The sequence below is a fragment of the Lepeophtheirus salmonis genome, chromosome 6 (genome assembly GCF_016086655.4).
Source record: "Lepeophtheirus salmonis chromosome 6, UVic_Lsal_1.4, whole genome shotgun sequence".
NCBI lineage: Eukaryota > Metazoa > Arthropoda > Copepoda > Siphonostomatoida > Caligidae > Lepeophtheirus > Lepeophtheirus salmonis.
Genome location: NC_052136.2, coordinates 8,660,746 through 8,804,924, shown reverse-complemented (window position 1 = coordinate 8,804,924; position 144,179 = coordinate 8,660,746). Strand labels below are relative to the sequence as shown.

At 30.8% G+C, this 144,179-nt stretch overlaps 11 protein-coding genes and 4 long non-coding RNA genes across 22 annotated transcripts in view; 7 read left to right on the top strand and 8 right to left on the bottom strand.

Moving 5' to 3' along the window:
• The window catches only part of LOC121119779 (uncharacterized), a 3,206-nt gene extending 1,741 nt beyond the window's left edge, over window positions 1-1,465 (top strand). Inside the window, exons 2-3 of the mRNA XM_040714570.2 lie at window positions 1-341; window positions 990-1,465. The exon at window positions 1-341 is cut by the window's left edge and continues 178 nt beyond it. Of these exons, the coding sequence (XP_040570504.1) occupies window positions 1-341; window positions 990-1,151 (503 nt within the window). The 3' untranslated portion in view covers window positions 1,152-1,465. The remainder of the gene's footprint in view (window positions 342-989) is intronic.
• A 146-nt stretch (window positions 1,466-1,611) lies between these two features.
• On the bottom strand, window positions 1,612-2,922 carry Lamp1 (lysosome-associated membrane glycoprotein 1). Its single transcript, XM_040714575.2, has 3 exons — window positions 2,322-2,922; window positions 1,941-2,259; window positions 1,612-1,834 (listed from the first exon to the last, which is right to left on the bottom strand). The coding sequence occupies exons 1-3, from the start codon at window positions 2,654-2,656 to the stop codon at window positions 1,691-1,693; spliced, it is 798 nt and encodes a 265-aa protein (XP_040570509.1). The 5' UTR covers window positions 2,657-2,922; the 3' UTR covers window positions 1,612-1,690.
• A 44,344-nt stretch (window positions 2,923-47,266) lies between these two features.
• On the top strand, window positions 47,267-49,635 carry LOC121119870 (uncharacterized). Its single transcript, XM_040714683.2, has 4 exons — window positions 47,267-47,363; window positions 47,443-47,460; window positions 48,000-48,139; window positions 48,461-49,635. Exons 3-4 carry the CDS (start codon window positions 48,005-48,007, stop codon window positions 49,289-49,291), a joined length of 966 nt encoding a protein of 321 aa, XP_040570617.1. The 5' UTR covers window positions 47,267-47,363; window positions 47,443-47,460; window positions 48,000-48,004; the 3' UTR covers window positions 49,292-49,635.
• Window positions 49,636-75,189: 25,554 nt separating this feature from the next.
• Window positions 75,190-76,345, bottom strand: LOC139905741 (uncharacterized). The gene is made up of 2 exons (XR_011780769.1): window positions 75,851-76,345; window positions 75,190-75,736 (listed from the first exon to the last, which is right to left on the bottom strand). It is a non-coding gene; the product is annotated as an uncharacterized lncRNA (long non-coding RNA).
• Window positions 76,346-80,754: 4,409 nt separating this feature from the next.
• On the top strand, window positions 80,755-81,534 carry LOC121119671 (very-long-chain (3R)-3-hydroxyacyl-CoA dehydratase 2). The gene has a single exon (XM_040714406.2). The coding sequence runs from the start codon at window positions 80,755-80,757 to the stop codon at window positions 81,385-81,387; it is 633 nt and encodes a 210-aa protein (XP_040570340.1). The 3' UTR covers window positions 81,388-81,534.
• Window positions 81,535-81,537: 3 nt separating this feature from the next.
• LOC121119670 (very-long-chain (3R)-3-hydroxyacyl-CoA dehydratase 2) lies at window positions 81,538-84,389 on the top strand. The gene has a single exon (XM_040714405.2). The coding sequence runs from the start codon at window positions 81,538-81,540 to the stop codon at window positions 82,174-82,176; it is 639 nt and encodes a 212-aa protein (XP_040570339.1). The 3' UTR covers window positions 82,177-84,389.
• A 1,577-nt stretch (window positions 84,390-85,966) lies between these two features.
• Window positions 85,967-88,239, top strand: ZC3H3 (Zinc finger CCCH domain-containing protein 3). The gene has a single exon (XM_040714065.2). It carries the CDS (start codon window positions 86,153-86,155, stop codon window positions 88,157-88,159), a length of 2,007 nt encoding a protein of 668 aa, XP_040569999.1. The 5' UTR covers window positions 85,967-86,152; the 3' UTR covers window positions 88,160-88,239.
• LOC121119406 (inhibitor of growth protein 1) lies at window positions 88,152-89,930 on the bottom strand. 2 transcript variants are annotated; one of them, XM_040714067.2, is made up of 4 exons: window positions 89,654-89,930; window positions 89,228-89,558; window positions 88,751-88,983; window positions 88,152-88,689 (listed from the first exon to the last, which is right to left on the bottom strand). In XM_040714067.2, the coding sequence occupies exons 1-4, from the start codon at window positions 89,789-89,791 to the stop codon at window positions 88,468-88,470; spliced, it is 924 nt and encodes a 307-aa protein (XP_040570001.1). In that variant the 5' UTR covers window positions 89,792-89,930; the 3' UTR covers window positions 88,152-88,467. The 2 variants fall into 2 exon arrangements, with proteins under 2 accessions (XP_040570001.1, XP_040570000.1); XM_040714066.2 differs by having other exon boundaries at window positions 89,228-89,561; window positions 89,654-89,928.
• A 2,771-nt stretch (window positions 89,931-92,701) lies between these two features.
• Window positions 92,702-94,731, top strand: LOC139905733 (uncharacterized). The gene is made up of 2 exons (XR_011780757.1): window positions 92,702-93,288; window positions 93,487-94,731. It is a non-coding gene; the product is annotated as an uncharacterized lncRNA (long non-coding RNA).
• On the bottom strand, window positions 94,731-95,304 carry LOC139905732 (uncharacterized). Its single transcript, XR_011780756.1, has 2 exons — window positions 95,013-95,304; window positions 94,731-94,926 (listed from the first exon to the last, which is right to left on the bottom strand). It is a non-coding gene; the product is annotated as an uncharacterized lncRNA (long non-coding RNA).
• Window positions 95,305-97,901: 2,597 nt separating this feature from the next.
• On the top strand, window positions 97,902-100,200 carry qless (decaprenyl diphosphate synthase subunit 1 qless). 3 transcript variants are annotated; one of them, XM_040715722.2, is made up of 3 exons: window positions 97,902-98,092; window positions 99,016-99,556; window positions 99,628-100,200. In XM_040715722.2, the coding sequence occupies exons 2-3, from the start codon at window positions 99,028-99,030 to the stop codon at window positions 100,152-100,154; spliced, it is 1,056 nt and encodes a 351-aa protein (XP_040571656.1). In that variant the 5' UTR covers window positions 97,902-98,092; window positions 99,016-99,027; the 3' UTR covers window positions 100,155-100,200. The 3 variants fall into 3 exon arrangements, with proteins under 3 accessions (XP_040571656.1, XP_040571657.1, XP_040571658.1); XM_040715723.2 differs by lacking the exon at window positions 97,902-98,092 and adding an exon at window positions 98,676-98,796; XM_040715724.2 differs by lacking the exon at window positions 97,902-98,092 and adding an exon at window positions 98,676-98,931.
• Window positions 100,142-107,871, bottom strand: LOC121120835 (uncharacterized). Of its 5 annotated transcripts, none has more exons than XM_040715718.2 (8): window positions 107,547-107,871; window positions 105,200-105,442; window positions 103,309-103,444; window positions 102,899-103,248; window positions 102,310-102,828; window positions 102,083-102,251; window positions 101,724-102,017; window positions 100,142-101,664 (listed from the first exon to the last, which is right to left on the bottom strand). In XM_040715718.2, exons 2-8 carry the CDS (start codon window positions 105,440-105,442, stop codon window positions 100,274-100,276), a joined length of 3,102 nt encoding a protein of 1,033 aa, XP_040571652.1. In that variant the 5' UTR covers window positions 107,547-107,871; the 3' UTR covers window positions 100,142-100,273. The 5 variants fall into 5 exon arrangements, with proteins under 5 accessions (XP_040571652.1, XP_040571653.1, XP_071745630.1 ...); XM_040715719.2 differs by having other exon boundaries at window positions 105,200-105,470; window positions 107,547-107,711; XM_071889529.1 differs by having other exon boundaries at window positions 105,200-107,492; window positions 107,547-107,684.
• Window positions 107,872-109,218: 1,347 nt separating this feature from the next.
• Window positions 109,219-110,185, bottom strand: LOC121120896 (uncharacterized). Its single transcript, XR_005865252.2, has 2 exons — window positions 110,079-110,185; window positions 109,219-110,012 (listed from the first exon to the last, which is right to left on the bottom strand). It is a non-coding gene; the product is annotated as an uncharacterized lncRNA (long non-coding RNA).
• Window positions 110,186-113,615: 3,430 nt separating this feature from the next.
• Window positions 113,616-122,470, bottom strand: LOC121119366 (uncharacterized). Its single transcript, XM_040714016.2, has 11 exons — window positions 122,349-122,470; window positions 121,882-121,925; window positions 121,592-121,697; window positions 121,279-121,517; window positions 120,125-120,315; window positions 118,288-118,525; window positions 116,409-116,951; window positions 115,823-116,333; window positions 114,048-114,177; window positions 113,832-113,974; window positions 113,616-113,766 (listed from the first exon to the last, which is right to left on the bottom strand). Exons 1-10 carry the CDS (start codon window positions 122,468-122,470, stop codon window positions 113,864-113,866), a joined length of 2,235 nt encoding a protein of 744 aa, XP_040569950.1. The 3' UTR covers window positions 113,616-113,766; window positions 113,832-113,863.
• Window positions 122,471-123,706: 1,236 nt separating this feature from the next.
• On the bottom strand, window positions 123,707-127,728 carry LOC121119654 (eosinophil peroxidase). Its single transcript, XM_040714389.2, has 3 exons — window positions 127,448-127,728; window positions 125,480-125,796; window positions 123,707-125,409 (listed from the first exon to the last, which is right to left on the bottom strand). The coding sequence occupies exons 1-3, from the start codon at window positions 127,627-127,629 to the stop codon at window positions 123,923-123,925; spliced, it is 1,986 nt and encodes a 661-aa protein (XP_040570323.1). The 5' UTR covers window positions 127,630-127,728; the 3' UTR covers window positions 123,707-123,922.
• Window positions 127,729-144,179: the final 16,451 nt, after the last annotated feature.

Below are 144,179 nucleotides of genomic sequence, written 5' to 3'. Positions count from 1 at the left end.
AACCTCTTTCAACACAATCAGTTAAATCCGAATATACCAACAATGAGTTTGAAGACTCTTCTGAAGAAATGAACTTTAGTGATGATTACATTCCAGATAATAACTCCAATAACGTCATTAATAAGTCTGCAATTCAGCCTCCACCAACGGAGGAAGAGAAGAATGTAGGCTACTGCTTAAGACAGCTCGAAAATGGACAAACGAGATTCATTTGTGTCAGATGTGGCAAGCATTACACTACAAATTACAACATGAGACAACATATTAATATCCACACCGGGAAAGGGCTTCACACATGCCGTTTTTGCAAACGGAGCTTCACTCATAAACATGTTTGGGAGGTATGTTATTTTAATAGTGTTTATATTAGGGAAGTTTGTTTTCCAACTTGTTGGAATTTCGATTACGGCTAGTTTAGAAAAGATGTCATATGTTAAATTTCATTGTTCAACTTTAGGCTGCACATCTCGGTCATTTTTGGAAAAAACCCAAAAATTATTTATTTAGTCAATGAAGCATTATTTGTTATTTTGTATGAAATACTTTTTATCAACATTTTTCTAGCCTATCAAAAAATATTGTATAAATTTTGATGATCCACGTATAGTACGTACCTTCTTTCAAAATCATTATGTCCTTACCATGTTCTCTTTCTTTGCTCCATTTTTTCCCTTACAGAAAAAAACAACTATTCATATTTTTTATAGAATAAAAAAATGTCTATCAAGATGATTTTATGCAAAATAAGGAATAATGCTTTATTTTAATATCTATTGACTTGATAAATAATGTGTCCCTTTTCCAAACTTTTCCAATGATGTACAAACATACAGATGGCATCATAGAGCAATGAAAAGCTGCATAACTTATTTCCTTATATCCACATGACCCCCCCCGAGTCTCAGTATCGAAATAAAAACTGCCCTAATGTATTTACATAGATAGATTACAAACTAACTTTTAACATCCATTATTGTTTATTTAAATAGACTCATGAACGTATTCATACGGGAGAACGTCCATTCAAATGCCAGCATTGTCCTAAAGATTTCGCCGATAGAAGTAATTATAATAGTCACAGAAAATTATGCGCTTTAACAAAGCAAAGAATAGTCACAGGAAATAGTCCACAATATCCTAACACAGATTAGTCCCTTGAAAAAATAGTACCTAGTCAATGATCTTTATACTCAATCTAGTCGATCAATTTGTAACCTTATATACTCATTTCTAAGTCATTTATATATATTTTTAATAAAAATTACTTTTTCATGTTCTTATTTTTATATATATAAAAAATTATTTATTCTAAATTTATTTTATGTTATTCAAAACACACTAAGATGATGATGATTTTCTAAATACACATTCCATAAAGATATAAATAATAAAAATTTGGTGTAATGATTCTCTTTTTGGTATGTAATGTGTATGTACACAATTGAATATATACAATTTGTTTTAATATTGACTTATTCTTAATGTTATTAAAACACAGTTGAACCTGATTTTATCACTAAATAATAATAATTAATAGTAGTAGCAATTATGAAGGAATGAATTATAAATAGAAAAATAGAAGTACAGTAAATATAATAATATTAGCCTTCCTCAAGCGTAGAAAATATTCTTTATTATCCTAATATTAAGATGGATGTATGTACTTAGTCTCTGACAGAATGTAATATAATTAAACACTCAAATATCCTGATCGAGGTGTTCGTCGTCCAATTACATAAGCAACAAGTACGAACACAATAAGGAATGCCAAAACACATCCCACAATGATGGGCACGACGTCATTGACTCGATTCTCAATACAATTATATGGACTCTAAAAAGAAGAGAGACAGAGAGGATATATGAGCAACATGAAATGATACATATATGTAGGACCATCATAAGTAATGTACACATCAATCTAGTATATAATTAATTACCTGAAACTTTCCGTGCGTCCCGTTTGGATGTCTAAAGGCATCAAATTTAATTCCCACAACAGCCAAAGTGGTATTTTTCAATGTAAAGAACCTCGAAGATGTACTGACTTTATAGTGGGATACCAAAGTAACGTTTCCGGGATCCAAGCACACGTAGCTCCTATTCAGGGGCGTTGGTAATATATTGGAGTGTTGCTCTGAGGACATGGTGATATATGATGTGACAGTGACATTCTGAGTCTCGTTCCCGACTTTTTTTGTCTCATTCCATTTCCCAACGTTGAACACTCCATAGATCTCTCCTATGCCATAAGACTTCCTGTAAGAAAGGAAAATTGATATCAAAAACATGTAAAAGGTAAAATGAAAATGTAGTATTACGTGTCGTTATTGCGATGAAACTCCACAGTGATGTTATGATTAAGGGAAGTTCCATTCACGTTCGTCCATTTCCACGAGAGAGCAATGACTTGTGTTTGATTTCCGCAGTTGGAATACTCCTGGACGACTAAGGCATTGCTTGGGATATCTACAGTGAGACTCGTGTTCACTGTTGGCTTAAGAGTAAAGACAGAAGAATTGAATTGGAGGATGATACAGTCTTCTACAACCCATGAATGATTCTTTCCCGCTGATCCAGCCGATGTCACCTCAAGCGCAGAACATCCCAAAGTAAGGACTCCGAAAAGTAAAAGAACCAAAGGATTCAACGACATATCTCCAGATACAAATGAATTAATTGAAGGGGGAGTTACAATTTAGAGTTTATAATAATATGACACACTATCAAGTGAACACACACACAATTTCACACAAACCTTATCGACTCTTTCAACCGACCTTACTTCATATAATAAACAAAATTATGAATATAATTGAAGAAAATAATACTTATAAGTTTAGACTTATACTGTACAAGTGAATGACAGTAGAAATTGCCTACACTCCTACAGTTCTCATTCACAAACAGCTACTAGCTAGTATATAATAACAGCAGAGTTCTCTGTTTTCAAATAATTCCTGCGACATCTATAGTATTTTTGGGATAACTACTTAAACAAAGACGGAATTCTCTACCTCAGATACCATGATTGCTACAAATTTAGAGGCTACATACACAATCGGGCGATTCATGAGGGATTGTAATTTAGTAGGAGTTTTAAAAACATCTCGAAATCCACTACTAAATTCAACGTACAAAATCTCTCTTTCACTCTCCAATAAAGCTTACAATATTTATATCATTATATGCAATTTGAGCAATAGGTAAATAGATATGACGTTATTTTGTATTATTGTGTATCAAAGGTATGCAACATTTATCAGTCATTTCAAATGGCTCATTTTGAAGGTGTGAAATGTGGATTGTTATTGTTGCTGTCAAAGGAATTCAAATCATGGAAAGTATATATTTTTTTGTACTTAAAAATTGAGTACAATCTACATTCTAATACGTTGTTATTAATTATTATCAAGCCGCTCTGAATATTTTAAATAATAATTTGTGGAGTTCAATAGATCAATCTATAATACTTAATTAATAATAATGAGAAAGTCCATTACAAATTCACTTACATGAAACAGTCTATTTTTATTATGTAAGATGAAAATAATTTGTAACATGATTATAACATTACTCATTCGTCCATGTACTTAGTAATACAAAGGTACAAAGTAGGTAATATTTAATAAATATCTACGTTACTACCTATATATTAATAATATAGTTATAAAACACCACAGGCATGGTAAAGGTTGAGAGATTTATGAAACAAAATTATTTACGTTTATTTGGATTTTACATAATTTATCATGATTCACGTTATGGCGGGTTCATGCATGTCCTTTCTTTTTTTTAAGTATATCAATATAATGCTTATTCTGACACATATTACTATCATTCTCTCTATATAAAGCTCTCCCTTGTTTTTTCTAACACCCAAATATGTGAGCCATGATAATCCATACTCATCGTGTAAGCTAAGCCAGCATAATATATCTTTGCTTGTTACTTTTCCACAATCTAATAAATAGGTTGTATAAAAAGACGGATAACTTATAAAATCCAATTTTGTACCCATCATAGTTAGAACTTGTGAAGATCCAAAGTATTAATTAACCAATAAACTCCTTCATTGGGGAGAAATATATTCATGAATATCAAAATGAAATACTAAAATAGGTTTTTATGTCTTACAGATTAATTAATCAAAGGTGGGAAAAAGTATTTATACTGCAAGACCAAGCTAGACTTTGGTCACAATTCCAAGTCCTTGAATCTTTTTATCGAGTCCTCGGATTTATTTAAAACTAATTTAAGATATTTCAAGTGTATGGGATCTATGAGTATATTGTTAATGTTTTTCTTGAGTTAAATATAAATTAGCTTTCGAGTCCAAGTCGAGTTGCGAGTATTTGATAGTGAGATCAAGTCGAGTCGTAAAGGCTTCAAAATATGAACTCAAGTCCAAGTTGAGTTCAAATTTGTTTCTAATTGTGCGGGGTAAAAAGTTGGATTTTCTACGTTACCCATTTTTTCTAATACTCGTTATTGGAAGTTTTAATATATCTCTTCAAAAATATGTTAAGAATGATATGCATCTGTCAGTATTTTGAAACTATCCAGTACATATATCCCATTGATATTACTTCGATAAGATTTGAAATGATTCTGTTTGAATTTCATAATGCTGAAATAAAGATATATTTTCAAAAATTAGTTATACTCAACATATTTAAGTATTTCATTTTGATATTCATGACTACTTCACCGTTTTTAAGGAGTTACCAGAAAATCCCTTCTCAGACATTTATTATCAATCATGTACTCATGTTCTTCAAAAATCAATATTTAAATTAATTATATAAAATAACCTAATAAAACTCATTGTTTTGCCAATTTTTTGTCATGATATTATGTAGAAATGTTTATTGAAGATTATATGTCATGTATAGGTCGAAACAATCCTCCTAAGAGTCTATTTTAGTTGAAACATGATCTTATTTTTGTATTATAATTAGATGATTTGGCGGAGATACGCATTATGCTACGTGATTTATAAATATATGCAAGCACTTCTCGATAGTCCTTGATATATATAGGGTCAAAGGACTATGATGTACTGAATAATAAAATAAATGGTACGAATTGTCAGGGGCGTCCACAGGTAGGGCTGCAGCCCCTCCCCAAAATCAATGAATTTTTGGAAAATTATTGATGTGGAGCAAACTTTTTAATTTATTAACTCATCCATATGTTTAAATCATCTGAATCATCAACTCAATTTGTCAATTATATTATTCTTCGTCCATGAGGCTACCCTCAGCAATCGGGGCTTAAATCATTGATGTTAGGAAAATCATCATTCAAGATTACCATACTTAAACTAAAAAAGAAGGATCTTCAGGAACGAACATAAGAAACTAATGAATCCACACTCGGGATATTAGAGAAGAAAAAGAACGAAAATTTAAAAAAGGAAGAAAACGTAATAAGCAATTATCTCGTAACAAATTTCAAAACTTTTAACCCTCCAAAATGTCGGATTGTGGCATTTATTCTACAAGATATCGGCGAAAAATTGACAATGAATTTTATTACTATGCCAATGTAGAAGAATTTTGCTAGGAAATGATTTCTATTGGTCAAAGAAAGATATAATGTAATGCAGTTTAAAATGTATCGACTATTTTAATTTCGTGTTGGTCCAATTCAACCTCGTGATAGACCCACTCGAAGGTTCTTACACCAGATTAGAAAATGACATCCAAAGAAAATCATTTCGACTACAAATCTAGGCTTTAATTATTTTTGATGCAAATTTATTTAGATATTATGTTATTTCCTGGGTTCTGCTCCTCTCTTAAAGGGGGTGGGGAGCTTTTGGTAGCTCTAGGCTTTAGTCATTCTGTAGTTTTAATATGATTTAATGAACTTATATATATATATACAACCTGGTAGATCTTCTTCTTGAGGATCTACGAAAGAGAATAAAAGTAGATTCTTACCAACATCCCAGAGAGTACAACGTTATTTACTTACCCTTAACAAGCTCGCCATAAATCCTCGGGGTTACTCTCCATCTTTTATGATCACATGCAAATGTTCAATCCAGTTGCGTTCATATACGAAGTGTAGTAAAAAGATAACTTCACTCCTCATGAATTAAATATTAGTGCCAACATCTTAGGAAAAGAAAATTCACTCTTCAGTTTTCCAAGTCCAAAAAAAAAAAACAATAAAAAATGTGCAAGCTAAAAAATGCACCCTATATTTATTACTACTCCAAAGCTTTTGCATCTGATTTTTGGGATGTAACCCCTCCGGTCTATATCTATATCTTTTATTTGGGTCAGATGTCATGGTGGGTTCGCTGTAATCTTTCCTTCCTTCTAGATTATAACCTTACTATTGGTATTGATTTTTACAATAAAGAGGAAGTAACCGAGGTGAAATGATACGAAAGAAATCAAAGTCAGCACGTGGTTTTATAAAACTAAATGCTTTTTACTTGCCTAGTTCTACTTGCACTCGAGTTTTTCCAACATAGCCTGGGATAAAAGATGTATTAGTTTGAGAAAAAGTAATTTCGTATTTTTCACTTTATTTCAATGCTTAATAAGAAGTGTTAGAATCATTCGATTTAAGCCAAGTATGCCATGTTCTATTTAATAACATGTTCTCTACGAGAATACAACTTCATAATGCCTTTCTCGTAGAAGTACTTCCAGGCAGTCAATCCTAGCTTCCTCACGGCCTGGGCCACTTCTTTGGCTTTCGACCACGATCTTTGTCGCTTGACTTTGACAATCCACTTCAGAAATGGATCAATTTTGTTTCGATTCAGCAGTGATTCGCAGATAGAAATTCAGTCCATGATTTTTTTTTTTTGCATCAGCTCGTGTGACACCCAAACATCGTGTTTCTTTTTCTATTCCGCCTTCTGGAATTGGTTCAAAACGGTTGTATGATCAATGTTCAGCTCCTAGTCGATGCTACAACTGCTAAAATGACTGTCTATCTCGATATGTTTCATGATTTTATAGACTTTTTCGGGCTCACTCCTGCAAGTGCGTTGTACACCATTCATCTCTACTACAAAAGAACGAAATCGCTGGAACCAGTGTTGTGCAACACGAACCGAAAGAGTATCGGTCCCATATACATTGGAAATTTTCTTGGTCGATTTCTGTGTATTTTCCCTTTTCAGATAGTAAGAATGTAAAATATGACAAATTTCTGCCTTTGAGACCTCCATACTCGACGCATGATAATTCACGACTGAACTTGTAATGCACTACTGTCCAAAAGCGTTTGTAGTATATACCCATAACCTTCACAACGCCTTATCCTATGATCCGATGTAACCGATGATCATTTACGACTAAACTGGCCATGTGTAATCTGTCAAAAAAAGCGTTTTTAGTATACACTCACACCTTTGCACCCCTCCATCGTATGATATGATGTAATTAAGAATGAACAAGATATCCATAGTTTAATAAAAGGGCCGAAATATAAAATTACTTTTCCTAATTTGGAGAACAATATAAAATATATACACCTTTCAAAAAATTTACCTATATTTTTTTTCCGGTCAGCCACTCAGAGGCTTCAAAATGAAGGAACGGCATAAACAGCACTCAATCTCCAAGCCTGCCACCACTTTGCCCATGTTTCGAGAAGTACTTTTGCTCATGTTCTACGAGTTGTCATGCATGTAAATAGGAAAAATATACAAATCTAAAGGCTTTTGGATTTAATTACAATAAATAAACAAATTCAGGTTTTGGATTGCCTGCCACATTTATTATTCTTATTTAAACTGTAGAACATGAAAAATACCCTAAAACCTTAATAGATTTGGCATTAAGAGTATATTCTTATGAAACCCCGTTTTTAGAGGATGGTCACGATTAAGAGCCAAATTTCAAATTAAAATAATTAAATTTCACTTCATCAAACGGTTTTAAGAGTAAAAAAAGATATTACGCAACGCATTGAATACTACTTGAGATTAATGATAAACTCTTATATTTGAATGAAATCAAAGTAATATGCACTGAAAATCCCGAGAAAAGAATTGTCGTCAGGGATGCCCCTTGGCTCTACTTCTTTTCATAGCTGCAATCGAAGAACTCGTTTTAGGTGTTACAAAGAGGTAGGAAGGCTTTGCGATTAGCTTTGAGGGATCTCAGCAAATTATTGATTTGTATACAGATGATGTAACTTTAACTGTAGAGGCTAATTCTGAGTCTCAGCTAATTGCCAGAATAAAAGTCTTACTGAATTATTTTCGGAAGTTTCAAGAAGAAACAGGATTGACTGTAAATAAAAATAAGACCTCTATTTTACCTTTGGGCTCCTGGAAGCCTGAAGAGGATCTTAAAGTCGGAAGTTGTAAAGTTAGAAGAATTTTAATATAAATATAAATGACCCTTCAATATTATTTAATGCCATGCCCGTGGCACGTTAAGATGGTCCCCATAAACTTTGATGCAGCTGTGAACAGACTCTTGGAGCTGCATAGTAAGCGTGTGGGCCTCCCTATAGGTTGGAACAGAAAAATAGTGTCTTATCTGAGGGGAATGAATGACGATAAAAAGTTTACCGTGCAGTTACAAATCTCCACAGATTGTATTAAATATACTTGGCCTTGCAAGAACTGTGGAAAACTATATAATAACACACTTCATGCGTTTGTGGACTGCCCTGCCATCTATAACCCTTAAATATTTTGTAGCCATAAATCTAAAAGGGCTGACGAATGGGGAAGAAAAATATGTTGAAGGTCTTGTTCTTTTTGGAATTTTAAAGAAGAAGGGTGGAACTTCTGAGGTAACAAGGGCTCTGTACTTTTTAATTCTTAATTGTAAAGCCCTTATCGCTTGCCGACTAACTATCAGCCTATTCGGGAGGATTAGTTGAGAGCTATCATTCTGTCTGCTTCTTTCTCACAATGAAAATTCCTAAATCACGATGTAAGTCATAGAATTTTGCTGGAGAAGAAATCCAATACCTTCCATTGACTTCAGGGAATTATAAAGGTATTTTAAAAATGGTGTTATGAAATTTTAACAAATATTTATCATGATTGTTAATTTGCATGTTTACCTTTGTTTTTTTAAGGATTGATTTTTAGAATATTAGTTGAAATTCTACCCCAGAGCATTAAGTATAAACTATAATGTTTATTTATGTACTTTTTAAGGAATTGCTCCGATTTATTGATATATGTATGTTCTATTTAATATATAAACCAAATAAAGAATGTTGAAAAAAAAAAAATATATATATCAGCTTCTAAATAAGAAGCCCCACCTCACTTTTTTGAAAAATAATTATGTGCTCTGCAGCATGACTTTTTTTCAAGAAAATAAATCTTACAAAAAAAAAGTTTTTACTCCTATTTCCGTTTAAAAAAATTTCATCCAGATCCAAAAATTTTTTTGTCAAAAGAAAAAAATCCTATAATTAGGGTGAGGGCTACAGCCCTCCAGCCTCCCCTCTGCGGACACCCTTACACTTAGATGGCTCTATCAAACATTTATGTTGTTCTCCCCAAGCTACAGATTGTGACAATACATTTTTAAAGATTGTTCATACTAAATACTGGTACATAGCAATCTATGCATTTTATGCTTATTTTTCGAGAATTGTATTTGATTTGCATTGTAAGTCATTTTTACGATTCAGTCTTTTTTATGATTCCCAGAAAATTCCACCTGGAGAATTCCCCCCCCCCAAATAATAAACCAATTTCAATTTCAGCTATTACATCTTGGCTATTCAATGGTTTCGGGGAGTAGGTCATTTCTTCCCCTAACTTTTGGATATTTCTTCTCATCGTTTCAATTGTAGGAAGATTAGCAGCAACATCATATTTTCGGTTCTTAATTATGTGGATATAATTTTCTGTGAAGTATCCATTATTACTTGAGCCTTTCTCTTAATATTGGCTGTCATAATTATCACTTGTGCATCAGTTTGTGATGGAGCGTGTGTATGATCGTTGATTTGTTCAATAAGTTCATCGTTTTCGTTGATCTTGATTGTTGCCTTACATTGGTAGCCTTTTCGTCGCAATATACATTCAAACCAGTAGTCAAATCCTTCTTTGTAGACATAGGTGTATAGCGGTAGTCCTAGATTTTCCATCAAATTGTAGAATATGTTCAATCAAACGAACAAAGGATTGCCACAGATAAACAATACCTATTGTGGAAGGATGACACTGTCGGTTTTCCTCGAAAGTTGTTTCCTACCACCCAGTTCTCTGAAAGGTTCTCGTAGTCTTAAAGGTTGAAGATCCTTAAACAGGTCGTCCTCCGTCTGTTTAAAGAAAACAAAATTTTAACCAACAAATTTTAAGGATTATGAGAATTGTGAAAATATTGGTTTTGATTTTTACGAGTTATTGCTCATAATATTGCATTTTGAACATCTATTTCTTTTAAAATTGAAATATGTTTATGTTTTTTTTTATTATCTCATGTTTATATTGGCTGTTAATTTAGAAAATAGATATGCAAAAAAAATCGACTTCTTCTTTTTATGTTAAATTCGTTTATTAATATAGGGGAGAGTTCTCCAGTTGGGAATTTTCCGGATACTCTTTTTTATGCATTTATCAGCACTACAAACATTATGGTGTTCCCTTATAATTGCAATTGTTATTTTATAATATAGTAAGAAAAAAAGAGAAATTTGGAATATCATTCGATAGAAGAAGAAATGCATTATTTATAATCCGTATACAATTACATGAAGAGTATTCATTTATATATTGAATGGCAGTTAGTAAACACTTTGCCATATGTATTTGTATGTGACCCGTCAGCACAAAAGCAAGCTAGAAGGGGTTTTCTCAAAATTGAATCTAAATTACATGCATATTCTCCCACAAATTATAATTGCCAATGTCTATCAAGAAATTATACTGATTATCTAATCCTTTGGAGTCGTTGCAAATTGCATTTAACGTACCAAAAATTCATGTTTTCAAGACAAGAACTATAAAATCCATAGATTTTATTTGATAGGGCCGTATTGGGTCAAAATTAACCTTCTCATAAATCAACCGAAGGTTATAAACTATAGTTACTATTATTGGGTATCTCAACTCATCCCAGAAATTTGAATATAAAGCCTAATTGATCGAAATATGTTTATGTAATATTGGGCTGCAAGAATATATTATTTCCTTCTTGATTTTTGTTCAAGAATATTTTTGTGTTAACTCCCCACTTATATAAATTATAAAGCCTTTACTTCACCACCAACAAGAACAACAAAAATTACTTTATTTGGTTGTCAATTGTTTATGTTTTGACTTCTATTCCTCAATCCTGTTAGTATTCTGAACGTTGGTTGCCTGAATTTGATTTAGTGCTTGTAAAGGTTCTGTGATCAATTTTCTTCAGCTATTGAATAATAACTCTATTGTTAGGAAGAATTGGCCAACTGCCAAGAACTGACTTAAGGCCCTTTTCTGTTACTTTTTTGGTGAAAGGTTGCGAAATACAATAAAGATACGTGCCTTATATTGAATGTAGATGACTAGACACTTTTTAATAGCTAAAAATGTGATTTTTAGGCTCCAAAAAATTAGCATAGAAAGAGGGCAGGAGGAAGACATGGTATTAGGAGTGATGCTAATCGGGACGATTCTGTGCATGTTAATTAAAATAAAGTAAAAACTAAGATGGACACCCCAACAATTTGAAGAATGTTTGGAAAGAGAGCAGATTAGCTTTCATGATGCTTCATTACATCAGCTACAAGCAGCTGTAGCGAGGGAGGAGGGGGAAAAGAAAATAAACAGGAAATTTGGCAAGAATTATTCCGATGTGGATCCTCAATTCTAAAAAAAGGCTTCCCGTTATAAAGGTTACTCTTCATCTTTTATGAGTTCACGCTAATCTTCAATCAAGTTTTTATTATAACTGAATACAGTAGAAAAAAAGTTCATTCATCAGGAGTTAAATAATAATGACAACAGCTTAACAAAACAATATTCACTCTTCAGTTGGCCAACTCAAAAAAAAAAAAAAAAAAAAAAAAAAAAAAAAAAGCGAACTAATAAATACACCTGATTTTCAACACTAGTATTACTGAATACTAAGAACCTTGTTTCTATAGCTGCCTGTTATATGATGATTTTGTTTGGGAGGGTAAATGAATTACTACTAGAATTCAAGAGGGTAACCTTGAAATATTTTGGTTATATTGAAATTCATATTTTTTTTTTAGTTCACTATGCATTTTTAAATCAATTTACACCAAAGATAGGCGATAATGCTTACTTCAAAGGGAGAAGTTAACAACACAACAACCTATTAAATAATGAACAAAAAAGAAAAAAAAATAGGACACCGTTGGAACCGTTTTTCCTTTTCTAATTTCTAAACTTTGTTTTTTCATTATAAAAATGTCATTCATAGAGATAAAATACAAAGAAGAAGTAATTGACGTCGTCAAAAATAAGAAATACTTGACCAGCACATTCGAATTGAAATAGTTACGTTTCTTAAAAACAAATAGGACGCTACATTTTTTTTTTTTTTTTTTACATATTTAATGTAATATAACATTTAATTACCATAATGATATCAATTTAGAGATGTCAATGAGCTAATAAAGTATTTTTGAACAGATAATTTTATGAAGTACATTAATATTTATTCCAATTTTTAAGTTTTAAAATAATTATATTTAGTCCTTCAAAATATTAATGAAGGATTTGGGAGATTATTCTGACTATAATTCAATTTAAGAATGAATAATTATTGATTCTTAGAATGAATAAGATTCGTGAGTATTCTCCTAACTTTGGTCCCTTGAATCCTCTCACTTTCACATTTTCCCTCATGATACAATTGAATGCCTGCATAAGATTTTGGAGATGAATCAAAGACATGATCATAAATAGATTGAAATACATATTTTTGTAAACCAATATATTTTCCAAAGGCTATACTAATACCATAAAATTGTTGGAGTTTATAGCGGGAAATACAGTGTTTTTGATTGTTTTGGTCAACTATATTTTTGCTCATGCCTGCTGTCGCAACGTCAAAGAATTTGTGTGCAATTCAAGATAACCATTCAATTTTGGATATAATTCTTAATCATACTTACATGTAATTTCCTTGATAATTGATTCACTTTTGTGAATTAATACATGACCTACATTTTGACGTTAATCCCTTTGTTCTCTGAAATGGTTTTGGAGAAGCATATGGATAATAGCCCTTCCAGCAAAATTGAATATATTATGTATATATTATTTAAATAGTCTCTTATAAAATATCATAAATTACTAGTTTGAATAATGTACATGTTTATATTTTCTAAAAACCTCAAGTGAAATACATGCGAACAATAACATTAATATTGACCATTATATCCATATGGAATAGGAAGGTCACAAAGTAAGTAAAGGAACATAGATAATTAATAATATTATAGTCTATTATTTTTACAATCAATGGCTTTAGTAATGTGTATTTCGAGCTCTATAATGGGGATTGGTTTACGCTAGATGGCGATGGAAAGATAAGATTTTGTCAAAACTGAATAACAGAAAAGAAAAAAACGCTATATTTTACATTTGTTCTTCGAACAAGGCGAAAATGCAAGCCAAACGATTTAAATGGGAATAGTGTTGATGATCAGGATACTGGAACAGCCAATCACACGCAATTTTCATTTCGTCCATTTTGTTTCGTTATTCCGGTAATTTGGATGTCAAAGGTGCAAGGCCAATTGTCGTAAATGTTGATAGAATAGTTGAAATCATAGAGTCCGACCAGCATGTAAGTACTGCTATGATTCCCAAGGAGATAAACTTTAACGGAAAAAATCATGAATTTTTTTTTACCACACATAATAAATTTTTTACGCTAAATATTCAAAAAACCTATTCAATGCATCTTGAAAATAAATGTATTATTAATTACCTGTTGACACTTTTTCCGTTCCTTCGTACATACATGTATATGTTCATTTCTGATATATGTAGGAGTTCGACTTGTTTAGATAATATTAATTATTCATCATAGTACCTTGTATTCTTTTTCTTGTCTTTTTTCCTTTTTATTTTCGTATAAAGGAAGGATCATTTTTACTCAGTTAAAATAAAAATATTTAAATCTTAATATTGGTGACCCCGACGTGATATCATGGCTCTTAAAAAATTTCATTCTGATGGTCAAGACCATGCGGACAATTTCCCTCAGATCGAACAAAAGTACGTACCGGAAGAGGTCAGCAACTTAACTCTTGCCGTAGCAGAACTACGTCTTCCAAAATTATCGGCGATGGATCCGGAAAATTGGTTTCGAAGAATTGAGCTGGATTTTTTGATGAGGAAGATCAATTTCCGTTCAAGAGCTCATTCGTTCATTTTGTTTCAAACAAAACCTTCTGAATTCATAGAGGTTGCATATTAGTAAGTCATAATATTGTAATTTAGAATATGATTATAGGCTTCTAGCGGACAAAAAAGTACATATTCTTTTAGTTAATTAAATTCTTTTTTAAATTAATCATGTGCTCTTTGTTTTAGCTTGTTCCCATGGGTCAGAGATGGAAGTAAAGAACCAAACACTGTTCAAAGATGTTTTCCGTTAATTGTTCAATTAATTATTTTCCGTTCAAGGGCTCAAAAATGAAGAGAAAGCAAGAAAGGTGCTCATTTTCAGCTCGAAATCCAAACTTGGGAAGGACCATAAAAATATCCCAAATTTAGTCTATATTCTAATTATGTGTCTCGCATTCAGATATCCTTAGATCTGCAGTTCCTTGATCATTATTATATGATCAAGAACTCATTCAAAAGAACGATTTACTAATTGAAGCGTTCGTAATTTGGAGATTACCTACCTTTATTCTATTGTAAGTTTAAAACAACATATGTTAGTCACTTGAGACAATACAACATGTTTTTATTATAAATTTTGCTGAAAATGACTCATATAGGTAGGTACGTTATTGTATCATCTGATTCATTAGTTTTTTATTTAATTAAACATTTTGTGGTAATTTTATTGTATGGAATACATTCTTTGTATATATTAATAATACAAAACGTGAGGTATAATATAAATTTGATTTACGGTATGTATGTAATTTGCAAAAAATCACCTTTCCAAATGATTTTTATTTCATCACATTGGAAAATAAATTGTTTTATTTTAAGGTATGAGGAATAAAGAGGTAACAATGAGATACTTCCCTCACAGTTAAATGTATATTGCATCTTGCTGTCAGTTGTCGATTTGGTAAAACTGTTGCTCTTATCAGTAGTGTTGTATCGGTCCTTATTTGTTCGGTCCAGTCCACTCTTAGGACCGGCCCTGTCGATTTTTAGAACTGTCCATCAAATGCTTCATAAAAAAAGATCTTTGGTTTATTAAGAGAAATAAAAAATAGGAGAAATGAATTTAGAGTTTTGCACATACATATCTTCCAAAAGATATTCATATTTTAATTATAATTCAATATAAAACGAACACACTATATTTTTACTTAGTTATAAATATAATTTTTTTCTACTATATAATAGAATTATTAATAAAAGGAAAACATCCTGAATGACGTCACGGGGATCGATTTGATCCTCTTTAAGGACGGGCTAGAGGGACTGGACAGCCGTCCTCGATCCTAAAGAACAATTGACAAAACACTATTTTATTATCAGTGTTCTAAGAGATACATTAAACGCATGTCCAAGGTATGGCGTTGCCTTGCAAACACTGAAATATAGAGTGTATTTGGTTTTCAGCTGTCCATGTCTCTACTCTTTTTCTCCTAATTTGTGTTCGAAACGTTGATTGGATGAAATGTTTTGTTAAGCTGTAGGTAATTCCCAACAATTATTGAATAATAATTCCATAGAAAGGGAAAAATTGGTTAACTACCAACTGATTTTGGGCCTTTTTTATGTTTAGGCTTAAACAAATGGTTGTACGATCCAATTTAATAAATTTTCAAACACTAACGATCAAAATGATGAGAACAAATTCTGGCTTCATAAGTATTGAATTGGTCTTTTCTTCGACAAGCCAAAATCCAAGACTTCCCTCTTGTAAAGTCGTTCGAGAATCGTTAGCATGAAGTTTGAGTCTTTTAGCTTTATTTACCTAATTAAATAAAATATATAAAAGATCAAAAATAATAATTATTAAAATGCGTGACGTCTATCTCTTAATAATTTATCAAATTTAAAACTTACTTTTGGAATAATTTTTAATAAAATATCGCTTAAGAAATATCGAGTAATCACAAACGCTTACTTTTTAAATTTATGTAGTATCAATAACCAAGACTCTTCCGAATGACGTCACCAAAAATCAAAAGAGAGAGATATAGTTAATAAATCTGTTGTGCTTGCCCTGCCATTTTCTTATTGCCTAACCGTGTTCTAATAACATTGCTCCGTATCTAGCAGGGACAAAAACAGGAATGCCTCCGATGTCGATACTCACTTCAGCTCAGAGTCCAACAGGGACTTGAACTCTTAATTTCCCCACAGCCCAATAGTGTTACTCTCCGTCGAGGAGACGCACTAGTGATTACTCTATACATAGTTGTTCTCTCTTCAAGAATAAAAGAATAATAATAATACTGTTCAAAAATAATTAATCCTCTTTAGGTTGGAACTACAAAAAGTCTCACAATCGCTGTAGGTCATTAAGACTCAACTGGTGTTTCTAATACCCAATAGAACAGGAAAAAACGAACAAAAAATTCATAATTGTAAGAGGGATTATGTAGAGATCTTAAGTCTAGTAAGCAAATAGCCAACCAAAAGCCACTCATCTCTTAGAAGAGCACGAATAAACTAATTGCAGCGTTAAGTCACTAAAATAGCAAAGAAGGAGAATGAGTTGAACTCGAATTAGCTTTAGTTTTGCTTCAAACAATTTTCAACAACTATTAAATAGAATGAATGATTCACACTAGGTATACATTTATATAATTTACTAACTATCAACTGATTTTGGGCCTGCCTTTGTTTCTTTTTAAATGAAAGGTTGCGAGATTTAATAAAGAAAAAGATGTACATAAATTAATTCTTGAATATAAATGAGATAACTTTGGATATTTATATAATTTTTTACATTCAAAGGGTTGAATTAATTATTCATTTTACAATGGGCCAGAAACTTATTAACGGAATGAAATACAAAATAAATTTTGTCATGGAAAAGTGTATATTTTAGGATTTTCATCAGGGCTATAATAATATAAGAATTTGCATTTCAAATAGTAGATTTTGCTTGTCATAAGAATGGAATGAAGAATAATTATATATAATAGCATTCATCCACTGTAATATTAAATTTAATGACGTTACTTTTCTTTTATAAAATTGCATTCAATGACGATCCGAATCTACGGATTTGTATCTGTTTTCTGATGACTAGAAGTAATGAAATGCACGACCTTTGCGATGAATCTGATTATTTTCTTGAGAATCCATAAACTAAATACACAAAAATAGTAAACTACTCCGATTAAACAGGTCATTCCTCTTGTTGATGATTGAGTCTGATTCATTATCCCCCTCAAATGTCTCTTGTTTTGTAATCCTTCAGGCTACATTGCTGGATGTTCTTTTCAAATAGGTGTATAGTACATAGAAATCCATCCAATGTCACGAATAAAGTCAAAGACTATTCCATATTTTGTAAAAAAAATGTATTTAAAAATTTGACAACTTTTTTAAACGATTAATATAAATATTTTTACAGACTTACTTTACAAAGGTTTCGTAAGAGTATGATATTTAATTAATACTATTAACATATTATTCAATATTTTATAACCTATTATAAACTTTAAATGACTTTTGTCATGCTTAAATCCAAGCATGTTATAATGATCTCAGTAAAAAGGCATGGAAATTGTTTTATGAAAATAAATGAACAAATATTTTATATAAAAAGTACAGACAGAAGTATAATTTTTGGTTATATTATTTTTAAGATGAAACAAATCAATTGAAGATGTGTACCTGGGTAGTAAGAAATGAAGAGAGATGGGAAACAATTTTTTAAGCATACGCTATATCTATTGTTAAAACAGCCATATCTTTATTTCGCATTACTTACATTAGCCCCGTTTGATCCCACCGTAGAAAAAGGGATTTTTTGGATAGCCTAATTTAGATAGGGGAAAAATACCTTTAGCTTCTGAAACTTTATGCTATATTTAATGTGCTGAATTAATATAACCTAACTTTTTCTTTGAGTTTCAGGAACTTTAATTTGGGTAATTTTTTCCATTCATATTTTTTAAAGCATAAAAAAATGGTGCTAGGTGATTTCATTCCTAGTAAATTAATTCCCGGTAAAATGTATCCCCGGACATTTAATTCCCACTTTGAAAAGAGATATTCTTTGACTTCATATGGGTTATGTTCATAAATCACATTGTGTAGGTCTGTAGAGGGAGGGCTAGGCAGTCGGCACTGGAAATGAGTAATGAGACGACGATGACTAATGATGGATGGGAGACGGATATGAAGGAGTTATGGTGTGTATACCTTCAGAAATAGGAGAAGAAGAAGAGTAATGCCGGGATTTACCTCTACTTCCAAAGGTATAAATATTATCAACGGATCGGGATTTCATTCCTACTCAATATTAAGATTTATCATGAAGTCATTTATAATCCAAAAAAAACATCAATCACTCATATCCGTCTCTCATCGACCATCACCCTTCCATCACTATTCATCTCCGGTGCCGACTACCCAGGCCTACCTCTCCACCCCTATTCAAAAACTACTACGTAATTTAGAAACGTAAATCGTATGACGTCACAAAATATCCTTCCTCAAAGTGGAAATGAAATGTCTGGGGATGAATTCCTTCACCCCCTTCCGCTCCCCTACCACTGGCTCCGTGCCTAACTGGAGGAACATTTAGCACCTCCTAATTTTAAGCGGATCAGAATTGAGAACTACTAAATCCTACCTTCTTCCTTGGCTTGAGTGTCCACTCTTTGCCTAGAGTCCTTTAGTATGGACTACATTTCAGTATTTAAAAGAAAATTTTATAATATTTGAAACTGAAGAGTTTTGAGATTCAAGCTAAAATACACCCCTTCCTATGAATTAACTAATAGTAATTATACTTCAAAATGACGATGACCTAAATTTTTATTATATTTTTGAATGAACCATGAATCATCATTGATAAGTTATACGAGCAAATTTCCATTCTGCAAATATAGTTTGTTTACTTAGAATTTTAAACCTCCGTGAAAAATTGTTCGATACTTGATTATAGATATAGGTATATATATATTTTTTACATTTAGGTATTTGACAGAGGGAGGGAGGGTAGGATCATTAAGATTTCATCAGATAGTAAGTACCTACACAAACGGATAAGGTCTAATGACGATACATGAACAACAATTCAAGCGTAACTCCACGCTGTATTAAACATTATTCCATTCTCATTTATATTATAAATAAGGCTTAGATTCTCTTCCTTATGGGATAAGCCATGAGACGCTGTTTATAATCCATGAAGAATTGTTTGATACTTGATTAGAAATATGTATGTATATGGGAGATTGGCAGAGATGGGAGAAAGTCCCCATTTCTAATTCCTAGTAGAGTCCATAGTATTTAGTATCGAGTAGCGAGTCAAGATTCAAATCTTTGTTCACAAGTCCGAATTCTTAAATATTTTTATCGAGTCCTCAAATTTATTTCGATTTTATTTCCAGGCCATAATCATTTACGTATTTGTTGTTTTGAGACTAAAAGCTTTTTCTGAGTTCAGTATAAATCTGTTATAATAAATCAAAAGTAATGATCACAACAAAATCTATATTGTAAAAGTAGCTGATCACTCATTGTTAATACTTTACTATTTATTCCAATTCGAATGGAGATTCCAATCCCCCCCATAAAACAGGACTACTCAATTACTATGAGCAAAGGTTTAGTTAGACAATTTTTAATGTATTGAAACATTAATTTCCGTTAATTTTTGTGACTAGCTTATAAATTAAGGAAGTTTTTAAATAAAACTAATTTTTCGAGTTAGCTCAAAAATGTAATGACTCTTTTTTAATAAGACAAAACGATTCTTTGATTTGGTCAACTTATATATATTTCTCAATTCTTTTTCTTTTTGTGGCACGAGATTCAAATCTAAACTTAAAAAGTTCAGATTCGGACATCCAGTTGAATAGCCATGCTGTTAAAGGTACTTTGAAGATTATTTAATTTATATCCTGCGAAAAAGTTGAAATGATTGTGATAAAATTTGTTAGAAAAGGATTTCATGCAGGGCTGTTCGACAAGCCAATTTTCCAATCGTTTCGCTCAGAAAAAATGGTAAAAGATAATAGTTGGAAAATTTGATATATCATTAACAAAATTTGGAGTATTTTGTCTGAAAAACAGTCTTTATCATAAAATAATATAATGTTGTTAAAATTTTGAATAATATTTCATCCAATTTATATTTATATAATTTAAATCTCAAAAGGGTTATCAAAAAGTATCCCCCTTCCCACAACACTCCCAAAGTATAGACCTAGATACGGCCTTGGATCAAAGTTCAGACAAGACTCGAGTCTTTGCTTATTAGCTTTTGAAGTCAAGTCTCAATTTTTCGAAATACAGACTCAATTCCAAGTCTTAAGACCAAGCTCCAACCTTTGTTAATAAGAGAAGCGTAAATGAGACTCCGAACTTGCGACTCGGCTTGGACTTGAGCTCATATTTTTGAGACTTGCAAATCGAATTGTCCTTACAACCACGGATTTACGACTTGCCTAATAAGAGTAAATAGCTAAGACGTGCGAGTCGCAAGTTATTACATACTGAACTCAAGAAAAGCTCTGACAATTTGGCCCCATGTTATGATTATGAAATGAGCTCAAATGAAATCTGAGGACTCGTACTGGACTTGATAAAAATATTCAAGTACTTGGACTAAGCTTTGAATCTTCAGTGAAGACTTGAAACTCGACTTTTCCCACCTCTAAGCAGTTAATACCAGGTGCGGCGAAAAAATCTTTAAATTTAACTTCGTTTTGCTACTTATATCAAAGTTTTTGTGAGTGCAGTAAAATTGTTCCGGTTAAATAATAAAAAAATAAACTAGATCTTCCAAACTGTTTTAGAAGCCGAGAAAGTGCCATCTGAACGTGCCCAACAAATTTTGTTGGCACCCTTTTCGACGCTTACAAGAAACCAACGGAGATTAAAATTTTATCACTGGTCCATACCCGGACATGAATGTGATATTCCAACAGGATGGTGCACCACATAGGTTCAAAAAGGCCCAAATGTTTTTGGAGGACAACTTGCCTTTCTGGCCAAAAAAAATGTGCCCCCTACTCACCAAATATCAACAACCTCAAGGACGCCATAGCCAGTACTGGGATACCATGTCCGAGGACTACATATGCAATGGATGAAGGCCTTCCGTAACCGTGTGAAAGCCAGCATTGCTGCCAAGCGGGACTGGACTACATCGATGATTAGGGTAGCCAAGACATTATTTTTATTTTATTGACATACCCTATTACAACTGGTAACTGAAATGCATCTTGATTTAGATTTAAAGTGTAAAGATTTTTTTTCCGCACCCGATACAACGATAAGTAGGAGTTTTTACTTTTTCCACTTCACTATTCTGCAATATTGCTGACTACGAATCACCTGCATTCGTTATCTATTTTAGCGGGAGAAACAACAAAGAACAAAAACTGTGTAACAGTCGTCCTTGAACTTTTTATTATGCTTGGAATATCTAACTATGTTTGTTTCTTATAGAAAAAAAAGTATATAAACAATTTCCCTCTCGTATCTCGTGGAAAATAAACAAAAAATATTATTCCCTCTTATTTTTGACAAAAAATACATTTATTTATTTTCTTCTGCCTTATCAAAAATTAGAAAAGTAACTTGATGTTGCTCAAGGTCGAGCAAGGTTGAAAAAAAAAAAATATCATAACATTCTTCCAAGTACTAAATTCCTATTCTTCATGATATCCGTTTCAGTGTTACATATTTTGAAAAATAATGATTATAATTTGGACTATTGTATTTATTCTCCAAAGAGCATACTTAAATATGTAGATAGAAAAACACCAGGAGATGAATCTTTTCACTTTTCATAGTAGACATAAATTCCTAGACAATCATTAATGAAAGTGTTGTATAGAAAACGAAAAAAAACAACTAAAAAGTAAGACTGACTGACCTACAAAATATATAATGAGTCAGTATGGTACTCAACCCATAAATAAAATCATCCCATACTCCTCCCGGATATTCAAAATTCAAGGACAAGGAGAAAAGGAATAACTAGAGCCATAGAGAATGAGTAGCGCGTTTTCATATGACGTTAGCATTAGTGATATCCCCCGCCATTGATATTGTGCCTGAACAACCAAGATGTATCAAGACTATTAGAACATATTTGCTGTCTGTTGTAACACCACTATTGCATGTTCCAAGGCGTCCCCAGTGTGTGAGCTGGAGGGTCCGGTGCACCCCTCCCCCAAATTAAGGAATTTTGCTTTTTACCGGAAAATTTAATATTTGATTTTTTTTTCCTAAAAAAATTAATTTAATGTTTATATCTATGGATTTTCGATAGCTTTTCTTCAAAAAATGCAATTTTTGAAATTTTTTGTGAACAATTGTGGATTTTTGAAATTTTTGTTAAGAGCAGTGGGTTTTTGATTTTTTTTAATATTTGAAACTTTCTTCCACAAAATTTAATTTTTGAATTTTTTTTTCTAAATATTTTTGAAAACCAAGACCCTTCCCAAATATAATCCTGCGACGCCGCTAATATTGATCTCATAATTATTATAATGTGTCATCCTTGCGTAGACATGTTTAAAGAATAGAAAGATCTAAAATCAGACACTTTGCTTTTTATGGGTGATTAATTATGGGCATGAAGCGTGCTAGGATTTTTCTTTGGAGAGGGATGATGATCACCCCGAGTATTTTTTCAGACTCCAACATGAGGTGACTTTTTTTTGGGGGGTGGGTATGGGGGTTTACCCCCCCCATACCCACATAATTTTTATAGTACTTTAATATTAACATTGATCCACGAATTTGGTGTTTAGAAAATCATAATTAAAAGTAAGATATGGGCCTTTTCACTTTTCCCCAAAATAATTAAAACCAAATGTTCTAAAAAATTAATTTGGTTCATTTTAAAATTATTTAGAAACTTATTTTTCATTTTATTGTTTTATTTTCGGAAAAGTTTTAACCTATTTGAAGTCCATTTACCTAGACTGTGTGAATATTTAGTTTATAAAGTAATATTTTTACTATTAAGATTCATATTTATTGGAAAAAAATTATTTTCAAAAGGCTTCCTTTCCATTTTTATTTAATAAGGCTAATTAGCACAATTATGACTGACGTCCCATTATACGGACCCTGCTTCATGTAGGAGGGGGGTATCAAACAAACCTGTAGCACCGACCCGAACGATAGCATCTATAATGGCAGACATTTTAGAGGTCTAAACAACTAATTTTTATAAGAATGAAACCTTCTTTTCCATGATTATTAAAGGTGATGAACTATTCTACCGTTTGTTAGGATATCAAATTGGGACCAAGAAAGCAAATGACATCAAGCTTTATCGTCTATCAAACATATATTTCTTCAACGTCTAGCTTTATAAGGTTATGTTAGACCCTAATAAATATTAAAAGTGTGTCCTTATATCATAATTCATTCAAAATTTATATACATATTCTGATTTTGGAAAAAATAGATTAGAAAAATTTAATTATTTCATAGGGATTTTTCGTACCTTTAAATTAAATTTAATTCACATATCAATTATTTTCTACTAATCCAAATTAAATTAATTATTCAAATCTACTCCTTCTATTGCCAAATTTTCACCTACCTATCCTATATTCAGTCTAAACAGATATACAATCATAATTATATCTAAAAAAACTCCAGTGTATTTTACTTTTGCATATGTAAGTTTATTATATTCATGCACATTAAGCAGGCCATTTTTAGTTGAAGGTACGATAGTTAACGGTAGTTGAGTATTTATAGTAATCCAAATATCACTTTTTTTGGGATCAAGTAGTGTTTAGAACAAGTATTGAATCTTTTTTTAAAGCCATTTAATTTATGAAGTTTCATATGTTTTTTTAGGGGAATAGAAACAAAGAATGATGGTGGAAGAAAAAAGACAGAAAGCGGAATGTAGAAGAAGAGAAAGAGATATATATAGAAAAACAGAAGGGGGAAGGAGCTTTTATTTCGGTGAAAAGGCAGGAGCGTCCACAGGGGGAGGGCTGGAGGGCCTGTAGCACCCCCTAAAAGGAATATTTGCTTTTTACTAGAAAATGTAATATTTTATATTTAAAAAAATTTTATTCCAATAAATTTAATTGTTTGTGAACAGCTGTGGATTTTTGAAATTTTTTTGCAAAAAATTATTTTGTTTGTAAATAGCTGTGAATTTATAAAAGAGTTTCCTAAAAAAATTAATTTCTAAAAAATTTAAAAAAAAAAAAAAACCAAAAATCAAGGCTCTCCCCATAAAAAAAAGTTATATATATAATCTTGATGACACCCTGAAAAGAGACACTAAATTACCACGAAGGCAAAAAAAAAATAATAATACAAACATGTTTGGTTACATTAGACATCTACTTTATAAATTATAAACTGTTTTTTTTTTTAATTACATGAGTAGCAACACACTAAAATATATATTTATTTATAATAGAGTTTTTTTTGTGTGTCTGTATTTAATATAGGTACCTACACATAGTTGGACCTAGGAAGAAGAAACTTTTCCCCGTAGTAATTCAAAACAAACAAATTGTTTTTTGGACCTCAAGGAGACTCGATAGGGGATTGAACTATAATTTAAAAAATTACTGGCGACTCAAAAAACAACTATACCACTAAAAACATTTTCTAAATTTATTCAAAATCCAAAAAGTTATGGGCAAAATAAGAAATCGATGAAAATTATACTTTTTTTTTAGGTGTAAAAAAAAATTAAGAAGATGATGGAATATTGGATTTGTTGATAAAATATAGTTTGAAGGAATTTGTCTGGAAAATCGTTTGCGTATAAATTGACTACCAAAAAATGATGTTAAACTGAAATATTTGTCATTTTTAAAATATTTTTTCTCTTTTTTTCGTCAAACATCAATTTTCAATTCTTAAAAAAAGAAGTTCCATATAATTTTTGTAATAATTGCAGACATGAACCCGTTATTGAGGTTTAGTTTTTCGACGATATTATTTTCCTTAACTTTTTTGGTTTTGCTTTAACGAAAAAATCTTTGTAGGTTTATTTCCTCTTTACAATACTAATAGATGCTATTTTGTTCCTTTTTTTTATGCAAAATTATGGCAAAAAAGTTTTTACAATTTTTGATTGGCTATTTTTGGACAAAAATTAAAGATAAACTTAGATTCTTATCTAGATACATTTTTCATGCTATATCTTGGTATGTTATTTGAAATTAATAACATTATTTTTTTTTAAATTCGTAATAATACATTTCATATAATATATATATGTATATATATGCAATTTGTGATGTCAATAAAAACTGTTTCTTGATGGGACTAAATTTCAGATAAGATCCTACATATTTACAAACATCTTTTAATATTGGGCCTTCATAGTTCACAGGTAATAATGAATGATATTTATTACACCTCTTCTCATAAGAAATCCATCGGTTGCAAAAAAAATAATAAAAAGAAAAAGGAGGGAGAGTTAATTTAAAAGTTAGCCTTGATTGATGAAATTGAAAATTGCATAATACGTGTACATTAGTGTACAATGTACCTATGTACAATTACATGATCAAGGGAATAATTCTGCACATAAATATTTTTGCATTAAATTTACTATGAGCAAAAAAAAAAACACACATCCATATAGTATTGTGACATTATTTATTCTTAATAATTAACATTAGTTACGTATAGAGAATAAGTAAACACTTACATCACATTACATAGAAAGTGACGCGATGTTGGATACCCTTGTAAAGTTGATATATTCATATAAGAAAATATAACGGGCATATTTATACAATTTTATGCAAAAAAAAAAACCCAAAAAAACAATGATATTTGAATTAAATTTAATTAATATAGTTTTTTCATAGAGCCATCATAAATTGCATCAATGAATTAAGGGCGACGCCATTTTAAGGGCTCAAAATTGATAATTTTTCTAGATAAAACGAAAAAATTTCCTATAAAACTTGATGACACTTTATGAATAAAAAAAGACTTAACACTTGCATTGAACACTCCTCGTTGTACCCGTTCACCCTTTTTCCGTTCAATCGTTAATTTTTGAAAGATTTATTTAATATTCATCTAGTATAAAAAGTTCAATCCATACTCATTAATATATAAAGCCCTTTTTATTTCTCAATCCATAAAAATGAACCTCATGCATGGGCCTAGCTTAGCTAAAGCAAAACGGGCAATCCTAGGGGACTTGAAATATACAGGGCTCTAATAGACTGGTTTAAATGATGCTTTAAATTTTAATAAAATGTTGTCCAATTTATTCAAATGGTTTTTTAACAGTCTCATAATAGACTCCAGGAATTTTTGTTTTAGGCCAGCTTCGAAAATTGTCTAGAGGCAGTATTTTTATTCAAGGCAACCTTTAATTTAATCTCAACAGCCTCCATCTATTAAAAAACAGGTAAACAGACATATTAGTAAGGCCGACGAGTGACATCAAATGTTAAAGATGTCCTTGTTTCAGTGTGTGCCATAATTAGTTCGAACAAAAAAAAGGTGAGCCCAATCCTAACCTGACTTTCGGCTCGGACATAATTTTCCAGCATGATAGTAGGACCAAGTTGAGCCCAAAACACTAAAAACTGTTCGGTCTTTAATTTTTAATTGTCAGGTACAGTCGGGTTTCATTTTTTTTTTATTTTATGGCTGATTTTTTTTTTGGAGAGGCCTCTGATGATTTTTTCAAAACCTTGTAAATTCCTCCTTTGAGATCATCTCCTAATACTCACAGTTGTCTTAGTTAGTCTATAGTGTTAACTTCTCAAGACAGGTGGGTTCCGTTTTTTGTTTTTTATTATTATTGTTAGAGACATTAATGCAAGACTTTGGAGTAGGGGTTGCTTACCGTGATAGATGACAAAATTATTCCGGAATCACATGCGTATATTTTCAGCTACAAACCAACCTGAATGTACTGCCCCGACCAGTTAAGAACTACATTTCTAAGTATGAAAATAATAAGAACATATCAAGGGTATACAAAATATATGTAAATGTGTACAGTTGTAATAGTTATAATTTTTGCAACACTTGTCTACAGTTTTCGTTTTGTACATAGTTCAACTTTATATTTTGCACTGCATTGACACAGGTTCGTATAAAGCTAAAATTGTGGTGTTAGAAATGAAAAGAGACATAAAGTCTAGACAGAAGCTCTATTGTAATATATTATTCTGTTCTCACAACTTGAAAGAGAGGGTGCAGGAGAGTATGGCGGTACAACGCTCATTTAAAATAATAAGATTTTTTGAAATACAACTAAGTTTAGAGGTCCTTTGCAAACATTAATCCTTATGTTTATAGGTGCACTAAGTACAAATCTGCTAATCCCTTTTTTTGTGGACATGTCAGTGAATAAATATGAGCATATTCCAATCGTAATGAATTTACATCCCGTTCCCTTGAACTACCAAGAACTTCAGCCCATTTTGATTACTTCGTTTGCTCTATTTATTCATCTTGTGATGTCTGCAAATGATCTCTTAAGAACAATCCTACTATGATGACTGGTCAATAAACTACAAATTGTGTGGTTAGAAGTTTCATATAAAGTAATCAATGTACAAAGTAATTGAAGGTTGTACAAACGAAATCAGATATATAATTTTTGAATATATACATAAGACTATATTTTAGCCACCATCAAGGATATTTATTATAATTATACACATAGTCCCGAATAATAGATAAGGTAGTTTTCGGAAAAAATAGTCAAAAAGTAACACTTATAGAAAAAAGAAAATGAACATCAAAATGAACGCCATTCATTTTTTTCCCCCTTCATCGTTCATTTGTTTTCTGTTCGTCGTTTAAAAAGTGAACGAAAGTGTGAACACCGTTTGTTTTTACGTTCAATGCCCTAGCCTGATAATGCTTTATGTCAATGATAAAACTCACAATTTCACAAATAAAGTTTTTTTGAAAAAAAACTCAAAAGTTAATTAAAATTTTAAATTTTTTTGAAAATTTTTTCAGTAAAGTCCACAGCTATTTACAAAATATTAATTTTTTTGGTAAAGAATTTCAAAAATCCATAACATTTCACATAAAATTTAATAAAATAAAAATCCACATTTGTCTAAAAAAAATAGATTTTAGGTGAAAAAATATCAAATATTAAATTTTTTTCAAAAAGATTTCAAAAACATATATCTATTCACAGAAGATTAAATTTATGGGAAAAAAATATATCAAAATTAATTTTTTGGTAAAATAATTTCAAAAATGAAATGACCTAAAAATTTATATTAAAATGAAAAGTTCCGTAATTTGGTGTGGGGGGGGGCTACAGCACCTCCACCCCCACCCCTGCGGACATTTTTGATTAGGATCATAGATATATATATATATATACGTATAATAAAGAGATGAATTTTTGATTGACAATAAAGGACTTATATAATATCATTTGTCAGCCCCATTTTAACATCCAAATACATGGTAGTAATTCATAATTTGCTTTTTTCTTAATAAAGAATGATTTGATGATTTAAGCCCCCAAATTGCCCAACATTAACAATGGTGACGTCATATGAATACACTCAAAGTTAATGTTGCTCAGTATATTGATATTATAGAGTAACCGGGCTACTGACGCATTTAAAAAGGTACTATACTAAATACTTGCAGTGCCATTTCATGATCACAATGTTGAACAACCGATGGCGCTATCCCCAAATTTCTGAACTGGACCTCCTCCTTCTCAACAAACAAAAAAGTATTTTAACAAAAATTATAATGAAAATCGTCTTTTGTTAAATATTTGAAATGCTTCCATCATATATAAATGAAAGTGCTTCAGCGTACGCCCATCGTTTATGAAAATACATTAATAAAATATTCAGTTTTAGGGATTTTGATTGCATGCAACACGTCTTTTGAAGACACTGTTTACTGAAGTTAATGCTTTGACAGTCTTTATTTATTCGGTCTAGTCTTAAGACTGGTTTTTTGAACTGTTAGTTATATAACTTATTAAAAAAGAGTATATAAAGTTGTCTGACGTTGTGAAGAATATCATTTTATTAGTTTTTAGAACTGCTATTCAGGACGGGACTGTAAATATTCATTCCTAAATATGGACGGAAGCAACATTAAATGTAGTATATCTTCTAGGAAGTACAAAACAATCAAGAATATTTCTTTTTTGAGTTATATTTTTTGTCAAATAAGTATGGAAATGTCGATACCAATTTTAGTGTCGGAACTTGGGTAAAAGTATTGTTATCGTGATAAGACTACTCATGGCCGTAATTCACAACTTTCCTCTGCCTTAATGAAAAAAAGTTTATGTTTATTTTGAGCTGTATGCATAGTAATACCCAAGGATAGGGATATTCAAATATAGGGAATAGGCCTTTTTATAAATATTTGAAATACCTACAACATATACATACATGTATATAAATCAAGGTTCTTCACCGTCCGTACATCCTTTAAGAAAATACATGAATAAAATAGTATTTAGTTTCTATGTATTTACGTATCTATCTATGAAACATAACTCGTACATGTACTTAGTTAAGAAGTACCTACATAAGTACTCCGTACGTGGTGAAGAAGAAGCATTGAAAATGTTATGTCTTATATAAGAGTAACACACTGCAAGGTTAGAAGAAGCACGATGCGATGTCTCACCATAAACCTGCTTTAATGAGATCATCAGTGCTTTAGATATATTGTGCGCAATCTACATAGATAGGTGGTTACCTATCTATGAACATAACTGATATAGTCAATCTACTTAATAATATGCACATTTGCAAATATAAATCAATCAGGTGTTTTCCCTATTGGTAGTCTAATAAAATGTTAACTATTATGTGCATAATTTTTGACGCAAAATAAAGATGAGTGTTTTCACGTGACGTCAGCAATGCTGATGTTGACCTTTTTTAAATGTTCCTTTAATTGGACAAATGGAGTGGCAGTGATAAAGTAAAACTAAAAAAAAAAGGATCTGTGTAAAGAAAAAACTAAGTTTAACGATTAGAAAAGGAAAAATGGTTTTTGAATGTGCTCTTTCGTCTTTTTAGCTCATTATTTAATAGGTTGTTGACATCTCTCTCCAAGGACCTTAATTCAGTAATACCATATGTCTCACTCCTGTCTTCTCCTCGTGCTCTTACAAAAATCTCATCTCTAAGTATAAATAAACACTGATAGTATTACAATTACTCTGTCTGACCTAGGAATTGTATTTGAAGTCCATGATCAATCATACAGTATATTTATTTCTCTAGGAACGACCGAGACGCAAATCTACACTCCTAGAGTTAAAAAAATAATTTCTCTCGAGCACGTTGCCAATTGAGCTACGTAGTTCCATCGTTCCCATTTTGTGAGCCTAAACAACCAAATTTAATGGAAAAATATAAACTTTTTTCATTAAGATGAAGGAAAATTATAAATTACTGTCATGAGTAGTGTTGTCACGATCCCCAATTTTTCGCACCGGTTCGGTTACCAAAATTAGTATCCGCATTTGGGTACTTGTTTGCACTAAAAATATTTAAAAAAATATGAAATCTTCTTGATTGTTTTATGGTACAGAGAAGAGATACTGCTCCTGCTCAAATTCGATTATTGAACACCAATGTGGTATTAGCTGAACCTGCTAAAGGAATACTACATCTTATGTGTGTATTCGTCCATATTATTGGAGACTATAGTCCCTTCCACTTGAGTCCTACATATCAGTGTTAAAATGTTATAAAGTTCGGTCCTTCATGGCGTCTTTATAAACTTAATTTTTTTTCTTTTCTTAATAAGCTTTAGTACAAGCAGTTCCAAAGATTGGTCCGAAGGACTGATAGGGGCAGTGGTCCTAAAACTAGACCAAATAAATAAGGATTGTCAGAACTCTAACATCAGTAAATAGTGTTATCAAAAGACGTTTTGTATGCAATCAAAATCCCTAAAACTGAATATTTTATTAATGTATTTTCTTAAAGAATGTAGGGACGGTGAAGAACCCTCATTTATATATGTTGTAGGTAATTCACATATTTAAAAAAAGGCCTATACCTTATATTTGAATATCCCTTTCCTTGGGTATTACAATACATATACCTCAAAATAAAAATAATATAAAGAGTCTTCCATAGAATCCAAGAGAACATAATTAGGGCTTCATAATAAGTACAATATGTTTCCTTAAACTACAACTGTAGCAAAAGGGCGTAGCACTTTTTGTTATGAGTTAAAATACAGATAGGCATTGATGATATGCATAATTATTTCCTCATTCATTAAGTCTGAAGTAGTTACTTCATAAGGTTTCTCATTTATGCGGAAATTGTAGTTAAGGGGGTTCTCAGGGAAATAACAGAACTCCGTTAGTAAATAATACATATTGTGAAGTGTAAGTATTTATTTTCACCTTGAATAGAGCGTTTTCACGTGACGGAAGCACTGTTGATGAGGGACATAACGACCAAATTTTGTAACAATGAAAAATTATTTTTGTTATAAAAATTAATAAACTATTGGATGTCAAAATGGGACCAACAAATAAAAAGATTTAAATCTTACTCTTTATCAAAAATCTGTCCCTCTATTCCTTAGTTTTATTGTATATAAATCTGACCCTCTATTCCTTAGTTTTATTGTATATAAATCTGACCCTAAAAAGTATTAAAAATGTGTTATTATATCGTTATGCAGTCTTATCTATATGTATATATTGTAGATTAAAATTACTTCTACAATAGAAAAAATAAGGGGTTTTTCGCTAATTATCTTATATTTATATTTCAATCGTTTCTCATTGAGAAACATAAATTACAAATCTATTCTAATTTTTAGAGATTTATAGAAAATAGTATTAAAATTTAATTAAAAAATTAGTGTTAATAATTTGCATCAAGTAGTATTCAACGCATATATGAAGTCTTTTTTATTCCTAAAGCAATTTAATAATAATTCATAAAGATTTATTGGAAATTGTTCCATTTCATATAATAAAAATATCAACTTTGTGTTAATTTTCTTCCTCCCATTTGTACTTGGAACTGATCTAATAAAACGTCATAAGAATTTGCTCGTCTTCAAAAATTCTTCAACTTGTCAGGCTTACTACGTCATTTTTTGGTTTCTTTTTATTTAACATACTGGCAGGTCTGTTTTTAACACACTGATTGGTTATTTATTATTGCTAGGGTTGTATATATTCGCAGAATTTAGGAGAACGTAAAAACCCCAACTGAAAGAATATTATAAAATATATGTATGGTGTTGTTTTTTTTGCAAAAAAGGAATTTTAGCTTTTTACTAGAAAATTAATATTTGAAATTAAAAAAGAAATAATAATATTTGATATTTAATTTAATTTGTCAATTTTTTTTCCACGAATATTCTATTTTCTGTTAATAATTACGGATTTTTTAAATTTTTCTCCAAAAATTTAACATTTTAAATTTGTTTCCTAAAAAAAATTAATTTTTTTGTATGCAGCTGTGGATTTTTAAATTTTTTTGAGCAGGCGTGAATTTTTGTAATTTTTTGAGAATAACTGTTGATTTTTAATTATTTTTTTTTACAAAAGTTTCAATATTTGAGGTTTATTATTCGAAATTTATTCCAAAAAAATTTAATTTTTTGTGTGTAGATGTGTATCTTGAAATTTTAAAGAAAAACTGTTGATTTTTAAATTTTTTTTTTTCCAAAAAATTAAATATTTGAGATTAATTTTTAAAATTTTTTTTAACAGCTATATATTTTTGAAATTTTTTCCTAAAAAAAATAATTTTTAGAGAATAGATTTTTGAAATTTTTTTCAGATAAAAAAATTATATTTGAAATTTAATTTTTTAATTTTTTTTTGGAAAAAAAGTTAAATTTAGATTTTTTTTTCATGAAATTCCAAAAACCTCCGGACACCCTGGTTGGTCTCTAATTCTTTTGAATTTCCAAAATAGGGAGAAGTAAATAATATGAGGACTTATATTTTGCAAGTTACCAGCTTATACTTTTTTTTACATGAGAATTTCCTCAATTTACATATCCCTAAAGAAGATGATAAATGGTAACACCATTCATACTTTCCCCTCAGGAACAAAAACTTTTTTTAAATTAACGCTTAACTTTATCCACTAATCATATCCCTAGTTATACCTTATGTAATGCCATCCTACTCATAGATTAATACATCTCTGATTATTATATAACAACTATGTGGATCTATAAAAAAGTAGATTCAGCGGTAAAAAAATAAACATTTAACTTGAGTTTGCAATTTTTGCTTATTGCTTTTTTATATACAACTGTTTCTATATGCAATCATACTTCACAAGGCCTAAAAAGGCACACCTCTACGAAATGATCATCATCTATCTATAACAAAAAATATATATATATATAACAAACTCATGTATTGGTAAAATAAGGGCTACTTATTACAAGGAAAAAAACCACTGGAAATTAAAACAAAAATAGAAATATCCTTCAACTGTCATGTCATACAGGGATCATTTATTCAATTATATAAGTATAAAATTCTACATCATGTGGTATTTAACAAAACAATTATGAGTAATTTGAGAAGTCCTCAACTTGTACTTTAGACAAAAGAGCCTTCAAATATGTGTATAGAGTCAGGGCCTGTGCTAGGATGTCTCTTTGGGGGTTTTTTGAATATTTTTTTCCAACTTTTCAACTAACAACTCATTTTTCCCGACCAACATATCATTATTTCAAAATTCGCTAGAAAAATACTCAAAAATTCCTAGTGACATCCTACTTTTTTCGACTCTGATATATGTCTCCCGTCGAAAAGGCCTTGTATACAGTGAACCTTTGCTATTCGCAGTTGATGGATTTAGGACAACCGGCCGAACACATTTTTGCCGAAGAACAATTTGTGGAATGCCAATTTGCCGAACGGACATTTCACCGAAGAGCAATTGGCCGAAAAATAATATAAAATTTATTGATATATACGATTGAATATTTTGTTTCAATTTAAAATGATTTATGATAAATTGGTATTTTTCATATACAATAAAATATCATATGAGTGTTCTTTTGTAAAAAAAAATAAATTATATTCATTAATGAACATTATATAAGCACAACACAGTATTAGTTCACTATAAAATGATTGTGGTAAAAAGTTTGCAGGCATTTTGTTGCGAGGTAAAATTGTCTTGTACATTATGATTGTGATATAAAATTACTGTGTATAATATCATCGTGAAGCAACATCACTGTAAGCAATATATTTGAGAGTAATTTCATTGCAAGATATTATTCTCGTGAGCAATATATATTATATTCAGACGATAAAATTATTGAATGATGAAGAAACCTACCATGAAATACCCCATTTAATATCCCAATCCTACAGTTATACAGGTGAAGCGTGGGCCCAAAATGAGTTTGAAATCCAACCCCACTGCGTTTCTAAGCATTTATGACTCTTTTATAATTTCCTATAGCACACTCAGAACAACAGGTTGTGCAGGTCAACGGCTGAGCCCCGAGGTATATCCAATTCCATCGTAGCTGATTCTCAAAGCATAAAACATCCCTTTTCACATCCAAATCACACCACAGCCCTCAGCTTGTACAGTTGAAGTGTGGGACCTTGAAGCAGTTTAAACTCCACCGCCACCGTATTTCTAAGCATCAAGGGCCCCTTTGATTATGCTAAAATATACCCAGGCCCATGGATTGTGTAGATAAGGGATGTAAAAATTAAATTAATTGGTTATTTTAGATGGATGTAATGGGGCTATTTATTTGAATTTTTTTGTACTTAAATTTGGTGAATAATGTTTCTTGGAAGTTTCGAGATGGACGGTGGAGATTGGTACATAATACAATTATATCTTAATATTTGAAGATTATTAGATTTAATAAAAAAAAAGCTCTCGTTTAACTGAAACTTTTTATTTGGAAATCTATCTCATGTATATAAAAGTTCATTTGCCAAGAGTAACAGAGGAATTCACCTATTCGTCTCCTTGCCAAAAATCTTCCTGTTACTTTACTAAGAGTTCCTAGATGAGTTTTGATGGCTCCCATCCACATTTAGATGGCACTGTCGAAGAAGTTCAGCCTTCGGAATCAGTCACTTTAGCAGGCTTGTTGATCGGAGCTTTTTCTGATCGGCGATCAATTAGCAAAAAAAAAAAAAATGTGATCCAATCAATTTATACAAAATTACCTATCCTGGAATAGTGCTATGGTTCTCGATAACGGTCTTTGTCTTGAGACTTCTTTTTTATGTTTTTGGTATTGTCTCAGTCTCGACAAATAAAAGCCTTGGTCTAAATCTGGAACTAAAAATATGGGTCGATATTTATAAATTGGAATTTTTGGCACTGCAATTACTGATGAGAGGGAGAAGAGTTTATGGTAATAGATTTACTAAAAATTACAATTTTTAAAAGAATAGAGGAACTATTAGTAGATATAAAGAGCTAGAAGAGAAATATTTAATTATTCAACTGGCAGGCTATATTCTACCTTTTTTCTACTTATATTTTATTTTTTTATGATAGTAAAATATTGTAAATAAATACATTTAAAAAATGTATATTAATGGTTTATTTAAGTTAAAAAAGTATGTTATAGGTTTAAAGAAATTGTATATTTGAATATGATTCCAATTGAATTGATCGGATCGCTTATTGCAAATGGCACTGATTGCTATATTGCAGTAAATTTCGGATTGCAATTTTTTTCCTGATCGCTCACAAGCCTCCTCTTTTTTGCCCAAGGACCTACTAGCAAAGATAACAAAGATGTCAAATCGTTTTGGAGCAAGATATTTCAAGAGAAATTGAATATTGTCCATTCATAAATTAATAGTTGATTAACGTAAATAGAGTCATTTCAAGGAGCTTTCAGGAAAATGACCAACATTTCTTCCCATGAAATGAAAGATAATTTTTATTAAGGAATGATTAATTTCTAGTTCCTACATAAAGACAACTATAACAGACGAACATCTATCAAGACTCTCTCTGCATACAATTTATAGAACTGTAAAGACTATGCTTATCGGAACCCTCTGATACCTTTTGCAATGGAAGGAAATATCGATGTTTTAATAATTTATCGTAAATTTCAAAGTATCTTTGAATTAGATACACTTAATTTCTATTTTGTATTAATTTGACTACTATTTTTTTCTTAATAGAATGTAAATATTTACATGATGATATCCTGAAAATGGTCCACTCTCCGTACATATAATAATTTTTGGATTAGAAACTCATTTTTTCACCTTATATATTATTTATACGGCTGTTGGTGAGTTTTCATCCAAACACTGAGGTTCTCAAATCCATTATCAGCTAGCACTGGGGTGCCATGACAGATGACTACATCTGCAGCGGGTGTTAGGCTATCCGCAACCACATGGAAGCCATCATTGCCGCAAAGGGCGGCTATATTAATGATTAAGGGAGCCCAGACACACATCTATTTATAGTATTAGTATTGTTGAAATCCTATTCTTAATAAATAAATTATATCCTGTTGAAGTTTAAAATTCAAAGAGTTCAGATTTTAATGGACCATTCGGTATTTTATATAATTATTATGTATATATATAAAAAATGTATCTACTTTGTACAAATTCCAAACTCTGTCTATGGTCCTAGATCATTATAATTATTGTTGGTCCCTTGAAGATGTTTGATCTGGAGCAGTCTCATAAAAAAAATTGTTAGTAATTGATCTAATTTAAAATTTGGTTTAGACCCGTTTTACGGAGGATTTGTTGATGAAGTCATGTGTATTTCCATGCTGTGAACATCGATATAATGACGGCATATTAATTATACATTGTTTTATGTCTATAGAATTTGAAAAAACGGCCCATCGTCTCAGACCCGGTCTTGAGCGAAATATCACTCAAAATCGATCTACAAAAATCCCTTGAGACCGAACCGGGAGAAAATCGATCTCGGACGGAGTCTTGACACTAGTCCCAACGTAAAGTAGATAATCTTGCTACCAATGACTTATACATTATTTAAATTAAAGGCGGGCACTCAGTCTCCATGTTTCATGGAACCCAAATCTTGTATTGTAATCCATCCGACGTATCATAGTATTAATTTTAATTTATGAAATGAGTAGACATCCAGATATTTTATTTTTATTTAACTGTTAAAGATGTACAATATATATTTGAGGTTTATATATAGGTATATGTAAAACTTTCTCTGTCAAGAAAATGAGTAAGGAAAAGGCATATTATCAAGTACGCAGTTGTTACAAAAAAAAAAAAAAAAAAAATCTGTAGAAATAAATAACTATTATGAAGATAAATAGATAACTTCATTACATATAAATCCATCTACCGTTATATTTTAAAATTATTACCCTGAGAGGAATTTAAACTTATTCTTCTATATGTGAGTTGTATTTCTATTTATGATGTGGCCCGTCAATACAAAAGTAAACTAGAATGATTTTGCTCAAAATTGGGTCTGTATTATATGCATACATTTGTTTTCTTTGACGAATTATAATATTCTTTCATTTCTTACAACAAATTATTCTTATTAATCCTTTTGAGCTCACAAAATTCCTCGTCGGAAGAAGAAAATGAGAAATGAATGGATTTTATTTGAAGGGAGCAAAATTGGGGCTAAGTGAAGTCTATAAGCAAGCAGTTTTCATACTGAGGGGCACCAAAAAAATAAAAAATAAATTTAAATTGTGACTGTTAAAACAAGAATTAGTATATCAGAAGCATGAAAAGGATTATATTTTGAAAAATCAAGTAATTTAGAAAAACAATTCAAAAATTAAAATTTTAGAATTTTTTTTTTTCAAAAATTAAATATTTAGTAAATTTATATTTCAAATATTACATTTTTGAAAAAAAAATGTAATATTGGAAAAAAAAAATCAAAAATCCATAGTTGCTCAAAAAAAATACATTTTTTGGGAAAAAAGTCAAAAAACTAAATTTCAAATATTAAATATTTTGGGAAAAAGTTAAAAAATCTATAGCTGTTCACAAATTTTTTTAAATATCTACAGCTGTTTACAAAATTTAAATTTTTTGGTAAAAAAATTTATTTATTTTTTGAATACAAATTTGAAGTATTTTTATTTAATAGTAAACAACAAAAATTTTTACATTTGAGGGAAACCATATTTTGGAAAAAAAAAATCAATAATCCATAGGTGACTACAAAAAAATACATTTTTTTGGAAAAAAAATCGAATTAAAATTTCAAATGTTAAATTTCAAGGAAAAAAAAATAAAAAATTTCACACAAAATTATTTTTTTGGAAATTAAGTCAATATCTAAATTTAAATATTTAATTTTTTGGTAAAAAATTCAAAAATCCATAGCTGTTCACAAAATTTTTTAACTATCTGCAGCTGTTTACAAAAATTTAATTTTTTTAGTAAAAAAATGTCTTAAATATTTTGAATAAAAATTTCAAGTATGTTTATTTACTAGTAAAAAGCAATAATTCCTTTATTGGAGGGAGGACTACAGCGCCTCCAGCCCAACCACTGTGGTTGCCCCAGTGTTTTTCTACCAAACAATTGGCGACGGAAACAATTCAAAAGTCACTTTTTTATGTTTTGGTGAGTCCTGGATATTTAAAACGTAAAATTTAAAAAAAAATCATTCTAGTAGAAGATTGTTTTTTTTAGGCAGGCAGAACACATTAACTCACTATATTGCCTTGAATAACCAGTCAGTCAAAACATAACTAAAATCAACTTTCTCATCAATTATGAAAATGGAAGTTAGTGTGTTTTTTCTCAACAGCGTAGTATTGATGACAACCTAATTAATAGTAACGCAACTATATACTTTTAAGTTAAGTTAGGGGACACAGCTATTCATCAGGGGGGTGGGGTACATTGAAACCCCCTGCTGTAAGATGTTGCTACTATTCTAGGTTTCCCATTTCAATCCAGAAATTTTGTATACAACGTTTGTAAATGAACCAAATATGTCTAATGTTTATATGTTTTGTACAAGTTGCAACTTGTATAATCAAATTGTACAAGTTGGAACTAAATGTTGAGATGTATCATTTTAAATGAAGCATTTACATTAACTTGGATGAGGATCATGCCATTAAGGTGGACTACAGCTCCTCCAGCCCACCCTCTGTGGATATCCCTGAGTTGTATACCACTTCTAAAATAATCTTTCAAAATCTCAAGTACCCCCATTTGAGAACTACTGGTCTATCCAATCAAAACCTCAGAAGGTATCAAATTTATAATATAAAGAGGAAGTCTAATTTCTGTCAAGAAATTCCAATTATTTTGTGGCATCATTTTCTTTTGATATAAACTTCTCTAATAGCCTGGATTTCTTCCATTTCATAATGTTTTCAAACATAATTGTTGTTTAAAATTATATTTAGTTTTACCGAAATAATTCTCCCTCACACCAGTTGACAAGTTTTCGTGAAAGAGTCCATATAAATATATATAATGTATGTTAGTTGTTGGATGTTTCACCCCTTTCTTGATTTTTGTGTTAACTCACAGAATAATATGTGTTTTGACACATACCAGAGATATAGCAATACACATTGGTGTAATATTGATTAGGGGAATTCATTAGTAAAGTGTTAAAATATGTGAAGAAAAAAAGTTGTTTCTCTGTGTTAAGTGTCTTTTTTGAATGTACGTACATAAGGCTAACACACAAAGGAAATTCATAATAATACTACAATCATAGATGGTAGTGGATGTAGGGAAGAGCCCATGGTGGTGGTGTTGGATACGTCGGAATGTAGTGGTTTTTCTTTGTCTGGAGGAAAAGAAATTCTTACAGCACTTACATAGATGTTTCCATAAGAGTCGAGACACATTATTATTTTATATATATATATATATACGTCTTTGATCTACACACATCCTACATAGGTAGATACAAAAATTATATGTAGCAAGCAACAGCATTTACAAAATAACAACATGTACATTTCAGTGTGATTGAGAAGGGAGCACACGCATAGGCAGAAATAATTTTAATTGCATCTGTCTCTCTTTCTCAATGTATTTCTTTTGGAAGTACAAAGAAAAAAATGCCTCAAGTTCCGTTGGTGGATTACCAATTACGTCATTTGCTTCAACTTTGATGATTTATTTGAATGATAATTGTAGGGATATTCATAGCTGGGTGAAAATTATTGAACACGAGTTGAAAAAGTTAACAAATGGGGATGTACAAGGAGGGATCTGTAACAGTGACGGAGCGGCTGGAGGTCACGAGGGGTTTATTCTACAGCCGGTGATGAATATTTTTTAAGGCAGCAAAAAAAAATATATTCTTAAAAAGATCTTAAATGTATTTTCTAAAAAATACAAGATTATAAATGCCCCTAATAAAGAGCTAATTTAAACTAAAATATACTTGTCTAAATCTGTAGTGTAGGGCCGTTAAACTTTACTGCACCCTCTTCAGTAAAAGGCTTGCCACTTTACCAAAAATCTGAAGGCTCTGCTGTTTCCTCTCCCAAAAAAAAGGTGTGATTTTGCTTTGTGAATATGTTAGTATTGTAATTTCGATACCAGTTTTCACGCACTTACAGGGGCATCCACATAATTTTTGTTTAGAGGAGTGAGAGGCCTTTAGATCATAAATTTGATGACGTTATAAAATACAATTTTTATTTTGTTTCATAAAGGACAAAATCATTGCTCAGAAATTTGAAAGGTTACGTTATAATTGGGGGAGGGGGGGATTTTAGAGGAATAATACCTCTAAAATGAATTTAGTATGCTACTGTTTTGAATATGTGTACCATTATTATACATATATGAATACCGAACAACACTAATATCCATTAATTATAGCCCCGTCTCCTTCACAAACATAATTGTTGCGGTTACAACGTTCATTGTACCCCTCAATCTTTCATTCATAGCCGAAATACCAGGCTTCTTTGAAAAGTCCGTGCAAAGTCCGAGAGATGGCACTACTGACTTGTATCGAGGTTATGCTTAATTAGTAGCATCTCTTGGAAGAACACACACCAATTTTCCGCCAGATTGGTCTATTTCTTTCTGTTTGACATTCGTTTGAATCGAGAAAGTGGAGTGATTTTCAAAAAATGTACGAAAAAGAATTTTATGTGTTGATTAAACATTACTTTATGAAAGAAAAACTGCCTCATGAGTTTAAAAATAAGGTTGACAAACATTATGGAGACTCTGTACTCTTCGATTAGAACAGTTTATAAGTGATTTCAAAATTTTCCGAGCGGCCTTATAGGCACAAGGAACGCTGAACATTCTGGACGCCCTGCTGAGGTTACTACTCTAGAAATAATGGATGATCAGGTGATGGATGACTGAAGAGTGAAGGTGCGTGAGATTAATAGATACTTAAAGTTTACTGAGCTAATTCAAATGGGTCATGAGTGTTGTTTGCTTATATTAGTTTTTTAAATCAAAACGACAGAGAGTGGAGCCGTCTTGGAGCAAAATAATACAACTCCCCAAATGATAATACTATATATATATTTTTTTTTTATGAGTGTATGTTACTCACATAGAAAGCGATGTGAAAATTATTTTTAAATAAAAGCTACTGACTGTCACACCACTTTGCAAATAATTTATATTTTTTAGTTTGTTCATGCTCTATTGGTAAACTGAGGTACATTTTAGGATCAAATTAGTGAAAAGGATGTCTTTTAGAGAGTGTTTTAAAACTTGGATATGAAGGAACGATATAATCCAAATATATGATGTCAATGTACCTATTATTATAAAATGTATGAACAAGGCATTGCTTATAGTAAGATATAAAAAAAGTATATTTGAAGAAGAAAGTTATGTAATTATGTGGACATAAGTGACTTACTAGACTTCGTGATTTGAATATTGAATTTTATCATGCGTGAGGCTGGATCATGGATCCCCTGAGGAATTGCATTAATGGAATTTTTTTTTTGAGTCACGCTTACTTAAAATTTTGTGACTTTTTAAAATACATATACATATTAACATAAAACTATTATCAATTCATTAACTGCACAGATGAATTCACTTTGATCGATTGAACATTAGTTTCAAAATGATGTAAATATATAGATATATAATCCATTAATACAGTTTGCAATTATAGAAAATAAAATGCATTTCACCTCAATGTTACCTTGGCATAAATGTTTATTACTCTTACGACATATTATTGTCTAGGTAACTATGTCATTTGACACACCCCTGATCATGATCATATAATAGATTTATAAATATATTTATTTTGACAAATAAATTGTAAATCAACAATTAGTTCCTACTAAGGTTATGTCGGTTCCTTAATAATATACTTAAAATCCCATTCCTGTTAATGGTTCTCAAAAAAAAAAAAATTTAAAAAAATCAAAATTTAAAAACACCCTCTGCATGGCATAGTTTTCAGTAATATTAGTATGGGAAATTAACTAAGTTCACCAATTGGATTCGTTTAAAAAATAATGATATTTGAAGTAAATCAAATACTAATACTCGTAGTTATGAAATAGTTTATTCTTACAATCAATTTTGTTCCGAAATTGGTGAAGGACTAGAAAAGTAGGATAATAATACAAAATATATATTATCTTTACAAATTTAATAGTTAGTTTATTAGCAGAATATGTATATAAAGTTTGAATGAATTATGATATATTGACGTACTTTTAATATATATTAGGGTCTAATATAATCTCATAAAGTTAAACGTTGAAGAAATAAATGTTTGGAAGCCATTTATTTTCGGTCCAATTTGATATTCAAATACAATGCAGAATAGTTCATAAATCATCACCATTTTCTTTAATGTTCATGGAAAAGAAGGTTTCATAAATATATAAAATATGCAATATAAAACTTAGTTGCTTTGACTTCAAAGATGGCAGCCATAATCAATGCTGACGTCCAGGGTGTGTTTGACATACCCTCTTTTCAAAAGTATAGTCGGTATAACGAGGTATCAGCCGTAATTTTTTCGAATTATTGTATAAGTAAGATGGTGTGTAAATTTTGACAGTTTTTCCATACAAATTTTTTATATTTTAGTTACCTCAGAAATTTAATGAATCTCGATAAATTATAATTTTGTCTATGCATAATATGTTTATTGTATTTTCTTTATGGTGACGTTATTATAGCAAACTGATAATACTACTTTAGGGCAAATTACTTATGCATGTCTGTAGATTAGGAAAGTTGAAAATTATTACATGTCACTAATGAATAAATTATGATGGAAGATCCACACTTTGAGCTTGTACCTATATAATAATTTACCTACAAGGAAAACAGCTCTCTTGCCAAAAAAAATAATTGAACATATTTAGTCAAGCCAATCTCCACTTGTATTCAAGTACAATGCACATAATATGCCTAGGTACATATTTATTTTGGCCTTTTAGAAAATATATTCCTAATATCACAAGGGATATATTCTATTATTTTCCAAATCATGATCAATTGAATTGTTAAATTGTCCCTTGATTAATAATTCAATATCCATGCAATATGCATTAGAAATTTAGTAACCAGTGTATCGAGTATCTGTGGTATCCATCAATTTTAAAAATATCTGTACTTGTATTCGTATCCAAACTTTTCCCATCATTTTTCTATACAATGTGTTTTGGATATAAACATTGGACAGATATTCAGGGTCGGGTTGAATCTTTAAACGTAAATCTTTGAGAACCCAAACCTTCAGAACTAGATCTATAAGATTTTTAAGATCCATAAACTCCCTTAGATTTTTTTAAGACCCCCCCCTGATCTTTTATAAGATCCGTAAAAGTTCGAATACCGAAGCCCAGTTCAGGGTTTGTATCTTCGGGTAGTTCAAATCCGGATTCAAGACCCGTCCTGTCTATTGTTGGTTACCAATGCTATTAAAAAAAAACCATTCCACTAACATAAAAATATATACCGTTTTATGTTTTCAGCATTCGATTTTTCTGCTTATATTCCCCCTCATCTGTGTTCTGAAAATTGATGGGTTGAGTTCAAACTTTCTCTGACTAAACCATGGGCTATTTTCAACAATTATTATTAAATAATTATAACTACAAAGTTAGGAAGAATAGGCTAACATAAGTCGAATGATTTTCGGCCATTTTTAATATTACTTTTTTGATGAAAGGTTACGAGATACAATGAAGGTAACAGCTTGAGTTTCAGAGTAATAACTTCTCCCCAGTATTTCAAATAAGAAAAAGTATTTTATGATTTCTAATACCTACACATATGTACATATTTATGAAATATTTCAACAGATACCCATAAAACAAGTCAATAAAATTTTACTTATTCAAAAATCTTTTCGATTCCACATTCAATCATAGTAGTTTTTGACTTGTTGATTACAAAACTCTAATTAATTTTTTCGTATTAAATTGGGTTTAAAAATATTTTTGGTTTAAATTATTTCTACCCTTTTGTTTTAACAAAAAAAAAAAAAAACAATTTAAAAACCTATAAAATAGGGTTTATTATTGCCTTTAAACGGCAATTACTCGGAATCCGAATGACTCCAAATAATCGTATAAATTACAAGCCTACAAAAGCTCAAATAAAAAAAAAAAACCAGATTTTATACAAAAAACTAATTAATCATTCGTGATGATCTTATCTATTAATGCAATAAAATTGAATGGTAAATTAAAAAGATTTATATTTTGAATTCTATAATTTACATACGTTTACACGAAACCTACACGACAATATAAAATGGTTCATTTTACAATAACTACAGGAATTTAATTTTATGTTTCAAATTTTAAATAAAAATATAAAAATGAATCAAGTAGTCGTACTTGGAATTTAAAAAATCCCTTGTTTGAAAATCTCATATCTTCGCAACTCTAAATTTACAAATATAAAAGATCCAATACCTACAAGTGTACTGTGTACACTAATGTAGAGTTAACCGTGAGTGGGGCTTGAGGCAAAGACCGAAGGTGAGTCTCGTATGGGATTTTTCTTTGGGAGGGTGGAGGTTGACGAACTCAAAATTCAAATTTATCTCAGTTACACATATATGTTGTATACAAGTGGCACTGTTTGTACAAGTTGCAACTTGTATAACCAGATAGTACAAGTTGTCTTTTATTAATCTTAAATTGCATTATTACATTATATTTGTCATCTTAATTACGATTTATAATATAATTTCCTTTTGATCTATCAAAATGTTACCATTGATTTATCGATCGTCCATGTAATTTTCAATTTATTTCATTATCCTCATCTGAAGTACTTTAAATACATCATTTAAAATTATTCATCTCATTTTTTGGGTGCAACTTGTGCAAAATCGCAATGTGTACCCAACATATACATGCATATGTTCCATTTAAAGTAATTTATGCAAAAGAACTAGTTAATGTGCGTAATAACTGAACTAGACCGTTAATATGCATAATAGCTCTGAAAAAGGTAGTTAATGTGCAAAATCATTAAAATCATAAATTTTACATTATCTTCCGAGACCATTTCCAAATTAATGCTCGCCTCATGGGTTATATATGTAGAAGAAATGTTACCAATGATTTTTGTTTTATCACAAAATTTGACACCTTTGTAGAAAAATATTGTAATTTGATATTTTTGAGATAGTATTTAGCTAATTTTTGGGATGACTTTTCTTTGTCAAAAAATTTGTCAACATTATTTGTTTTTTTTTCATTTATTATTATATGTCAGAATCCACCTACACTCCCTCAGTTACGGCCCTGGACTCTTTTATTAACAATAAAATAAGTAACCCCAATGCATTTTTCCTTAAAACCAGCACGTATGGTTGTATGACAAAAGTATCCAGCTGATATTCTATCAGAAATTGACCTACATATAAATATCACCTTTAGATATTTAATATTTTCTCTCCCCTTACCCAAGAGTCACACGGTTTTTTATTCACAATATTTGGGGACTAGAGTAAGGACTTTCAACGCCCCCTCCAAAAAGCACCAAACACTGGGCTCTGACCAGCAATATCCTACCGTAACAAATGGACCCAATTACTGATTTTATACTTTTAAATTGATAAATAGTTTTTCATTTAAAAAAAAGATATTTAATATAAGCTTAATCATAGTGTAACATTGTACATTTTAAAATCCGACCACAAGGTATAAATTTGTTGTTTAACTTTGGCAGCTGAAGCAAATATAAGTAGTCCTATCTTTAAATTATCAACATGACATTTGGGTCCTTTTGTTGTAATAGGTGTCATCGATACCTAGATCTAAAAGTCAAGAGTCACACATTTATTCTTTGACCCTACCCATATCAAGTAGATGCCTACCCATAATTAGGTGCTTTTATTGTTTTCTTCGTGGATTTCATTATATTTATTGCAGTGTCCTTGAATGAACGTTTGTTTTTTTATTCGTTGAATTCCAAGGATTCATTCACCGTACATATTATGAACTACTTAGTTACAACCACTGATAATGACTGCAAATTCTTTAAATGAGGCATAGCATTTTGAGAGCTCAGGGTTATGATATGACGTTTTATATAGGCACATCTAAGTATAGAAATAGTCGAAAATGTAAAAAAATTCTTGACATATATCGTTGTTTTGCATCAAATCCATATTTGCTCAGTCAACAAAGTAATACCTGAACAACAAGATTAATGTGAAAAAAAACCATTCATTAATTTTTTGTTAAAAATCAAAATAAAGTTCCTTTTGAAGCAGTTTTTTTATGGATTTTATTGAAGAAAACCATCGTTATAATATATACGTCTAACACACAAAGATCCAAGGTTGTTATCATAGGTTTTGGTAGAGGAGAAGAGCGTTTCTACACATTTAATATTTGTATGGTATGTGGTATAGCCTACATAGGTAATATAAGTACTAATAACAACCCTCCATTAACCAGCGGCTCAAGGCGCGCGAAAAAGTGTCCAAGCCAAGAAGCAACAAAACCTTTTATATATGTATTTAATTCATCTTTCCTGGAGGAAAAAATAATAAGAAAAACAAGAAAAAAATTCCGTGAAGGTAGGGAGGTAGGTTCAATGATTTAGTTTTCTACTTGGTGATCTCCAGTGCAGTACCAAGAAATTCATTGCTCATTATATCAACAAAAAAACAAGCACATCCAGTGGGTAAATTCATCGTTAATAATAGCACATAGATATTTCAAGTTTATTTTCCATAATAACTCAACTCCTCTCTCAATCCCAGTCCCTTATCCTCCTCTGAGTTACGTCCAAAAGTATTTATCTATACAAACACACTTATAGGTAGTATCTACTAACGCAGGGGTCTAGAAGAAGTAGGTATGAATATACATACATAATAGACATTCCAATTTGCCAAAAATTTTCAAAAATAAAACTTTCACTTAAAATATATTCAAGAAAAATAATTGTAAATCCGAGTCACATGCTCTTTTTTGATCAAAATAAAAACAGAAATAAAATTGGAAGTAACTTAATTGTAATTGAGTGTGTCTATAAGTGGTAGATATTTATGTACGCTGCATAGGTATATACTACATTTATAGGTTAACACCCCCAATAAATTAGACCTCTACATAACAACACACAAACCCTTTTTTTATTGCCCAAAACAACTTTTTGTTTTGAGCTATGACTCCACACACAGGGAGATTAAAGAGGAGGGATTGAGCAAAAAAAGAAAAAAACTACAAAATAAAAAACGGTTCCCCATTAGCCAGTCTAACAATCATTAAATAGATATACAATTCAACTTTAAAAATGTCTTTATTTCTCCCCCAGGAGCCATGATGATGAAATGCATAGTCGTATTGGCCTGTATCGGAGTATCAATGGGTTTACCATCCTCACAACGAACTGCTCGGGATGGATTTAGGGAGGACGCAGCTCCTAGTGTTTACATCCACAGTGGATATGCCAATGTAAGTTCAAGGAATTGTAAAATATTTCATTCAATGTACGTATGTAGAAATAACATTGCTGTTAACCCAAGTGAATCCTTGTGAATAGGAAAAAATTAAAAAAAAAAAAAAATTATACAGACCAGCATTCATGTGTACATATTTGAAGGAGGTTTTAATATTTAATTATGTCATGAGAACTGACCTTTCGAACACAAAGAGATGAGATTCCCTTCATTTTACACTATAAATTTTGCTCCGTTAAATGATAATCCTTTTGACCCGTTTATGGGTTTATCCCACACAACTGCTGATTCTTTCTTTATACATGCGTATTTTCAGATCCGTCGTCAAGGGCGTATGCAAGACACTGGGAGTTATAGATCACAACGACAATATTTCAAAAAAGGTCGCACTATGGACGGAGGGGCCGTGGTAAATGAAATTGAAAAGTTGGATCTCGCTCCAGTATTTATGGGATTCAGTGAGGAATCAGCTGCAAAGGAACACAAGGTAGTAAAACCCGAGCTTAAGGAGACTATCGATGCTGCCTCAAAGTTAGCCATTGAGAAAATGGAAAAGGATATCCTCAACGCCATTAATCCCTCTCCCAGTGATGTAGAAGAAACCTCATCCAGCGTCAGTACCACACAAACCCTTCCTCCACAGACAAGTACAACAGAAACAGCCACGACCACTGTGCCCACTACTACAACCCCTGTATCCACTACTACAACCGCCTCTACTACAACAACAACGGAAGCTCCATCTACTGAAGGAATTCAAGAGACGACAATTGTTTTAGAAGAAAAGACAACAACCACCGTCTCTACAACAACCACTGTCTCCACAACAACCACCGTCTCCACAACAACCACTGCCTCCACAACAACCACTGTCTCAACAGCAACAACAACTGAAGCAACGACAACAACAGGTACTATTACCACAACAACAACAACAGATGAAGCTCCAATCCCTGAGGCTGAAGCAGCATCTGAAGAGGAGCCCATTCACTCTACCTACCCCCCAACTGCCGAAGAAATTGAGCCAACAGTGGAAGGTGAGGACTCTGATTATAGCACACCAGAGTCGTCTGCTCCTAGCAGCACAGTAAAGCAACAGCCCTCAGAAGAAATTGATTTGGGATCCGTGGAAGAGGTTATATCCTAAAAATATTCTTAAAAATAATATCCAGGATTCATCTTAAATAAAATATAAGAGACATTGTCAAAAGCGTTTGAGGATTGTGGCTTCATTATCGTTCAAACACGCATAAATTTGGTTCTAGGTTTTAATAATAATGATAATAAGTTGTTTAGATGGAAGAATAACGAACAAAAAAAAAGTATGATATGTCGTGCTTATTACTCACTCTCTCTCTCTCTCAATAGGCTTATTTCTTTTGTTCTGCCTTTTACAGTAAGGGATGTCATCATTTTTTTCCATCAAACATTTTTGTATACACTGTGTGTAAATTATTGATTCTAAATATATTTTAATCAATGAACTGTTAATTGATTTGAAGACAAGGTGAATTTTATCAGTAGGAGTACATACATAGTATGTGTGGGGGCTTATTCATATATGTACAGTAATATACTCATAACTCATACCATACAGGTATACATACATAAAGCTGACCGGATCTTTAATTCATAATTCCCTTCCTTTAAACAGCCTTCAATTCGCGAATTTCTCTATCTTTTATTCAGTTATATACTTTAATATGTATATCAATACAATAAATTCATTATTCATGCCGAATTGACTTGTAAAAAAAAGCAGCACCGCTTATAAGTTTTAGTCTACTCTACTCCAGAGCATCCTTACCATACATCATTGTACAATATAATTGTACATTTTAGGTGTATTCCGATCCGAACTGAGTAAATAAGCAAATTAACAAAACATTCAAAACCACATGATGGGGCAAATGTTCTGAGTCTTGTAATCAAACAACCTAGTTAATAGTTCTTTTATCTTGGAAGGGCTCGAGTAAACTAACAACGGTATTACCTCACTCCCAAATTACTATAAATTGTATTTTATCGTCACACCTCAATTTTTCTACTTAGGAATAGGTTTTGCTGTTTTATAAAAACTTACTAAGTACTTTGTTGTCTTATTTCATGTTTCTGAGGATTGATTGATCAAATTTGTATCCACACTTAATGAAGCTGTGAATAATTCCCAAGAATTATAATTCCATGGTTGAAAATAATTGATAAACTACTGCCAATTGATTTTGGGACTTTTTCCTTGTTTCTTTTTGAAAGGAAAGGTTACAGATACAAAGTCGGTAACAAAACATTCAAAGCCGGTAGATGGCACAGAGATCCAGAGTCAAACAACTAAGTAAACGACGCTCATACTCTCATAGTCGTGACTGATAATTACATTCCTACAAAATTCATTATCTGTCTTTTCATTCCAAGTAAATTTATTCCCTGCAAAATTTATCTCCAGAAATTTCATTCCTATTTTGAAGCGGGATATTTCGCGACATCATACGGGTTATGCTTCTAAACTAGTCAGTAATTTTTGTGTATTACTCAAGAGGGAGAGTTTGGCAGTCGGCAGTGGAGATGACTAGTGATGTATGGGAGACGAATATGAATGATTTATGGTGTTTAGGATTAATTAGAATACATCTATAATAGGGAGTAGCTATGGAATCTGCTGATATTATTGTTACGTATAACTAAATCCTCTTCTCCTGCTATCGACTATCTTTCACATCAAGCATAATCCCTTTTTCTTTCATAAAAAACCAAATCTACGTAAACAATAACCAAGTTCTTTGAGTCCCTCCCTGTACAGCGTTAGACAAAACTACCAACAATACTCATATCCTAAGTAATGGCTAATGGGACATACTAAGACTTAAATCATAGCTACAAGATGCTTCAGAGATCCTAGAAAAAAGCGAATTGAGCAGCATTCATATCCTATTATTAATTAATAATATAAAAATATGTTCTATTCATTTGTCCGCCTCCCAGATCAAATATTTCCCATAGACAAATATAAAAAACATTGTCTAGATAGAATCCAATTCGTAGTTGATATGATATTACTCTACCAGTAATCTCTTTTCTAACATTCTATAATATGTAGAACAGAGTGAAGGAAATGGGAATTATTCGTGATGATATCATTGTATGGGAGGGCAGGAAGTTCTAATTGATTCAAGACATCCCAAACACACCTCCTCCATGCTAGATAAGATATAATGAAAGGAACAAAATAAAATGAAATTCAAAATAATTATAATAGGTATGGCGATATTCTACTAACATTTATATACAAAAAACCAGTTTACTCTTCTTCACGAAGATGACGATGATAATACCTAGAATGACGGCATTATCATTCTCAGGCTCCTAACTTTCTCTCTCATTCACTCATTTCCCTATTTTATATAAATGAGTATATAAGTGCCATGATGGCAAGGACAATAATTATTTATTATAATTATGTCATCTAAATATTAATAGTAGAGACTAGGAACCTCAGTCCTAAATAAGGACCGACTTAATATTCTAAAAATGACAAATTAACTTTTTAATTTGGTTAATAAAATATTGTTTTTTAATATTGCATTTCAAAAAAATACAATATCAATTTATTTCATCAGAGAGAGACAATCATATAATATTACAGGCAATATTAAATATGATGTTCATAAGTATTTGCTTGGTATTACACATTTTTTTGAAAAATAAACGGCTTAAAGAATTGATAAATGCCCAAATTATTCACATATGCATTGTACATGTATCTGGAATAAAAATGTGTTTGGGTGTATAAAACCCCAGAAAAGAACTTACGTTAACTTTGAAGGAAAAATAACATGTACTAAAAATTAAAAATAAATCTTACTGTTGTGTTGGCATTTGTTCAGATGTATCCATTGGTGTTGGCTGCACCTGCTGATCCTGTTGCATTCCATCATATCCAATTTGATTCTGACCTATAAAGATATTTTTAAAAAAACCAAATGATTATCTCTTTTTAAATAAATATATTACATATTTTTTGCCCAAACCATTACAAATCTCTAGGGCTCTCTGTTTCTGCTTATCTTCTAACAATATATATATATTTTGGTCCCATGTGTGAACTTAAGTCATCCTTATTATTCAAAGAACGGTTTTTGAAATATTAAAAATGGTTAATGTATTTTGATTTACTTTGTGAAAGCTTTTTTTCCCTTATTAATAATAATTATTGGCAGTACAGTCAAATCTGGTCTACAATCACCTGGTTTTAGAGTGTAGGAATTTTATGACATAAAAAAGTGTGTAGGTGTGCCTCTGCAATCTCTGGCCAGCGGTTACCCAAATTATTACTGCTAAACTAAAGGTAGATACTAGGGATGTTGGGGTTGGAAATTCTAGACCAGTCTGAGATCAAAAGAATTTTATTTGGACTGAACTGATTCGGTTCTTAAAATAACTTCGGTGTGGATTACTCAAACAAAAAAATCTGCCTCTTATACATAGACGAATTGTTAATGACGTCATTTATATTTCTAAATTTTGACAATAAATATAATAAAGTGATCAGTGGTCCTCTTTTCCCAGAACATGAACTCTTTTTTACATTCTGTCCAGATAGTACAGGGACTTTTTTAAACCATTCGTAATATATCCGAATTCCTTAAATTTTCATTCCACTTAAAATAAAACTCAAATAAAAAAAAGGAAAGATTCATATTCTTTGAAAAAACATAATCAAAAATTATTAATATTTTAAGTATTTTTAAATTATATACATCACTTCTAAAACTCTAAAGCCGTCAGTGATAGGCTTATGTGTCCTTTTTATTTTTTTATACAACAAAACTTCGTAATCCCGCACTACAATGACGTCATATAAAGTCTAAAATGTTTCATATTATGTGTACAACTCCTATAAATGGGATGGGGAGAAAATGGATCCATACCTAGAATGAGGCCGAATCAAAAATCAGTCTTTAGATTGAGACCGAAAAAATCACTTTACTATTTGAAAACGATTAAATCTCGGTCCTCCGTCTAAGACCGTGGTTTGATCGAAATATCGATCCAAAGGAAAAAACACTCAAGACTAAACTAGAGGAGGGGGGATATCCAATTTTTAACCCTGGTAGAAGTGAATAAGTAACAACTTGGAGAAGCAAACTGTACAAGTTCCAACCAAAAAACGAGATGCCTAATTTTAAATGTATTTATTTATTGAATATTATAAATATGATCGAAATATTGCAGGTATTTTTTTTCTTTCTATTTTTATAAAAATGACTAAAATATAAGTATTCTGTGGCACACTATAACTTATTCAAATGCCCACCGTTATATGGCTCATAAATATATAATAAACATGTAATTTGCATAGATCAAAATGAAAGGAAAGTATGAATTAATAGTTGGTAATTCCGAATGATCCATGTTGTAATTAAGTAATGCATTTGAAGACCAAGAAATTGCAATTTTTTTATACAAGTTGCAACTTGTACACAGCAGATACATCTTTGTTGGGCCGTTTGAATGTGTTGTCGTTCTAAGAGTTGGCCAATGAGGTTCTATACTAAATGAATTATATGTATAAATAGTATAACGAATGTTTTTAAATACATGACGTTCAAGATATTAGAAATTTATTTGTTTAATGTAACTTTCTTAAAAAATATATTGCTAAAAATAAGTATTTATTATTTCCTATGTTTTTACTTAAGAGCCTAATCAATTTATTAATAAATATATAAACTTACAAGGAGAGGAAGAGGATTATTATTATAACTATTTGTACGTAAAAGAAATTTTGGAAACTTAGTATTCATTAAAAGCTAAAATACTACATAAATAGACAGAATATAAACTATTTAGCAGTGATGGGACGATTAATTGGAATCTGGAATTCGGTGTTTAATCTGGATTCGAGATCGGCATTGCCTAAATAATACTTATTTGCAATAACAATTCTTATTAATTACTGTTATTGACCTATTCATTACTTTTCTAACTTATGAAAATTTAAGCAATTATTGCATTTTAATAGTAAATTTACTATTTTTAAATTTAATTTTTCCGATTTTTTTTCCAAAAAATTTTATTTTCTGTAAATAACTAAGTATTTTTGAAATTTTTGACATTTTTTCCCAAAAAATTTAGTTTTCTGTAAATATTTACTTGTGGATTTTGAAAAAAAAATTAATATCAATTTGTATATTTAAATTTTTTTTCCAAAAATTTACTATTTGAAAAATTTAATTTTTTTTTTTATTTTAGAATTTTTTTTTTTTTTAATTTCAGAAATTAAATTTTAATTTTTTTTCAAAAAAATAATCTCTAATCTCAAAAGAGGCCCTCATCGCCTTACCCCCCCCAAAAAAAAAAAAAAAAAAAAAATGTATCCATATATAATAATCCTTTGGACGCCCTTGATAGCTAAAACTATTATGTAAAATATTTAAGAATCGGAATGGGTGTTGGAATTTTTTTTAAATCGTCCCATCACGATTATTTATTAGAGTTGAGAATTGGTATGGGACCGATTTTTTCCCAATTTTTCTTGATTTATAGCTTGCTCTGAATCAACTTTTATTCTTCGTAAATAAAGAAATAAAAAACAGGTTCATTTTTCAGCTCACGCGTTTTTTTGTTTTGTATTTGGAGTTAGCAAATTAAAGAGGGAATAATTCTCTTTACCTAAGATGCTATTATAATTATTTCGTTCCTGAGTAGGGAGTGTATTTTTCTAGTTATTGAATTATATTCCAAACCGGATTGAACATTCGTGTGGGTTCATAAAAGGCGTAGAGAACCCCTGAGGATTTGTTGCTGAGTTATAATTGTAAGTAGTGTTATTGTCCACAAGATTTTATATATATATATTATTTTTTTCCAGGGGGGAGGGGGCTTGTCTTTTGTAATTTTTTTGAAAATAAGTTCAAAATTCCATACACACATGTAATAAAATTTTGAGAAAAAAAATTCAAAAAATTACAGTTTTTGGAAATGTTTCAAAAATCTATTGCCACTTACAGAAAGTTCAATTTTTTGGGAAAAAAATTCAAAAATACATATTTATTGACAAAAATTAAATTTTTTGGGTAAAAATTTCAGAAGATATTTTTTTTGCTCTGTTGCATAATTTGCCCGAATCATAAAAAAATCTTGTAAAAGGCAAAAATCCTTAACTTGGGGTCGTGTAAAAAAGAAGACAAATCAGCCTGGTAACCCTGACAATTTGAGGAATGCCTTTGAGAAGATCAGCAACAATCAGCTGCGACAAGAGAGGAAGGAGAAAAAGATATAAACAAGGACATTGTCGATCCCCAATTCTACTCTGAGTCCAACAACGACTTACAATTATAACTCCAGAAGAAATCCTTAGTCTTACACTCTGTCTTTTATGAAACAAACAATGTTTATTCAGGTTTTGAATATAATTTGAATCTATTTAGGAAAGGATGTTCACTACTCAGGAATAAATAAAAATGACAACTGCTAAGGAAAGGAAAATTCATTCTTCTGATATCCAATTTCCCCCAAAAAAAAAAAAAGAAAAAAACGGACCAGCTAAAAACTTAAAAAGATTTACATCACTTATTATTAACTTCAAATGAAATTTGGGGGCTTGTACTAGACTCGGTGAAAACATTCAAGGACTTGGATTAGTGAGCAAATACTTTAACCTGCAATATATAGATAGACATTATCTACCTTTCTCGAGAACACTCCAAATGTTCTATAGACAGTCAGTGACGGAGAAGTATTCGATGTGGCATGTGATAATGCATTGCCATAAATGAGCATGAACGATTTTTAGTTTTATACCAAGAAAGAAAATATTCTTGTGAAAAAGCAAGATAAAGTCATTTTAACACCACTCAATGACCATTCAGTTATTTACCCATGATTTTAGTCAAAAGCATAACACCACCATCTCCATCTATTGGGGTCGTCAAAGATTGTACATCTATGAATACATTTTAAAGTATTACACTGTAATCACTTTTACATTTGTTTCTTTGTTATAACTTAGAAAAGGCTGTATGAGGTATTTTCTTAAATTTGTGATCTCCTGAGTATGCTCCACCTTATAGATTGGCTAATATGTAGTAGATATTTTTTTCAATCCATTAGTATATTTATTTCGTCATTTCAATTTCAAAGTTTCCTTCTGAGTTTGGCGGAGCTGTGTTGTAGAAATCTTTCATATTTTGTCAAAATCCTTATAGATCCTTATGTTTCAACGTTTTTTTTTGTTTTTTTTGCAATTTATAATATATTTACTTCATAATTTCACATTTGTGAAACTCGAATGAATGAAATTTGAGGACTGGAAGACTTTTGAAGGAAAAAAAAATATATATATTATTAAATAATTGCGTTCATTTATATATATATATTAAGTTTTTTGATATTAGTATCAATATATTTATATCAAAAGATAATATTAATATAGTAATAAAGTCCGGTAAAATTACCTATTGCTACAATAAAAACCTTATAGTTTAAACTTAGTGCCTTGGAGTAGAAAAGCAAAACTAATTCATAAAAATGAAATAAAAACTATAAATTAAAAGCTACATATAAAAGCGAAAAGAATAAGAAAATAGATGGAAGATACTTGATTTATTCTGCTACTGTGGACCATTGATCCTTTCCTATCTTTGGAATTTTTAGCAGTAAGACCATATATTTCGTGGATGCGGTCACTCTCAATTCTTTCACTACAATAGGTTCATACGACCTCAGCCTGCTTGAGTTTAACAGAGCAGAGTATATTCCTTGGGTTTCCTTTTTTGATCGTGAAATTCAAAAAAAAAAAAAAACACTTTATTAAATTTGTCATCACCTCCCATCTTTTACATTTAATTTTACAGATATGGTAATGCCTAGAGACAGGCAATCTACAGAGGCATTATATTACATTTTTTTAAATGACCTTTTTTTTCGAAAAAGGTCTAACCCTATTTAGGTCCTGTTTCTTAGACTGCGTCTTATTTAGTTCAATGAAATGAAAGTAGTATTTTTGATCTATATATAAAAAGACATCGTGTATTTTTCCAAAAGACACTCATTTCAATTATTTTTAAAAGTCACAATGTAAATAATACAAAAATGACGATTGACAGCTTATTTTTTTACTCTAAATAATTCTACATGGGGGTACGAGGTGTATTTTTATACACACCTGTAGCATAGCTTTATTTTTTCGTGTAGATTGAGGTACAAAGCACACTTAATGATTATAATTTCCTCTCACTACAGTTTCTATTGATATGTACTATATAAAATATGTTCCTCTATGTATAGTTACTGAATCAAACAAATAAAATTTACACCATTACAGATATCAGTAACTTACGTAATAATAGTAAACACACTTTATATATTACATATACCTATAACATTAATCCCTAGCATCTTTTGTTCATCGGGGGATTTAAAAAAAGGGATTTATTATGCTATTGGACTTGTATTTAGGGCCAAGCCCACGGAAAGGTGGTGGGACTGTTAAGCGGAAATGTTTGATTATTTATATAAAAATAATCCATGAGCAAAAATATATTAGGTCAGGGAAAAGTAATTTCGTATTTCCCGCCCTTTTTTAAACTAAGTATATCTTGTTTACTATTGGTCACATCGGATTAGACGATAAGGTGTTGAAAAGATGTGAGTGTATACTAAAAACGATTTTTGTACAGTATTGCGCTTGATCCATTTAGTTGTGAATGATCGTGAGTCAAGTACAACTTTAACAAAATAAAAACATTAATAACCTTAAGAACAGTCAATCATCCTTAATAAATGCGTGGCGATATAAAAAATCATATAAAAACTTAAAAGCTTAATATTTTTGAGGAGTAACAGTCTAATATAGTCTTTAACAATGTTTTCCAACAGAACATTTGTGGTGTCATTAATTGCTTTAAGTGAATAAAGGTAATATTGTACTTTCGCTATAACGGCATGATGTAGAATCTTCTTTGGGGACGTCAAAGCGAAAAAGTCGTCCCTCAGAATGTTTCCCCCAAAAGATGATTCCACATCCTTTGCAACGACGTTAAAAGCTGCCCGGAGAGCATTGCAGTCATATAAAATGTGAGATGTGGTCTTCCCATCTATTTTACTGAAAAAAACACCGCTCCTCTGGTTTCATAATAGAAGATACATCGGAAATACACCTTCCACAATAATATATATTCGAATAACTCTATTAAAATAGGCACAAGTTCTTGAGCAAAGATTTTGTATAATTCAAAGGTAATCCCAGACGTTCCTGGAGATTTTCCTTTTTTGCCATAGTTTTGGATAGCAAATACTATTTCTGCCTCAGAAATATCTCTATCTGTGGCATACACTGATTTGTGAATATCAGTTAGGATTTGAAATTTGATGTAATCGACGAAATTTGCATTGTTAAGTGTACATTTAGTACAACCTACCGAATAGTTGAATTCTCAGCAACAGTAGAGCTGTTCAAAATAATCAACAACTTTATTGTTGATCATTGAAGGATTCTTCTCCGATTTATTATTGGAGTCGTACATTCCATCGTCCAGATCAATAAAATCTTCTTTTTTTCACGCTTCTATTCGGAAATTTTTGCCTTTTCTTGCCAGTTCGATCTTTCTAAATTTTACTTCCAATCAGGTATCTCGAAATTTTTGATCTATAAGAAGACTGATTTTTTTTTTAGTTTCGATGCTTTGGCCCATTTGATTATGTTGAGTATTTCTACATTTCTTTTGACTCCTTCTCTTACAGAGTATTCAATTGCAATCTTCTTCCAGGCGTTTTCCATACTTTTTAGAATACAGAAGAAACTTGTCTGAGGCGAATTCTAGTATTAGTGATGAAATTAAACCTTTCCCTTTGACAGTCTGAATTACTTCAGATAGAGCTGTTGAGTCTCCATTTCTTACGTTTATGTCTTCTAATTATCATTTCAAATGTGGTCCGTATGGTTATATGATATAATATTGAATTAGGAATTACTTGAAAGTCCACTGGTTTATAGCTTCCACTGTTTCTATAAAGGCATAGGTCGAGTCCGCAAGTTACTTTCTTATTATTTTGTGTATTAGTTGAAAAGGTGTGCAAGTTGTCCTTTTCGACTGCAGCAGCGCAGTCAATAATATTTTTATCCAACATAATTTTCTTCATTGCTAAGGGCACTTTTCGATTCCCCATTCCATTTGCAGTAGTATCCTCCTTTTTAAGTTTTAGATTTAAGTTACCCGTAATAAATGTATTCCCGTTACTGATTAAATGTCAAAGAACATTAAAATATTATTCTTGATTGTCTTCATTAGGTTCATATATTCTAAAGATATCAATTTTCGAACCATAGTGTTTTAGGGTTATGTAGCATAGATTACCCCTCGGATTTCTTTTGCCAATATAGCAACGCCACTTTTATCGCACCCTTCTAAAGATTCAAACTGAATGTATCTCTATTTAAATCCATAATAATCCATAAAACTTGATCTTGTGTCGCAAAGAAAAACCACATCGGGCCAATTCAGAAAGGAAAGATGAGTAGTTCCCTCTTACGGATATTCGCGAGACAACAGAAAGATTCATTTTTTAGCTAATAAAAAAGAGGTCGACCATAGAAAAAAAAAACCTCCAACGTGTACTATACATCAGATCTAATTCACCATAAAAGTGAATGCTTGCCTTTTTCAAAATTGACGACCCACTAAGGGTCTTTGCAGAGGTTTCTCTTCTTGTGCTATTAGATCTTCCTCTTTTTGGGCCTATCAAATCATTATTCAAAGAAAATCCAATTTTTCTTCCTCGAATAATAACATTCCATTTATCTCCATTGCCAAAAACATCTTTTGCTGAACGGATCAATTTATTTTCATTATTACGATTCTTATAATTTTTTTTTTTTTTTTTTTTTTTTTTTTTTTTTTTTTTAACATTGCGATCTTCTGAAACACTACAACCACTTGAAATCCTTTGAACAATCAGGACATCGATTTATTATATTTTTTCCCTCTCCCAGGATTAATTGTCACAGTAGATGGTAACTCTTCATTTGAAACATCTACTTCTTGACTTCTACTATTCTCAACTACTTCAAGTACTTTAGAAGCATTAAAACTTCCTTCTAGTTCAGGAATTTCAGTATTTCCGATTGTTTCTGATTCTTTAAGAAAGCTCAGGCGCTCCTTAATTTTGGGACTGCAATACTTTAGCATACGAAAGATATGGCACTCTTTTTGATTTACAATTTAGTTTTGTATGACCAAGACTTAAACTTTGATATCACTGTGGCTTAACACCATCAAATTGGAGAGTTATTAATTGCTCTCCAATAGGAACAATTTGGAGAACGCATCAGGATTTGCTTCGATTTCGATCATATAATTAGGACCACTCATCATACTGTATCTTTTAAAGTGATCAGCTTTAGAAGTAGGTGGACATTTAGATGGTATATGCTCTTAAATTTTTCCAAATTGGAATAACCATTCAACTATCATATTTTCATCTTTTACTCTTATAATAATATTGAGTGGAGTGATCTTCAATTTCTTAATAGCTTACCCGCTAAGCTTATTTGTACCTTTCACAGTCATTTTAACATCTGTTGAAATATTATCATGTGATTTTATGGTTGTTTTATACGATTTCATGAGACGCATTGCTCGGCTTTGAATATAACTTGAGTTATTGGTGTAAAAACTTGCATGCCCATAAGAGTGCTTAGGATTTGCACCATATACACGTTGAGCAAATCGATGTTGTCCTGTCTAAAGGGACGATATATATCATCAGTGAGTACAAGAACGAATGTATCCCACTTGAAATCCATATTTAAGTTAATGGCACTAGAAGCTGATCTAATGAATCTGTCATTACGAGCAGCGATTCTTGCATTGGTAATTTGGGACTTTAAGGGATCCGGTGGATCCGGGATCGAAGTCATAAAATAATGTTTATTGAATATTCAAAATTTATTTTTAACAAATAATAGTAAATGCAGACTAGAACGACGATGATAATATATGATCTCTCTTCCCAGATTGCTAGTATCAAAAAGGATAGCACCAATGTATCAAAGCTATGCTGAATAACAATTGAATAATGTTTGAGTCTATTCAATTAATATAGAGTTCAATACAAGAATTAACTTGCTGCAAAGAATCAAGATAATGTATTCCAGATATGCTGGAGTAGATTTTTGAACAAAAATTATTCCATCGTCTGCTAATGTAGGACTGATTTTTTTTCTCTCATAAAATATATTTTTCAAAAGTACTCGTCATTTTTTTTTTTAAATTGAAAATTATAGAGATCATGACATTGAAACATTGTTTAGGTGTAGTGTTCACATGTTTCATAAAATACAATATTTTATTTTTGGAAGGCTAGGGTTTGAACATTAGATAATTCATTGGGACAAAGTTATTGTCGTTCTAGAGTTAAAGTATTTGTTTTACTTATAAAAGTAGATGAATATTGATTGATACTGACGTCATTGGCGTACCTCTAGGATGACGTCACTAAAAATGGTATGGACTTTGCGTCCGATTTGGATGCGCTCTTAAAATTCAGGACGGGATCAGACTTCAAAAATTTGGAACCGATATATCCCTATGATTGATGTAGAATCTACTTAGAGCTTCTCCGAAATATAATGAATCTCTAGATAACATCATTTCTCCGGCTAGAAATAAAATAATATACCTATATGTCTATTTGCAAAGTATAATTAAGATGACTTGTGTGAACGATTTCATGCTCCCATTATCAATCAGGTCCTTTAACTAAATCTAAACAACTCAATAAATCCTTTTGACGTTTCTCTTATTTTAAGTACATTTGATGATAATTTGTAATAAATGGATAAGGGATACAATTTACAATAACTCCAAATTAGCCAAATAATCCTAGTGTTAGTCTAAAAAGAGCATTTCGAATGAATAAATACTTAACGTTCCAAGGAGGTCTTACAGTATCGCAAATGTTGAAAGTCATTCGGTCCTATATTACATATTTGTATTATGATAAACATATTCACAGTTAGAATATAAAGACAAATTTTGCTTTAATAATTATAGAAGATAACTTCCCAAGAAATCCTCCGTGTTACTCATCGTTTTTCAAGAGCACACGTAACTACTCAAGAATGATATCAATTTATATATGTTCTCTCCTCAACAATGAAGAAATACTGAGAAGTAATGCTGTATCCAGGGGTGTCTGTATGGGGTGTGGAGAAGCTGTAGCCCCCCCCCCTCCTCAATCAAGGAATTACAATGAGAAAACAATTTTTTTTAATTAGTCATTATTTACTAAAAAACAAGGTCATTCGATCAAATTATGTTGGTAGCAAAAAAAAAAATTTGTTTTTAATTCTAAAAACCAAGCGAATAAAACGAATTATTTTACTAACGGAAAAAGGGAGAACGTAGATTGAATACGAATTGAAAAATATGTTGAAAATATGGATAAAGGATATTAATATATTTCACTGGCTAATGCTAAAAAATTCTAAAACAATTTTTAAAATGTATTTATTATCTTTCAAACATGAGTTGTGGGGTGTTAGAGGGTCATAGCTCCAAAAAAGATAAGTCCAGAAAGTGAAAAAATATCTACTTTCATAGCTCAAAGTCTGAATTATTTAACAAAATCTCCATTTAGGAAAACTTCGATATCTTTGTAATATTTCGGGGATATAGCTCATTTTTGAATTATCTAATAAGATCAATTTATTTCATTATTAAAGGGCCATGTAGGAAAAGACATGAAGATAACAAAAGGCTCGGAAATAGAGAGAAGAAAGGCTAGGAAAAAAGAGGGAGGGGGGAGGAAATCAAACATTTTTTTGCATAAGTTGAAATAATTAATAAGATGTGGGCCTTCCTCACAGGGGGAATACATGATTGGTCAGATTTAACAATTGTATTCAATTCAGATGAATTTTCACAATTTGGCATCGGAATCAGATCAGGAATCTAGACATCTGATCCTCCAAAATCATCATTTCTATCAAATGATTGGAGACGCACAATCAGAAATAATTTTCTCCCATGAGTCATAGCACCTCATTTTACGAGATCTCCCTTGATTTCCATTATTGTGCAACCAGAATAATTTTGATCAATAATATATCAAATTATGGATAACTTCGGTTTTATTTCTAATAGAATATTTATTTAAGTGATTACTATTTACTTCTCTTGTAGGTTTGAATAGTAGAGTTGCTTATCTATGGTGTCGTTTTTGAAAACAATTGTAAATTATTATTGGCTAAATAAGAAAACTTGACGTAGTGTTCCTAAAATACTAAAGATACGGTGAGAGAGCAAGAGATCGGACAAAGAGTTTTCAATAATGATTTCTTTATTAGGGGTGCAAGCATTCAGCAAAAGATCAATAAAAGTAAGAATTATAGGTAAAAAAGTATATTAATGATTCAAAAGATTCCCTACGTCAACTTAATAAAAGTAAATAAAAACAAGAATGTGTGATTATGGACAAGACATATAGGAAATTTTAGTTAAATTTAAATATTGAACGGTTCAATCATTCTCAAAAAACCAATTAATTTTTACGTTAAATTGTCATTATCATAAAATTATTCAAAATGGGTTTCTTAACTAAAACTTTTCGAAACATCTGCTTTATAGACAAGATATTTTAAATCTGTAATTGAATTCTTACGCTTAAAAATTATATTATTAAGAAGAATATCAATATGAATGTTCATGCTTTTGGAGCAATGCAAATATTTGTTCTATGGTACTGAAACGTTGCAGAGTATGTTTGTTTTTTTACACCCAGGAACAACTTTTAAAAAGTAGCAGCTATTAACAAGTTAAATATAATTTATTACAGTTCTACTGTATAGCAATGATTAATAAAATAGTATTTAAACTTTCTTGATGCATATATTATATTTATGATAGATGTATTCAGTTTTCTAGGGACCGAGTATGACGCGCCATCTCTTGGATTATTTTTTAAATCACGTTATTTACATCTCACACCCCATTGGGATACTATTTCAATTATTAATATCCAGGATTGGAACAATGACACCCCTAACTTTTATCTCAGAAGTCATTCCTCAAAGTCAAATGATTAGTTTTGTCTCTTCACCACTTCGACTTCTCAAAACACCATGCCGTGCAAAAAATTCTTAACGTGCAGTAAATAATCAACGTCTCAGCTCAAATTAGTGAACAAGAGAGCAATGTTAGAACAAATTTAAAATTGCGTTTTATTTTCCCTATTAATGAAGCGAAAAATAATTAGAAGCAATTTACTGATTCATTTTTTGAAAGGTTATTTGAAGAAAAAAAAAGGAATAATTAGTCATAATAAATGAAAAATATCAAACTGATGGAATAAAAAATGCTTAAATAATAAATATACTGACATAAAAATAAATTAACAATAGAAATCAAGAAATAATAAATGAAAGGTCGTATTTTTAAGAGTTTAATTGACAGTTTTTGTATTGCCAAAATTATAAATGGGTAAAATAGGATGTCTTATTTGGTCTTAAATGAACAATGAAGGTATATTTCATAATAAAATAGTAGTCACTTGTTATCAAAAATGAGATTTGACTAAAAAAAACGAAGAGAAATTGTACAAAAAGATAATATTTATTTATTGGTAGCATGTTTGGGACTAAAATACTAATACCACAAGGCAAGTTAGAGAAAGATTGTTAAAATATTGTTGCAAAATATATGTTTCTTCTATAATACTAAATAAAATGAAGAAACAACGTCAGGATTTGATTTTTTTCCACATTTTACAGATTATCAAAACCAGGACCATTTTTTTGGACGTTTGATGGTTGTTTTCTTGTTTAGAGAAATAAAATGCAAAATTAAAAATGTCCTTTGATACACAATTCCCAACTTTTGTTAGTATGGTACACTCCAATGTATAAATGAATATTATATACATATCTTTTTAAAACTACATAAAAAAGTAGTTAGGAATTCATTATTCAGAGAGAGATCAAGTCACCTTTATTGTATCACGCAACCTTTACTCAAAAAAGAAAAATGGCTCCAAATCAGTTGGTAGTTTGGCCATTCTTCCCAACTATGGAGTTATTGTTGTATAATTCTTGACTGTCATTCACAGCTTAACAAGAGCTCCTTCTAATACAACGTTATGCACTTTTGTGTATTTTGTGCAATTTAAATCTAAAATGGGCAAAGGGTTTTTGATTAATGCGGTCGGGTGCACCACTTGATTCGACCAAAAACGTGTCAAGCAGAATAGTGAGGACCCACTGGTTTTGATTTATCAGATGAGAAAAATTTCTGTGAAACCCAGAAGCATAACTCCAGGAACAATAGATGGTCGGCAAAAAGACCTTATAACGTCCCTAGAATCATGAAGACCAAGTACCTACAACAAACAATGGTTCTTGGCGTTGTTAGCAGCGAGGGTCGTCGTTCATCTTCAAGCAGTGCCTGCAGGTCAATGTGTAAATCAGTTTTCTGTGCACAAAAGTATTTCTCCACAGCATCATGAAAGGCCGTCCTTGGATCTGGGAACAAAACAGTGACCCTGAGAAAAATAACAATCGATTTTCAAGATTCTGTGAATATGATGTCCTTCCGCAGAGTTTTAACCTCCTAAGTTGCCAGAATTGAACCCTTCAGACTAATTTTTCTTGGGCATGTTAAACGGGTTTCCAATGAAGGTCCCCATAGGATCACAAGATCTCTGAGAGCTGGAATAAGGAAGCGATTCTGTAACTTTACCCAGTGAGACGGTCAAGAAGGCAGTAGGAAGTTTTCGGGGATGTTGTGGACATGTGGTCCGAGCTAACGGCAATTTTATCGATTGAATGTCAAAATTATGTTATGATGTTGATTTTTGTTAATTTTTTTTTTTAATAAAATCGGTTAAGAAATATTGCTTATATACTTTTTTTCTCATTTGAGATAAACTAATAGTGTTAAATTAACTGTTTATTTCATCACTCAAAATTAGTCTTAAAGCATACAAAAAAGTATACATTGAAGAAACAAATATCATCAAAAATATTATATTTTTCCTGACTTAAGTCTATTTAACTTCGTCTTTAATAGAAAATTATATTTGTACAAAACATACCAGCATTCACAAACGGAGTATTCAATTAAAGGTTTTCAAATCTATCAGTTTTTCAAGGCTTTTAAATACTTTGTTTATCTTCTATATGAATGATTTCTTCTCTCATAATTATACTTCTTCTTCTTCTATTTACCTCACAAAGGTCCTTCGACTAAATGGCCATAGTAATTACTAATTAGTTTTAACTTATTATGGATTTTCTATATCAATTAAAGTTTATGATTATGTTGTATAGCAATGCCAATATAAAAATATGATACTTAGCTGTAATGACGTTTTATTAGATCAGCTGCAAGATGATATTAATTAAATAGACACAAATCTCACGCTGTATCTAGCATGGATATAGGCAGGAATTACAGAGATATCCATGCTGAATTCCACTCCGAGTCCAATATGAACTTAAATTTATAACTCTCCAACCAAACCTCATCCTTAATTTATGTCATTCAAGAGCACACAGACTCAGCCTTACATTTTATCCTTGGATGTGATCTCCTCAATAATCAAAGAATAATGATAACAGATTTGTAAAATAAAAAAATACTAAAAAACTAGAAAAAAATTTTACACGCATTTAGAGCATATTTTATGCAACTGTAATTATGACTATTTTTATATGTGACATTAGTTCTCAAGTCTAGGGAGCTACCTATTAGAAGAATGGGAATGAGTACTCAATAAAGCTATTAGGTTAATATCTCTTTTTTTTAAGTGAGCAAAGATGCATGCAGAAAGAAAAAGTTCTAAGAATTTTAAGGTCTTTATTTGTTGTATTATGTTAAAAAAAAAATGTTACCAAAACCATCTCTTGAAACTTAAAACCTACATGAAAAATTTCAATAAAATCCATACATTTGTTTGAGCGTGATTGCAAGACAAAAGTAAAATGCCCCATTTTTTTGGCATTTATAAAAACACAAAAACGTTTTGTGAAAAATCTCAAAGATTCAATAAAAATATCCTAGTCATAGCCCTGTTTAGAAAATTGCTGAATAACGTTATATCCTAATGTCTTCCACTTCCTCATTGCTAGAGTTAACAGTTCAACTCGAATATTTTTTCGTTACTAAACCTTATAATTTCATTCTTAAAAAGGATGCAAAAATACATACGAATATGCAGTGATATCAATTACTAGAGTTTTACGTTCTTTATTTTTTATTTTATATATAGCAGAAAAGTTCATAATTAATTTTTATTGCTTAATGTTCTGGGTAATGCCGGGAAATCTACTCTAAAATTTATTAATTTGTAAATTACGAAAAATTATTTTTTTTAAATTGACCCTTTTTTCATGAAATATTAAGTCATATATTTTAAAGTTCATTTTTTCAATATTTTTTGGATGTATAAATTTTTTTGGTTAATTTTTTTTTTTTGTGAACTTAAAGTTTTTCCCTTTTCTAAATCTAAAAGTTTGATTGTAGTGTGACGTCGCTCGGACCAGACGATCTTATGTCGATTATTGGAAAATACCGGAACATAACTAACAATGAGAAACTTATTCAAGAAACTTGTATTCCAAAAGGATCAGCCGCAACTACTGAAAAATTCGTAAAGTATTTCCTGTCTCAACAAGCATCCTCTTTCCGAATCTACCGGATCCCAAATAACCTCTTGAAGCAGAGGCAAAAAAAATATATATATTCTTGGGGTGTCTATAATTTACTTCTCCTGCCTCTAACCCACAATAGAATGTCTTAAAATTTGATTATCCTTCTTCAAACAATGTGCTAATGAATTTTTAATTCCGAATAATTAATTTTCAAATAATTATGTACCATGTCACAAGTTACATAAATACGCGAATTACATTCAAAAGGATTAATAAATGATGTTTTAGTTTGTCAATTCAATATTTAATCATTGATCTATTTGTTAAAAGATATACTGATTATATGAAATTATATGGCCTCAGTTAGTCATTTGATGGCATATGTTAAAATATCTTATTGAAATTCTTGAGAAGTTTTACTAGCATAAAGTAAACGGGGAATGTCTTCAAAAGGCAATGTAAGACTTTTGATCATAATAACCTACATAGTTTTCCTTATTTGTCCATTTGCAAGACTACAGATCATTCCTCCACTATACTCCATCCTTTGACTTGTATACACTAGAAAGTAAATAATAATAAATGTTTAATGTATATTTGCAAATTAATATTCAAAGAATAAACAAACATATCTTCATCAATCATAACAAGAGTATGACGCTGAAATTAGTTTTAATATTGATTTTTTTTTTTTTTTAAATTACAATAAGACAAATTGCCTTAGTCCAAGATCTACATTTGTAATTCGACAAATATAAGATATTGAGTGGAGACAAAACAATCTTGACGTAATCATTTCCTGATATAATTAGGGCGACCTCCTTTATCAAATCAATGATGTTCTAAGAAAAAATGACGAATAGCGACGACTACTTGGGAATTTAATTATCAGGAGGATTTGCTCTATAAAAAATGGTATCTGAAATTGAAGCTTTTTATCATTCATGAATTATCATATATCCTCTAATTTATTGAAAATTGACTTTAGAATACTATGGTTGATTTGAGAAAAAATGACTCCTTGAAAAAATGGCAGGAAAAGTGTGTAAGTGAAGAAAAAAAAATCATATTGGACAAGACTATGGGATTGAAGAACAAGCATTTGCATAATACTAGGCAATGTTATGTTATTAATATTATAATTGATAACGGAGAATTAAGGGATTAACATTTCTTCCATTGGAACTGCTGTCGTTTTTGTTTATTTTTCTTTTCTCTTATTATATATTATATTGGTGATAGTTATTAATTCGGTTTAAAAGAATCTTGTATTCTTTTCACTTACAAATTTTTCCTTTTTTTTTTCTCCGGCCATTTTTTCCTTCCCATTTTTTCCCTTGTCATTTTTTTCTGACACCACTATATTTACATGGAGTAGCTTCTTTCCATGATATTATAAACGAAAGGATATTCAAAATGGAAGATACTTTACCAAGTTTTCCACCTTGACATAAGTGTTTGACTTATTTGTTATTAATTTGGTATGCTTCCTATTTAAAAAAACAAAGAAAAACAACGTAGGATCAGATTAAATTACTGGATTTGACAATATTTTAGGAATATATAAACCCTGATCTAAAAAAGAAAAGTCAGTAAAAGTTTCCTTTTTTTAAGAAATATGATTCTTTCGGGAATGAATTCATTTTAAATCTTTTAAATACTTTCATACAAAGTATTACAATAATTTCCCATCAAAAACTTTGGATTCAGTTTATTTTGACTACGGCGTTATCTCGCTAACGCAAAAATAATATCTGTCAAGGTTAATAGAAATACAAGGTTATACCCTAGCGCGTGTACAACTTATGTTTGACTTCCACCACGCTTTTAATATTGACGTTATAGTAGATGAGTGGTTGTATGTTTTGTCAAACTCTGCCTGTCTTGCCCAGCAGTCGGTACAATACATCAGATTAAAAATTCTAGCAAGCCCAATTACATGATAATCTAACCTTGTATTTCAATTAACATTGCCCTCAGTATTTTGTCAGCTGTCGATTCCATCGTATCACATGCCGATACTTGTATTTTTTACGCAACCTTTTCTCCAAAAATAAGGAGAAAAAAGGCCTAAAATCATCTAGTAGTTAGGCAAATAACTAAATCATACCAACTTCTATTTATTTCTTTTAAATTCTCCCTAAAGCTTTATACCAAGTAACAAAACGAGGACGAAAATAATAAACAGGTGAAAAAAGTCTTGGTAATGATTTACACTTTTTTTCCACTAGAGGCAGTGTTTTGTTATTATTTATACCTTAAAGAAAATACCAACTCTTATTATAAACTAGAATTATAGAGTATTTTCGTGTATTAATAAAAAATAGCTAGAGTTGAGTCTCAAGTGTAGAAAGAAGTACATATTCTAGTCGACTAATTATAGTATTAATCAATAGCGATTAACAATATTTTAGTAAGAAATTATGTGAGATGATAAGATGAATGAATGGGATTCTTCCGAGAATGGACTGCTTTGACGGCTCTGCAACTTGTCCTTCAAGGAGCTTTTTGACCTTTTCAAGAGTAATTTTAGAGAGGAACTCTGCCAGTCAACTGATTCTACAAGTACTTACTGGAAGATTCCTGTCTACTTGTTTTGAAGAAGTTCTATTCTACAATTCACCATGAAGCTCTTCAGGAGGATAAATTGAGGTTTTTTTTTAGCTGACGAGACTTCAAGGCTCTATCTTTAAACCTTTAAATCTTCTCCGGAGGTGGATGAATTGATGGAAATTCATGGGGTTAAATCGGAAGTTGGGACAGCTCAATAGTGGTCTGCAAAGTGAATGCTCGTTTTTTTAGGGGCACGTTTACTAAAATCTACCATCACCACTTTCTATTTCTAATTATTCTTCCTTTTTTTTCTCTCTCTCTTTTTCTATACCCGAAACTTTTTTCCCCTAGACTCGACTAGATATTAACTATACTGTAACATAAAAAAGTATAGATTTGGAAATTAATGAATAGGACAAATTTTTACTTGTCTAATCTATGAAGTAGCTAAGAATGAATTATACTAATTTATGTGTTTTCAATATAAACCCAAGATATTTTTTAACGACCACTTCCACCATCTTGATGTAAATAAAATAACAATTTTTGATATATATATATTAAAGTTTTATTTATATCATAAAATTTAAATTCAACCAGTAAAGTAAGATGGACGTTTAAAATATGTATACATAATAACAAGCAGATTTTTTCTATAATATCCCTAAGTCCACTTCCGATAAACATCCAAAATACTTCACCTATTGAGATAAAAAATTACATAATCTTTGTAATGCAATAAAGTTATTTTTTCTTACATTTTAATTATCCAGTATTCAACTCCTTATTTTTTTTTTTTGTCTGATTATTATCAGAGGTTCAGAGAAGCAATAGTTACTAATCTATGTTTTCTCTTCAATCACTTTACTCGTACAGACACTTATAGTGGATATAGCTCAATAATATGATCCAAAATGTGATCAAAAACTTTATCCTTTTAGAATTTCTATCGTCACTTATACTCTGGGAAATAGGTGGGAAAGAGATTTCTTGAAGTGTTGAAAACATCTAGCTTACTCATCATGCCCTTGACTCGACTCCACAAAGACTCAATAGTCTGAGTATGAGCTCCAGTCAAGGGGTCCACATAATTTCTTTTATGCACCACAGTAAAGTGTTGCATACCTAAGGAATGTACAACCCCATAGGACGTCAATCGTCGGACAAGCCAGTAGTTAAGGATTCGACGTACTTTGCGAAGAGTGGCAACAGAGTAAACGCTGTTCGGTCTTCAACCTCAACCATGAAACAATCCCCACTGTCTCTATCACCCCCCAAAAAAAAAAAAAAACCAGTGCCCTACTTGGTGCCTACCTCTAATGATACTTCGCCTTTCCAAACTTATATTCGTCGATCTCAACCATTGATAATTAGCATGGTTACGTATCGTATGATGCATTTTAATATATTAGGTTGCTGTAGGATTAATATTTAGTTGAGTCTAGGGAAAAAAGTTCTTGGTATAGAAAGAGAGAGAGAGAGAGAGAGAAAAGGAAGAATAATTAGAAAAAGAAAGTGGTGATGGTAGATTTTAGTAAACGTACCCGCAAAACCATACAGTTCTTGTATGGGTCAGTTGTTCTTCTCCAATAATACTCTTGTTATGGTCAAAAAGCTCATCCACCCCTTGAAGAACCATTTGAAGAGCTGTCAAAGTAGACAATTCTCAGAAGACCCATACATTCATCTTAACACCTCACATAATGTATCAGTAAAATAACTAAACTATAGTTACTATATATATTCTGGTTTCTACTTTTTTCACTTGTGACTCAAATCTAGATTTTTTTATTAATACACGAAAATATTCTAATTAATAGCTAGAGTTGTTATTTTCTGGATGGTAGAAATAATAACAAGATACTGACTGCTTCTGGCGAACAAAAAAAGTAAATTCTGACAAAGTCATTTTTCACCTATTTATTATTTTCCTCCTCGTTTTGCTTCTTGGTTTAAAGCTTTAGTCCATCTATGTCTCACTTTAGTCTTCTCCTTCTCTTTTTCTTAAGGGAAGATATTTAAGAGATCTCAATGTTAATAGATACATAATATAGAAATATGAAAGTTTTTTTATGAGTTTCACTTAGTAAATCAAGGATTCCTGAATTAGAAAATTTCAACTACTTTTTATATAAACTCTTCTAGCGTTAATTGAAATAAAATATCCCCATTTCTATAGCAGAATGATTTAATATTCTTTCTTCTAAAACCATAACATCATAGGCACCTGATTTTTTGAAATAAACTTTAATAATTAGAGCATATGTCTCGGTCACACTCTTTTCTCGCACTCGCTTATATGCCCAGGCATGGACATCTCAAGCTATCTGGACTACTCGCAGATGAATAAAAAAGCTCGCCAGCACCAAGACACGGCTTATTCTTAAAATGGATTACTTAGTCCTTGTTTCCAGTAGTGAAAGATACTATACTTATAGCTTCAGGATTCCGATAGTGATTGTTAAGTTTAAAGTGATGGAATGGAAGTGATGTGCTCCCGGATGCTGTCAAGGTTACGACAGAACCCACAAGAATCCCAAGATCCTATATTATAGTTTTCACGCTTTTGACTTTATCGGCAATTGGAGCTATCGTAGAGCTCTCATGGGCACAAGCTCAGAAACAGGTTTTAGCTTTGATTAAAAGGCTAAGTTACTTTAAAATGAAAATATAGAACTAATTCAAGAATTAAGGTACTAATTCACATATGTACTTAATTGAATTACTTAACTTTTCAGGAGACTGAAAAATGATGCTGTACCTTGAGTGTACCCAAACCTTCCGTTCTACCTCTCTTCTCCTTCGTCTCTTACTAGACCCACCGAGAATCCATTAGTGGCCTAGGACTCCAGTTCGAAAATGAGCGTCAGGAAGCATTGGAACTCAAAATGCTTGGGGTAGAAGAAGTGCTAACTGTTAACGAACTTTATGATAAGTTGTTACTTGAGACGTTCAAAGCCCAGTCCTTCAGATTGAGGTATGGAGTCGACTACAAAAAGAAGATGACAAGAAGATCCTTTTTATTATGTATGAAAAAGGAAAAAAGGGCAAAAGCACTTAAGCAAAATCGGGCCTGAAACCTTCCCATAGAGATGGCCTTAACCATGCGTACCGCAATTAACTAAATTATATAATTACGTCAGTGTCAAATAATTTTTTTAGAGCCGTTCCTGTCGTCATTAAATATTTATTTACAGTTATTTAACTAATAAATTAATTCATGGAATTATACATTGACAAAGAAATTTAACTTTATATTTGTTTTACAAGTTAATAAAAATCTTATTCTAAATTAAAAAGAATGAATATATAGAGTTATAATATTCATATTCTTTGATAAATATCACTGAATACCATTATTACAAACGTAGTTGCATATTCAAATGTCATTGTATCATTACAGAATAATACACATAAAAATTTGTTCCAAAACATATAAGTAACTTGTTATGGTTCCCATAAATTGGCTTGATATCCATTAAAAGTATGAATTCGAAGTCCTAGATATACAACTTCGAGGATTTGATTCCTTTGAGTAACTACGTAATGAAACATGTTGCATTTTCTTTGGATAAGAAATGAAGTTTATAAAGAGACAAAGACCAATTCCAATTTCAGATTGCTCCAACTGCACTGAGCTTTACAGTTTTCCATCGCTCTCCAACTATACGACCATTGGCTGCCTCTCCAAATCCTCTCAGCGGTTTAACGCGTCACAACCAACACCTCTTCCGACACATACTAGATCCTAACAAAGTAGAAATCACTGCTCTTTCCCAATATTATGCTAATACTTGTTCATTTAACTATTTAAATCTAATAATACTATTTTTCCATCAAAATATGACAAATGGTCGTTAAATGTCCTCTTTCAACTTATGTATTGCCATTCTGGTAATTTCTCCATTCTTCAACCCCATTTGTAGCGGGCCCTCCCTTACAGGTTTCTTGTATTAATATTATAGGGCTTGGCACGGAGTGAGTGCGAGTAAAGGGCGGGAGTAAGACATATGATACTATTGATTAATCTTTATTTTAAAAAAACCCTCATCCTATGACACGTCGTTATCTTTCTTGTATCACGCAACCTTCCCTAAAAAAGAAACATAAAAAGGCCCGTAATCATATGGCAGTTAGCAAATAAGTCAATCATACCAACTGCTATATATTTATTAGTCCTCCCAGACTACATAGAGACTGTCATATAACTTCTTCACCATTTTTAAAATGAACTACATATTATTAAAATCTATGTAATATTTTATTCGATTCTGTATTATAATATTGCTTAGTAATATTTGATTAAAAGAGTAGTTATGATTAGTTATTATATTATTTCTTCATATAAATAATAAAATAGCCAATATATATATTATATAAACGACGAGAGGTCAACAAAAAAATTGTATTCCTGTTATTTTGGAAACGGAGCATAATTATAAAATAAATTATTACCTTGTGTATTTATCAAAAATAATAAATTATGAAATAGCCATGACGTATCAAGAGAGATGAGGGAATCGGCAGCTGAAAAAAAAATAATACATCAAGTATTTTTGTATTAGCGAGATAACACCATGATGATATTATGGCTTTGGAGGATAGACTATCATGTGATTCTAGTATAGAAATGAAAATGAAAATTAGAAGAGCTGATATAAAAATTAGTTCAAATTTTCAAATTCAGAAATACCTGATTTACTTCGCGTGAAAATCATGAATAAGTTTCAAATTTCTATATTATAGATATATTAACAAATATTTATAACAGTTGCTAATATGATGGTTCACTCAATGAGTAATCAAAACCTTATGAGTATCACTTTACCCATAGCAGTAGATCACTATTAAATTTATAAATTAAAGTATTATAACGTATATTTATGAAATTAAGTTAAAAAAATATGGGAAAAATAAAAAACGATTAATCATTAAAAAAAATATTAATTAGAATTTTTAATCGTAATTATACACAGAAAATCAAACAAATTAATAATGACAAATGATACGAAATGAAGTTATAAACATTAAATATGACAAATATAAATTAGATATACAAAATATACTGATACCTTTTTATACAGATATAAATATACCAATTATGAGTAGAAATAAAATCCGTTTTTTCCTATCATACTTCAATTTCCATGTAAAATCCTCATTTTTCGAAAAGTGTAAAGCTAAGAAAGAAAAATAAATTAATGGGTCTAGTATTTAAAACGACTTATACTTATCTTAAATAAATTTCACTTCAACATTTTCGAATCCATGGAGTATACCCAAGTCCTAACCCGAATCAACATATGTTAGACAACCACCTTGCACACCATTTAAAGCTAGAACCCCCTTTGAGACCATTCAGGAAGTTGTTCTTGTCCATATAACTGTAGTTTTCTAATAAGTTAGATTGGAAATTAAGAACTTTTAGTAATATGCTAATTCTAAATTTGATAGATTATTTTTTTAATTAATTTTTTTGAATATTTGAATACATCAATAATAACTTACCCAAGTGTTTAGCCCAAGAAACTGATGTTAGACAAACTACTCGTACGCCATTTGAAGCTAGACCATTAAGTCTATTGTTCTTGCCCATACTACTGTGACATATTCGATAAATATTTTGTTGTCATCCGGTAGATAGTTCCTAATTTCATGGCCTTCATTAATTTCAATCCAGACGTTGGTAGAAATTGTTTAGGCATTTCCCTAATTATTTTGTACGAAGGTACGCAGCAAAATATAGATTCTTTATTAGAGTAGATGTGACCACGACAATGATTTGAGAATAAATGAATAAACAAGGAAATCCAACTACAGTTTTTCCTTTTTTTATAAATCTCAAAACAGTAATTTATTTGACCAAAAATTCCCAGCCCTAAGTAATAGGTAGTACTCGGCAATGCACACAGTCATTAGTCGTTATTTTGTTTTAATAATATAGAAGATAACTCTCCAACAAATCATTGGTGTTACTGTCCGTGTTTCATGAGCACACTCACACGTAGCTAATCACTAAATACTAAGACGCCATCTCCTCAAGAATAAAAAATAATAATAAAAATGTTTATATAATTTGACGAAACCAGTGAGTACTTTAGCTTGTTGTTGAAACTCATTTAAATTCACATGATTTTGTTCAATTTTATGTAAAGTACTTCTTTTTTTTTTTCCTTTTTTAATACGAATTGAACTAAACACCTTTAGTACATTCCTTTTTTTTTATATCGTATTGGTTTATGATATACATATAACATAAGGTTGATAATTTTGGCAAGAATACAAAAGCGAGCGAGGAGAAGGGAAGAAATACTTATGGTATCATTGACTAATGAGTTTTTTCATGTGGAAGTTGCTACATACAATTGTGCACAGGATAGATATATGTCTACCGATGATATCTAACTAATTACTAATAATGAAGTAAATGTCAAAATCATAAAATAATGTTAGATTTAAATCCATATCTTCTTCCAATCTTAGTACGAACAGCTTTTAGAATCCCACTTTCATTTATTGCATGTTTATCTAAAAAAAAGAAAAGTTAATCCATGCAGTCAAATTTTAAGCCTTAATTACTTATCTTAGATATAAAAATAAGACTCCTTTATAACTGATAAGACCATTCAGGCAACCATTCTTGACCTAATGTAGTTATCTAACATAGCATTGTAAAGATTTAGAGCAAAAGATAGTTATGTAGTATTGTCCGGCGATATTACTCCTTATTATATATCACCCTTAAACATAAGGTTGATAATTTTGGGAAGAATACAAAAGCGCGCGAGGAGAAGGGAAGAAATACTTATGGCATCATTGATTAAATAATGTACATCTTCTTCTATCATGAACGTTATCATTCCCGTCTTTATTATTCAATATTAATATAATATTAGATGCTTATATTCGATAGAGAACTGAATAAAATGCCTAAAATGACGTCGCCTTCTGTCTGGATTTCTGAAAATAGAGGCCCAGGAATTTGGAAAATACTTACCGGATGATAAACAGATAGTTTGTCGGATTTGTCGATATAAATGTGCCCTTAGTCCCCTGTCTAGAATTACACACCACTCATTATCCTCATCTCATATCAAAAGTATGGATATGCATCTATAAAATCAAGTTAACGATAAATACATCAAGTCAGACTATAACTATAACTTTGATCTCAAAAAGATGCTTATTGCATGTAATATAACTTTATCCATTGCTAATCATCCTACGTTCAAAAAATTTATGGAGAAATACAGGGGTGAATTTTTCCCTACCCGAGGAACCATCATTAATTAATGGAGGATGTTGCTAATGATGTCATTTATAGAAATACCCCCATTGTAAATTGTGAAGTTAAGATAATTTTCAGCATGTTTAGAGTCATCCACACCAAATTACGAAATAGAATCTAACAGTAAGTATTCATTTTTTTTTTTAAATCTAACCATAAAATATGATTCTATTTTAGCTAAAAATATCAAGAATTATATACACAACTCAATTGAATGCCAAAAGAAACTGCTTAAATGGTCACAACAACGGGTGTAGTAGCTTTGGATGGTTTACAACTAGTGTGTCTGACACTAGTTTCTTCACTTAAAGACTTGGGTATGATGATTAGGTTTTTCAATATTACATAGTCAATAAATATTTACTTTTTTATCACTTAAGGAATAGTTATGGTTGATAAGCTCCAAGAAATGGTGTTCAAAAATCTCATAATAGGCAAAAACAACTGCTTAAAGGGTCACAACAACGGGGGTAGTTACATTGGGTGTAGCATTATAATTAGCAATTGTGCGTATTCTTCATGATAATAGTATGTTGTTATACAAGCATAAATAACTGGGGGGGAATCTTTTTTGATACCCTTAATAAGGAGAATATCGCCGGACATTACTACATAATTAGCTTTTGCTCTAAATCTTTAAAATGGATTTAATTCTAACATTCTTTTATTAGGATATTTATTGTCTAATTTTATGATTTTGGCATTTACTTTATTATTAATGATTATTTAGATCCTATCGATATCTATCCTGTGCATAATTGTTATATAGCAACTTCAACATAAGAAAAAAGTGTGATGATCTTTTTGATTAAACTCCATAACTTAAAGTTATGCCATATTTAACTGAATTCATGACAGAACAAGAAAATATTATTTGGATCAATCTATTATTTCAATATTCTGTATTTATAATTTATTGTTATTATTATTTATATGATTACAATTGTTTAATTTTGTATATTTAACATAAATGGATGATGGTTTATCTTTTAGTATGTAGATTATATTTAATTTAAGCCTTCTCTTTAAATTTGAAACTTCAAATATATTTCGAAATAGTCTACTTTGTCGTTTCATTAGTTATTATTCTGAGAATATGGTTCATAATGAATTACAATTTCATGGAGTGTGACGTTTTCAAATCTACTGTAACGGATAAAAAACGTGTAAGTCAATTATTCGTAGTATATCTTCATTAAACATTTTGCTAATAAATAGTATCGTTATACCCTAAAAAATCATAATAAATCAGGCAGCTGATAATCCCATCAGTATTTTAAACAATGATACCATAAGTCTTTCTCCCCCCCTTCTCCTTGCATGCGTTTTTCTCTACAGGATTATCAACTTTGGACTCATACACATCATGGAGCATTATATACTGTGGGGTGTCCCGTCCAAATATATACTGTGCTACTCAAACGCATGAGGAATCAAAATTTCTGTAGTTTTACATAGATTATAAAAACAGTAAAAAAAAATTGTGCATAATTTGGTGGGCTCTACCGCTCTTCCAAATTTCAAACTTATGTCTAAATAATTAAAAAAAATAAATGAATTTTGAAAAGCATTTTATTATTATAATCAATTATACTCAACATAAAAAAATAAGATATTCAAAATAAAGCTTATAATTTACGACAAAAAGATAGATTTAAACTAAAAGGTAAAGGTAAAATAATTATTTTTTTAGTAAACTTTTAAATTTCTGTTCGTAAACCCAAAAACAACATTATATGTTATATTAAAGTGTATGAGATACACGAAGAATGGATATGTATGCAACAACATGTTAGTAGAACCATTGAAATTACTTGTGCTATAATGGGAACATACAAAGAACTTAATAATTGACGGCTACAAACTATAAAGGGTGTTATTAAATTAATTTTATAAGTCAAGAACGACTTGAAATTAAAGTATAATCAAATGGAAAGGATCCATCCCATTAAAATAATTCTACAATTTTTTATTAAGAGATTAACAATATTTGAACTCAAGGTTCGATTAACAAAGAAACAAGTTAACTCCTTTATACCTTGATCTTCATGACCGGTCAAATATATATATTTTTCTTAATACACATTTTTTTCCAGTATAATATTGTCTGTACATATTTTCTTTATGTAATTTAAAGAACATTTTTATATGATAGGTGGGTTAGGAAATTTAGTGATTACTAAGATCGGTGGGTATGAAATAACTATTTACAACGCTTTAATATAGCTGAAAAATAAAATATTGATTGCTCATTTAGAGTCAAGAATAATGTTTCCTAATAATAATATTATGAAACATTATTCTTGACTCTAAATGAACAAACAGCAAAAATGACCCTTTGATGATGGTTGAGGTTTATAGGTCGATAGTTCTAGTGTTAAAAGGCTTATAGCAAGAATGTCCCTGGGTGTAGAAATTCAGCATTGTAATTTTTGTTAAGAGAAATATTTTGTATTTAATTTTAAGCAAGATTTTATTACCAATGATTCTTTTTTTTCGGAAGTTTTTTGAAAGTATTCAACAACCTCTCGCTGTCATAATAATAATATTCATATTGAGTACAGTACTTGATCAATAATTATATTAAGCAATTTTTATTCTGATCGTCTAGCTTCTATACTTAATTAATTGCAACCAAAATTTTACAAGAAGATTCTTTAAATGAAGTTCCCGCTAGCCACATTTAAAAGACAAATTAACTCAACTCATACTTCGTTCTTCCTTTCCCTTGTAGATGACGTCATTGGTTTCATTGTTTAACAATGTTTGGTGTTTATAAATTAAATTAAAAGTTAATATTAATAATAATATGTATGAATTATTTTTATAATTATAATATCTTCATAATAAGAGGATAGGGATTTTATAATTTTAAATTATAATTGAGGAACGATTATTTTTAACGAGTCTGAGCTCAGGACTGCACATCTTTTGCAAAAATATTTAGGAAACAAGTTTTTTTATCGAAATTTGTTTAACGTTTGTTGAAGTTGTCATCATATTTTCATAGAAGATAACTTGAAGCGTAAAAGTTTGTACGAGGTGACTTATTAATGTTCCAATGATTGAGGGGAAATACAAGTACTAAGAGTAGTAGTAGTGAACTTTCTATCATCAGCCAAAGATGCTCTCTAAATTATATCTCATATCTTACAATGCATTAATGGTCCTGGGTTGGAGCTATCTGGCAATTCTAATCCTTAGTAGCGGGGATGTCTTAAATTTGGGTGGAACTCTTTACCCAAGAATCTCTTTGGTTCTCAAAATATTCCAAACTGGAGCCCTGCTTGAGATTATACACGCTGCCATCAAGATTGTCAAGTCCAATGTTGTCATTGTAGCATGTCAAGTTTACTCTCGAATCATGGTCCTATGGCTCATTTTGGTCATGTTTCAAATCACTCAAACTAAATTGGCACTCTCGCTACTCCTATTTGCATGGACTACCACTGAAATCATTCGCTATTCATTTTATGCCTTAAATCTCTTGGGAACACACTCTCAAATGGTCACATACCTTCGTTACACTTTATTTATAGTCCTCTATCCTATTGGGATTACCGGAGAATTACTTTCCATGTACTACGCTCTTCCAGAAGTGGCTCGGAACAACACGTTTTCCATCTTGTTACCAAATAAATATAATTTTACTTTTTCATTTTACTATTTCCTTATAATTAATATGCTTCTCTATATCCCTGTATTTCCTAAACTCTATGGACATATGCTCAAACAAAGGAAAAAAGTTTTGGGCTAATCAGTCGCAATGGGGGAAGCCTATGTAGTCATTGCTCCATTTTGTAAATTAAAACCAAATATGAAATATAAAATTTTTTAGCATTTAAGTGATATATTTTCTTTTTGAAGATTCAAGTTATCTAATATACATTGATTAAAATTCCAGGGGATGGATATCAAGCCAAAGAAGATATATCTCCTTCTGTACAACTTTATTCAGTTCCTTGGATGGACAAACATACTTATTTCCATGATAAAGGTATGCATTTCTGGAAACTTTAACCTACTTTATCCATCCGTCAGCATATACCTCAAAACCTTTCAAGGACTATCCTTCTTAGAAATCGTTCATTCCTTCACTGGATTGGTGAGATCAAATCCAGGGATCACATTCATTCAAGTCATTATTCGTTTAATTAATGTTTGGATCATCATAGCCTCATTTGTTGATGTTCAAAACTCCATATTTTTATGGATGACACTCACTGCCTGGGCTCCAACAGAGGTGATACGCTATGGATATTATACTACAGTCCTCTTGGAAAAAGAGATAGAAATCCTAACTAAACTTAGATATTCCCTTTTCATTGTGCTTTATCCTCTTGGAATGATTGGAGAATATGGAAACGCATTCACTTGTTTACCAACTGTTTACAAAGAGAAAACGTATTCAGTAGAAATGCCAAATTCCCTTAATTTTACTTTTAATTTTTTCAAAGTGCTCTTTACCTTGATGATCATTTTACTTCCTTCCTTTCCTATCCTCTATGGACACATGTTGAAACAGAGAAAAAAGATGTTATCCTAATAACACGTCAATAATACGGTCAAATACGAATAAGATCAACACAATTTGTTTCAACGAAAATGTTGGTCGTATCCAAAGTGCATCTAAAACTCACTTATAAAAAAAATTACGTGTACTTAGTATAAATTAAATTTTAGAAATGATAAGTCTCTAATATCAGTCATTTTTCTGTATTTTATCTAATACTATTTAATGCAAGATTTTTCTTCCCATCTTACCTACTGTCAAATTATGGAGTTCATGTTCATGAGTATGTTTATTAATTAAGAACAGTACAGGAGATAAATTTATAGAACAAAAATTATTTTTGAATACATATTACTTGTAAATTTCAAATATGACAAATTTTTTATTTTAATATTTTTGGAATAATCACAACTGGGAACATTCAAAAATGCTATTATACGTAGAATTTATATTAATGTCGCATTTATTTTACATATTTATTAAATAAACATTTTTTTTTCCTAGAAAAAGTTGATCTTATCTAGATTTGACTGTATTTATGATTATGTCTTTATTTAAGTAACATTTTATTTTACAATTAGTAGGGCATTGTAGTCTAGTTTATACTGTTATATTATGACGAACTATTAATTTTTATGTAGTAAAATGTATTCATTAATAAAAATACGACCTTTTTGAAAAGGTGATTATTAGGATTTCTTGGGGTTGTAACCTAAAAGAAATTCCTCCTAAAAAGATATTTCCCAGAAAATGTTGCATTTGATTAATTGTTTCACAAATTAAAAAAAAGTTGAATACATATTATTGAAGATTCACTTAAGATAGTTTTTAACAGTGCAAACGATGTGCATCGGCAAATAATGATATCAAATGAAACACATATAACCAGAGCTGGTCACTTGGACTCGATTCCAGATGTTAAAGACCTGCAACTCGACTTAAGCACACAATCAATCAAAGACTCGTGACTTGACTTGGACTCGAATGTCATTTCATTTTTTTTATTGAACATAAAATACTATTTAAATATCTTTCATTTTCTAAGGACTTGAACTGGACTCGATGAAAATATTGAAGGATTTGGACTTGTGAGAAAAGACTTGAGGCTGGACTTGCAGTATAAGGACATTTATCCGCCTCTTCCTGTGACAAACCATGAATTATTATAATGATAGTATTTAGATGGTCACTACCTACCAAAACTCTTAAACTCACATTTTTGATTTAGTTACTCAAGGGATTCTGTTTATTACTATTGCAATGCTTTGGACTTCTAACAATGTCATTAATTACTTGTTTGTGACTCGTAAAAATTAAAGAAGTATGTTTTAGAACAGCATCAAGTCTTCAAGAGTCCTGGTTTCTTCCCAAAATGAAAAATCACGATACGCATAAATATCTACTTCATTGTCGTCATATGGGATTCAAGATATCAAATTTTGCTCCGAAACAGCATATGTATTTCTTTTAGTGTTGTGGAGGACATCCCCATCCTTGTGGAAGGACTTTTATGAGAGAAAGATGAAGAACACCAAACTGATGCCTCATTAGTTGGAATGGACCTTTCTGATTCCAAGATTAATAGGACACTAGTTTTTTTTAATTTACATAATACGAGGGATTGATCATATATTTAATAATACTAGACACATAATTTTCATGTATTATATGGATTGACCAAAGAATATACTAGTACCTACAGCATATATCTTAATCACGCTGAGGTTTTCGAGGAAGAGTTATCAATATCAGCATAAGCTTACTGATGCGTGATTACTGATGTCATATTATCATATAAGAGTTGAAACTGTTTACCAAAAAAAATATCATGGAAGAATATAGATGATGATTTGGATCCAAAAATGTTCTTCAATTGTTCCGTATAAACAAAATCTTGTATTTCTTCCACCAATCCATGTACAATATCAATATAACTTTGAATACTTAATATTAATCTTCATTTATATTTTTATCAAATTTTAACTTCGAAAAAGCAAGGAAATTTATGACATGAACTAATTGCAAGAAAGTGAATAACATCTTCCATTGGAACCTTCAAGTTTGATTTAAAAATTTTCAATTAATCCTGTAAAAATTTATTACCATTTATAATAAGCTAGATACTATTTAAAATGATAGTATAACGTAATTTTTTAATACTAATTTTTAGAAGCTAAAATATATATTTGGAACTTTTTGATGGTTATGCTCAATAGTTATTGTATAATAAAGACTTTTTATTATTGGATTTTTAGTATTATTATATAAAACAAAACTTAATTAATGTTTTCAATATGTTATTTAAATTGTATTATACCTACATAGTTTTAGTTATGAACTAAAATTGAGCTTGATATTAAAGCAATATAATTTTTGGACTGCAGTTCAAATTCAAGTTTTTTTTCAGTTCAGATATAAATGACAATTTTTAATGTTTTCCCGATATTGAGCTAAATTATAGAAGTGTTTTGAAGATTGAATGATGGAAATAAATCTTTTTACAACAAAATGTGTTTTTATAGGTTTTTCCGAGCATATATATTCAGCCCAAAAATATTTGTCTTTGAAATGAAGTAAAATATAAGTTTCTTTTCAGAATTAACTAATTATACATTTGAAAAATATTACAACAAATAAATGGATTAGGTTGACTTGGAGCTCACTCCCTGTTTATAAATTCAAATACAACTATTTATTTATATAATTTATAAGAAGGACTACTAAAGAGTTTAATCATTGTTCGTCGTTATTATTAATAGAAGAAGGTGAGCTTCTGAGATTTTGTAGACTTAAAATTTCTTAATATCCATCTATTATTTAGTAATTCAAGAACAAACCACAAATAAATTCACCTTCTAACGTAAGAAACATGAGTTCACTTCATAAATGAATTTCATTTATCATTTATTCTTTATCATCGAATATGAATAAAACTATAAAATAAATAATTAATTGTTATCATTTATCCCAGAATTTCTCGGGATTTGCTGAATGTCAATTTCCTGGGAGATATTGTATACCATTGAGTATAATATATTCTACTACAAGAATTCCACGATATCATGTTTTTACATAATCTACATAATAATGTAATTTATCAATGACTTCTAAAACTTATTGGATTTATTTATTTGTATTGGTCAATAGAAAATATTTCTTCTAAGAAATAGGTAGCATTCAATCCCTAAAATTATTTGGGCAATCCACAACAATAATAATAAAACATTAGCGTTACATGTGGCAAGTTGTTAGTGTTACCTTACTTACTGCATTTTTCTAATATTATTTGTATTTTTTTCATAACGAATTCTCCCTCTCATAGAAGTTATACATTATCCGACATTTTTTTGGTAAAAAAATAAAGCATGACCTTCGAGCTGTTGAGGGAGGTACTAATATTGTCATTAATCATTCTACCGAATAAAACATGTTAGTTACTTAATTGAGACATGTTATTCAAAAGTCAATAGAGCTACATAGTTGACAAATTAATCATTCTGTTTTTAATATATAACACTATCGTTTTAACTTAATATTATGTAAAAGTTACAGGTGTCCAGAGATAAGCTCCAGTAGGAAAAGAGATTTAAATAATTTTGACGCAATATTTAATCAGGTTTCCCTCTATGTAGTGGGGATATTATAAATGCCCATTCTGCTACTAATAAACAGGTGCCGCGTTTGAGTGGAATAAAACCTAAATGGGTATGATATAGTACTATAGAATAATATAATTGAAAGGAATGCGTCCGTTATTAAGGGGGAAGAGGCGGGGGGAGCTGAATAATAAAAAGGGGGGGGAGAGAGAGGAAGAAGGTAAAGGAAGAGAGAGAGAGTGAATTGAAGCAGATACATACGTAGATAGTGGAATCACTTCACTGGCTGGCAGTGAATACTGAAATATAATAAAAATTCGTTAGAGACAAAAGGAAGAAAAGAGAGAGAGAGAGAGAGAAAGAAATAAAGAGAGATTGAGTCTGGGGATTGGATTGAAGATTTGAGATTGAGGATGAGTAAATCCTTCGTGAAGCCCCCTTCATCGGGAGTGCGTTCCGTCATCATCAACCCCAACTTTACTGCTGCTATGACTAATGTTCACATCAATCCCAAGTTCACGAATGTTCACGTGAACCCCAACTTCACGGGGCGCGCCCTTCCTCCCGTCCCTCACCTTAATCCAGAATTCCTTCTTGATCCATCCAAAGCTGCTTCCTACAGAGAGTCTATTCAAAGAGCAGTGGAGCACTCCACCCAGATGTCAAATCTCCGAAAGAACGAAGATAAGAGTTTATTTATCGATCCCAACTCTGTCAAAGTCTTGGAAAAGCTTCCTGAGAAGGAAAATCGAACTCCGTCAACGCCCTTTAAAAAAATTGGACATCGAAAGCTTATTCGTATCCGGAGAAAGTCTAAAACCTCGGAAACGCCGCCCAAGTTGTCTTCTTCATCTTTCAAAAAAATAGGCTCTCGAAAATTGATTCGAATACGCTCGAAAAAGGAGGTGGAAAAGGATGAATCTTCCCCCATTCTTGTATACAAAGTGAAAAAGCCCAACAAAATAATTAAAACGACTCCCAAAAAGAAAAGCATGTCATTTTCTACAAGGTTCATGCGTAGATCTTCTCCCTCGAAGACACCATTCTCCAAAATACTCAATCCTTTCAAGTTAGACAGAAGGAGGCGATCCAAAGGTCCTTCTCTATCCAAGAAATCCACACCCTCTCCAGTGAAGAAAAATTCTCCTTCTCCTAACACTAAGAGGAAGGTGATAGGAGAAGAGACTTATTTAGTAACAACCACCTCAATGAAGAAATTACCTCCACCTCCCAAACCAGCTAGATCTACTGTCCCCACACCCATGAAACATAATCTCATAACTGTTCAGGGCGTCAAGTATAATGTGTCCGATAATGGTCGGAAGTTGCTTCGCGTTGAACATAAACCTGAACAAATTGCTCCACTCACAAACTTTGGTGTATCTAAAAAGCTATTCTTAGAGGGAGAAGAGTATGTTGAGGATGAACCTGGGGTTCTTGTGCGGAGTCGAAATTCCATGACCAGACAGTCTATTACTAATTATAGAAATCGATCTATAAACACCATTATCAAATCCCAAACAAGAGCAAAACAGTATTGCATGTTCTTCAATAAATTTGGTAAATGTAATAAGCGTGAAAAGGGAGTTTGTCCATACATCCATGACCCCGATAAAGTTGCTGTGTGTCGAAAGTTTCTCATGGGAAACTGCTTAAATGACAAATGTTTGCTAAGTCATGAAGTTGCTCCTGAGAAGATGCCCTCGTGTAAATTCTTCCTTGAAGGTGTTTGCTCTAGAGACAATTGTCCTTATAGACACATCAAAGTCAATCCAACTGCGGAGGCTTGCCCTGAGTTCATGAAAGGATTCTGCAGTGCCGGAGAAAACTGTAAAAAACAACACACTTACATATGTCAGGAGTTTGCTTCTTCCGGAAAGTGCTCAAATGAGGAATATTGCAGACTTCCTCACATTGCAAATGCTAATTCAATAGTGACACAAACCCCTTCCAAGATGAAAAGAGTTGCTCCAGTCAAGCCGAAACGCAAGTCCTTGGGAAGTACTCCCATGAGTGCTCAGGGTAAAAAAGCCAGACTCCGCTATTACGATGAAGAAACTAAAGACGTTCCCAAAGGGGCACCAGAACTCCATCACATGGAAGAAGATGATTATCATACAAGGGAATATGTCACCCGGAGAAGAAGGATTTTCAGAAAAGTGGAGCTCGCGAAGCAAGGTTGGACCGGGGTTGCGAAAGTAGAAAATAATCAAGTAGATCTGGATGATAGTGGTCCTTATGTAGAGATAGATGAGGAAGAACGAACTCGTCCTCTTGTCGGTGATCTACCCTCCTTCATCTCCTTATCTAAATATGAGTCATCAGAAGATGAAGAGAGTAAAATTGTACCTGCTGAATCTCAACATCCAAGTGTAGAGACTAATGATGATGATAATAATTATGAAGAAAGACTCATCTAGTAGATATTGTTATTTTCGTATTTTTATACAGTTATTTTTTTCATACTTTAGATTGAAATATAAAAAAGGAAATCTAGAAATATACATAAATCTATCTATCTATATATATATATATAAATTTTTATCGTTTTTCGGTATTAAATGTGTGTTTGTGTAACGTCAAAAATATATAATACGCAACGCGATAATTCAAAAAACTTAAAAAGATACTTCATTCGTTCGTTCTGGAGATAAATAATTTAATTATTAAATAAAGTGTCTGAGGATGTAGATCGCGATGAATTTGAGTCCTTACATGTTTATTTCAATCAACCATTTTGTTTCATCATTTTTTCTTCCTTTTCTCTGTTAAACTTTTCTAATTCTTTAAGGAACTGAGCTTTTGGCTTCATGACAGTAGACTTATCACCTCTACATTTAGGACAATACCACTTTCCTTTTGGTTTATTAGATAATTGAACACAGTTAAAATGAAACCATTCGATGGGACACAAGTCGTTATCGCAACCTATCATTTCTCCGTATGACACCTAAGAAATCAATCATTGATATAATATCATCTAGTAACAAATTGAGTATTAAGCAACATACCTGTTCACATAAGCAGTACGTAGGTTCATTAGGATCATATTCAATGCCGAGATCCAAATCCTCGCGATCGGAATCATCTTTGTCAGCAGACTTTTTCATTGTATTTTTTCTTTTGGAACCAGGTTTCTTCGTGGAATGCCCTTTTGACTTATAGCTACTACTTGTACTTGAAACATTATTTCTAGAGTCCTCCCTTTCATCCCTACGCTCATTCTGTTTTCGTCGACGTTTGACTATAATAATTGATAAATGAAATGGGTAACAAGTAAGAACTCATCGTGGGGTGAGAGCCAAATTATTGTAACTCAAATATTTACTTTACAGAATTAAGCTTGGAAACTCTCCTTCATTATGAAGAATGTTGTTTTTTTCTTCAATTTTTAAAATGAAATGGCATATACGTATATTTGTAATTTTAGAGTTACGACAATTTGGGCCACATGATGTGAACTAGAAAAAGTGAAAGCTCTCTCCTACCACCAGAATGTTTTTCATTGTCTGAATGACTTCGACAGCTTTTTTGAACTTTGTTGTTGTGTTGATTAGGCGTTGAAGAGGAGGAGCTGTTTCCGCCTGAGGGTTTTAAAGCATCTTCACGAAAGTCTAAGTTTTTAGAGTCTTGCTCTAATTGTCTGGATTTGTTTTCGATCAGATCTGCAATGTTTTGAACTGTGGCTAGTTTATCGTCTCCAATGTCCTGAGTTACAATGAGTCCCTGTTGTATCCGAAGTAGGGTACTTCGCTGAGCAGATGCGGAGGAAGTTTCTCCTTCGAAGGACTCCACTAAATCCTCCAGTTCCGTTAAAAACTCCTCAAGACAAATAATAAGATACTCCACATTAGTTAAGTTTGAATCTCTAAGAACTAATTAGTAATTGTGAATTATAAATGAAAGTCTCTTACTTTTCTTTGTCGAAGATCGTATTCTTTGAGAGTGGAAAGACTCCTTTGAAGATCATTGGGTAAATTCTCGATACAATCCATGTAGTCCTCCACAAAAGTGGCGGAATAGAGGGCCTCCACAGCAGCCTGATTTTGCATTGCTTCCCACTCGAGTCACTTTAATTATAAAAATCTATTCTTTGGGCAGAAATGATGAATCTGTTCAAGGAACGTCGTTTATTCTCAATCAAATTTTTTCGCTTCTTTTTCTTTTCTTTTTTTCTTACAATATAAATAAATATATAAAATAACATATATTATTATCAGTACTTAATATACGTTCAAACGCTGCGGCCAATTCTATAAGTATATGTTTGGGCTAAAAAGACTATTGTTTGGATCGAATGGAAGGTTGTTTTGTTTTGAGAAAATATGAACTCGCAACCTCTCATTTACATTATTTATTCAATGGGCGATATGTTCTCTTACTATCTGGAAGACCATTTTTAAAATTACACAACCTCTACATAATGAGCTTTAAAATAGTTGAGTCCTTTTGTTTTTGAGCATTGAGTCAAGTCGAATTCGAGTTAAGGGATCTAACAAAGGAATATATTTTTTCTTGAATTGATAAAATCTAAGTTAAAAAATTAAGTTAATAAGGCAGTCAATTATGAATTAAATAATGTATGTCATTTTGGAAAATATTTATTTACATTATAGGAAATTATTCAAAAGTAAAACAAAGCATAAATTAAATTAATTTAAGTTGCCATTTTCTATGGTTATTAACATCACTATTGACTACATCCCCATAACTAAATTATGTGTCTTCTTTTCGATATAATTTCCCCAGCTGGGAAAAGGCCCTCTTGCTCGTCATCGAAGTTCCAGGAATGGATGAGTATTTCATGGACTGCTGCAATAAGTTTGGATATCCTCAAGGTTAACAGAAATACAATTATCGTTGGATATGGCTTTCTTTCCACTGTTCGAGATAGTTCAATGCAGGGTGATGAATCTGGTGAAGAAGAAATGGATTCATCTTTTTTTTTTTTTTGTATTATTTAATCTATATACAAATATTTCGGGTTTAGTCGAGTTCTTTAAATAATGTTTCGAACGAGTTCGAGCAATTCTCTGAAAATTGTTGAATATGGAAAGGTCGACTTTTTTTAATAGTTCAAATAATACTTGAATTTTACATTAGAAAACCCTTGAAAAAATATCTACTAAGGTTTGGAACAATTTTAAATATTACTCCCAAATGGAAAGGTTGATTAAATTACCAAGTGATTTTACTCAAATATGAAAACTAAGTAAAAAAATTATATTTATATGAATGTACGAAACTCTTATTAGTTTACCAACATCTAGAAATATCAAATATTTTTATTGCAAGAGGTTGTGTGATTTACCAAGTACTCCTCTAAGAAATTAAGGTACTTAAATAAATTATCCTAGCCATTTACTTTTCTTACTTTGATTTATCTATTTATTAATATCTCTGCTCCATAATAAATTTGACGTTTATGAATATTATATCCTGAATGTTTTATCGATCTCTTTAATGACTTGATGATTGATATTTTATTATTTAGAAATGTAACAAACCTATTATTTTTTAACTTTGTAACAACTATATGGATGGGTCTTCGCAGAGGTGCAATACTGTCACTCAGGAAATATTTAAACAATTTATTTAAGAATAGTTCAAAATTGTTGGGAAGTCAAAATGGATAAATAGTTCCAAAAATTTATCTAACATACATTCATTATACAAACTATAATCTTTATACAACAACTACTATTTATAAATATATTTAAAATAAAACTGCTTATAAGATGGTAATGATCACGAGCCTTTGTTATTTGATATTAAGCAATCCTTCCCGCAATAATGAGCCTATTTAGATATAATAGGGGGACTTTCATTTTATTTTCTTACTATACGCTTGTAGGTATATATATATAAAGGGAACATAATATTGTATCTTCGCATATTAATATTGTAGACCACATTGAACTACTGCATCTCAGCTACTTATGAGTATTTTTTATATTTTCATTAGAGAGGGGATACACATCATTTTCTTAATATTAGGTATACTTTAAAAAAAAAACCAGCAGCAACAACATCAGTATAGTGGACTGATATATTAAGAATAAGTGTAATATTTAAAACATGTAATAAACATGAAATGATGATGTGAATAACATTATGTAATAATAGATATAGAGGTCGATGCAATCATCTTGCTAACATAACCAAATGTATGCTGGAATATAAATCTTATGAAATATATAAATTATTAAATATTTAAATGATACTCGGGGAAATCAAATTTTCTAAACATCCCTTCTTTTATATTACTTGACCCATTTGTAATACAGACCAATGAGTTCTACAACAGGTAATAGGAAGGATTTTGAAACTTCTTTACTCGTCGGACCATAATCATAACAATGAAATAGCATTTGCATGTCCAAAATAAAGCCTAAGGAATCAAAATATAAAAATGGAGAATTCTATAAAATTTCAATTTGAAGAATATCATTAATGTGGATATTTTAGTTCTTTGTGAGAGTAATATTTCAACATGTTGACAAGCAATTTAGTTGTTTAGAAGAAGATTTCCGACTCAATAAGTTTGGAAATTGGGATGACCTTAAGATTAAGAGTTACTTATTTTTTTAAACACATAATAACTCAGTGCCAAATAACTGTATTATTTGTAATTGATTTATTTGTGTGAAGATCATGGATCTTCCAGAGGGTAATATTCCTATATGGTGACAAACAATTTATTTGTTTGAAAGAAGATTTCCAACTCAATAACTTTGGGAATTGCAATTATATTAAGATATTATAATAGAAGTCTACTGAAGTTAAGAGGTTACTTATATAAAAAAATTTTTTTTTTTTTCAATTGAATATGCTTTCTGCAAGTGTTCTATTGAAATGACAATTCGTATACAAAGTTTTTTGGCACAATATTTTGGGCGGAATAATCTAAATAACAACAATAAAAAATAAATACGTATATCGTTATTTTCTGAAGTACTTAAGAACATAGTTATAAAAATAATATTATTTTCTATATAAACTCACACCTATTGAGGGATAATATACTATTTATTTATTGATGAATAAATATGAAAAAATTACTAAACAATTCATATCTGCTACAAGACAATGGAATTTTACATTTGCTAAATTGACATTTAATTTTCATGGAACATTGTAGCATTTTACAACGCTACTGATTGTGAAGTGGTACTGGGAAGTGGAAAATTTGGTCTAACCGAATAGGGGCGTCAGGTATAGACTTCATCCTTTTTACTGAGGCGCTTGCTTCTTCTTTACCAAACAACGACTGTATAAAGAACTTGTAGATTGTTTACCTCCTCTCCTGGCTATTATATAGTGTTGCCCTTGAGAAGAAGTACTTCAGTAATTTGATTTTTGAAAGTCATACTGCTTGTTTATAGAATATATTGAACAAACTAAGTATTCCTTCAAATAATCCAGCAATTCACAATAGTAACATCTATAAATTGAAATGTGATCTTATGTTACCATTTTTTACAACGAATATAGATCCTATATTGAGCAACTACAAAATCCAAGAAATCAACTACTCCATAAAAGAATTGTAAGTTTTGATGATGGATGGGTATGGAATATAATTTTTTTTTCTGTCGTATGTTTTGAATTCTCCAACGTGTTTGACCGAATCAAAGGTAGACAGCACACTTCAAATTCTATTATCGAACCATTTAATTAGTATAATTTCTGTGAATACTGAAGATGAATTTATTTCCACATATGATCCTCTTCCTTTCTTCATTAGCTCTTTATTTGATGGAAGAAGATTTTTTACTCCTGCTAAGAAATATCTTTTTTAGCCAATTCAGCCACCAGAGGAATGCCTGTGAACCAATCATCTAAATATAATCTAATATAATAGGTGATTTAATCCAGTTGAAATGGACTTGCCAAGTTTCAATACTATGTTCGAACTTGCTCCCAAATCTGGTTCTCTCTCAACTCATTGAATGGAACCATTGTAAATTTCGAAGTCATATTGTATTCTATCCGTTTCGCAAAGACAAACAATTTAAATCCTCATTTTGGTGGTTTACTAGATAAATACTACTTGATGTTGTGCTTTCCTTTGAAAGGAGCCATTTGCTTCTCAACGCACATCATTTGTCCCTTATCCATTTCTCTAAAAAAAAATTCTGGAAATATGATACTAATGGACGTATTTTGTCATATCGCGGATCATCGCTTGGAGTCATTTCCTCGTTGTTTGCAAAATGGAGACAACTTTTTATTTTCTCTAACCCATTTCTTGTAAATGTCTGACGTATATCCAATCCAGTCGAAAAGTCAGCGCTTCCATAATTTCTTGCAATTTTGCAAACTCATAATCAGGACGGTTCCGATAAACTGTTGTCCAAAATAAATTCTTCATCATTTCATACCATCATATAATTATAATACCTTGTGAATAAATGAGACAATTCAGAAAAAACACATCCCAAATTTTGTTGTTAGCGATCGACGGATAGGAGTGTAGACATACGAGTACATCATATAAAATTGGACAAAATATAATACCATAGTAAAGACTTCCAGCACTCTTCTCTTCTGAATCGACATCATCTTCTTCTAACCATCAATTTTCAGATGTCCTAAAAATTCAGTGCTTCTAAAGCCGACGCCAAGATTGGAGACATACCAAATGGTCAAGGATATTTTTTAAGCACTACAAAGACTCTGACATCATTAAGCACAAATTTAAGTGCACTCTTGTTAGTTTTTGATGGAGCAGTGCCCCCCATTTTCGACTTTCCAATACACTTAAAAAAAGTGGAGTCCCTTCGACGAATCTTAAAGCGAAGAATCCTTGGGGGTGGTGAAAAAATAGAGCAAAAAGAGACATCCTGTAATCAAGATAGCAGTTGTATTTGATAGTTGCCATATCTTATTCAGTTTAAGAATCAATAATTTGAAAAATATCAATAATAGGTTGAAAGACTTAATTTTATTATTATTCAATATTTTGTAGAATAAATGATACTTAATTGATTATATGTTTATTTGTCTTAGATATTCTAAAACATTTTTTATTAAAATAAGTGTTTACGAGAACAAACGAGAATACTAGGAATTTATAAGAAAAAATCAATTACGAAAATGTATGTCATAATGTTGTTATAGGCTTCATACGATTCAAGGGGAATTTAAATACCAATCGTGGAGATTCCTTTAAGAGATCATACTCCTTCCTAAGAGTGAAAATTGAGATTGATGAAGTATTATAACAATAACAACGAACTATTTCGCATTTTCCAGATTTCATATTTATACTTGCCATTTTGATAAGCGAAAAGAGGAAAATTTGAACTATGTTGAGTACTCTCATTATGCATGTTTTGATCCTTTTGTTGTTTGTATTCATCAGCTGTCTCTCCCTTCAATTTTTTCCTCAACTAAGCAATCTATTTTTTTTTATTTTTATGGTTCTCATACTATCTGGAGGAGCACAAGCTCCAATCACGCAACCTGTTATCGTAAAAACATCAATTTTTATAACAAATTGCTGTTTGTAAACTAATATAATCTTTATAAATTTATAAAATTATTAATGATTATAAAAGAGTAATAGCTTGTCTTTGTTGTAGATTTATATCAAAATCACGTGGTATTTTATTTGACTCTTCCATTTTGATGTAGCATTTTAAATCCACAAAAATTGTTTTTGTGGCAAAAATGATGGACTTTCTTCACGTCCACAGCTCAAAATCAAAATAGATATTTGTTAAAAGGTTTTCTAAAGTAAATTGTCAAAAAATAATCGAACTAATTATTTAAACTGATTAATTTGGCATTCAAAACTAAAGTGTCAACTTCAGATCGGGTTCGTACAAGATTGTATAGTATGTACAAATAATAATAAATATGAAGGATATCGTCCATTGAACTTTGAATAATAATGTAATTAATTCATTACGATGATAATGTATTTATTTGTTAGCTGCTGAACAGAAAGGGATAGAAAACTTTATATTGATTATTCATATCCCCAAATCATAAGTTCGAAAGGATCAAAATAATGTTTTTTTAAGTAATTACATTTAATTGAGCGAGGAGTTCATAATTCTTAATCGTTCTTAATTTATAGTTTGGAATAATATTTTATGATCGTGGCTCTGAATTCAAACATTTGAATTACACAACTACAAATCCATTTGACCAATTGTGAAAATGCAGACGGCTATACCGAACTTATGGATTTATCACATTATTATTAAAAGATTAATCCAAGAATATTTTTATTAATTAATTATTTGAATGAAACCTACTGGATAATGATCCTGTACAAACACGAACTAAAGTTGATACTTTATTTTTGAATGGTAAATTTATCAGTTTAAATTATTAGTCTGATAATGTTTTTAAAGTTTACTTTATAAAACCTGTTTTAACATCAATTTACTTTGATTTTGAGTTGTCATTTATTGCTTTATTTTTTTTTTAGGATTTCAAATATTACTCCAAAATGGAAGTGTCTCTTAAAATACCACGTGATGTAAATGTTTATAAGTTGTAAACTTATAAACATAATATATTATAAATAAAATCAAGGTTTCTTCTAGCAGTCCTTGATAAAATATTATAATTGTACAATGCTCAAAAGAGTTTTTTCAAGTCGAATTTCTCAAAAAAAGGGATTTTTTTGACTACGGCAGGTTGTGTGATTTCAGCTTGTGCTCCTCCAGATAGTATTAGAACTCTTTCTTAAAACCTAAAACACACTCTTTGAGACGTTGACGTAAGTAAGGATCTACGTCCATAAAGATAAAATACATAGAGTGATGATATGAAAAAGTAGTTTACGCCAAAAAAAAAAAAAATTGTTTTTCGTAATAAATAATAATAATAATTTATTCAATGAACACTGAAATTTAGTATTTCCTGATTTATTACTATTATTATAAGAATTTAGAGATGTTAATAAGTTAATATAGTATTTTTAAACAGATTATATAATGAAGCATTCTAAAATTTTATTCCAATTTTTAAATTTAAATATAATTTTATCTAGTCTTTCAAAACTAGATTGATGATGAATTTGGGAGATGATCCTGACTATAATTTTTAATTCAATTCAAATATCAAAGTATTTATTGATTCTTAAATTGAGTAAGAATTGTAAGTATGCACCTAACTTTGGTATCTTGAATCCTCTTGCTTTCAAGTTTTCACTAATGATATAGTTTTATGGCTGCATATCATTTTGAAATAAATTTAATTAGTGTTAATACATGGTTTGATTTAGGAGATGAATCAAAGACATGATCATTGATAGATTGAAAGGCCTAATTATTTTTGTTACAACCAATATTTTGTGGAAGTTTCCGCTCTGGAGGTACAATTATGAGCCACACAAATCGAAATGTTTAACGTGGGACTATATTTTTATACATATAAAATAAATGGTGCCTCTTCTGAATATGTCAAACTAAGACGGGAGTGCCGATTTTCGGGGGATCATACAAGGAAGCTTATCTTATACCCCCCCCGATCGCTGGAGCTCAAGGAGACAAGATAGGGGGTTAAGAAATCCGTGAAAATTACAATTTCGTATAATTCAGGTGCAAAAAATAAACTCCCAATGACATATTTGAATAGTAAATAAAGTAAAGTTTGTAGAAAATTTGTCTGGAAATTCGGTTGCATATAAATTTGACACATAAAAATTGATGTTCAACTGAAATATCTGTCATTTTCTGAATAATATTTCAATTTTTGTCTTTCTATTGTCTCTTTTTTTTATCAAACTTCAATTTTTAATTTTAAAGAAAAAATGCCACAAAAATCATGCATTTTGGACATTAAATTGTAGACTTTAACAATAATTGTCCCGAGTATTCTAGTATTTTCAATTTCCGAAAATTTTTATTTATTAACTTCTGCAATATTTGCAAAAATGAACCAGTTATCGAGGGTTACGTTTTCGAGTACATTATTCTCCATAACATTTTTTTTTCGCAAGTACGAAAAAATATTGGTATGTTTGTGTTTCTCTTTATAATTCCAATAAATGCTATTAACTAATTTGATAAAATAGCTGGAACTTATATTGGGCAAGGACTTGTTGTCCTTGATAGTGGGAAATACTCTATTGATTTGGTCAACTATCTCTTTTCTCTCGTCTGCTGTCGTGACGTCAAAGAATTTCCTTTGCTATTTCTTAGTATGATCACTCTATGTTAATGTATTTTATATCTATGGATCTACCTCTACATAAGTCATATATTCCAGCAGCTAGACGGGGAATAAGCTCAGTTTCCTTATTATTTTGCATGATAAGTATCATGTTGAGATATCCCGAATTTTAGAGTAATAGCTAATAACTTAGAGGAGTAACTAACATTCACTTTCAAGTAAGTTTCCATTTTTCCGTTTTTATAATAAACTTATTGAGTTCAGATTATATAAAAAACATGGAAACCGCCATTTTAAAAAAGATATTACTTAGGTATATATATATATATATCTAATTTCTTCACCTCTCTAGTTAGGATTGGTTGTCCTTGTGTAGGGTTATTGTGATTATTTAATTACATCTATTTGTTAATAAATAATTAGATTGATGGAGCAGGGATTTTTTAATTTAAAATTTTTTTTATTAGTATTCATATATAATATTAATATCAATTTTCTACGAAAATTTCCTCTTCCTTGTTGTATAACAAAATATGTTCCTTAAATCAAATGGTGTCCAAACTTTTACTTGTTATTTTGTACCTTTTTGTAATTCTTTTTTTTTTGTGTGTGTGTACGCATATTATATTTGTAAGTTATTTGACATGACTGCGTTCCCCTCATACTATAGATATAATACGCAATAATAATATATTAATACCAATATTGTATATAAATTTAGGCTTGGCCCTCATCATTCTAACAATGGATTCTTTAACAATAACAACCGTTAAAAGATACGTCATTTTATTTCTAATTTAGTTATGAATGATACTTGAATGGGATAAATGTGGTTATTTATGTACCTTTTATTAACAAGCGATTACTTTTTGTTAAAGTTAATCCAATACGGTTATTCTGATTCAAGTTTAATAAAATAAAGGTAAGGCAATGAAATGGTATGAGACGAGGGAGGGGGGAAGGTTTTACTTCTGACTTAGTAAAACGGATATTTGGAGTCATCCTACGGCGTGAAATAGCTAACTTATAGTAATAACATATTTTTAAAACATCACAGGTAGATTCTTCCTTACTTTTACTAATAAGAAATGAAGGTCCCAGCAAGATTTCGTAAAGAGAAATTATTTTTCATTATCCCTAGGGGTTTGTCAGAATGCGTAGTTCCATTTTGAAGTATGTGAGTCTCCATCTTTTTGCAAGGAATCTTGGCACAGTTCCGTCCAGAAAATCGATTCCAGCATTGGAATCTGATTTAAAAATGATGTTAGAGGAGATTCATGCTCAATTGGATGCTGGTGCTAAGCATGCTCCGGAGCTCAGAGAAATGGCTAAATACTACTTTGATGGTAAGGGGAAAGCAATTCGACCAGTTATTGCGGTGACTCTTGGACATGCGATTAATAATCATCTGAATGTGGGTAATGTAGATAATCTTGTTCAACGTCAAAGGAGAGTGGCTGTGATTAGTGAAATGATTCATACCGCTTCCCTTGTTCATGATGATGTCTTAGATCATGCTGAACAGCGGAGAGGAAAGCCATCCATTAATGTGAAGTGGGACATCAGGAAATCAACCATTTGCGGTGACTACATTCTCTCAGTAGCTTCTAATATGATGTCCAAGATTGGTAATGACGATGTTGTCATCACTCTCTCTCAAATTCTTACAGATTTAGTTAATGGTATGGTCAATTTATCATACACATGTGTCCAAATGTTTAAAAGTCACTTTTTTTATCTTTTCTTCACACAGGCGAGTTCCAACAATTGCAGAACAAGAATTCTGAATCTGAAAGATTTCAGTTATACCTCAATAAGACTTTTAACAAAACTGCCTCTCTTATAGCATATAGTTGTCGGGGAAATGCAATTCTTGCAGGTGCAAATCCAGAGTTAGCAGAATGCTGCTATGAATATGGAAGGAATATTGGAGTTGCTTTTCAGCTTGTTGATGATCTATTAGACTTTGTTTCCTCTTCTGAATTACTAGGGAAACCGGCTGCAGCTGATCTCAAACTTGGATTAGCGACTGCTCCAGTGCTTTTTGCGAGTTCAAAATTTAGAGAACTAGAGCCTATGATTGATAGAAGATTTTCTGAACCAGGAGACATAGAGGCAGCATTTGACGCGGTTCTCAAGTCAGATGGACTAGAGAGAACCAGAGAACTAGCAACTAACCATTGTGGAGACGCTGTTAAATCTATTCGAGATTTAAAGGACTCCTCTTTTAAATTATCCTTGATTGATATTTGTGATAGAGTGCTCAATAGAATTAAATAACATTTATATTTTAAGAATAAAATACATTTTTACAGGAAAAGAGAAATATTATGTATAATTAAACCGCATAACTACATACAAAGTAAAATTTGACAGAAAAGTAGCAGAAACAGAGGAAATTAGTACTTGGGATAGCTTATATTAGGATAGCTCCGATTTTCCATATTTGAGTTTTTTCTATAACCAGAATACTGTCCCGACGGAGGTGGTACAGGAGGAGGGGTTGGTCCATCCTGGTGTTTAAAATTTAAAACTATGGGTGGTGCAGACTCGTAACTAGCACTGCCTTCATAAGGTAGTGACCTTATAATAGGTGGAGTTGGAACTTTGACTTCTGAGAGGGGTCTAATATGGGGTGCTGGAGGTACAGCAGACTGTTTTCCTTTAGGATAAGGTACCACAGAGGGAATAGTAAATGAAGGAGGCCGTTTATCAGATTTCGAACGATCAACAAATGAAGCATTGTAACTGTTAGTTGAGTTAGGAGGTTTATTAACTATCGAAGTATTGGTCTGATTGGATCCAGAGTCTGAATACTCAGTAAACCTTTTATTTATAGTGGCGTTACTGTGATTCGAAGAAACAAATTTCACATCTTTCATTCCACTACAGTCTCTGCTATCAGTATTATATCCATCATTGGGATAGCCTTCTTTACGGTATTTTCCATTCCCAGTGTTGTTGTTAAACGAACCCTGACTATTATTTCCGAATGCGGGTCCTCCATTGTTATAACCATCATTAAAATTACCCGAATTATAACTGATTGGATTATTTTGCTCAGTATTTGAAGGTTTAGTAAAATAACCAACACTGCCAGTAAACTTGCTAGAATTGGCTCCTTTTTTGTTAGGATCTCTAATATTGTTACTATTATTAAATCTGGTAAAATTATTGCCATTACTTCCACGAACGTATTGATAATTAGAAGTATTATCTTTATTATTGGATTTGTAGTCGGGCTCCACAGGTGTATTAAATGTACCTCTCGTACTATTGCCTTGATTATAAGTTCGCCGATCATTTCTTGCTCCAAAATCATTGTTATTCATGCCGAATTCATCGTTTCTACGATGCCCATAAAAATTATCCCGATTGTTGTTGGGTCTACCGTCTTGGCTTCTACTCCTTGAGCGTCGTGCAGAACCAAAATTTCTTGCATTAGGGGAATTTGAACGATCTCGGAATGGTTGATTTATAAAATTTGTTTCTTTGATTATTTCAATATCAGAGTCTTCATCATTATTATGATTTGGGGAGTATCTTCGAGAATTATTGGAATGTGATTTAGATGTTATTGTATTTGAAGGAGTGTAATTTTTTCCACTTCTAATTCCAGAATAATTATTGTTTCTTGACATGAAACTATCAGGATTGGTAGTCTTGAATTGTTGATCATGACGAACAGGAGGAGGTAGAGAGTCTCTTTTTTCATTCTCAGTCGGATAAAATGTTGAATTCGTAAAAGATGGGCCATGGGAGTAATTTAACTTCTGAGGGTCATTGCCGTCTACACCATGATATAAAAATATTAATTTATTTAATATAAAACGAAATGTTAAAACATACCAAAGGATCTCCTAGAATCAATAAAACCATCTGGTCTGGCACTAACATATGGTCCAGGTTCATTAAAAAACACATCATTTATTATCTTACCAATTGGACCATTGATACCCATCATATTTCGGTATTTCAAACTCTCATCGACAAAATGTTCTATACTGCGTGACATTTTATAACCAGCTCGCCATGCTTCATTATTGTAGCTCTCTACGAGCCTTGCAGCCTCTCTAGGTCCTAATTCAGTATAGACGACTTCATCAAACATGGTTTCAATAGCTTCAGGCAAAACAAAGTTAGCTGAAATAATAATGAAAAACTTGTTAAAGAATTACATCCCTAAGAGGCTTTCACTGAATTAATACCCTTCATTGTAAAAACAGCATCCTTCGGAATTTCTTTTCCTTCCTTCATTTCACATTTAGCAATGCGTTGCATATAAATATCATCGGTAGGTAATACAACAAAAGCTTTTCGCTGAAATCCATTAAAAGGTTGAATTTTCCTTTCACGAACTTTGGGCGAGACATTTGCCTAGAATCATAAATATATAATAGCTACTGTATATTAAAACAAAATAATAATATAATACTTGATCAAAAATATAGTTTCTCCGCCTTGTAGCTGCGATAGTTGTAATAGCTCTCAAACAATCTACAGCAGATCTAATTGTATTATCCCATCTAACACCCTGAATAAGTTTGCGAGGCATTCCCATACAGGACATTTTATCTAAAATGGACGATATTCCAAGAATGTTATAGCGCTTATCCGAATTATTAATCTTGTAATCTTCGGCGAAGAATGTTTTGCCGGATCCAGGTAAGCCAATTAACATAATCATTTCACAATCTTGTCTGGTTTTAGGGGCCCTAGACCCATGAAACAAGCCATCGCACATTTCCAATTGGCCAATATGTATATATTGTGGAATAATTGCCATTAATGGATCAGTCAACTGGCCAAAGTTGACAGTAAACTCTTGATTTTTCGAACAAATATGGGGAAATAAAGCTCTTCCAGACAATTGAGATTGCTGGATAGAAAAAGCAATACCCAAAAATTCCCCATTGAGCGTATAACCAATATTAACTGGATCACAATCAAGATCCTAAGGATATAATCAATAAACTAATTATAATTTATTTTATAAATAAATCTAAATAATATAAAATCAGTACCAAATAGCAACCAATAACATCTCCGAACCCGAATGGTTTACCATAGTCTTCAAATTTATTTGAGACAATTGCCTTTGCTGTTCCATCATAAGCGTATGAGAATCCTTCTTCTCCAAGCTGAAGAGAAGATTCATCAATCGACCAACCACATCTCAGAATATGAGGACTGACTTCATTCAAATGACTCACATCGTTATTACTATTGATGATGACTTCATAACACACTTTTCCTCTCGTGGCCCCATAATTGGCACGAGCTCCTGCCCACATGTATCCAAAACCTTCATTAGAAATTGGTTTTCCACTGCAAAAATTATTCCTATCGACTTCCAGATTTAAATCCGAATTATCTACATAAGAATAATCGTTTTAAAAAATACATTATATAATTTATTTTTAGAACAACTTACACCAATCCAAGGTAACAAATTCATCACTCATGAAAGGTTCATCCTCAATTGGAATTGCATTAGAATCAAATCCACTTGTTTCATTCGTAGGAAAATCTCTATATAAATCGTCATTGTCGGACCAAATGTGGAAGCTCTATTAAAAAAATAGACACAATTAAACTGAAAGAACAATTTATATATAGGGTTTTACTTTTAACCCTACAACACTGCATATTTATTATATTTGATACTTGAGATTTTTAATCCTCAATTTGAGCAGTTTGACAATTTTTTGGCTCAAAAAATTTAAGGCTATAATTGGAAATATATTATCAATGGATCATTCAACAACAACAAAAAAAGTTTCTTAGTTATGAGACTTATAACCTTCCTTTGTTAAAAACGTCATAAAAAAGTGCAAAAACCACGCGGTTTTTTTTGTTGAAAAATTACATATCGAATTTTAAAAGTTTTATATAGAGAAATTCATTCATTTTTTATATAAATATCCGCAAGATCAGTCAAAAAGATATATTCAATATTTTTTCCCCTTCAATTTCTAACCAAAAACTCAAAAATAATCGATTTTGTCCGATTTCCAAAAAACCATAACATTTTTATTCTTAAAAATGGACAAAGATTCTAACTTCAAAAAATCAGAAATTTATGACCAAGCATTAATCTAGTGGGCGTTAGAGGATTACTATTTAATCAAACACTTGAATAAATTGACTCAACTAAAACATGAACTTACGAATATACCAATTTATATTTAGGTAATCGAACACCCCTAACAACCATTTATATATTTTTTTAAATATTCACCAGAAAAATCTTTTAAACAACAACACAGCCACAAAATAAGAAATTGGTTATTTTTCCCCAAATATAAATCCTATCATTAAAAAAATATCATATTTCAACTATTTTAAGTTGTCAAGTAATATTTCATGATTAAACGAGAAGCGGGTAAAAATTACTTTTGCTCTAAGAATTATAGAAGAAGGTGGTGCAAATTGCAATTTATTATTAAGGGTCCTAATAAGTACATAGTCATTGAAAATTCCTCACTAGGTAAGGACGTGAAACTAACAATTAATAATGAAGTTTCATCTATTTTAGAACGAGATCTGCCCATTTAATATATTGATGTAAATTGTCAAATTTGTAGAGGACAAACAATACGGATGTAATTTACTTTTTTGATTTATATTGGGAAAAAATAGTTGGCACTACTTAACGGATATGTTCCTTTCTAACAACGGATGCCATTTTATCTTATTGCTATTAAAAAATAAATAAATGAAGAAGCAACCAAACCTATCTCGCTGACTCTTAAAATAAAACTCTAAATGAGGATTTTGAGTATGATTCCTTGAAACCTTTTATTAGAAGATATTCATGGAACTGAAAAAAAGTACCATAAATAAAGATATTATTTTGAATACAAAGTGAGGTATTGAAGAAGCAGTTCAATAACAGTGAATAGTTTTCCAACACAACCTCTCGTTGGCCATAGCCATACTTTTTATTGTAAGAATATCCCTTGCGTAGAAAAACAATTCCCAACTTTTTCATGAGTTCTGAGCCCCTAAACGTAATTTTTTTTTAGGGAGAGGAGGGAAGCAACTAATTTTATAAGATTATTTGGGTATGGGATTTTTAAAAAATAAGACATTTTTGATGACTTTTTTTTAAAAATACATTTATAGCTTTCTAGATAACCTCGCAGAATTCCCAGTTGGGAATCACTGGCTTAGAAAAATAAAGAAAGATATAATTAACCAAAATAGAAGAAGACGATACATTCTAGGGATTTTCACTCGGTATGACTACAATACAAGATTATATCAATGTCAAGATGAAACAGTAAAACCAAAAAGAATAATAAAATAAATAAAATACTCACCTGATCAACTTGATAATTTACAAGATTATTCTGCAAATTTTTATCCATACTATTTTGAGACCCATTTGGAAGGTAATCAGATTGGTTCACCCTGCCAAAATGATTGCTTCCAAAAAAGTTTTGTGAGTCTTGGTCCTTTTGATACACTTGATATTGATTGGGAGTAAAATTTCGTGTGGTTCTCCCTCTTCCATATTTTTTATTAACGAATCCCCGGTCATCAGACCTCTGTCTCGAACTCATCTAGAATAATTATCTATAATTGAGTAACCTAAAAATTTAGTGACTTAATGATAAGAAGTTGGTGATTCATATTAATCGGAAAAAAAAATCTACAAGATTTTTTGTATAAGCTTTGAAAAAAATTAAGTATCTTAACATAATACATAAATATATCAAAACGATGGGTAGCATATAAGGAAGAGTTTGATCCGTTGTAGGTAAGTACATGTAAGTATACAGACAGTATGTGGCTCTAAAAAAGAAAACTCAGAACTAACAAAAATGGATACATTAAATTTTGTCTTCTATACCATTTCCAATTCAAAAAGGGGAATCGCCAAATTCAACATGACAACAGTCAAAATAGGTGGACAAGTCCTTGAATCTTTGACTTTCAATTATATACATATATTTAAATATTTTTTTGACTAACCGCAATATAAGTTTAAATATTATCATTTTGAGTTAGAAATAGTAAAGTTGTTGCTTTTTTAATCCAAAACACAAAAACACGGATGATAGAGTAATTGTACATATGTGAATGAAGAATGGAACATCAACACAGAAGAGATGATAATATGAAAAATAATCAAATGTACAATGATTTACAAAACTAAAACATTTTCGATAAACACATTGCAAAGGAGTTATGGTCCATAGAAGATACGATACTTGTAATTGGGAGCATTAAGTAGGATAAGTAATTCCCTTTAATGAATATTGTCACTGTTTAAAATGAATTAGGAAAGTTCTATTTCATCATTTATTTAAGTTTAAACAAAGGATACCAAGCTTAATAAAAAAAATAAGTGTTTTGCCAAGATATAATAGATCATTGAGGACATGTATCCTGATAATGACTTGTAGTTGAATGCAAGAAAAATATATATATAAGAGTATATGAATAAACTAGAATAAGGGGTTAGGAACATAAATTTAGAATGCCAAAGAATTCACCTATCATTCAGACACGTTGAAGTAGCTAGGGAAAAAAATATTTGTCTGTGCATATATGATCATTGGAGGATAAAATTATGAACATAAGACTTGAAATGACAAGGATAAACCAAGGACGGATTTAAGAGTTTTAAGAATTAGCCCATCACGAAGACACTTTCAGGTACTTAGACGAGGAAAAAAGAAAAGAAAAAAAAGAAGACCGTTTGAAAATACAATAGAAACTCTGATCCAATGTTTTACTAATAGCTGAGTAATTAAAAAAGAGTAAAGTGGAATAAATAATTCGAATAAAATGAGGTTTGACCATTAATCGAGGACTCTCTAGAATTCGCCTATCATTAAAACACTTTAAAGTACCTACAAGAGAAGAAACAAACAAGTGCATTTGACCGAACGATGAAGGCGTATTGATTGTTCCTATGTATTACTAACAACAGAGTGAATAAAGAAGAGTAAAGTGGAAGAAATAATATGAACAAAATGAGATGAGGACTAATATAGAACCCAAAAAAGGTGAGCTATTTTCATTAAGATAGGGACGCAATTCGAGAAAACCGTTAAATGAATAGTGTACAGAAGGAGTAAGATAGATAAAGTGTGCGTGAGAGAGAGGCTCTCATTTTTATTGAATGAAAGTAGGATACAATGAACAGTGACATATCAATGATAAAAGCAGTGTGGGGCACATCTTCACACACATATTTAAGACTACTAAGTAAAATCTAAAATGAATCTAAAGAAACAAACTACACGAAGGAATACAGTAGGAGAATTTTGACTTTCAAGAGTCTTTCTCTGGGACAGCAGTGGAGATGCGGAGACCGTGCATGTCTTTGATCTCCTTTTCAAGAGCATGAGTCACAAGTTTATGCTGTTTGATCCTTCGAAGCCCTGCAAAATCAGGGGCCTCAATGTATATTTCAAACATGGCTCCACAACCATGGGATATATCCTTGACTACAATATCCGTTGCCTTTGGAAAAGAGCCTTGCAAAACTCCCTTGACATGACTCTCATTGAGATATCGGAGACTGGACAGCGTACGAAACCCTCGAAACATTTCTTCAAATCAGTCAATTGTTGAACTGAATAACAACACAACTACAGAACCCTTAGGATTTAATTTTTTCCAATTAGAATCTAAATATTAAATTGTGAGTCTTACCACTCCCAATTATTTCTTTCGGGCCTCCAATCGATCTTAGCCAATCAATTCAATTAATTCAATTCTGTTGAGAATTGATAATTCTTCCCCTCTTTTCTAGCTCGCTGTCTGCATCAATGAATTGTCTATAGAAATAATAGTTCCAGAGAAAGAAAGGAAAAATACGATGACGTCATAAGTTGTTTTCTATCAGCAAAACGAACATGGACACGCACTTTCAATGTAGTCTCAACGTTGAAGAGGAAAGCTACTGAGGAAATCATTAAAATGCTATGACGAGGGAGACTGGGGAGAGGATTTTCACTTATCACCACCAATTATTTGTCTGAAACACTATATTGAGTGAGCTAATGAGCTTATTTTGGGAATATTTAATAATAATCAAAAAAATTATATATATAGATACAAATTAATCCTATAAAATTCAATATATTTTGCGCATTTGTGATCTGGAATATGAAAAAATATTACTTTTTACCTTAAATAAATGTTAGCTACTTGAATAATTTTGTAAATATTTTATTACTATTGCTGAGCCTCTTCACTATTACCATGGAAAGAAAAAGATATTTTACTCTACTGAGAGGGGGCATTCACTGGGGCTGTAGCTCCCTCCAAATTAAGGAATTTTTGCTTTTTACTAGAAAATTTAACATTTTATTTTTTTTCAAAAAGTTTAATAAGTGAAACTTAATATAATTTTTCAATTTGTTTTAATTAACTTTCTGTGAATGGGTGGATTTTTAAAAATTTTCTATTTGAATTTTTTTTTAAATGTTATGTTTAACTTTAATCTTTGAAATTAAAAAAAAAATTGTATTTAAACTTTAATGTTTGAATTTTTTTTTTGCAAAAAAATTAATTTTTTGTGAACAACTTTAGATTTTTGAAATTTTTTCTCAAAAATTTAATTTTTGAAAATAGTTATGGATTTTTAAAATTCCCTTCTAAAATTTTTTTTTTTTTTGTGAATAACTGTTCATTTTTGGAATTTTTTTCCGAAAAATTTATTAATTTAATTTTGTTTTCAAAAAATTTAATATTTAAAATGTTTTTCCAAAAATATTTATAATTTTTTTTTTTTTGATTTAATAAAAAAAATCAATGAACCAAGCCCGCCCAAAATATAATCCTGGGGACACCCCTCACTGATTGTGTAATTATCATCGCTAATCGATCAAAAAAAAAATATATATATACAAATCTAGCCATTTCATAGAGATTTTCGGAGGATATTTTGATTTAATTCAAATATCAATGGTTTTTATCGGCATCAAGTAGTATTTAATACAGGTTTTAAGTTGTTTTTTTTTTTTTTTAAATTCTCCAAGCCATTCGCTGAAGTTTCATCAAGATTTTTTTGGAAAATTGCCCATTGTCTAAATATCTATTCTGAGTCTCCAAGATTGCTAGCTATTCCCTAATCCACAGCCAAAAATCAAAATCAATCTTAAACAATGATGATATCTCTCAGTCTTTCTTTTACAAAGGAAAACACACACATTGCAGTCAGTTGGCACTTGGCCAATGTTGTCATTCTGTTGTGTTAACTCAATTACCGTCAACTAAAAATAGAATTCGTATGAAATATACTTACATTTAGTCTAAACAAATCTATCGTTGTGATAAGAGCTCAAACGTAACTCACTTTCAGATATTCTGGAACAGCGGGTTCTAAAACTGTTTATATTTCGTACCATTGTAGAAAATATCAAGATTTACAAAAACATCCCCTACATAAAATGATATAAAAAAATAATTGTGACTTTTTTTATTATAAAGGAATAATTTTTCGGTGACTTTTTCTTAATAAAGAACAACACAAATATTTTCTGGATGACCTTTTTTTATAATGAAAGGCATAAGTCAGATTTTTTTGATGACATAAAAACAAAATTTTTAGTTTTCACAACAAACCTTTTTCTGATGGAAGTCTTATTAAAAATAAACTCAAACACAGAGCAATAATGAGCGGCGCTCAAAATTCTTGCACGGGAGTGCACTCATTTTTTTAAATTATAAGGGAGAGCTGGAGGTCGCTCATCATTTTAGAAGAGCGATAAAATCGCTCGAATTTTCGCTCATTTAAATAAGTTTGTATTACTTTTTCTGTTTCTACCTCTTTATATATGCCATCAAAAAACTTTAGAGATAAATAATAATTTTAAAGATTGCAAGAATAGACAATTGAAGTTATATCTCACGATAAACTGGAAATAGTTTTTTCCATGCTTTATATGTGACTCTCTGGTGTTTTCGATTGATGAGTTTGCCTCTTATGCAGCTGGTCACTTTAATAAGACAAATATATCGGTTTCTGTAAAGGAGTGGTTCTTAACATGGGTTCGGCAAGCCACCCGTATCCACAGACGGGACTGTCGACTGGAATGACCTCCTTTTTTAGTGCGAGTGTACTGCAACGGCGTTGGATCGCTCAAACATTAAAAAATAACGAAGGTGGACCTGCTGTGAGAATGAAAAAAGTTTCTTTTCCGTCAAGGTTAATAGAAATACAAGGTTATACACTTATACCATAACGTGTTTACGACTGATGCTTGACTTCCACCACGATTTTAATAGTGAGTTTAGTGTATTTTAGTTTGCGTGCATTGTTTACATTTTCCATCGTATAAAAAAAGAAACAATCTACATTCTTGTAGATTGTAAAACATTTTACACGTCGTAGAGGAGCATATAAAGCTAAGTCTCAATTTCTGCAGACGATCACTTTGCCATAGTGGACTACAGCGAGGAACGAAGAAGATTGTCAGATTTCACTCAAATCCATTTACGAAAATTAAATTGAAGGCTTATTAGTTATTCTGTGTAAACTCTTCACCCTTGTCATCATCAATTCTATCATTCAATCCAAGAACAATATATTCAATCCATATATTATGTAATTACTTTTAAGTTATTTGTATTGACTGCCATTTGTTAGAATGCATATAAATTATCATAAGCAGTCTTCATCAAATAGAAGTGACTAGATGAAGACTCTTTGGATAATGTGTATAATATAATGTGTATGTGTATGGAGTTCAATCTAACAAAAGATCGTGTTACTTCGTCACTCCCGGTATTAAAGAATAAGTCATATTGATAAAGTGCAACATAATTACATATACTAGGGACCCTGAATTGAAAAAAATCATTATGTGCATTGTTATGTAATGATTTAATTAAACTTAAGGATAATTTTTTTATAACTTCATATTCTTCCTTAAATGGGAAATTTTCGATGTAACGATTTGACCACATATCCAGTAACATAAATAAATCCTTCATCTTTACAGATTTTAGGAAAATGTAAATCGTTATATGGTTGTTCTATTGTATTTTCATCATTATTTATATCTTGCTCAATCTCACCTTTGATTTGATGATTTGAGGATAAATTTCATCATCAAGGTCTTGAAAATTTTTTATGTTATTTTCTAAATCTGCTTCGCTCAAAATAGGACCTAAAAGGAGATGCAGGATTAATATATATACATAAGTGCATTGTTGATACTACTACCTATATTTTGTTGGAAAAAAGAAACAAAAGCATTCTAAACAACTATTTCTTCTGAACCACTTATTATGAGTATCCGAAATCGATCTATGGCCTCTGCGACATTAGGATGGGAGTGGGTTCGTCCAATATATCTTATTCTTGAAAAAAAGTTTTCAAGAAAATCTTGAATTAAACGAGATATCGATATATATGGATGACCAATTTCATTATTTATGTATTGATACAATGACATCAAAGATTTTGAAGAAATACTTATGCCCTTTTAGCAGGGCTTTAAAGCAGATGACTTAGGCAACACCCCTTCATAATTTTTATTTCTCTTAATTTCATTGTTCCAATCACATTTACTATGCTTCGGAGAATATCCTTTTGTATATCTAAATTTACTCCATAGGCACATCCAAAGTCCTTTTTTGATATTGGTGGGGAGCTTCATCCCATCAAAGCACAAGACAGTTAAGTTTCCATTTGGAGTTTCGTTGGATTTGATTTGTTGAGCGATAATTTTTCTAATTTTTTCATCTAACGTCAATTTTCAATTTTTTAAGAAAAAACGCCACAAAACGATGCATTTTGGACTTAAATCATTCAACATTGTAAAACAATAATGTATTTTCAATTTCCTAAACATTTTATAAAATAATTTTTGCAATATCTGCAAAAATGAATCAGTTATCGCAAGTTATTTTTTCGAGAACATTATTGTCCATAACTTTTTTTTTTGCAAGTACCGACAAAATATTGGTAGGAGTTTGTGTATCGATAAGGTATATATACTATATATAAGGTGTGTCGATATGATATTTCTTTGCTTTTGTTTACAATTGTACTTGCTATTTTGACGACGTCACAGAGGAGTCAATTGAGAAGGAAATTCAAATTTATATATCTAATTCTATTAACACATCTTATCATATTATTTTTTTTCTTATTATACAATTCTATAAATGTAAATTTTTACCCTCCGACAATTACGGTACTAAAATTAATTAAATCTTAAAAAAAAGATTAAAAGTTGTTTTGAATTAGAAAAAACTAGTTCAGAGTAAATACATTTTCTAATAAATATCGGACAGCAAAGAAGTCAATAATATATTAAGAATAAGTGGATTTTATGTACTAAATATGAAAACCTCACTTAAAAAACATAAACTAACAATTGATCTTAATTTGTCATTTATCTTTAATATAGTAAAAATAGAGTTTACTATAATTATTTTGCTAACATAACCCAATATGATGCCTTGAATAAGCCTCTTTTTGCCTTGTTATTTTGACTTTTCTTTCTAGATATATATATATATTTTAATAATACTACGGAAATCAAGTTTTCTAAAGCATCCCCACTTTTATATAGGATGGAATAGTTGGAAATACAAACTTATAATAGTAATGATTTTGAAGTCTCTACTCTCCTGACAATAATCTCAATAACGAAATAGCATTTGCAAGTCCAAAATAAATGCAAATGAATCAAATAATTGTTATATAATTTTGATACATTTTAAATATTGTCTTCAATCAAACAACTTATAATTTTTTAGCTTGCTCGTTAATTTGTAATTGTTTATCATCATTATTTAATTCCTGAGTCGTGAGCAGCCTTCCCTAATTAGATTCAATGATATTCAAAACCTGATTGAACGTTTGTGTGTGCTCATAAAAGACGGATTGTAACCCTGAGGATTTGTTGCGGAGTTATAATTGTGAGTCCTTGTTGGACTCAGAGTAGAATTGGGGATCGACATCAGAGTAATTTTAACAAATGTTCTTGTTTAAATCCTTTTCTCCTTCCTCTCTTGTCACAGCTGATCGTAACTGATCTAATGAAACGTCATGAGCATGATTCTTTTTCTCTTCCAAAACATTATTGAAATTGTCAGGGTTACCATGTTGATTTTCGGTGTTTTTTTTTTAAAACATACATTGGATTTCATCATTGTTTATGGTGTATAAGAAATGTGGGGCTTTACATTGTCAAGTGCTACTCTCATATAATTTTCGTAACAGGGTCTGTTCCTTTTCTTCTTTTTGATGTCGACCATCCTCGAAGAAGATTTATCACATATTATTATGTTGTTACAAACAGTTTGTAATAAATAATCTTAAGTAACTTTTCCGGCAGGACATTCGTCATCTTCTTCGTTTTATAAGTGTTCATCAATGGTGTGTGCTTTGCCCTGCTTTGTGATGATATAGACAACTTCATAGGATGCTATGGTGATTGGTTTGTCGATGGTTACAAATAATAAATTATGTTATCCCCCGGTTTGAGTGATGCAACGCTGTTGCGGCACACTCGCTCTAAAAAAGCAGGTCACTCCAGTGGAAAATAGCGTCTGTGGATGCGGAGGGCTTGTCGAATCCCTAGGATTCGATCAAAACCCATTGGTATAGAGCGTTCCCCCGCTGAGATTGAGCTACACACGCTTGTTGCTAAACTTCATCTAAAGTCACATTTGGTCATTTAAATTCATATATCGAAATGGGTAAATGATTCATAACTTTTAAAATACAATTATGAGCATACAAAAATAAAACTCAAAAAGTTTCTGTAAAATCGGAAAAAAGTAACAATTTTATTAAATCAACAATTTAAAAAAAAAAAAAAAAGAAGTCATTTAATGATATATCCGTTCATTTAGTGTTGGACTAATAGTGTGCCGAATAGCTTCTTAATTACTCTTCTGGATACGTAGACTACAAATAGAACTAATTAATAGAAACTTTACTCAGATATATGTAATTTATAATTGACTTTATACTTAATACAAACAAGCATTGGATTAATTTCGATTCAATCATATAATGTAAAGGGAAATTTAGATCCCGGCTCAGTTGAATTTTCCAAAAAACTTGACTCATTATTAAATCTCTTTTTCTTAACTTTTTGATTATTGGTAGATACCTAAAATTGCAAAAAATATTTATGTTAAATTATTTTTGCATCCTGTAACCATAAAATGTTTGATTCTAATTACTTTTTTAAAATTAATTGAGTTTTCCTTTTTCAAACTCTTTTCTTCTTTACTATCAAAAAGTTTTACATCCTTATGATTGAGGTGATTTTTTGATTCTCTATCGGCAAAAAAACAACAACAACAATAAACACTTAGATAGAAAATTTTTCATTTTAGAATTAAGATACAAATGTTCACATGATTATATAAATATGGGGATAATTGATAATTTAATCATTTATTTATTTAAACTACAGATTTATCTTAGAAAGTTGACATTTTAAGTTTTGATTATTTTCTATCAAAGAAGCCTATTTAAAGAATTAGGAATTTACGAGTACATATCTAGATATACTTATAGATCAGTGGTCAGGTGAACAAGGGTAAATTACCCCACAAGCTGTAGCCCCCCCCCCACCCCGAAAGGAATTTTTGCTTTTTACTATAATATTTTTTGTCAGGATGAAAAAAGTTTACGCAAAATTAGGGATGAAAATGTATTTTTTTGTGAAGAGTTATGGCTTTTTGTTTTTTCAAAAAATTTAATTTTTCAGTTTTTTTCCAAAAATATTTAACTTTTCGATTTTTTTTCCAAAAAATGTAACTTTCTCTAAATAATTATGGTTTTATAAATTTTTTTCCCAAAAAAATTTAATATAAAATTTAATTTTCGAAATTGTTTTCAAAAAATTCATTTTTTTGTTAACAGCTAGGGATTTTGGATTTTTTTTTAAATTACTTTTCTTTTGCATAGCTATGGGTTTTTGGATTTTTTTTTTCAAAAAAATTCCAAAAATTAAGCCTTTCCCCCTAAAAATATATATATATATAATCCTCCGATGACCCGGTACTAATTTGGTGTAAATTCAATTTAATTAGAATTTCTTTTGTGTTAGTGCTGAAAAAAGTTACCGGACCTCTTCAATAGAGCGTTTTCACTGACACCGCCAATTACATAGAAATTCCAATAATTTTTTTATTATTAAACTTAATAAAATGGCATATAATAAGAAAATACTTAACAACTAAACAATTGTATTTGAACTAAATCGAAATAAAATCCAAGAAATACTAAAAATCCTAATGAAATGGATAGATTTGTACAATTAATCTTGTTTTGAAACGATAAGGGAAGAGAAAAATAGTATACTTCATGGATACTAAAGAAATGGTATCTGGTATCCATGGGTAATTGGATAAAAATATATTAATCTATTGCCTACATTATAGAAATAAAAATGTATAATACTAGAATAATATATTTATGATACATATTAGGTTCTGGTATATAATAAATCTCGAAAGTTAGATTTTTGATAGACAATAAAGGTTCAAGCCCTTTTATTTGTCAGTAACATTTTGATATCCAAATACACGGCAATAGTTTATCATTTTCCTTAATACTAATAAAAAAAAGTGCTTGCATTCAAATAAAACTTGAATGTTTAGGGTCCTAAGATGGCCAAAATCAACAATACTGACGTCACAAGAAAACACACTATTCTAAGTTAATTTGCAATTAAAATTCACATTACTAATAAGATATTTATTTTAATAATACCATATGAATTTTCAATTATATATTTTGAATCTGTCAAATTATTTGGCTCATAATTTTGGGATGAAAGACAATTATTTAAAAAAAAAAATTGGCAAATAAAAATCGATTTTGTAAATTAGTCAGGGTTCTAATTACAATTTCATTTTTTAAAGTACAGCAATACCCCATTTAGTCCGAATTTGATCAGTTTTGCTATAGAAAGATCTATGCAAATATTTATACAATATGCCCATACTTGCTTGTGAATGATTTGTAACCTGTTGTCGTCATGGCATCAATTGCATCAATGTACTGCATGATCACCTCGGAACTTGATAAATTATTATAGGATAAACGATTAACTAAAACATTAAATATATTTTGGTCGTCTCGTTTGGTTCTTTGTTCTAATTTATTGTGGAACCTAGGCATTAAATTTGATGTCTTACTCCTAAATACTTTTCCAAATCGAATAAACCAAGAATAAAAACTTTTCTCATTCATGATATTTGAATCTTTGAACTTCTCAAGGTCCTCTAAAGTCATTTCTGAAGGAAACACTCTGACTCCTGGATCATCTCTGATATAAGAGAGTAGCCAACCAGAAAAGTTCTTGATTCGCACAAAATGTGCAAGAGTGGAACTCCCTCCACAATGACCATGTATCCCTTGTCCTTTACTTGCAATACCTAATAAAATATGAATTCTTCTGAATCCTTTTCGTATTGTTCGAATTAAAGGACCTCCAGAATCTCCGTAGCATATACCTATGCATCATCTTTTGAATCAATTTTCTAATATACTTGCATATCTCTTAATAATAAGTAAATTCAAGTACCCACCCGGATGAGAAATATACCAATTAGACTCTCTTCCAAACGTCTGTCGAAGAGCAACACTGGGCTCTTTAGCTTCATGAATTATTCGTTTACCATCAAATTCAAAGTATCTGGTCTTGAAAGTCATATTACGTGCAAAGCATAGAATATGGGGCTCATAGAGAAACTTCTCTTTACCAAATCCTTGTTTCAGACGAGCATACAACTCTTTGTAGCAGTATTCACTATTTAAAACATTTCGTTTGTTGTATCTCAGTTTACCAGAGCCAGAATGATTATTATCACTTGTTTGCTGATGTTTGTAACCTCTGAAACAAGATTTTGAGCAGAAGCCCCATCCATTCTCAGGTCTTACATTATATTTTGATGCATAAATGTCAGATACTTTATCAGGCTTATCGACATTTGTGAGTAAAACTGTTCCACACCATCCAAACTTAGAGGGATTTGTTGCAAAGCATTTTGTTAATGGTTGATAAGTATTATTACCGCTGGATCGAAAAAGGAATACTTCCGTCTCTTTCAAAATGGATTTGTTCTCTACAGCTGAAATAAATTAAATGATTATTGTAATGTAATCCTTCATATACAATAACATAGCTTAAGATATTGTTCATCCTGCTCTACAACTATCACGTCAAGTAAGGTTACATTTTGGGTTGTTATGTTTGATATAACAGGGAAACCCTAGATCATTGAGTACATTTTAGAACCCTTAAAAGATTACAAAGAAGGTGCACAATATTTTTAACTGATGAACCGAATACTATAAATAAACAAAATCCATTTTTTACTCATAGTGTAATATTTTAGATGGTACTAGAGGCCTAAAGTGGCCATTTTTGACACAAAAATACCATTTTTTCCAAACTAAAGTAGCTTGTACTATGGAAAAAAATTAATATTTGAAAGAGGAACGTTTTTTATCTAAAAATTGCCGTATTTTAAAGTGCTTAAAATATATTAATTTGGAAGATATTAGGCCCAGTTTTTTCATGATAATTAATTAGGGCATTTGTACTGCATATTATATTTAGCTGTTTGATTGTTCTACCGAGTGTAAATATAATTAAAACACACTTTTTTGTATGATTTTTTTTAGTGTCTGGTCAACGGTACATCAAATAAAATGACGTTTTAACGAAGGAAACCTCATTGGGGACCAATGACATCAAAATAGCCGGTATCGGATCAATAATATCGTAGTTTTAAGAATTAAAGACAGTCTTCGTTCCCATTCCCATAAAAACAATTAGTCTCATATATTGATTTGCTACATATTAATACACTCATTCCGTGAATGAAAGACGTTACTGGTAAATCCGACTAAGTATATATATATGTAGGATAAGATCCTTTTCCACATTTCTAAACTAACCTAATCTTTTTTGGATGAAAATGAGATACTTTTGGTCTACATTCTCTCATGATCTCAACCTTTTTGATTACAACATATGGGCGTGTATTAAGGTCTCGGACTTTTGTAAATCTTACCAAATTTGAATGTCCTCAATGAACGAATAACTGACGAAGGGTAAAAACTATATTATTTAGGCGATTTTTGCCCTTCCCCAGTTCGCATTTATGTAGAATACATAAGTACGTACCTACTTTATAATATATTGTGGTTGCCTTCCCCTCCAGCGTATTTTTATTCTACATAGACCTAATAAAATTAAAACTCGGTTTGTTTAGATTTTATAAGCAAGAACAAAATTTGTAAAATTAATTATTAGTTGATGTCGGTCAATTTTCCTATGGAAATATTTCTAGTACCATCAAAATCCTTTTTAAATTTAATTTTTTTTGGACTATTAATAACTAATTAATATGTGGATGGTAAGTAAGGCTTTATTATTGAAATATTAATTTATCTTATAACCTTCCAGGAATTTTGTACATAACTTTGACTCAATTGCTGGGGTGGAACTAAATTGACAACCCATATGCTTTTGTCCATTATATTCAAAAATAACATGGCAAGATCCGTTTTGCATGATGTTACAATTTTTCTCAACACCACAATAGTTAAATTTTGATGGACCATTGTCATCTACTTCACAAGGTGTTCTTCGAGCGTCACCGTATCCAATTACTGTGGCTAAATTTTTATCATCGCTCTGAAAGAATGTGACAATTTTAGATGTTTTTTTTTGTAAGAACGTGATGAAAAGGCGGGAGCGAGACTAATGGTATTACCAAATGAAGACCCATGTTAATACCAGCTGCCTATTATATGATTTTGGAGGGGGAAATGAAGCTATAAAGACCTTCTTCATTTAAAAATTAGTGTAGGGAAAATATTATTTTATTCAGAACGTCTGCAGGATTATATATTTTACTTTTGGACTTGGTTTTTGGAATTTTTTGTACAAAAAATCAAAAATTAAGTTTTTCTGTAAAGTAATTTGAAAAATTTCATTTCAAATATTAAATTTTTTGATTTTTTTTTCCAAAATCAACAGATGTTCCCCAAAATTTGATTTTTTTTTGGAAAAAATTTCATATATTAAATTTTTTGGAAGATAAATTTCAATAATCTACAGCTATTCACAAAAAATTAAATTTTTTGAAACAAAATTTCAAATATTTAATTTTTTTGTAAAGAACAAGAAGGATTTAATGGGGAGGGGGTAGAGATATATCCCCGCCAGTCCCCTGACGACGTCCCTGGTGTCATATATTTTAAATCAATTTAGACCAAAGATAGGGAATAATTCTTCTTTTAGAGAGAGATGTTATCACGCACATTACTTATTAAATAATGAACAAAAAAGAAGAAGAGGACACGCATCAACCGTTTTCCTTTTCTAATCGATATACTTAGTTTTTCTTTACACAATTCGCTTCTTTAGTGGTAATAGACCAAGGAATACTCTATATATGGAACATACACTCCTTTTTTTAAATATTTAGATTTTGTGTTCGTGCATTCTTGTGTTCTCATAACAGACGGAGAGTAACCTTGAGGATTTGTTATTGAGTTATATGTGTAAGACTCAGAGTACAATTGGGGATTGACATCGGAGTAATTGTTGACAATGTCTTTGTTTATTTCTTTCTCCCCCTTCCCCCTTGTCAAAACTGATTTTATTTTCTCCAAAACATTCTTCAAGGATTTTCATAACTAATACGTAGTTTGGAGTTGTATAAGAATGAAATCTTGAAGGCGTTTACGTCAACTCAATAATTTACAAAACCCTGGCTATACTATAAAATATGAGTTGAGGAATAATTTTTAACAGCGAATGTGTGTACTTAAAGCTCAGCCTGGGAGAGCTCTAGAGACTAAAGTACTGTTGGCTCATCAAGTCATATGATTTTTTTTTCTCAAGGTGTTATTATTATTTTTTCATTCTTAACGGAAGATCATTTAAGTATTGAGTAACTACGTTTGAGTGTACTCATGAAAAACAGATTAACACTAAGGGTTTCTATGGGAGTTATCTTTTATATTATTAAAGCAAAATTTGTCTATTCAACGACGTCTAATAACTCCGGGCAATACCGGTACTACCGCTAGTAGAATAATAGTTGTGCCTGTCTTCAGGAATTAAAATAACTTCTTAAAACAATTAGATACATTTACATTACATTATTTCAATTCCTTAAGGCATTCAACATAAGAATGCGTGTTCCATTTATAGAATATTTTTCAATAGGTGCATACATTTTTTTTTCAATAAAAATTAATACTATATATAAATTAAATTAAATACTTGAAAATCAGGTGAGGGAATGTTCAATCTTTCAAATGTAAAACCTCTTAATGGTTCTTTGAGGTAGTCCTTGATGGTTGATCCTCTTTCCAGCTTCAGAAGTACAATGTCGTATCCTCCTCTAATATTGTATTCACCTCCATAGTAAGAGCCTTTGGGTCGATAAATATACTTGATATAGTGTATGTAACCTGCAAAAAACAATGTTATCGTAGAAGAAACTTATCCAATAATAAAAAAAGATGATAGGAGACTAAATGAGATTTTCAAGGGCGTTCAAATTTAAATACAGGGCCTATTTATAAGAATGATTTGATTCATATTTATAAATTAGATGTGAGTAATTTAATTGACTTATTTATATTTAATTTCTGACCTTTTGCTCCCTCTAAAATATTCATTGCTTTTTACAATTATTCATATAATTGACTTAATTATATTTAATTTCCCATTTTGTAGAAAAGTCTATTCAAGATAGCTCAATAAATATCATATCAATTGTTATTATCTTTAATTTTCATGTATATAGCTATTTCATTTCGAAATATGTCTTTGAATCGAAATTATACTCTAAAAACAAAATTTTTAATATAAGGCTTTAAAGGCTAAACGTATTGCTATTGACATTTTTTGAAGATCATTTCGAATTCTATGGCTTAAATAGCAATTACACATGTGGGTTTTAGCCTGTGGGCGTTCCAATAACTGAACTTTGTTGCATAGTATAATTATAGATTACTTGAGTTCGCTGTTGTCACTTGAGTTCATGCCAACACTTGCTGGGGGAAACTTTTTGCTACATATATATCTTTAAAAAAAATCTTACTATAAAATTCAAAAACAAACATAATAAATTATTCCAGAAACAGCTGATATGTAATCATGCAATAGCAGCGCCCTGAAGTATAACTTCATCACTCAATTTAATCTCAATGAGTGACAATTTTATTTAACAAGTATTTATTATTTCATATTTTAGACTAACTTTTACCCCATAAAATATCTAAATTTACGTCTCAGTGATAAATTTACTCCTGGTGTATAAAAATTACTCTAGAGCATGAAAAATCAAACAGAATTTGAAATACCATTGCAATTTGATCTCGGAATCTACATAAAACACACACATTTAGCGAAACGTGGTTATAACTAACCTGAAAAAGGATTTGTGAGATCTCTTGATTTCCTTACGATCCACGCCCCCCTTCTCCAAACACGGATCCGAGTGTCTCCATTTCTTGTAAGCCTACAGCTTTTTATCTTTGGTTGTACATTCTTTGGAGCTTTGGTACGACAGGAAGAGTCGACATAAATAGGATTTCCATTTTCTCTGAGGCAGTGAACAGCACTGACGACAAATCTTGAGGACACAATACTGGCCGAACACACTTTACTAATGTAAATTTCAAAGAATATTACTACTTATAGAAAGAGTAAATTGTTTTTATGTTTTTTTTTTTTACTCACTTTGGTACAATAAAAAAAAATCCAACAACAAAGTCCGAAAAATTTCCTGCATCTTTTCCTTCAACAATACGGAATCCTCCATGTGTGCTCCTTGAGCAATACAAACCTTTGAACATAGAGACAAAAATGATCAGATTAAGGAACTGCATTGAATGATTTTTTATTGTAATTAATCTTAAATGGAAATAATAAGTAATTGATTTATGAATTATTCTGGATATATAAAAAAATCCTTTATAAACATACTAATGGAAACTCCAGCATTAATGATTATTTTCTAAAAAAAGTACCTATAGGCAATGTTACTTTGTTAAAGAAACAATAAACTATTTGACTTAAAGATTTAGAATTGCACCAAAGTCAAGCTTTTGTTAGATAGCACTAAGTGAGTAATAACAAAAAAAAAAATCATAGAATAACATGTAATTTGATACCTTTATTAAGAAAGAATATCAAGTATTTTTTTTTTTTTGTAATACCTCCAAGTTCGAAATAATATATTAAATATCTTGTTGTCGAATCAGACATCTCTAGGTGCGATTTTTTATAATAAATGAGCAGAATATACAAGAACCTTATATTTTACATTCATTTTTGAAGTAATTTATTATATTAGGGTAATTCCATATCAAATCACCCTAAAGATTTGATTTTAACAACTCTGAATTGTTTTAAATCTAGAATACAGGGGCTTCCAGAATTAGAGTACTATAGAAAAACAACTGAAAAAGCTTCGGAGCGACGCCTTCTCAATTACTTATAGTTAGTACGCACAACGCCATCCGATATTTTTGCAAATTTGACTTCCGCAGCTGCCATCAAGGAGTACTTTCTGACCTTGAAAACTGAATTGGCCTCCCTTTTTACTACAATCCGCATTATTAGATGAAGAGAGACGCAAAAAGTTTGGTCCTTAAAGCGTTCAAAATGGTGTTTGCACCATTTTTGCACATCATTTTCAGTATAACGCAGTACAAGATCCATCCTATATATATTTTGGACTTGGGTAAAAAAATCTCTGTACACAATACTTTTAATTTAATGACGTTAAAGATAATGGGACTCTCATTCTCGACAGACCTGTACATACCGGGGTCATATTTACCAGGCGGGGAAAGTGGGTCTGGACCACAATATTTTTTCGCCAGGTACTATTTATTTGACTATTAATGTTAAGTCATCCAACGTCACAACAATACGCCAGCTACCTGCACCAAAACCGTTATAGGGACATTGCATGTTGTTGTTTTTTTAGCTCCAAACTCCAAATCTATTCTTTTTTAAGAGTCAAATGATTTTTTTCAAAGATATGGAGTTCTTTATTTTTGAGTTAAAAATAATAAGCGTGCAAAGAGTTAGTTTTTGACATTGTAACCCCAACGAGTCCAAACAAGCTTTATTTACCCTAGTTCCTAAACAAATGGTATTGATTTTTATTTATTATACAAATCAAGTATACAAATATTCGGAAAGACTCCAAAGAAAACACACTTTTGTATACTGGATTAAAACTAAATCAGACTTAGATATTGAGCGGAAAATGAGCGTCGCTCATGTTTCCACTAATTTTTGAGCACCTGAACGAAAAAAACAACAAGGGGTTATTTTAGCCGTTTATTTTTTCGTTCCTTTTTTTGGTTACAAAAGTTAACTCTTACCACAGGACCAAAGCTAAAACCAAGTGACGATCTGTATTCAAGATAACTTAATAAATATTTTCTCTTTTGAATGTCTGAAGGTTTTTTATCAATTGCTATTACCTTCAATATTCATCTATATTTGTTATTTACCGTAAAAATATGATTCTAAATCGATATTATAAATCTAAAACGTGATTCAAAAAAATAAAAATATATATATAAGGCTAAACTTATTGTGATTGAAGGTTATAATGGTCATTTTTATTTTTTACGGTTTATATAACAATTATAAATTTGGGTTTAAGGGAGTGGGATATCCAAGGCTTTAATTTTATTCCATGGTGTTATAATTTATAATTATAGTTTTATAAAATAGAAGATAACTCCCCATGAAATCCTCAGTGTTAGTCTCCGTTTTTCTTGAGACTAACTCACCCGTAACTACTCAACACTTATATCAATTCATGATCATGCATTATATAAACATTCCGGAACGGAATTTTATTGAAAGCTTTTCACAAATAGGTAAGTAGAATAAAAATTATACACCTTGAAATGATAACATTAAAATAAATTATTTACAACCATATACATATTAAAATATTTTCTAGGCATGAACCAAAAATGCTTTATTTACTTAAATAATAGTCCTAATCATGTTTGACCAAATGATTTTAAGAATTGACATGATTTAGAATAAATTAAGATTCAACTCAGGGAGACTTGAACAAGGTACAAATTGGGAATCGGTCCTGAAAACATTTACACTTATCTTATCAATCCCTGTGTTATCACACATGACACGTGAGAGGGATGTTTGACGAAGTGCCTTGACTTGTTTTGGGGTAAAGGAACCAGCTTCACCATCGTGTGTGAAAAAGAACCGATCTCCATCTTTTAGAGCGGTAAATTGACGTCCAATTATGCAATTATTGGTGGGCCCCAAGACAGAGTGTGGAATTGGAGTTTCTGCAAGTCCTGCTGTGTGAATATCGATGTCATTAGGACTTGAATATAACTCTTTGAGAAGAAGCCAGATATTTTCTGAAATTTCTGTTGGTTTATTGTTCCAGTCACAAAGTGGTTCTAAGCCACAGAATTCTCGCCAATCTCCATAAGAGGGTAATCCATGATCTCGACCCCTCAAAATCGTTTTTGCTTCAAGATCTGTTCCATACGGCTTTCCATTATTGAACAAATAATTAGTTACTTCTTTTACAACAAAACGGTCTGCAGATTGTGCTGGGAAATAGGTCAACCCATATAAAATTTCTTCTATTCCTAGCCCATTCCTATCCTCGTAATTTGCCGTATTAAAAAAGTCCTTAAATAAGGAATAATTACTGCTATAGCTATATTTTTTTATAGCCAATCGATTCACATTCCTTTGAATCATGGAATGGCCAAATCTGTATGCAGCAGCAACGAAAACAGAGGCGACAGTTGGATTAATTTCTTCATGATAACTCGAGGGGTATTTTAAGTTTAAGCCAGACTCATTCATGCTTTTTTCCCCTAATAACGTCGGAAGAAATTCACTATAAACAATATTTTGCATCATTGCTCCCAATATTCGCCGAGTTTCTTGAAAAACAGTTTCGTTTGTGTATGAAGGATTCATCTGAGCAAGTTTCCTTGATATTCGATTATGTTCCCGAACGAATAAGGTATGCACTGAAGCCAAACCAGTGGTTAGAAGAGCTCTAGCGTCTCCTCCCACAAAACTACCTTTACCATCTTTGGGAAGGAGTTCTTTTCCATCATCAGTCAGCGTACTCTTCATTAAGTAAGAATTTTCTTCCTTGAGTAGCAATAATTCCTCGTCGCTTGAGCCATAGACATTGGAAGCATCAATAAAGGAAGTAATTTCATTATACTGTTCCCTTGGAGTTGAACTGCAAAATCTGACAGATCGATAAAAATTCAAACATGTCACATTGAAATTTGAATAGAAAAGGTCATTTTCATATATTCTAATCGGAAGGCATCTGTCATCCTTTGCTCCTTCACAGCATTTAGCCTCGTGGGAATTGGGAACAAAGGACAAATCATGAGCAACAAACATTCCCCATTGGCTTACCATAGTAGACGCAATCGTCGAAGGAACATCCACATCAGTATGCACTGTTGAACTGACTTTTCTTGCATTTGGTAGAGCACCACTAGAAATACATCCCTCTAAGAAGGAGACAAAATAACTCTATGAGTAATACGAAATTAATGTTATGTATTATTTTTTAAATCCAACCTCTAGCTTTAAATTGACTGTTTTCAGTTGGGTTTGATTCCGCATCCTCGTATTTTGGTGGCAAAAAACGTTGCAGCCTGTATCTCTGAGACCCAAACAAAGGATTAACAGGGTTATTACATTGTCCATTCATCATCCGATACTTCATGTTTGGGTCACAATCCGGCATTGTTCCTTTGCATTCCTCAAGCTCATACTCAATATCTTTTATTAGTTGGATTACCTTTTGATGTGCAGAGTCTCTTGAATAACCTTTTTTTACCAATCTGTTTATCGTTTTGTCAACAAATATATTTCTTCGAGACATTTTGAGAGAACTAAAAAAAAAAAACGTAATTAATAACTTGTTGTTAAGTTTTTAGTTATTCGAAGGCAAGAAGTGTGTAGTAGGCTTGGATATTTAGCGGAAAATAAGTACCGTTCATTTTGAAAGCCTGAGTGTCTCAACTGATAAAACTTATTTGGTCTTATTTCATGTTCCTCAATGACACATTTTAACCCTTAAATCAAATGGCGAAACGACAAGCACGTGATTTATGCTTTTCTAAGTTTAGTTGGCAAAGAGGATACTTTTTTACTCTATAATTAATTAACTATGCAACCTCCATGAATTTACAAAGTTAATTCTGCAAAGGGGGAAAAAAATGCATAAGCCGAATGGTAAAAACACGTCATCTCTGGTACCTCTCGCCAAGATATTTTTGTCGTACACAACTGCATTTAGCGAAAATATGATCAGATGGTTCTCGTTTTGCTTAAAAAGTGAACAAACGAACGTGGAAAGTGTCAACGAGTAATTTAAGTACGTCGTTACTTTTACACCTTCACAACAAAATAAATCGAAAAAAGTTCAAAAATCAGTTGGTAGTTTACCAATTCTATAGAATTATTATTTAATAACTGTTGAATAGTGTTCTCTGGATAACAAGAGCGAATTATAATTAAATTAGAACACTGATTCGACAAAAAGAAGTAGATACATCGACAACTGAATACGGTAATACATTAGGTTGTGGAATATGTTCGTTGCGTTTTTATGTTACGTTTGTTTTGCACTAATTTTTTTGCTCTTTGAAAAAATTTATAATATAAATTTGATAAGGCTCTTTCTCTTATATTAATATTTTTTTAAATTCATTCAAATATTAACTACTTTTGAGTCTTAGAAATGAAGTATCCAGGAGACAAAAATCAACACTTTCCTCGAGGACAAAAAACTGCCGAACAGTACGAAACATTTGTAGCACGAAGGTATCGTAGGTGAGTTTACAGCACGTAAATGGTTCGCAAAATTTAAAATTTCGATTTTGACATCGACGTCTCACGCCAAAGTGGAAGACATACTGAACGTTGGTATGGGAAGGCCAAATTATATTGGCAAATGCTTGAAAGAAATGCCAAGGTCACCAAAGAGCTCTACATAGCCTAGCTACCCCGTGTCAAAGAGGCTATGCGACTGAAAAGACCTAATCGACAAGGCCATACCATACTCATTCACGACAACACCAGGCCCATATTGCAAAATTCGTCAAAGTTTCACTATTAAAACTCGAGTGGGAGGTTCTTCAGCATCAACCGTATTCTCTGGACCTTGCACCTACGGATTGCCATCTTTTCCGCACTCTGTCGAACCGTTTGATAACTGTTTCATTCGAGAATGGAGAGGACTTTGAAAAATAGCTCAACAACTTCTTCAATTCCAGACCAGACGATTTTTGGCGGAACGGCATCGAAAAATTGGTTGATAGGTGAGGAAAAGGTCGTGAATAATAATGTCGAATACATCATCAATTAATTAATTGTTAGAACTATTTTTTTCTTTAAATATTTTTTTTCGATCAAAACGCAACGAACTTATTCCCCAATCTAATATTTTGTGTCTCTGAGGTAACGTCGTAACCTTTCTATACATTTATTTCCTTTGACAATTGGTTATATTTTGACCATCTATTAATATTTGTAACTTACTTTGCCGTTACTTGTCTTCCTTTCTGAAGCAATTTATGATAGTCTACATCCTTGACATTTGCCTGATCTAAAAGTTTTTTTGCATCATTAGCTGAAGATGCGAATGGACAGCCTTCTCCGTAGACTTTAACAATATAGAGACATATGCATAGTAAAGACATTTGTTCCTTAACTCCAAACATTTTTGAGCAAACTTAATCTTTCTTCACCCCAAAAAAAGTAATAAAAAAATTATTGTCTGGATGTGACCATGAAGAGCTTTCTGATATAACTGTCCATTACAAATGACATCAAAGTCTACTTACATTTACAGGGAAGTGATGTAAACATATTATATAATTAATAATATGCAGTATAACTAGTACATCTGGAATTGTCAATAAATAAACGTATCTTTGAAATGTTACATTACATCATTCAATTTCATCATTCAAGTCATCCATTAAAATAATATGTTATATAAAAAATATTTTTATAAGTGAGGCTATCAATGGTTTAGGGCTAATAATGGAGAAAGAGTTGTATTGGTTCTCAATTATGTTTAATTGCATATTTATGGAGAAAAAATATGAATTTGTTTCAAGCTGTCATTTAATATATTAACAAATATATAACAAAATGTTACTGGAGCTGAGGCAATCCTGATTTTTTTTGTACACGTTATTATATCACAATCATTGGCCGTAACAACTACTTAGGGATAATTAGTCCTTTTATTAAAAAGTTATGACTAACTAATAAATAAATTACGTAACATAGCTTTATTTTTATATTCAGTGATGAAGTACTACTATTTTGCAACATTCATTCCTAGAACCAATTTTATTGAAATTATCACCAAAAAAAAAAAGGGTTAGTAAAATTAAAATTATTTTCTTGATAGTGTGTTAAGTAACTTAACAACAAAGAATTGAGTAAAACTATGCATGGGTTATTCCATTTCAAAACGATCAAAATCAAAAAAAAAATGTCATCCCACTCTCTCAGATTTGGATAATTTTTGGCGCAGCACACAATCTCAAATTCATGAGTATATTAAGCGTGCCAAAATTTCAGCACATAATTCTGAGTCCTTCATGAGATAAGGATGCTCATCTCAGTGCCTTTTTGAACTAAAAATTTCAACGTCCCTGTTGTATATTACGTTTGCTATTTTTTCTTGTATATTTTTTTATCCAAAAGAGCTCTAACCTCTTGGAATTTGGTACTTAACTATTTTGAAGTGTGAGGATTCCAAAAATGAAGTCAAAAGTAGAATATTTACATTCATTATGACCTCAATTTTGATTTAAAAAAATAAATCTGAAATTCACTACCAAGTACTTGATCAAGAATAAAAAATAAACGCCAAACTCTTATGAATAGAAAACATTGACAACATGTTCTATATATGTAGGGGTATCAATCCCCAAAAATCGTGATGGCTTTTTTACCATAGCTCTCAGAGTGGGATTTCGAAGATGGGTTACTATTCTCCGGAAATTTTGTCAATTTGATAATTTTATGTACGTATTTATATCATTAACGTATTTTATGGTTTAAATAGACTCACAAAAGAAAACTGAACTATAGTAATTCATAAAATTGATTAGAAGTTAGCGAATTTTTAAAAAAATATGAGTAGTTTATTGTATATCACTTTTTTATAAAGTTGGACACAATTTTAAAATTGTTTGTTAATTCTTTTTTGAGGTTTAGAACTGTCGTCTTTTTTCAACTATTGCTGCAGTTATAACAATAGAGTGAGTCACTTGTCTCTTTTTATAGGGTTCAAGCCCTCCAAATGTTTATTAATTCTTAAAAACCCTCCAGTAACTACATTACTTTTCTGGTGACGGTGCAGGTAATTAATTTTTTTAACCATTGCCACCGTTTTGATGACTTTGGTTTTAGATGCTCCTGGTCAATCTTTACGATAAATCACCTTGTGATGGTATTTGGGAAGCTATGAAAATATTCGTAGCATGAGCTAGTCTGCAGCGACCATTCTGAGATAAAATACTTGGCCTAGTTAGTTTTTTCAACTTTTACCGAGATTACATTGCAGGTATAATGTCTTGTATCTTGATAAAATTGATACAGATCAATTGTGGGAAAACATGCAGTCAATCTTTACTATCAAGAGACTTACAAAAGAATCTAAGTACTGTATTAAGCTTGATTCCCCCCCCCAGAATTATGTGTGGAAATTTGGCACACTTAACTTAACCATGAATTTGAGCTTGTGTGTCAAAAAGAATTCCAATCTGAGCGGGTCGGGTGACATTCACAGATCAATTTGACTGGAATGCCCCTTATGGGAGTGTCTTTACCAAAGAATCACACCCATCAGTCACATTACTATCATAATCCCATGATTTTTAAGCCTCCCTTCGCAAACATCCTTTTTTTACGTTGTTAGTGAATTGGAGTAGAACATTATCTCAAGACACAGTTGACATTTTCTTCAACTACTCCATTAAATAGGAGTGTTTTTTAAAAAATTTTACTGCAAAAAATGCCTAAAAGTTGACACATTGTAATATTTACCTTCCTGATTTATCCATTTTGCAGTACTAAATATTAATTAGAATGCTTAAAAACATAAATGATTTTAATTAATGTTAATAACATGTTTGTGATGATTACTGTTAAAATATTATATAATTACTAAAATTTCATTTTTGACAAAAATTTATATTAAGTATTTTTAACAAATAATGGTTAAAAGTAAAAAAATTAATCAAACTCACTAAAGATTGAAATATGAAAACTTGAATCAACTCACTCAACCAATGTCTAAAGGTACTCCAAAGATTAATGTTTTATTTTATTTGTAAATGGGGTTCTTTGTTGATTTGTCTTATTCTTCCAATACTCTCAAGAAACTAATAAGTATAATTTTTTTGAATCATTAGTAATATAAATAAAAAAACTGTAGAAAATCATTATTTTATTGGGGTCTTTTTTTTTTTTTTTTTGCAACTGGTTGTTTATGTCCATAGCTGACGTTCTTATAATGGTAAATAGTGCAGTAACTTTAGTTCAGACTTCAAAGGCACTTAAATCAGATCGGAAGTAAAGGTATCAAAAATAATACAGTGCTTGTCAACGAGTCATGCAGTAGGGTTTAAATTTCTTAAGAGCTCTTATCCCTTATTTTAAACTATTTTAGGTTACATGAGTTTATTCTATAATGCAATTATTATATATATAAAACACACACACACAACAACACGATTACGATCTAGAGCAATAATGGAGGTTCAAAGAATAAGGATATCCAACTTGCTGGACACCAATTTCAAGGTGGTAGACATTGTCAGGATCGTCGATGGTCGGAGAGGCTCGCCTTCTAGGTGAAAAAGGATGGCCTGAGACTCACATGGAGATCTAGCAGCGGTGGTCCTACAAAATTCTGTCTCCAGTCATTTCGGACTTCGTGAATGAGAAGATGGACAGGGATCCAATGAATACCATGAGAAAGAAGGCCAATTTTTGAAAAAAAAAAAAAAAATTAAATAAATATTTGAAATTTTATTTTCCAAAAAAAAAAAAAAAAAAAAAAAAAAAAAAAAAATTATGTTAATTTTTGGAAATTTTTTCCAAAAAATTTTAATCTTATGATTTTTTTAAAATCCAAAAACCAAGCTCCCCACAAATGATAATTATGCGGTCGCCCCTGAAGGACTTTTGCCCCCGTCAGGCTCGGACCCTTAACCCCCTTGACTAATGGGCGTGGGGCACCATTGATAGGAAGGCTTGTGCGACCTCTCAACCCAATGTGGAGTCCCTGAAGGCTGCAGGGGACAAGGAGTGGGAGGACTTGAGCAAGGACTTTGAGAAAAAAACGTGCTTGGCCTTCCGCCCCAGAATTGAGGTCATACTGGTGGCCAAGGGAGACCATTTTGAGAAATTATATAGATAATGAAATCCCAATAAACCAGTAAAAATTTCAATTCTCAACCTCTTTATTTCTAAAACTTTTGGCGAAATTGTACACGGGAATCAATTACTTCACGGTCTGCTGACGCACACTGAATATGGCATTATTTAAAAATTTTGATACCTTATTTATTACACCTTACTTGGTCCTAACCTCACAACTCTGGTCATACGTAATCTGAGACTAATCACATCAGGGTACCAAAAAATGGCTACATTACATATTTACATGCATCCACATAAATGTGTTTGATTTTAAACTACATTCACCATCTTTTCGTAAATAAAATTCAAATTTTAATTAAATATTTAGCAATAAAAATAAGAAATAAGTGGGTATGTATAAAATTGCACACAAACCCAAGCTAGAATACCTTTATCATTAACGACAATTCCATAGTTCAGTAATTTTCGCAATTGGTATGCTGTGAGACATTAAATTTACAATTTTACTGGTACATTAAATATGTTTATTGATTCAAATATGAACAGAAAGATTGAACGCCTTTCATTTTTCCGTTCAATCTCCCAGACTTATCTGATATCGATCTTCAATTCTATTCTGAATCCAACAAGTTACAAGTATCTGCAACAAATCCTCAAGGTCCTCCGTATTTATGAGCACAGGAATGAAATAATAATGATATCAGTTTATTTAAAGAAAAAAATCGTTCGTCAGTTTGTAAACTTTAAAAAACAAGGGGAACTCAAAATTACACCCGATTTTTATCTTAAGTTATCACCTCTGTTCGTTGTTAAATGTAGCCCCCTAAATAAAACAATTTTTTCTTGTTGCTAAAAAATTTAATATTTGGTATTTTTTTGCACAAAAATTAAAATTTGAAATAATTTAATTCCTTAAATTAAATTTGTTTCCAAAAATTTTGTATCTGAAATATACTTTTGGAATTTTTTTTCACAAAAAATTTAATTTTTTGTGAAGAGCTGAGGGTTTTGATTTTTTTTACCCAAAAATTTAATGGATTGTTGACCACTGATTCCTGAAGCAGAATAATTCTTCCACCACCGCTTCCCTAAGTATAAAAGAACCCAAATAATATCCAAAATACTCACCAGCCCTCAGGTTGTACAGAGGAAATGCTAAAAATGCTATTTAAAGGCCGCTATAGCCCTGAGGACACAAAAAAAATGTTACCAGAACCATTAAAGCTACATAAACAATTTCAGCAAAATCCATCCATTGTCGTGATTGAAGGATATACATGCACACATACATTCACATTTAATACATAGATAACTAAAATTGTGTAGTATACAATCCTTGTGTAAAGTTTTTTTTAATATTTTAAAGTCATTTAGTAGAGTTTCATTATGATTTCTTTGAAATTTGTTTATATTATATTGTAAAAATATTAACTGTGAGTCCTTAAAATGACTTTTCTTTAAATTATGATGCAATTTATAACATCAGTTAATACGCTCTATAGATTTGGTTATCAAACAGATTGAGATAATTATGCAATGCACTGTAACTATACATAATATTATTCAAAAATATACTATTTTCAGAGTAAAAGAGAGTCAAGGTATGATGTAAGTAGGTTTCAAAAATATCTGAATTAAGGACTTTAAATATTGTTCTAGGATGTATATTGAGAGTAGAATTTTGTTGACATCAAAAGGACTTCTATTTGTTCGAGAAACACTAAGTTATTACACTTTTTCTAAGCCGAAAATTGAATTTTCTTCTCAAGCCTCCTTGACTTCATTTATTTGACTATTTATATTCCAACGCAACCTTTTATTAAATTAAAAGGTTATCACTCTAATTATAAGGGGATAATTATATTATTTTATTGAATTCAAATATATAAAATACAGTTCCTAATAAAATTTTTAAATTATAGTTAAAGGAACATAACATTCGAACACACTTCCTTATAGTATGACTTTCGATTGAACGTCATGTCGTTTATTTCATATTGTTTATCAGGCATTGTGCTTAGGAAACAAAATTTCACCAGTCAAATAATGGCTATATCAATTAATATAATTTTATGAAATTATGCCATTTGATAGATAAAAGTCTAAAGTTTATCGAATTCTGCCCGTAGTTGACGAGAAATGTCTGGAAATTGACGAAAATTAATCTATTATATAACAAAAACTTAAAAAGTGAATTTTAAATATACTAGAACTATTTAATATGAAACTTTTCTCAGTAAGAGTTAAAGATGATAAAACAATTTATTTATGGCAATAGAAAAATGTATAACCTATTTCTCGTAGACAACAAAATTAATTTATTAGTAAAAATGAAATTTTTGCAAGTCCTGTAATGTCAGCTGAAATAATTTTATAAAATTTGGACAGGTTATACACAAAACTCTTTAGTTTTCCAAATCATATCTGTTATTTAACTTAGATGAATGAAAGTCGACGAACATTAATTTAAAAAAAACAACAACTAATTTATAAAGAATAATTTTGAATGTATTATTACTATTTAAACTAATTTTTTTACAACACAAAGTTATAGCTTTATAAAAAAACTATTTTATATGTCTTGTGGCCTACTAAATTTGTGATTACGAGACAACATTTTGCAAGTTCAATAATGTTTATGTCGGGTAAAATAATTTTATAAAAATTATAAAGTTTATGAATTATATCGGTATAATACCGGAGATATCCGGAAGTTGACGAAAATAACTTTAAAAAAACTCATTTTAAAAAGTCGATTTTTAATGTATTATAGGTATTGAAACCAAAAACTCTAATAGTTAACTAAAAAAAACAAGACAAATAATTAAATTTGACAGAGTAATTTATGATGGAAGAAAGTAATATTTTTAATTTTTTTTGAAAAATAAGAAAAAACTCTAAAAGTAAGAATTACAATTTGATGGTGGTGCCCTCTAACATTGTAACATACCTATGTAATATTTTACAAGCTATTGAGTAGGTTATGTGTTCAAATATGAGCAAAAACTTGCGTTTTTCAACATTTTTTTCTTGTAAGAATATTTTTTCATCTTCCAAAAATTAACACTATTTTTGGGATATCTTTAAAATTAAATTAAATTATTCATTGATGATAGTAAATTACTTTTTAAATAAAAAACAGAAATATAATTAATTTTTCAGTTGAATCTAAATATATCTAAAAATTCAAATTGTAGATTAAAAGTAAGAGGGGTTCGGGTATTTTTCCCCGAACCTAGTAGACAAAGTTAATTGAACTTGGAACTCGGAAATAATCAGGCATTAATTCGAGTATTTAAGTACCTGTGAGTAATTGGTAGTTATATATATAAGGTCTTTGCTATAAATAACTTTATAAAGTAAATAGAGTGTGTTATATATTATATAAAAAAATGAAATATATTCCAAGAATAAAATGTTAAAAGTAGAAATAGGTATTATTTTCTAAAAAAACGTCATCAAATATAGTGTGGATATAATTTATAAAAAAAGACTTGTCGTCTTCCTTTTTAATAAAGTTATGTTATGAACAATTTATTTCTTATAAAAGAAGTGATTTTATCAAAACACTTTTTAAAAGTTTTACCAACTTACGAGTGATCATCTGTAGTATACCCGTTTTTGCGAGTAGTGTGTGGGCATTTTTACATTGATGTTTCAGATACTCATCTATCCAGTTGAAAGGGTATTAATTATTTTTCCGTTTTGAACATTGATTTACAAAAAATATATAAATACCATATAAATTTTGGACTATAGCTGTGAACAATTTGTGTTACTTTATAGGGTTATTTGCCGTTGTTCGGGCAAAAGAAGGAGGGGGAAATCACATTGATTATTGCTTCTTAATGTTTAGATCCCTTTGGTGCGGACGAGTGTTAGGGTATTATAAGAGGCATTATAATATAGCGCCTGCATGTTTTATATAATTAATTATTATGAATTTAATAAAAAAAATTGTGATATAAACTTCAAATAACATACAAACATATCTACATGGATAAATTTTTCTAGATGATAAATCAATATTTTATTTTGTCATAAATTGGGAAATTGAAATTCGCAAAGAAAACCTTAAAAAACTGTTTTGCATTGATATGCAAAAAAGTGGTTTATAGAATTTATTGCCATTGTAAAGAGGAACACAAATCTACAAAGTTTTTTTTATATTTGCAAAACCAAAAAAGTAATGAAGAATAATGTTATAGAAAAAATAACCCTTTATAACTGGTTCATTTTTACAATTATTACAAAATTTAGGTAATAATTATTTACGGAAATTTGAATAGACAATTTTGTGATGTTTAAGCTTAAATTTCTATGTTCATAACGTATCGTTTTGAGGTATTTCGTTTAAATATTGAAAATTTACCTTTCATGAAAAAAAGAGAATTTTTTTTTCTCCAGAAAATGACGTATATTTCAGTTAACTATCAATTTTTATGTGTTAAACTTATATGAAACGAATTTACAGACAAATATACTACAAACATTATGCTATATACGAATCCAATATTCCATTGGAAATCCATTTTTTTCACCTGAAAAAAACAAAACAAAAAAACAAGCAAAAATGAAACTGCATTTTTCACCGATTTCTTTCATTTGCCCATAACTTTTTGACTTTAAATAAATTTAGAAAACGTCTTTATTCGTATAGTTTTTTTTTTTTTTCACTTTATGAATTATAACTCAACAATATATCTAGTCTTCTTAAGCTCCAAAAAACGATTTTTGTATTTTGGGTATGGAATAAATCGGCACCACTGAACAGGCTCATAAGAGACACTCATGCAAAGTTTCAGCCTACTAGATCCAACGGTGTGGGCACCCATAAAAGAACCTTTATTATACATATAGAGGCTCTTTTTGTTGGAACTGTTAAGAGATACAATACAGATAATGTCCCGTAAAATCATATAATGAAATAAAAGAAAAAAAAACAACCCACTAATCTCTATCAAAAGAAATTGAATTACCTGAATAAAACTCGGATTATATATACGATTAAGACCCTTTGACATTTCTGAAGATATAATTTCATGCATGTTGTTCGAAAAGTCACATATTTTACTTTATATTCCGTAAGCAAAATCCCATATTCATGCAATATTTTGTTTTTTAAAAGCCAATATTTTTCCGATTTGCACTTATGTATACTAAAACTAGAAAATTCAACAAATAAATATATTTTTTTTCATATTAGAAATCTTCCGATTTTCTTAGCTTGTAGCTTAGCTTGCTTGAATAAAAAAGACATGCAATTTGACCACAAGGTCAAATTCAAGGTCAAGGTTCCAATAAGAGGTAACATAAAAATACACTAAAGATTTTAATTTACTTTTTAGAAATACCTTGTTTGTATAAATTGAACCACGGGCCTAGAAAATTTAACTATTTTTCTAAAGTTAAAAAAAATAAAAAAAATCCTTATCTCGGTAAAGGTTCCCTAGATTTGTAGTTTGCAAGTAAAAATCTACTTGCACAAGGGTGGTCTGAAAAGTTTCTTACCTCAATGTGAAGATAGCAGCACTTGTAAATAAAAGCATGACCCATCTATTAGCATCTGTTGAAAGTTACTCACCAAAATTTCAGCCAAAAACGATGGATTCGTTGCTTTTGTGGCATGTAGTGCCAAAATGTTTACAGTAAACGTTGTCCAGATCAATAGCGTCCAATTCCGGCCATAAAAAGTCATTAATAATCTCTCGATAGGACAATACATTCACCGTAACTTTTGTTCCAGCCTCATTCTCGAAAAAGTAAGGTCTAATGACCTCATTGGACCATAAACCGCACAAAACAGCTACACATAGAGGATGGAGAGGCTATTCAATAATAAATCTTGGGGGTTTCGAGCCCCAGATGCTACGGTTTGGCTTGTTGACGTAGCCATCGATGTGGAAATGGGGCTCATTTGTCAAGATGATTTTTTGATGCATTTCAAGGAGACAATCAGCAAAGATACAACATTTTTCATAATCGGCCGACTTATTAACAGAACTTTATTAGCCTTAAGACCCAAGGCTTTTATCGTAGATAGGTTTAAATGACGTTTGTGGAATGCCCAATTCTAAAAAAACGATGAGGGATGGACCAATATGGGGTTTCTTCGACACTTTGGGCTATAGCAGCAATATTATCAGTTGTTCTTTAGCGACGTGCATGGGTTTTTATTCTTCACATAACTAACCTGTCCCAACAGTTCCATCGTTCCATTTTTATTAATGGTGTAGTTTGCACTTGTCAAATGTAAACAAATTAGAGCTTCAAAAGTCACATCTACCAAAATATTCAAAATAACACCGCTTAATAGAAAACCCTTATCATACATCAATTACCCCTAAAAAGAAACAAAAAAACAAAAATGGGCAAAATCAGTTTGTAGCAGTTGGCCATTTCTTCTTAACTGTGGAATGAGTATTTAATAAATGTTGAGAATTGTTCAGAACTTAACAAGAAATGATTCTAATTACACCATGTTAACCAATGTTAAGAATACGGATTAGAGGATATGGGGGAGCGACAGCTGACAACAAAACACAATGTACATTGGTATGTTAGTGTGCGAGCAAAGCAGGTTTTAGGTGGTGTATTTTTTTTAAGACCTAAATAATTGGAAAAATTTTGACCTTAAATAAAAAAAAAAAAAAATGGAACAAAGAAAGTGAATTAAAAAAATTGAAAAATCTATTCGTAAGGCATTCATTAGCAAAGTGAAGAAGATAATTTATTCATGCAGATGCACCAGGAAGCTCATTTTAACATATTTGGAATGTGTATTCACTAAAGAACTCAAGGTTTTGGCAAATTTCTCCGACAGTGGTCGTTAATTCGGACTTTTAAATATTTGAACTACAAAAATGAAAAAAAAACAACCCGGCTTTTTTTTAAGTGTCGTTTTTTCCTATTTTCCTATAATTTTTTATATATGACAGATATGCTTAAGGATTGTATTTTATTAGGTTAAAATTTAGTTTTTGTCATAATTAAAAATAAAGATATGACGTTATGGCTTGAAAAAAATAGGGAGCTGAAGAACAAAATATAAGCTCATTTTTGGTCAAATTTTGAGGTATTCTAGAGAAAGATTGAATTGGGGGGTCAATTTGATTTAGAATGATACCCTAGAATAGTTTCAGTGTTAATTAAATACTCGAATCAAAGTTAACGACACATTTTGATTGGGTTTGTGAAATGTATTTTTTTTTCATTTAAAAAAAAGAAAAAGAAACTTGTGTATAAATAAACCATGATTATTATGAACCATATCCTTGGCGTTTTTCTCTAACCCATAATTGTTCACCATATCCGGTATTTTTTGTTATTATTATTATTACAACACTCACTATGGTTTGGAAATAAACAGTGAGAAAAAGGAAGACAAAAGGGCACCAACCGTTTCTCATTTTCATTCACATTCTGTAATTTATTTTTAATTACAATGATTTTTTTTAGTAGGGCCATCTATCCATCCATCCAAGCCTACACTTGCATCTCCAATGTTTTATACTTCTCTAGAAATGAAGTAAAGTATGTTATATATAGTTTCTCCTTCACCAGACCATTGTAATTATACATCATTTTGCTTTAATATATATGTAAGTGAGGAGATGTATCATTTTTAAATACAAATCCACCAGAAATTAATCACTTTTCTTTCTTTTTGAAAACAGATATTTGAACTCTGACTCTACTCTGAATTCAAATACATAAGTACAACCTCCAAAAAGAACAACATTATTAAAGTAAATGTAACAGTCTTTTTCGTAAATAGGGTGAGTGTCAAAAGTGAACTCTAACAGATCTGATAATCTTTACTTTTTATTATTTTTGGGTGTGTTTTATACATATATATGTATTATCAATTCACAAATTAGTAAACATTATACAGGGATGTCCATAGGATTATATATATATTTTTTTAGAGGGGGGGCTTCTTTTTTTGAAACTTTTGGAATTTTTTTTTCAAAAATCCACAGCCTTTGGAAAAAAAAATTTGGAAAACGTTTTCAAAAATACAATGAATTTTACAAAAAATTAAATTTTTTGAAATATAATTTCAAAAATTCCCAGCTATTTAGAGGGAGGAGGAGACTAAGAGCTTCAAATTTGTACCAAGAGAGGGAAAATCATTTTTATTTGCATGCCATGTAAATATATAATATAAAAATAAGAGGTGTTTTCAAAAAGTAAGGTAACTTTTCAAATTTAGCGGGCAACGTATATTTGTTACGCTATATTTGTTTATTTTTTATATTGGTACATTCGAAGTGGAACATATATTTATAAAAACTGTTTAGTTTGTTTGTGAGAGTCATATTGCTTGGAAGTATTTTGTGTATTTGGGGATTTTTTGCTATTGAAAAACAAGGATAAAAGAATTTGCAGATTTTTGTTGTAAAAACTGAAATTAAGTACTCCAAGACACTTGAAATATTAACAGTGGCATACGGTGTTTATAAGTGGTACAAATTCTTGCAAGAATATGCTAATAACGAGCCTCACTCTGGACGTCCAAGACGTTGAACACGTAGAAGCAGTGAAGAAAATTGTTTTTGGATATAGTCAAATAACTATCAGAGAAGTCACATATCGGTTGGCTTGTGCCATCAATTTTTTTCGAATGTTTTGGGCATAAGAAGAGTGTCCCTCAAGTTTATTACGAAACTGCTTAATTTTGTATGAACATCGCTATTGAGCTGTTGACAGACGTCAATGATGACCCTGATTTGCACAAAAGGGGCACAACTGTGGTGCCAAATCACGGGTATATGGTTATGATATCAAAACCAAAGCCTAATGTTCCAAATAGACCTATGAAAGAATGTATAACAAAAATCGAAGAAGATGAAAAATACTTTCAAACGTTATGCCTCTCACAAACAAACTAAACATATTCTATAGGTTTAAACAATTAAGATATTTTTTATTATATATACATATGTATATAAATAGCCTCCCCAATAAGAGGCTAGCGACGCCACTGTTTATAGTTAAAAGCTGTGTTCCCTTTCACCGATTAGAAGCTCTTTTTTTAGATTTAAAAAAATATATATAGAGTGTTTTCACGCAATGTCATCATTGTGGAATTCGCCAATCAGCTATTATAAGAATAAGAACCCTTGTTTCTTTTTGATAAAGTAAAATGGCGAATTCAAAATGGAACCGACAAATTAAAGAAAATAAACCTTAACCGTCCATCCAAAATCTACATTTCTTAATTATATCCCAGAACCAGTTATATCCAAACTTTTTATCCTTGCAAAGCCCTGGAAGAAGATACATTTGTCCGAGTCAAAAAAAAATTTTAACAACATTTTTTGTATATATATTCAGAAAAGACAGTTCTTGGGAATTTTGGAAGTCGTTTTTGTTAAAAAATAAATTTCTTAAAAAATGTAGACACCTTTTGATGATATTTATGACCTAACAGCGACCCGGCATGTAATCTCTGTCCTAGTATGTATAAAAAATAAATGTAATTACATCATAAACTTGCTATTTCTTTCACATGGGTCAGATATTTTCCCTACTTTTCACGCCCTTAATCGTGCCAAAAAATAATTAGTTGTTTATTAACTATCTATTAATTTAATTTGATTCAAGTATCACCGTTTTTCTTTACCATCAAGTGGTATTTAAAATAAATACGTTTATTTATCATTAAAGTAATCATTACATTAAGTTTTCATAAGAATTTGTTTGTTGAAATGTGTCCCTTTTATTTGTTATCAACTAGTTATAATTTTTTATCTTTCATTTTGTAATTTTTGGTTTATTACGCAATGCGTCACGTGAGTGAAAATGCATTGGACTATGGATTCCTATTGTTTTACTATCGTCTTGTTCTTTCAAAAGAAATGAATAAAAACACTAATCACGATAATATAACGACACTATTTACATTTTTGAGTAGCAGTACATTAAATTTGAAATAAACCTTTGGGCAGTTTAATAATAATAAAAAATAGAACAGAAGGGGGGAAAGGGGTTAAATATGAATTACCTCTGGTTTACTTTTATTCCACTCGGAAGCAATTAAATTATTTCATACTTTCTTTTCAACGGTTTTTTTCGGAGATGTACCTACAGACATACATACAAAAAAAAAAAAATGAGTAATTTCTTTAATAACTATCACATATTATTAGGTACTATCTGAGAAAAAAAAAATACACAAATCAAAATGGAGTATGTAATATTCTTTCATCCTAGTAGTGATGGGTTGTTTGCAAACGTAGTGGCTCTTTGAAGTTAACGACGGGAGCCGGTACAGAGCGTCCACAGGGTGGGTGGGTGCTGGAGGAGTTATTGCCCCTCCCAAATTAAGGAATTTTTGCTTTTTATTAAAAAAAATAAAATTCTTCGGGATAACAAAATTAGGAGGAATTTTTTTTAAGCGTTACTGTTAAGAAAAAAAAAGAAGATCGTTCGGTCAAATTATTCAGCAGAGGATTTTCTTCCAAAATAAAATCCTGGTGTAGGGGTGTCCCCAGGATTATATATTTTTATTTTTGGGGAGGCTTGGTTTTTGGAATTTTTATAACAAATATTAAATTTTTTGGAAAATAATTTCAAAATTAACAGGTATACAGAAAAGATTATTTATTTTTTTTTTTCTCTCGAAAATCTACAGCTGACCACAAAAAAAAATTCAAAAACTAAATTTCTAATATTCATTTTTTAGGAAAAATATTTAAAAAATCTAATTTAGTTTTTTGAGATTTTTTTTTTGAAGAATTAAATTTTGTGTCATTTTTTGGGGGGTGAGGGGTGCTACAGCTCATCCAGCACTCCCCCTTTTGACACCTCTGTAACTGTAATATATCTATTGAAGCAATGAAAAAAACTAAAGAGCCGTTTGGGAGCCGAAAGAGTGAACCGAGCCAAAAGAGCCGGAATTCATAAATACATCCTACATATGTATATGTATAATTATTAGGGTTGTATCCGACATTAATAGGGGACTTAATATAGATCCCGTTACTGAAAAAAAATATCCAAGTTTTAAAGTACTTATATTATTGTAAAGTATCTCAGTTGACCAATTGACTTAGTTTTTTTTCTAGGCCATCAGGCACATATTTATTATTACACATTATTAGAGACGTTAAAAAAGTCCAAACTAAATAATACATCTAAATTAAACAATCACTAAAAAAAGGGAGTGGGACACTTGACTTAAAATACTTAATCAAAAATAGGATCAGACAAATAAGTTTGATATTTTGACTAAACCAATTTAAAATGAATGAAATAATTATGTATTTAAAAAAATCACAAAACGTATGTTAGAAAACAAAATTCATTTAGAGCAGTGTATATTATATTTATGTGGAGTGTAGTTTATTAGAAATTGGACCTTGCAATCATGCTTTGCAATAGATTTGGATACAATTCCGAACGGAAGAGCCACGTCCTTAAATTTTTTCTTCTTGAGTAAAATTTCCAAATTTTAGAGCGCCCTTCAATAACATAATTTGTACTTATATTATAGTAAAATATCTCAGTTTACCAATCGACTTAGTTTGGCAAAACTTTAAATATCTTTCATTCAAGATAAAAATTTGCAATTATTCTTAATTAAGACCTAATTAAACTATTTATTATTCTCATAAACATTGGATCCAAGACGGTCCAGATTGATTCACGATGACTTCACTGGCCAATATCGATGATGACATCATTTAGCAAATAAAGATTTCACATCACGCAACCTCCCTTCAGAAAAGAAATGGAAACAGAGGCTCAAAATCAGTTGGTAGATAACCAAATTTTCCAAACTATGAAATTATTTTTCAATAATTGATGAGAATTTTTACAGCTCAAAATAAACTAATTCTAATTCTACCAACCAGGGTTCAAAACATTGATTAGGGGGAGGGGGAACGTATAAAAATCTACAGTTGACAAGAAAATACTATTAATATTTTTGTGTAACACTCCGTTAACATTTACACTGTATTTACTATCAATTTTTTTGCTTCTTTTCTTCTTGATCAGTATTTTGAGCGTTGATTGGTGAACTGTACATAAGTTCTAGTTAAGTTGTGAACAATTTTCAATAACTATAATTCCATAGGTTGGTCTTTTTTGTTTGTGCATTTTTGAGGAGAGGTTGCAAGATTAAATAAAAGTAACCACAAGCTATGTGTCGATTTTCACATTCGATTGGGACACGTCCTTTAGATTTAAAACGAGACCGGAAGTGAACAAAATTTTAAAGACAACTATATCCCAGGAGTGTCTGCAGGGAGGGGAGCTGGAGGGGTTGTAGCACCCAAAATGGAGAATTTTTTTTTTTATCTGTTGAAGATATCTATTTTTTTGTTTTATCAGTATTTTATTAAAGCTGTGAATTATTCCATACAATTATTGTGCATTCATTCCATAGCTCGAACGAATTTACTCACTACCAACTGATTTAGGGTTCCTTTTTTTTCTTCTCAGAGGAGAGATTGCGTGATACACGAGTTGTGTGCTAGTTATTGCAATTTGTAACAAATTAAATCTAATTATAAATTATTTTATGCATTAATTAATTCACTTGGAGAAAAAAACTACTCTGATTCCTAATGTCAAATGTCTGTAATTCTGAGTTCATATGTTTCCGAGTATAAGACTAGATTGAGTCATCACAGTACCGAGTTTAGGTCAAGCCCAATCCCATGCAAAAATAATTGGAGTACTAAACCTAGAAACCTGGATTCTCTCCAAAATTCTAAACTCATTTCATAGGAACATACCTATCAAAATGAGACTAATGATTACATGCTTGGAAAGTATATTTGAAATCAATTTGGGTGATCCTTTGGACATGGTACCTACCAATCCTACCAGCCCAAGGATTTTGTATATG

Bases quoted from the DNA above. Each gene is read 5' to 3' on its own strand.
- Lamp1 (XM_040714575.2), bottom strand. From the start codon at position 2,656: ATGTCGTTGAATCCTTTGGTTCTTTTACTTTTCGGAGTCCTTACTTTG. The intron at 2,260-2,321 runs GTAATACTACAT...CCTTTCTTACAG, and splicing joins TTTCATCGCAATAACGACAC to GAAGTCTTATGGCATAGGAG. The intron at 1,835-1,940 runs GTAATTAATTAT...TCTTCTTTTTAG, and splicing joins GGACGCACGGAAAGTTTCAG to AGTCCATATAATTGTATTGA.
- LOC121119870 (XM_040714683.2), top strand. From the start codon at position 48,005: ATGATGATGAAATGCATAGTCGTATTGGCCTGTATCGGAGTATCAATG. The intron at 48,140-48,460 runs GTAAGTTCAAGG...GCGTATTTTCAG, and splicing joins TCCACAGTGGATATGCCAAT to ATCCGTCGTCAAGGGCGTAT.
- LOC121119671 (XM_040714406.2), top strand. From the start codon at position 80,755: ATGCTCTCTAAATTATATCTCATATCTTACAATGCATTAATGGTCCTG.
- LOC121119670 (XM_040714405.2), top strand. From the start codon at position 81,538: ATGGATATCAAGCCAAAGAAGATATATCTCCTTCTGTACAACTTTATT.
- ZC3H3 (XM_040714065.2), top strand. From the start codon at position 86,153: ATGAGTAAATCCTTCGTGAAGCCCCCTTCATCGGGAGTGCGTTCCGTC.
- LOC121119406 (XM_040714066.2), bottom strand. From the start codon at position 89,791: ATGCAAAATCAGGCTGCTGTGGAGGCCCTCTATTCCGCCACTTTTGTG. The intron at 88,984-89,227 runs GTAGGAGAGAGC...CAATTATTATAG, and splicing joins CAATGAAAAACATTCTGGTG to TCAAACGTCGACGAAAACAG. The intron at 88,690-88,750 runs GTATGTTGCTTA...TTGATTTCTTAG, and splicing joins CGTACTGCTTATGTGAACAG to GTGTCATACGGAGAAATGAT.
- qless (XM_040715722.2), top strand. From the start codon at position 99,028: ATGCGTAGTTCCATTTTGAAGTATGTGAGTCTCCATCTTTTTGCAAGG. The intron at 99,557-99,627 runs GTATGGTCAATT...TTCTTCACACAG, and splicing joins TCTTACAGATTTAGTTAATG to GCGAGTTCCAACAATTGCAG.
- LOC121120835 (XM_040715718.2), bottom strand. From the start codon at position 105,442: ATGAGTTCGAGACAGAGGTCTGATGACCGGGGATTCGTTAATAAAAAA. The intron at 102,252-102,309 runs GTATTATATTAT...TTATGATTCTAG, and splicing joins GAAACTATATTTTTGATCAA to GCAAATGTCTCGCCCAAAGT. The intron at 101,665-101,723 runs GTATGTTTTAAC...ATCATGGTGTAG, and splicing joins TGATTCTAGGAGATCCTTTG to ACGGCAATGACCCTCAGAAG.
- LOC121119366 (XM_040714016.2), bottom strand. From the start codon at position 122,470: ATGCGGATTGTAGTAAAAAGGGAGGCCAATTCAGTTTTCAAGGTCAGA. The intron at 121,926-122,348 runs GTAATTGAGAAG...TAAATCTTTAAG, and splicing joins GTTGTGCGTACTAACTATAA to TCAAATAGTTTATTGTTTCT. The intron at 116,952-118,287 runs GTTATAAGATAA...AATTTATTTCAG, and splicing joins ATGTACAAAATTCCTGGAAG to CTGTAGAGAACAAATCCATT.
- LOC121119654 (XM_040714389.2), bottom strand. From the start codon at position 127,629: ATGTTTGGAGTTAAGGAACAAATGTCTTTACTATGCATATGTCTCTAT. The intron at 125,797-127,447 runs GTAAGTTACAAA...TTTTTTTTTTAG, and splicing joins GGAAGACAAGTAACGGCAAA to TTCTCTCAAAATGTCTCGAA. The intron at 125,410-125,479 runs GTTGGATTTAAA...TCTCCTTCTTAG, and splicing joins CAGTCAATTTAAAGCTAGAG to AGGGATGTATTTCTAGTGGT.